Source organism: Ictalurus furcatus, chromosome 14 (assembly GCF_023375685.1).
Source record: "Ictalurus furcatus strain D&B chromosome 14, Billie_1.0, whole genome shotgun sequence".
NCBI classification, from domain to species: domain Eukaryota; kingdom Metazoa; phylum Chordata; class Actinopteri; order Siluriformes; family Ictaluridae; genus Ictalurus; species Ictalurus furcatus.
The window spans coordinates 23,778,893-23,923,071 of NC_071268.1; the positions used below are offsets into that span (position 1 = coordinate 23,778,893).

At 40.7% G+C, this 144,179-nt stretch overlaps 7 protein-coding genes across 17 annotated transcripts in view; 5 read left to right on the forward strand and 2 right to left on the reverse strand.

The window, feature by feature from the left end:
- The window catches only part of glcea (glucuronic acid epimerase a), a 2,190-nt gene extending 1,667 nt beyond the window's left edge, over nt 1–523 (forward strand). Inside the window, exon 3 of the mRNA XM_053641113.1 lies at nt 1–523. This exon is cut by the window's left edge and continues 554 nt beyond it. Within this exon, the coding sequence (XP_053497088.1) occupies nt 1–471 (471 nt within the window). The 3' untranslated portion in view covers nt 472–523.
- Nucleotides 524–6,366: 5,843 nt separating this feature from the next.
- Nucleotides 6,367–25,723, forward strand: ambra1b (autophagy/beclin-1 regulator 1b). Of its 4 annotated transcripts, XR_008387625.1 has the most exons (20): nt 6,382–6,684; nt 8,648–8,875; nt 9,052–9,110; nt 9,213–9,396; nt 11,164–11,336; nt 11,423–11,489; nt 12,381–13,774; nt 14,769–14,855; nt 14,945–15,124; nt 15,939–16,019; nt 16,172–16,272; nt 16,370–16,480; nt 16,720–16,908; nt 17,078–17,232; nt 17,343–17,482; nt 17,779–17,871; nt 17,988–18,187; nt 18,479–18,610; nt 21,910–24,073; nt 24,938–25,723. XR_008387625.1 is itself a non-coding variant. In XM_053641102.1 (19 exons), the coding sequence occupies exons 2-19, from the start codon at nt 8,744–8,746 to the stop codon at nt 22,413–22,415; spliced, it is 3,984 nt and encodes a 1,327-aa protein (XP_053497077.1). In that variant the 5' UTR covers nt 6,367–6,479; nt 8,648–8,743; the 3' UTR covers nt 22,416–24,744. The 4 variants fall into 4 exon arrangements, 3 of the variants coding, with proteins under 3 accessions (XP_053497077.1, XP_053497075.1, XP_053497076.1); XM_053641102.1 differs by lacking the exon at nt 24,938–25,723 and having other exon boundaries at nt 6,367–6,479; nt 21,910–24,744; XM_053641100.1 differs by lacking the exon at nt 24,938–25,723 and having other exon boundaries at nt 21,910–24,744.
- Nucleotides 25,724–29,537: 3,814 nt separating this feature from the next.
- mdkb (midkine b) lies at nt 29,538–36,852 on the reverse strand. 2 transcript variants are annotated; one of them, XM_053641123.1, is made up of 5 exons: nt 36,237–36,852; nt 33,648–33,751; nt 30,597–30,673; nt 30,314–30,481; nt 29,538–30,231 (listed from the first exon to the last, which is right to left on the reverse strand). In XM_053641123.1, exons 1-5 carry the CDS (start codon nt 36,333–36,335, stop codon nt 30,041–30,043), a joined length of 639 nt encoding a protein of 212 aa, XP_053497098.1. In that variant the 5' UTR covers nt 36,336–36,852; the 3' UTR covers nt 29,538–30,040. The 2 variants fall into 2 exon arrangements, with proteins under 2 accessions (XP_053497098.1, XP_053497100.1); XM_053641125.1 differs by lacking the exon at nt 33,648–33,751 and having other exon boundaries at nt 36,237–36,316.
- A 1,697-nt stretch (nt 36,853–38,549) lies between these two features.
- On the reverse strand, nt 38,550–74,946 carry dgkzb (diacylglycerol kinase, zeta b). Of its 2 annotated transcripts, none has more exons than XM_053641104.1 (33): nt 74,008–74,946; nt 73,473–73,676; nt 52,938–53,025; nt 52,460–52,555; nt 51,992–52,069; nt 51,825–51,881; nt 51,668–51,736; nt 51,471–51,539; nt 51,270–51,386; nt 50,224–50,295; nt 49,987–50,082; nt 49,820–49,902; nt 49,636–49,696; nt 49,325–49,438; nt 48,588–48,728; nt 48,174–48,252; nt 48,020–48,075; nt 47,880–47,942; nt 47,599–47,672; nt 47,354–47,465; nt 46,477–46,676; nt 45,637–45,737; nt 45,403–45,482; nt 45,022–45,091; nt 44,898–44,938; nt 44,606–44,787; nt 43,385–43,495; nt 42,924–42,958; nt 42,709–42,758; nt 39,751–39,871; nt 39,621–39,657; nt 39,296–39,395; nt 38,550–39,217 (listed from the first exon to the last, which is right to left on the reverse strand). In XM_053641104.1, exons 2-33 carry the CDS (start codon nt 73,658–73,660, stop codon nt 39,101–39,103), a joined length of 2,958 nt encoding a protein of 985 aa, XP_053497079.1. In that variant the 5' UTR covers nt 73,661–73,676; nt 74,008–74,946; the 3' UTR covers nt 38,550–39,100. The 2 variants fall into 2 exon arrangements, with proteins under 2 accessions (XP_053497079.1, XP_053497080.1); XM_053641105.1 differs by lacking the exons at nt 73,473–73,676; nt 74,008–74,946 and adding exons at nt 59,094–60,053; nt 61,714–61,732.
- A 10,942-nt stretch (nt 74,947–85,888) lies between these two features.
- On the forward strand, nt 85,889–125,087 carry phf21ab (PHD finger protein 21Ab). Of its 4 annotated transcripts, none has more exons than XM_053641069.1 (18): nt 85,889–86,391; nt 96,785–96,825; nt 97,213–97,311; nt 99,724–99,756; nt 100,873–100,938; nt 103,060–103,227; nt 104,480–104,734; nt 105,351–105,443; nt 107,250–107,540; nt 108,303–108,407; nt 108,489–108,540; nt 109,100–109,179; nt 111,663–111,723; nt 112,726–112,901; nt 114,273–114,428; nt 114,847–114,922; nt 116,301–116,404; nt 119,026–125,087. In XM_053641069.1, the coding sequence occupies exons 3-18, from the start codon at nt 97,255–97,257 to the stop codon at nt 119,671–119,673; spliced, it is 2,421 nt and encodes an 806-aa protein (XP_053497044.1). In that variant the 5' UTR covers nt 85,889–86,391; nt 96,785–96,825; nt 97,213–97,254; the 3' UTR covers nt 119,674–125,087. The 4 variants fall into 4 exon arrangements, with proteins under 4 accessions (XP_053497044.1, XP_053497045.1, XP_053497047.1 ...); XM_053641070.1 differs by having other exon boundaries at nt 104,483–104,734; XM_053641072.1 differs by lacking the exon at nt 114,273–114,428.
- A 2,182-nt stretch (nt 125,088–127,269) lies between these two features.
- Nucleotides 127,270–139,987, forward strand: prdm11 (PR domain containing 11). 3 transcript variants are annotated; one of them, XR_008387621.1, is made up of 9 exons: nt 127,270–127,453; nt 129,698–129,820; nt 130,646–130,740; nt 130,876–131,138; nt 131,237–131,304; nt 131,438–131,625; nt 134,067–134,648; nt 135,100–137,383; nt 138,146–139,987. XR_008387621.1 is itself a non-coding variant. In XM_053641067.1 (8 exons), the coding sequence occupies exons 2-8, from the start codon at nt 129,756–129,758 to the stop codon at nt 137,259–137,261; spliced, it is 3,423 nt and encodes a 1,140-aa protein (XP_053497042.1). In that variant the 5' UTR covers nt 127,270–127,453; nt 129,698–129,755; the 3' UTR covers nt 137,262–139,987. The 3 variants fall into 3 exon arrangements, 2 of the variants coding, with proteins under 2 accessions (XP_053497042.1, XP_053497043.1); XM_053641067.1 differs by having other exon boundaries at nt 135,100–139,987; XM_053641068.1 differs by lacking the exon at nt 127,270–127,453 and having other exon boundaries at nt 129,700–129,820; nt 130,646–130,744; nt 135,100–139,987.
- Nucleotides 139,988–143,446: 3,459 nt separating this feature from the next.
- The window catches only part of LOC128618152 (CD59 molecule (CD59 blood group)), a 2,939-nt gene continuing 2,206 nt past the window's right edge, over nt 143,447–144,179 (forward strand). Inside the window, exons 1-3 of the mRNA XM_053641612.1 lie at nt 143,447–143,652; nt 143,892–143,958; nt 144,073–144,179. The exon at nt 144,073–144,179 is cut by the window's right edge and continues 34 nt beyond it. Of these exons, the coding sequence (XP_053497587.1) occupies nt 143,904–143,958; nt 144,073–144,179 (162 nt within the window). The 5' untranslated portion in view covers nt 143,447–143,652; nt 143,892–143,903. The remainder of the gene's footprint in view (nt 143,653–143,891; nt 143,959–144,072) is intronic.

The window sequence follows — 144,179 nt, forward strand, 5'->3', positions numbered from 1 at the left end:
CACGACCTTGTGTACCTCAGTGCAGCCATACGTGCAACTGCACCTTTCAAACGCATGTCAGAGCAGCATGGCGTGAAAGCTCTGTTCATGAACAAGTATGACTGGTATGAAGAGTACCCCACAACACCCAGCTCCTTCGTGCTCAACGGCTTCATATACTCACTGATCGGACTGTACGATGTGGCTGAAATAGCAGGGGACAAACTCGGCAGAGAGGCAGGCATACTGTTTAGCCGAGGATTAGAGTCCCTGAAAGCCATGCTGCCGCTGTTTGATACAGGTTCTGGAACTGTCTATGACCTGAGGCATTTCACGTTGGGTGTGGCACCAAATCTGGCACGCTGGGACTACCACACCACTCACATAAACCAACTGCAGCTGCTCTCCTCTATAGACAGCAGTCCCATTTTTAGAGAGTATGCAAAACGCTGGAAAAGCTACCTGAAAGGGGGTCGGGCCAAGCACAACTAGAGATGCGCCGAAAAGATTTTTAGTGGAAAGAACCTCCTGATCTACTTTTAAAGACTGAATCAGCATGTACAGTTGCGCTCATGAATTTACATAGCCCTTGCAGAATCTGCAAAATGTTAATTGTAAAAAAAACCAAAAAAAACAACAACTGCATTTTGTTGTTTATGTAGTCCTGCCCTGAATAAGCTATTTCACATAACAGATCTTTACATATAGTCCACAAGACACAATAATAACGTTTACGTTATTTACATACGTTTGATTCTTAATCCTGTGTGTCGTTACCTGGATGATCAGTGACTGTGTTTATGTTTCACGATGGTTGTTCATGAGTCCCTTGTTTGTCCCGAGTATTTAAACTGCCCACTTAACTTCCGAAAAATCCTCCAGATCCTGCACATTCTTTACTTTCCCAGCATCTTCTGCATACAGAGCCCTCCAATAATATTGGCACCCTTGGTAAATATGAGCGAAGAAGGCTGTGAAAAATTGTCTTTATTGTTTAACCTTTTGATCTTTTCTTAAACAAAATCCACCAAAATACTCTGCTCTCATGGAGACAATTGTGAACACAACACAGGTTTATCCAAAAAAATATATGTTTGCTAAATATAGGTGTACAGCAATTATTGGCACTCCTATGAATTCATATGAGAAAAATATATTTTAAGTATATTCTCATTACATTTAATTGTATGTGATATACTTTTTTTTTTTTAGTACACCTGGGTGACTAGGAACAGGAAATTGTTGTGTGTGATGTGATGTGCGGCAAAAGGTTGTTGAGTTTCACAAAAATGGGAAGTAACTAACTATAAGGAAATTGCACAAGCATTGAAAAGGCCCATTTCCACCATCAGGGCAATAATTAAGAAGTTCCAGTCAACTGGAAATGTTATGAATCAACCTGGAATTGGACGAGTGTCTATATCGTCTCAACGCACTGTGAAGAGGATGGTTCGAGTAGCCAAATCTCCAAGGATCACAGCTGGAGAATTGCAGAAGTTAGTTGCGTCTCGGGGTCAGAAAATCTCCAAAACTACAATCCGAATTCACCTACATCACCACAAGTTGTTTGGAAGGGCTTCAAGAAAAAAGCCTCTACTCTCATCCAAAAACAGTCTCGAGCGTCTTCAGTTTGCCAGACACTACTGGAACTTCAAATGGGATCGGGTTCTATGGTCAGATGAAACCAACATAGAGCTTTTTGGTAATAAACACCAGAGGGGGTTTTGGTGCACACAGAGAGGTAGTCATATGGAAAAGTACCTCATGCCCACGGTTAAATATGGTGGTGGATCTTTAATGTTTTGGGGCTGTTTTTCTACCAGAGGACCTGGACATTTTGTTAGGATACATGACATCATGGACTCTATCAAATAACAACAGATGTTAAATGAAAACCTGACTGCCTCTGCCAGAAAGATTCAAATGGGCCAAATGGATCTTCCAGCAGGACAATGATCCAAAACATACATCAAAATCAACACAAAAATGGTTTACTGACCACAAAATCAAGGTCCTGCCATGACCATCCCAGTCCCCTGACCTGAAACCCAGAGAAAACCTGTGGGGTGAACTGAAGAGGAGAGTCCACCAGCATGGACCGTGAAATGTGAAGGATCTGGAGAGATTCTGTATGGAGGAACGGTCTCAGATCGCTTGCCATGTATTCTCCAACCTCATCAGGCATTATAGGAGAAGACTCAGAGCTGTTATCTTGCTAAAGGGAGGTAGCACAAAATATTGACTAAAAGGGTGCCAATAATTGTTGCACACCTATATTTAACAAAGTAAATGTTTCTGAGAAACCTTTGCTGCATTTGCTATTGTTTGATATCCATGAGAGCAGAGTATTTTGGAGATTTCTTTGAACAAAAGATCAAAAGGTTAAACAATAAAGGCGATTTTTCACAGCCTTCTTTGCTCATATTTACCAAGGGTGCCAATATTAGTGGAGGGCACTGTATTTGACCCTTTTCCAACGGCGGCTATATGATGTTGAGATCCATCTTTTCACACTGAGGACAACTGAGAGATTCATACAAAACTATTATAAAAGGTGCAAACATTCACTGATGCTCAAGAAGGCAACATGAAACGTTAAGAGCCAGGTTGGTGTAAACTTTTGAACAGATTTATCAGTGTAAATTGTTTTGTTTTTTTTAAGTTTTTCTGAAGAACAGTGGGCAGTTTAACTACTCAGGACAAACAAGGGACTCATGAACAACTATCACAAAACATAAACACAGTCATCGATCATCCATGTGAACTTTTGAACTGGTTCATTTGTGTAAATTCAGTTATTATTGTGTCTTGTGGACTTTATGTAAACATCTGTTATGTGAAATATCTCATTCAGGGCAGGACTAAGTAATAAATAACAAAATGCAATTTTAATGATTTTTTCAATTATTAACATTTTGCAGATTCTGCAAGGGGTGTGTACATTTATGAGCACAAAGCAGTATATACTGATCAAAATGAAGGACTTATACATTTTCCCTGAGAAAAGTTATCCAGTAGTTAAGCTATGCTCTTCTCACACATACATTTACACATTGTGAGGTTGGAAAACACCATTTTAGCAGCAATGTTACTTCATACTTCCAAAATAGTGGTGGCGATGCAGATATTTACATGCACTTTAAGACAAGCACATCCAATGTTGCCTATTGTGATTTTATTCAAATATTGTTTGTCAGTAACAGAAGCATATATTAAAAATGGTGATGTACGATAAAGCTAGGAAATGACGAACACGACATTAGGTCCTTTCATGAAGATGGGGCCTTTTCAAGGTCTTGTGCAATAGTTTCAAAATTATATTGAAATTGTGTAACTTATATTGTACGTCTTATTTATATTTTATCGGTACCTGGTGTAACGTACAGTGTAGAATTTATTTCTATTTTATTGGTAGAATGACAGTCAAAGTGAGGTTTGTTTGTATTAACATGTATATTGAGGTTTGAATATTGTTCTACAGCTGATGTAACACATCTTTCTTAGTACAGATGTGCTAGAGTTCATGGTTTTATATTATGAGCAGCTTTGAAGGTCAAAATAAATGTATTTAGACATGAATGTTTATTTCTGTCAGTTATCACACAACTATTTTAATCATTAGCATTCAATGACACATAAATACTAATACAGCGATGGAAGGGAGTCCCATCCAGGGTCTATTCTCGCCTTGTGCCGGATGTTCCCAGAATAGCTACGGATATACTGTGAGCCTGGCCAGGATGAAGACGTTACTGAAGATGGACGGATGGTTGAATGAATGAAAGCTAATAACGTCACATTTGAGGAACTGTCCAGAATGAATAAAAGAAGAATGAGCATAACTGGGAAGTAAAGAAAACAATGAACAGTTGTAATGAACAATGAATGAAAGAGATGAAAACAGTAACACATTGTATGTGATGCGAGCTACAGTAGTTCAGCCCGATGTAACCCACAAGATGTTCTAACTCTGCCAAAGATGTCACTATTCACATTTAAAAGTCGCACATGACCTAACGTACCCAGCCCAAATTATGCTGCGTTCAGCTCAAGGTTTCATCTTGTAATTCCCCACCTCCAACCAGTAAAAGCCAAAGAAAATGCCTTCTCAACTTGGAGTAGTCTTCTCAACTACGAGTTCTGTAGTTGTTTACAGAGTGACGTCAAATCAACATGGCTGCTCACAGCTTAAGAAATTAACAAAGTAGTGCTTTTTACTTCTTACCTGGTGTTTAATAAGATTTGAATAATTTTTTTTTTTTTTACTCACTAACCCCGCCCACATTTCCACCAATTTCCACAAGGCTTCGCCCCCAAATCTTATGACGGTTCAACTAGAGTTAGCATGCTAACTTTGCTATCATTAGCAAGGACTGTCATAACATCACTTTCAAGCACACTTGGACATCCAACTGCATGAAAAACAAATTGCAACTCATAAGTTACAACTCTCCATTATTCTCTTTATAATGATTTAAGAGGATGTGAAGGGGTGTTGTGGGTGGTGTCTATAAAATGACTGACAAGAGGCTGGTACAAATACAAACATATGCTGCGTCCCAATTCGCCTACTTATTTTCTACACTACAAGTATGTACTCTTTTTGTGAAGAAAAAGTACATAGTTTTGAGTGTGTAGCAAAACAGTACTGTATGCAAGTACTGGGACACACTAACACGTCATGTAACGGAAGAGAACGTTGCTGCCGTAAACAAACTCCTCATTGCATTTCAGCTTTTCTTCATTCATTATTCCTTATATAATTTATACGATATCATTTAATTTACCATTCCCTTGATTTATTTTCCCACATTTTATTTACACCTTTCTAAAATGCGTCGAAAAGCAAACTGTCAAAAAGCTCCTCCTTTGCACAAGGAATTGTGGGCAATATTAGCTAAAATAAATTTTTATAAAAGTGTCCAAGGCTCCAGACTTTGAAAGCCTGACCATCCGGGTACTTCTGAGATCCTCATTTCAACATCCTAGGATTTGGGGCACACTGATTCCAATCTCAGATACTGTTTAGGACGGATAGCAGGCGAATGGAGACGCAGCAACTACGTAATACGCTTGTTCTGAGAAAGTGGCTTAAACTATTTTTTTTTTATCGTTTTTACATAATTTCCCCCATTATTTGTCATAGCATGAAATAAAAAGTATTAACTATTGCACCTTTACATGAGTTATACTGTATATACAAGTATTTGCTTTGGTTAAGATGGTTAATAAATGTAAGTCGCCCTGGATAAGGGCGTCTGCCAAATGCCATGAATGCAAATGTAAATGTATAACTCCGAGTATATAGGACAGTGGTAGCTCAGTGGTTGGACTACTGATGTTGGACTACTGATCAGAAGGTCGTAAGTTCAAATCCCAACACTGCCAAGCTTCCACCGCTGGGTGGATAAGGGTGTCTGCCAAATGCTGTAAATATAAATATAGTTCCTGTTCGAGGAGTAAACTATACATCACTCATTACAGCTAGCTATGATATATATAAGAAACTGGATGCTTTTTTTTTTTTAAACAACCAATTTTTTAAAAAACCTTACACTTGACTGCATTTTGGCTGTATACAATGTTTAGAATGTTTATTATTACTATTACTTGCTTAATGTGCATTAATAATTTAGAGTACGTGCAGTATCTTTACGTGCAATATCTACCACTATGTCACTTTTTGACTGCTTACAGTGTTTACAGTTTTGTTTGTTTGTCTGTTTACTTGCTTAGAGCAGTGGTTCTCAGACTTTTTCAACATGAGGCCCTCCTTGTGTAGGGTGCATCCCTTTGTGGCCCCATAGAGTCGTCAAATTTTTTGCACGCTAGGCTCTTCTGTATGAACTTTCTCGGCTAAGAGACTGCGTCCTCTATCTAAAAACCTATCCATTTTGAAGTAGTCTTATCAGTAGTTTTACCAGCGTGTGGCTAACAGTACTCTTATAGTACTAGTATGTCAATAGACGTCACTGTTTGGTGATGTTTCAGCTTAATGTCCTGTGTATAATTGATTGAATGTATCAAGATTTCTAAGTTTTATGTACATCACAGGTTGACAGTCCAGACTTACATACAGGTCAAATGAATTTAAAATAATAATAATTTCTATGTGCCCACCGACCCCCCCACCGGCTCCATCTGGCCCCCAGTTGGATCACATTAAAAATCTTTCACAGTCTTTTTTCTGTGTTCAATGTTTACATACGACTTCATTGATCATTTCTGCACAGTATCTGTGTAGGAATGTGTTTAACTTAACGACAAGAAACCTAAACCTTGAAACTTCTCCCTCAGACCATGTTTGAATCCATGCTCTCGGCTTTCTATTAGTCAGACTTGTAGAAACTATGCAGCATCTCAGCTCGACTAAAAATGTCTGGCTACGTCAAGATGTCCACAAGCCCATAAGCTAGTTAACTAACGTTTTAGGAATATTTTTCTCCCCCCCCCCCCCCCTTCTCTTCGACTCCTGGAGAGGATTTGAAGTCATCAAAATGGTCTGACTGGTACTTTTTATTTGAAAGGAGATGAATGTAATCCGGTGGATATGTGGGACGTTGTATGACATCGTTTAGAAAAACCGTAGTTGCCAGTTGTGCTTGGTTTCTAATAGCAGACAAGCTAGGCTGTGTTAGCTGGGTAGCTAGCGAGTTTGTAGCTACGCCTTCGATGACACTTTTCACTGGAAAGACAAGAAAACAGGTCTTTATTTTTTACATATTTTATTTTTTTACATTTACATACGAAACTATATATATTTATGACCATTACTAGTGATACGTTATCCTGGTATTATATTTATTTCGAATAAAAAAAAAATGAAAGAAAAGCAGCGTCTGCGCTTGGTAGCTTGATTGTTGCTAGCGTAGCTTATCTTGCTAGCTAGCTGCCGTCCAGTTTCCATATTTGGGCGGGCACGCTAGTGACTATCGTTATCAAGTTATTGTTAGCTAGACTCAGACAGGTGCTGTATAATGTTTTACAGCGTGTTTGTGTGTTGTTGTTGTTGTTGTTTTTGTTTTTTGTGTGTCAGGATAACAAAAAAGGCAGGACGGTTAAACATCTCAGCCTCAGAACATTGAAATTTTTGACGCAGCTTCAAGCCAGGCTGTGTAGCTAGTGCCTTAACCATCCCATTAGATCAAAATTATATAAATACATTTTATATATATATATATATATATATATATATATATATATATATATATATATATATAATATAAGCTAGCAGGCGGAAGTTGTTTGAATGAATATTGTTTTGGGGCAGCACCAGGTTTCAGACATTATTATCCATTCATCAGCATCCTCCTGAGATCTAGCTGGGATTTGGGTCTCAAATCAGTTATAATGAATGCTTTTGGTTGAGCATTAAGCTTTTCTAAGTACAAGTAAGCAATACTCACTCTGACCAAAAGTTTGTGGACACCTCAACATGACTGACATATTTGCTTTATGAGCATCCCAGTCCTCTCTTTCCTGATACAATAACCTCCAGTCTTCTGGGAAGGCTTTCCACTAGATTTCAGAGCGTGAATGTTTGGATTTGTGATCTTTCATGAGATCAGGTGCTGGTGCTACCGTTGGAGAGGAGGTCTGAGGTGCACTCGGCGTTCCAGATCATCTCAAAGGTGTTCGGAGGGTGGGGTTGAGGTCGGGGTTCTGTGCAGGACACGAAGTACAGACTTGCGTTAGAAGAACGGACTCGGAAGGACAAGACGGGATAGGAAGACGGCGTCTTTTGCGAGAATTTGGATGTGCTGCGAGCTTCCTGTTCCTTCCCAGCACGTTTACTCGTAACACGTGCAACAATAAATCCAACGTTTATAAAATGACAAATGTAACGTTATCGTTTTTTAAACATTTTATTTTATTTCACGTTAACTGAGAACTAAGCGAACGAGTTTAGTGTTACCTCAAGATGGAAGCTAGCGTGGTTTATATAAAACTTATAGTTCCATCATCCGACGTTTTGCCGCAGTGACTTCTGGGACCTCAAGCGTTTCAAGGTTCGGTGCGCTCAAGTCTGCACCTGACGCATCCTCGATATCAAGAACACATCCAAGTAATTTCATTCGTTCTTGAGTATTGGAATTGAACTTCGGCGCCGTACGATGGCGTCGAACGAGTACACAAGGACGCGTATCGAGAGGCGTGTCTTTATGGAGATTCGCTTTGTGCGCAGGGGCATGGTCGTGCCGGGACAGGTTTGGGCCTCCTCGTTCCGCTGAAAGGAAATTGTGATGCTACAGCGTACTACGATGTTGATTCGGTACCGTTGTAGGCTTACAGTTTTGTGGGAACAGTGTAGGGAAGGAACACACTGTGACGGGAGTGATGGTCAGGTGTCCGCAGACTTTTCTCCATAGTGTATTTATATATAGTGTATCTGCGTATTCTTTAAACAGTTGTTTTTGGGAAGGAATGAAAAAAAAAAAACAAGACCGCTAACACCGAACAGGCCCTATATACACACAATCTAACAGTGCCTTGCATCCTCTAGCTGAATCACATGTTCATTACACTTGACGAAACATGAAATAAGGTTATGGTGGTGGCTATTCCTCTGCCGTGTTCGTTATACATGACGTTTTGTTTTTTAGTTGTGGTACCAGTTTGCATGCAGATGGTCACTATATGCTCAACGATATGCTCTTGTCTCTTGTAGTACACATGGCCTATATGCTGCTGAATAATAAGTGATCTGTGCACGAGGAAGTGCCGAGCCAGACTGCTGCAGAAACAGAGAGAGCGCGTGAGCGAGATGGCGGTGCAGAACAGGAATGCAGTGTTGGTCCTGTCGGGGCGAGAGCGTGGAGCTCGGATTTTGGGATCCCAGCGGCTCCTGCAGCAGCTTGTGGAGGACAGGACACGCTGGATGAAACTACAGAGTCAGGTATAATATGCTTCAATTGCACCTTTCAGTCTGTTCAGATCAGACTGCACTGTTGTGCCGTGTCAAAGAACGTAACCTTAATTTAAAAAAAAAAAAAAAAAAAAAAAAGATCTTATGCACAGTTAAAAATTATACTATGTACCGGTTTGTGTGGATTTTTATTGTGTTTCCAACAGAAAGTGGAACTGCCTGATAATCCTCGCTCAACCTTCTTGCTGGCCTTCAGCCCAGACCGGTAGGAAGTAAAGAGTTATCAGTTACATGGGTATTTTGGTATTGCATAGTGATTAGCATGCAAGATTAAATACCTCTCATAATGCTGTTCTTGTCATCTTAGGAATCTCATGGCTTCCACTCATGTCAACCATAACATTTACATCACGGACGTGAAAACGGGGAAGTGCCTGCACTCTCTGGTGGGTCACCGCCGGACCCCGTGGTGTTTGACTTTCCATCCAACAATTCCAGGCTTGGTGGCCTCAGGGTGCCTTGATGGAGAAGTGCGCATCTGGGACCTACATGTACGTACCGACGTATTTGGCATGCACCAAACTAGTATTTTACTCTTTATATAGTCTTGGGCTTCATCCAATATATTATACTTTTAAGGGGTTTTTTTTTTTTTTTGGTAGGAAAAAGAATTTTGAACGTATGTATAGAGAAGGTTGATGAATTAAGTGGGGGGGGGGCACTTTAGCTTGGTTTGGCAGTCTGTACAGGACTGCGTTCACTGATTTATTTATTTATTTATTTCTCTCTTTTTTTTTTTTTTTTTTTTTGGGAAGAAAACCGCTTGGCGAACTTGCAGTTGAACGAAATTGACTACGTTTACATGGACAGCAGAAATCTAATTATTGAGCTTATTCTGAATAAGACAATATTCTGATTAAGGTGTTTACGTGAGTTACTTTTAGAATATTCCTTTCATGTTCCCGTTTTTACGTGTTATAGAACATAGAGCGATTAACGGCACATGTCATTACGTCCCCACGCCGTCTGACGTTCCCTCCAGAATTTCACGTATCGACATACAGTTGGTCTTCGTTATGGGACCGTATACAGTTTTGGGTGTTTCATTTTCGTTATTTTTACGAATGCTTCAAGTGCGGTTAATTATTTGTCATGCTGTACGGGCAAATAGACGACTGCATCCGAAACCGCATATTTACCCACTATATAGTTGCTGAAACACGTGTATTTCTCTTATTATATAATAGGTAAGTACGCGGTTTGGGACGCAGTCGTCTATTTGCCCGTATAGCATGACCGTGCTCTCTTGTTTGCAGTAAAACGGTTGAGCACTGCCATGTGTGTACGTGTCCTGTCGCAAAATGCGGTGAAAACTCCCACACGAGGTTAATAGTGTGATTAAGGTGTGTACATGTCTGTAACGCACGTCGATAATGCGACTAAAACAGGGATACTCCACACGTCTTAATTCCATTTGTGTTTACTTCGAGTATGACTTTAGTCGGATTAAGGTCATCAGAAATTGCTGATTACATGCTAGTTTCTTAATCAGAGTATTGCCTTAATCGAGTTCATATCGGATTATTGTTGTCCATGTAAACGTACTGATCGATTTGCATGGACTTTCACCGTGATGTTTGTTGGTAAACAAGACCTCTCAAGTCTGACGCACGTGAATCAAAGAGGGCTTTGCGTGAATACGCATTGCAGTGAAGTCACGTGGCTTGTCTTGGCCAAAATCTGCGGTAAATATTGAAAAATCGCAAGCTTGTGCGGATATTGCGGAGTTTCGCCGATTTTGGGTTAATTTCTGCGATCGTCAAATGGCACAATCCTGGAAGGACTGGTTTTGGTGCACTTGTCACCTTAGAGCACAGGTTTTCAACCCTGGTCCTGGAGAACCCTGGACAGTTGAGTGTTTTCTAGCACTAACATACCCACTTCAATTCAGTAAGGTCTGTTAATTAGCGGATTAGTTGAATTGGGCATGTTGGGAGTAGGCAAAATAGGAAATATGCCGGATTATTGGGTACTTCAGGACCAGGGATTATATCCTTTTAATGGGATATTTGTATCCTGATGGCCTTTCAGGATGACCGTGCCCCGATCCACAGGGCACGAGGGCTCACTGTATGGTTCGATGCCTATGATAATGATGTAAATCATACGATATGGCCTACACAGTCACCAGCTCTCCACTCCACTGAAAACCTGTGAGAGATTGTTAGCCGGTTTGCTGCTTCGCCAACGCTCCACGTGTCAGCTCATGTTCATCCCGGTCCTTTGGTGTTCACGTGTGCTGTGTTTTTGTTACGCAGGGTGGTAGCGAGAGCTGGTTCACAGAAGGGAACATAGCCATCGCGTCCCTGGCCTTCCACCCCACAGCCCAGCTGCTGCTTATTGCCACCAACAACGAGCTGCACTTCTGGGACTGGAGTCGGCCCGAGCCCTTCGCCGTAGTCAAGACCGGCAGCGAGACCGAGCGCGTCCGGTTAGGACGCTTACTTTACGTACCTCTTCAACTTTTAACTTTGTCCTTTTTGTTAATTATTTGTACACATTCACATCTCATTTCAGACTTGTAAGGTTTGATCCTCTTGGACACAATCTTCTGACCGCTATCGTGAACCCAACCAACCAACAGGTACAAAACCTTTGTTTTTTTCAGAAAGGAGCATTTACCTCTTCGTGTTCTGTTCAGAGTAATGACCTGAGATATAAAGTCCAAGCATACGTTTTTTTTTTTTTTTGGTCTGAATTGTGTTTCTTTCATATACAGCACTGGTGTGGTTTTCCAGCTACAAACAATACCGAATACAACATTCGTGCTATATATATACACAGCGTATGTCTATAATCGTAAAAGCACATGAGCTGTATTTCATCCTATTCAAATCAAGTCAAAGTTCTACCTGCTGTACACGTACTCTGCTGGTCAAAAGTTTGTGGACGCGTGACTGAAATGTTTCTCATGATCTTAAGAACCATTAGAAAACTAACATTTTATTTACAAAAAAGTATTTTTTAAACTGATGACCTGGAGCGAAATATTCCGAAAAGCAGCCGATAAGAGTCCAGCGTCGGTGTGAACTCCTTTAATACTGTTTAAAAAGCATCTCGGTGGAAATTCCTCAAGAAATCAGTCGAGAAAACGCCAAGAATACATTTCTGGAAATTCTAGGCAAAAAGGGCGTGTACTTTGAAGATCATAAAATACTAAATTATTTTTGATTTATTTTGGATTTTTTATCACAATATAATTCCCATAGTTCCATTTGTGTTACTCCAGAGTTTTGATGACTTTATTATTATTATTATTATTATTATTATAAAATGTGGAAACAAAGAATTAGTGTGTCTAAACGTTTGACCGGTAGTGTATGAGGTGCGTATGTCATATACAGTTTGTGATGTCTATGATGCATAGTAAAGGTATTCACATGTTATATTTACATCGCCTCTGGTTGTAAAATGGGCTTAACCGTGTCCTATTTGCTCTAAACGTCCTTCAAACTTTGTTTTTATTTTTGGGTAGAACGATGAAGACTCTGATGTTCCCATGGACAGCATGGAAATGGCCCTGTTCCGCCAGCGTTCTGTGCTCCGTTCCCCTCCCGTTCGCCGCACTCCGATTTTGCACAACTTCCTGCACATCCTGTCGTCTCGCTCCTCCGGAGGAACGGAACCCCGCGAACCTCCTCCCAGCATGCCTCTGTTTCAGTATCCCGGGCGGACCGAGCTGGCAGATCGGCCTCCTCCGCAGAGCTGCACTCAGCACCTGGGGCTCGGCTGCCTGTGCAGTCGTTGTGCTGCCACGTCCCGAAACGTTCCGAACCCGTCTTCTGTGCAGCCCACAGACTCCGCCCACTCTCACTCTCATCCTCACACGCAGCCTCCCAACCAGTCACGGCCTTCCTCAGACAGGCCCTCTGCGTTTAGCAGCGTGCATAGCGGCACTGCAGGGAGCGTGCTACACAGAGGCCTGTCGTCTCTCAGAACTAGCATGGCTTTGGGTGGCACTCCAGAGCCCTCAGCTCGGTTGCCAGCTGGCGATTGGTCCAGTAGCTTGCTGGGCACCGGTTCCGGAGCTACACTGGGTGAGGCGGCAGTAGGCATTATGGGAAGGGGGATCATACCCCCTCCCAGGACCAGCTCCTCTTCCGTGGGTCTGCACTCCCTGCATAGGTACCCTGACAGCTCTTCCTCCTCTTCTTCTTCACCCATCTATACGTCGGCCACCGAAGGCCGCGGTCTAGGACTGCCTGGTGCTGACCCCAGACATGGCAGAGCCAGCGACGGAACCAGTAGCGGCCATCACCCCTTTTACGATAACTCCCAACGGAACAACCCAGCTTCCATCCGCAACGTCCTCCAGTGCAACCTGAGCCGCTATTTCATGGAATACGAGCGCATGCAGGATCTGGAGCGAGCAGGTTCTAGCCGGGAAGCAGGTACACAGGGGCCTGTGCAGGACCTGCTATCCAGCAACGTAGACTCGGAGAGAGCCGGGCCTTCGCATCGGAACTCCGCTTACGCCGCGGACGGCACCGGCAGTCCCAACCTACACCACAACCACCCTAACCGCTGCCGCTCATGCCACAACCTGCTCACCTTCAACCATGACACCCAGCGTTGGGAGCGTTCAAGCCAAGCTTCTTCCGCCTCGGCTCATGATGGGCCACACTGGCAGATGCCCGTGCCTGCTTTCGAGGTGCCTGTACAGAATTCGAGAGAAGAATCCCATAGCACAGAAGAGGGGCAGCAGCCTATGCAGGGCCAACAGCCAGTGGACCTGGTGTATAATCAGGACACAGGCCAGTGGGAGAGAGTGTATCAGCAGGCCACAGCCAATCCCTCCACTGAAGCAGCACAAGAAGCCTTAAACACGGATGTGCCTGTGGACAATACTGACGAGGACTCGCTCAGAAGGTTCCGAGTTTTATCCTCCTAATGTTGTTATTTTATACGTAACTCGTGTCTTATCCTCTGAAATCTTAAATGCAGTTAGCTAACCGATGTTGAAAAACGTCGGTATACTTTATACACTGCCGCTCAAAAGTTTAGTCATAAAAGTCATCAACACTCTGGAGTAACACAAATGGAACTATGGGAATTAATTTGTGATGATAAATCCTAAATAAATCAAAATAATTTTATATTTTATCATCTTCAAAGTAGACACCTTTTTGCCGAGAATTTCCAGAAATGTATTCTTGGCGTTTTCTCAACAGATTTCTTGATTAATTTCCCTGAGATGCTTTTTAAACAGTATTAAAGGAGTTCACACCGACACCGGACGCTTACCGGCTGCTTTTCGGAATATTTCGCTCCGAGTCGTCCGTTTAAACAAAATATATTTTTGTAAATAAAATGTTAGTTTTCTAATGAAAGAATTGATCATGTCGGCACAATTATCTTTTTGTCTACAACACCGATTTTAAACATTTAATCACACACCTTCAGATCAAAAGCTTTTTAACATCATGAGAAACATTTCGGTCGAGCGTCCACAAACTTTTGACCGGTAGTGTATATTACCATATTCTTGCGATGTCCTTGTCATAACGAGCTGCTTTCATTCTGATGTCTTGCATAACAAATGACAGATATTTTTTTCTTTTTGACGAGTCCAAGCGATCTCAGAATAAAACAAAAAAAAAATATATATATATATATATGTTAATTAGAAAAAATAATCTCTATAGTAGAATGCTGAACACATGAAGGACTCCTGGGTGTGGGGTGTGTAATCTCATCTCATAAATCCTAATAAAGTGTTGGGATTAGCAATTAGAAAAGGAAGTATAATCTTTTCTAAATAAATAAATAAAAACAATAATAGGTTGTATGATCAGGAATGGAAAATGTTCTTGCACGTGCAGGGAAAAATCCACATTCGTTACATACTGTACTCCGTTTTCAGGAGGCTTTTGGAGTCCTCGCTCTTTCCTTTCTCCCGGTACGACATATCCGGTTCCCGTGATCATCCTATCTACCCAGATCCTGCCAGGTCTGTAAGGGTGCCTGTTAAACCTCTGGTGTCCAAAATTCAGCCGCGTTTCCATATCACGTAGTCTTTTTGTGTTTTGTGTTCTGTAGGTTGTCTCCAGCAGCATATTATGCCCAGAGGATGATTCAGTATCTGTCTAGGAGAGAAAGTATTCGTCAGCGCTCCTTACAGAACCGCCTGCGCACCCTATCCACGTCCTCCGACAACCAGGCGGGCAATCCCTCCTCCGCACCAGCAGAGGGCAGTGATGCCGACTACGAGGACGTAGAGTAGGTGTAATTATTAGCTTATTAGGGTGGTGATCATGGCCACGCCTTCCACATGGAGAACTCTGACGGATAGGGGTGAAAAGTAAGGACCGTTCAGAATGCAGTATTTTAATCTCAAAATTAAAGTCAGTGTACTTATTTACAACATGAATTAGTGAACAGATGTGACTGTTGCCCAAGTCATTTAAATAAGAATTAATGATAAGTGCCTGCTCACATCACCTTTGTTTCTTTATACACAAAGTTGATGTGGCCAGTTTCAAACCATTCACTAGATCTGAGCAGTGCAGTTCTGTCATTTGTCATTCCAAATAAAGCTAAGGTTTTCTTATGGATACGCTTAATATGGCTTCTTATTTGAAATAAGCATATGCCAAATAAGCATATGCCATTTATATGCGTCCACTTTATTAGGCACTTTATATCTAATCAGCCAATCATGAGACCGTAGCACGATTCATAAAATCACGCAGATACAGGCCAAGAGCTTCAGTTAATGTTCACATCAAGCATCAGAATGAAGAAAAAGTGCAATCTGTGTGACTTTAACCGTGCCGTTGGTTGTTGGTACCAGGCAGGCTGGGTTGAGTATCTCAGGAGCTGCTGAACTCCTGGGATTTTCACACATGGCAGTCTGTAGAGTTTACACAGAATGGTGTGAAAAACAGAAAACACAGAGTGAGCGACAGTTCTGTGGGTGGAAACAGTCGATTGTATGTATCGTGCTGTTGCCGCCAAATGATTGGCCGATCGGATAACTGCAAAAACGACTAAATGTACACGTGTTCCTATTAAAGTGTCTCACTAATTGCAGGGAGCCTGGAGATCGGACAAGACACAGAATGCCACGCAATGCACGAATGTCTGCACCCTCCCTCGGTCGTTTTGTGCCACGGTCAGTAAACATGCACCGGGTTTGCTTACGTTAGCAGCCTTGAGTATTAAATCTCTCTGTTGTTAGATGAACTGGAAAATTTGAAAAGTCAGTCATTTGTTTTTTAAGGTTTTCTGTAACATGGTTTCATTGCTTTTCCCCCACAATAAAAGAAGGTTCCTGTTGCCTGAATATCTTCCTTACGCCGGTATTTTCCACGAGAGGGGTCAGTCGGGTCTGGCAACCCACTCCTCGATTAACAGAGTATTAGCAGGTACGTATTTTGTTCGAGACACATTTTATTACAAGACACGACAAAAGAGAGAGCGATGTGTTTTTCGAATGCAGTTGACATTTCCGTTCATTTCCAGGAGCTTCGATTGGTGATGGCCAGTCTGCGGTAGCCAGTAACATCGCCAACACCACCTACAGACTGCAGTGGTGGGATTTCACCAAGTTCGACCTGCCTGAGATCAGCAACGGTAATTGTCTTCGAGTCACGTAAACGATGGACTCCGAGTGTAAATGCAGATCTGACATCAGCACCGTTGGGATTTTTATTTACAGCGTAATGTTATTGTTTACACAACTAAGTCTTGATAGCTGATGACTGCTTTCATCCTCTTATCATATACGAGAGGGTGTGACCTGTATTGTTTTTCTAACACGATGATGCAGTTATTCTCTCGGATTCATTTCGGTTGTTTCCTGACCCCCGTAGCGTCTGTGAACGTGCTGGTTCCACACTGTAAGATCTATAACGATGCCAGCTGCGATATATCAGCAGACGGGCAGCTCCTGGCTGTTTTTATACCCAGCAGCCAGCGGGGCTTTCCGGATGAGGGCATCCTCGCTGTCTACTCTCTTGCCCCTCACAACTTGGGGGAGATGCTCTACACCAAGCGATTCGGTTAGTTTCGTGTATTTATTTAAACCGCACCTGAACATTTTAGCCAGGTCTGTTTGTGACAGTTTTCACTGCTGAGGAATATTTGTCGTCAAAAAATTATTATTATTATTATTATTATTATTTTAAATAAGTAACGTCTGATCGGTTCGTTGCAATGCTGTATACCCAGGTCCCAATGCTATCTCTGTGAGCCTGTCTCCAATGGGTTGCTACGTGATGGTAGGCCTGGCCTCGCGCAGGATCCTGCTCCATCCTACCACTGACCACATGGTGGCGCAGGTGTTCCGTCTGCAGCAGCCGCACGGAGGAGAAACTTCCATCAGGGCGAGTGATGGCGTCGACGTTAGCGCAATGCAAACCTGTTTCTATAAAACTGTAACTCTTTTATTTGTGGGTGCTGTGTATTTTAACGCTCGTGTCTCTGTCCTGTGTAGATGGTGTATAACGTGGTGTACCCCATGGCTCCAGACCAGCGTCGACACGTGAGCATTAACTCGGCACGCTGGCTGCCTGAACCTGGCATGGGTCTGGCCTACGGGACCAGCAAAGGAGACCTGGTCATTTGCAGACCTGTGTAAGTAAGACCTGGATGCTCTGGAGGAGTTCCTCGCTTATACTGTGTTCGAGGGCGAGGAAGACTGATAATTAGGCTGTCATCATGATTACGGGCGGGAACCTTGGGACGCTGTCTCGGTATTGCTTTGTTTAGAACGAGCCTGAAGGGCGACTTAGATCAGTTCAAGGCTGGATTATTGAGTCCTGTCTCTTTCTAGGAGCTCTGTATCGATGAATCGGTTATACCGTATAACCCGTCGAATAAAACGTGCCGTTTTGAAGTGCGTCACAATCAACACGATCTTGTATTTTCAGCGATTACCGTAACGAGGGAGACAGCAGCACTGATCCGAGCTCGGATCCTCTATTCACCGCCAGCAGTAGCAGTCGGACACGCGGAGTGGAACGGTCAGGATCGGAAAACCCCTCTGACACCACCTTAGTTCTGTTTACAGATTTGGTCATTATTTAATGTTCAGATATTATGAGTATGATGATGATTTTCACACTCTGATTGATTAAAGGACAAGCAGGTCTGGCTGGCGATTGGACAGAGACATGGGACTGATGAGTGCTATTGGCCTGCAACCCCGTCAGCCCGCCCCCTCGGTGACCTCCCAGGGCACGCAGACTCCTGTGGTGCATCTACAGAATGCAGAGACACAGACGGAGAGAGAGCTGCCCTCGACGAGCGCGCTGCAGACCGTACACACACCGCACCAACGTAAGAGACGTGCACACACCCACTACAGCACCATCTCTTACTCATCCTCTGAGTTTATATTTATGTTGTATAACCGTTGGCTTATTTAATGTACTGGTCGATCATTGGAACATATGCAGTCTTGTCATTGTATTATGTCCAACAAGGCCTACGAAAAAAATAAATAATGAGGTAAGCACCAGCAATAAGGTCTTTTTATATTACTTCCATTTACAGTGTTTTTCTTGACATCCTGTATCAAGAATTAGTGTTTGTCTTAGGCTTTGATGTAATATAATGTCTTGTTCTCAGTGGCAGAAACTAGTGAAGTGCAGACTGCCAGTACAGAGACACTCCCACACAGTGAGCCACCAGACACAGTGGCTCATGGAGCTGCTTCCCAAGATCCCAGTACCCACACTGACTCACTCAACACCAACCACGGTACCTCTTATCTCTATACGCGTTTGTGCTTTCCTTTTATTCTTTCTACATTTGTTTTTGGATTCTCCCCCCTCTTAATTATATAGCACGTTGAAAAGCAACAGAGTCGAACAAAGTGCTTCAAAACCTGAAATTTTTACAAAGATTAGTAAAATGACAAACATATCAACAGCACTACAAACTCCAACATGTACAAAGTGCGATCAGTATCAGAACACACATCTCAAGTACTTGGGGATCCTCCAGTTCACATGCTAAATGATTAAAATGTGTTTTCGGGTGAGACCTCGTTAAAAAAATAATAAGCGAATATAATCTTTCCATTTTCTCCTCAAGTTGGTCACCCACCAGCCAGCCCTCCCCCATCAGTCGACAGATACTATCCACATTGGGTGACATGCGCTAGTGCCAAAAAGCAGCCACCCATCCATATACACACACACACACACACACACACACACACACACACATATATATATATATATATATATATATATATATATATATATATATATATATATATATATATATATGTGTGTGTGTATATACAGTATCTCACAAAAGTGAGTAGACCCCTCACATTTTTGTAAATATTTGATTATATCTTTTCATGTGACAACACTGAAGAAATGACACTTTGCTACAATGTAAGGTAGTGAGTGTACAGTTTGTGTAACTGTAAATTTGCTGTCCCCTCAAAATAATTCAATACACAGCCATTAATGACTAAACCGCCGGCAACAAAAGTGAGTACACCCCTAAGTGAAAATGTCCAAATTGGGCCCAATTAACTATTTTCCCTCCCCGGTGTCATGTGGCATGTTAGTGTTACAAGGTCTCAGGTGTGAATGGGGAGCAGGTGTGTTAAATTTGGTGTCATCGCTCTCGTACTCCCTTATACTGGTCACTGGAAGTTCAACATGGCACCTCATGGCAAAGAACTCTCTGAGGATCTGAAAAAAAGAATTGTTGCTCTACATAAAGATGGCCTAGGCTATAAGAAGACCCTGACACTGAGCTGCAGCACGGTGGCCAAGACCATACAGCGGTTTAACAGGACAGGTTCCACTCAGAACAGGCCTCGCCTTGGTCGACCAAAGAAGTTGAGTGCACGTGCTCAGCGTCATATCCAGAGGTTGTCTTTGGGAAATAGACAGATGAGTGCTGCCAGCACTGCTGCAGAGGTTGAAGGTGTGGGGGGTCAGCCTGTCAGTGCTCAGACCATACGCCGCACACTGCATCAAATTGGTCTGCATGGCTGTCTCCCAGAAGGAAGCCTCTTCTAAAGATGATGCGCAAGAAAGCCCGCAAACAGTTTGCTGAAGACAAGCAGACTACGTACATGGATTACTGGAACCATGTCGTGTGGTCTGATGAGACCAAGATAAACTTATTTGGTTCAGATGATGTCACGCGTGTGTGGCGGCAACCAGGTGAGGAGTACAAAGACAAGTGTGTCTTGCCTACAGTCAAGCAGGGTGGTTGGAGTGTCATGGTCTGGGGCTGCATGAGTGCTGCCGGCACTGGGGAGCTACAGTTCATTGAGGGAACCATGAATGCCAACATGTACTGTGACATACTGAAGCAGAGCATGATCCCTTTCCTTCGGAGACCGGGCCGCAGGGTAGTATTCCAGCATGATAATGACCCCAAACACACCTCCAAGACGACCCCTGCCTTGCTAAAGAAGCTGAGGGTGAAGGTGATGGACTGGCCAAGCATGCCTCCAGACCTAAACCCTAATGAGCATCTGTGGGGCATCCTCAAACGGAAGGTGGAGGAGCACGAGGTCTCTAACATCCACCAGCTCTGTGATGTCGTCATGGAGGAGTGGAAGAGGACTCCAGTGGCAACCTGTGACGCTCTGGTGAACTCCATGCCCAAGAGGGTTAAGGCAGCGCTGGAAAATAATGGTGGCCACACAAAATATTGACACTTTGGGCCTAATTTGGACATTTTCACTTAGGGGTGTACTCACTTTTGTTGCCAGTGGTTTAGACATTAATGGCTGTGTGTTGAGTTATTTTGAGGGGACAGCAAATTTACAGTTACACAAGCTGTACACTCACTACTTTACATTGTAGCAAAGTGTCATTTCTTCAGTGTTGTCACATGAAAAGATATAATCAAATATTCACAAAAATGTGAGGGGTCTACTCACTTTAGTGAGATAATAAATATATTGTGTGTGTGTATGTATATATGTGTGTGTGTGTGTGTGTGTGTGTGTGTGTATATATATATATATTCTTTTTCTTTACAAAAAATTCTGTATAACACTACTTGTTAGATTACTTTGGCATTAAATCACAAAAAAATCCCATAAACAGTGCTGCGAGGGGATATCTAATACAGCTGCCTGAATATGGTATTAAAAAGTATTAAATTTGATACCTGCAGATACCCTGCAGATACCCTGCAATAGGACGAACCCTTTTCTACGTTCATTATTATTCCCAGCCCTGATCGATCCCAGATACCACATTTGAAACTGAAAATGGTGCAAAGCCGTGTGTTGTGTCTGCCCGAGCATTTCGGACAGTCACTGTTGTGGGATTTGAGGGTTCCCACGGGTAATGGAATTCCTGGAATGTCATGGAAATTTAGTGAAGTCTATTCCAGTCATGGAAAGTTAGGGAATTTTATCATTGTGGGGTTGAAGTCAGGGAATATCAGGGAATTTTGTCTGTAAGTTTTTCAAATGTATTAGATAAAATGTGATATATATCTGTCTTTTCCTTTTTTTTTCTTTTTTACAGTGTGCTCATTTGCTGAATGTGACACAGTGTTATAGGTTAAAAATGTACTTAAAATGGCTTATGATTCCTTGTAAATGAATTGATTTTATTTCCATTAAAAAATATATTTTGTTTTATTAGGACCATTTTGTTTATGAGGTGTAAAGACTAGTCATGAGATAAGTACATGTTCTTTTTAAGCAATGAAAACTAAGTTTTTCTCTGAAAATGTCTGTTAACCAGGAAATCGAGCTTACAGATTTAATGGGTTAAAATAGTTAGTTTTTTTCTGCTCAGTACCCAGGCAGTGCATTGTACCATTCTTTGTAGAGTAGGTCATGGAAATTCAAGATTTTGGTCAGGGAAAAATTCATGGACCTTTACATTTGACTCTGAATTTTCTGTGCTATAGGTCTAATCCAGGCTATAAAGCAAAATTTTTTTTTTTTTTTTTTTTTTTTAACTTTTACATGTAAAAAGCTCTCTCTTAAAATACTCATGAATTACTCTCATAACTAGCTCATTGAATAAAACGATTAAAACTCCTGTTTGAAATTTCAGGCGAGTCCCAGTCGGATCCCGGCCCAGGTGAAGACGCGCTTTCCCGGATCCGGCGTCTGATGGCTGAAGGTGGGATGACCGCGGTGGTCCAGAGAGAGCGCAGCACCACCATGGCCTCTATGGGAGGCTTCGGAAACAACATCGTGGTGAGCCACCGCATTCACCGCGGCTCTCAGACACCAGCAGGAGCAGCGCAGACGAGTAACCCAGCACCTTCAGGGGAAAACACAAGACCAAACACGCTCCCGTCTGACACTTCAGACAATCCTGGTCCTTCTGAGTCTCGTGGTGGCACTACTGTATCTGAAATCCCCTCTAGGTCTACTCTTCCCTCTTCAGGTCCTAGTGCGGCAGTGTTAGAGGCCCCGGACACGGTGGAGGACGGTCAGGACGAAGAACCCGATCCGTCCTCTAGGAGAGGGTATTTAGCCAACATCAGTAACAACAACAGCAACAACAATGACAGTAGCGGCAGAAATTACCCCGATGACCTGTACGGCAGATAGTGCTTCCTCCCGCTGTCCTACATGTACTTCGGTGGATTTGGCAAGATGTGAAAGGTTTTCTGTCCGAACCTGACAGAACGAACCCCTGAGGTGGACCTGTGTGCCTGTGTTTTGCCTCCTTCTGCTTTGGCCTTATGTGCAGAAGTAAGAGTGCCAAATTTCCACTCCGTCTCTCTCTCTCTCTCTCTCTCTCTCTATCTCTCTTTCTTTCTCTCTCTCTCTCTCTCTCTCTCTCTTCAGAGGAGACATCATCCTCTCTGCAAATATTTCGCGGGGAACATCTTGACGGAAAGCCATCGTCGTTGCACTTGGTCCTTGCACTTCAGTTGTAGTTTTGCTTCCTTCGAAACGTGTCTCAGACTTTTGAGCATTCCATCGCCAGAAAGGGCTTCTACTCGAGTCGTTCTTGTACTGGGGTACAGAAATGATGCGGTTCAGTTTACCGCTCCTTCAAGGAGCCGCCGTCGTCGGCTGCAGAAAACACGCTGGGACGACCGGGCCCGTGGGACGACGCGTTCATTTCACCTGATTTCAGTTTACTCTCAGAAATTGGAGAAACTTTGAAAGGGACACTGCTGTCTAGTAATCCTGTAATAAGGATTCAGATCACTGTTTTGTTTGTTCACTGTTTTGTTTCGTTTGCAGAAGAGAATTATAAGCGCAGCAGTATAATCCACCCAAATGCTCCACCACACTTTCAACTAATATGTAAGAAAGGTGAGCATAAATTGAAAAGGAAAAAAAAAAAAAAAACCAACCAACACTTTTTTTATTATTATTTTAATTTATAATTATTATTTTTTATTTTTTGAGTTTTATGAAGTTTATCGTTGAAGTTTTACGATGATGGCTTTTAAGTCTCCATATTGGCGAATGCATTTTATTTGTATTTCGGTTAAAAACGCGTCGAAGTTCATCATCGGTCAAGCCGAGTCATCAGAAATTTCCCTTTAAAAGCCATCAAAGAGGGCCAAAAAAAAAAACAAAAAAAAACCAACAACAAAGCGAATGCCACGTCGGTATTCTGTATCCGCATCGGTTTTGGAGGTTTACTGAGTCGAGTTCATTTCAGTCGGGCTCTGTTCCCCTGAAACATGCTGCTTGTGCTCACCTGTGTTCAGCCTAGGATGCTAACGGTTTGTTTTGATGCCACCAGTCACAGCATGCCTGTGCCACCTACAGTTAGTAGGCAGCTAGTGTCTGATTGCACTAAACACCCTGGTTTCTCTCCAGACTTTCTATGTGGGGGGTGACCGTCAGGACATATCTCCCAAAACAAGCCTGGGTAAAGAATTATACTTGAATTACATATAGTAGAATATCTCTAAGGAGCTGGCCAGTTGTTGTTGTTGTTGGGGCGGGAACGACCCTGAACCAGCAAATTGAACTTGCATTGAAACACATACGTTGCTTAATCACTGAACAGAGAGGGCATGTGCTTTGCTTGCGCGTGCGTGTGTGTACTACTGTGCATGAGGTTGTATCACAGGTAAGTGTAGCATTTCCAATCAAGAAAATGACTTGAAAGCTAACTGTGCTTGTTTTTAGGTAGATACGTCCCTGCGCTCCTGAAGCTCCGAGTACTTCCTAGTCACCTCTCTGCCCTGCGCAGGTGTCCGAGCTCGACCCCTTGCGGGTGTAACAAAAGAAGCATCGAGGTAGGCTTCTCCCAGGGTCTCAGTGCTTGAAGCTCAAATCACGAAGCACAGAACATCCCAGTTTGTTTTTATTTGGTGACTAAATGGGTTTTTAACAGTTCAGGTCAATTTGTGCCCCCGAATATACCCCCCCCCCCTTTTAGCTGTCTAATATTTATCCCTAGTTTTGGACAACAGTCGTCATAACAACTGCTGAAGCACCCCACCTTCTCGTTTCTCTACCACGTCTTGATATTCGAGACTCGGTCAGTGTTGGACTGCTTTTCATATAGAACAAAGCGAGCAAGCGAGAAGAGCGAACGCTCGACAAAATAATAGACGCACGTGTTTATCCGTTTCATGCTTGGAGTGGTTTTTGATTGCTATTGTTTAAAATATTAACAAAAATCTCACCTCTGGTGCTGTTTTTTTTTTTTATTATTATTATTATTATTATTATTATACACTTTATATGGTTAGCCCTGTTTAATCATTGAAGACACTGATTGAAATATAATGTATTTTTGTGTCCCCCAAAACACTGTTACTGAAATAAGAGTTTAAATAGGGCAATTTGTGGAAAAAAGTGGCATAGCTGTAATAAGGGAGATAATGACATCTGCTTTTATTTGATGTCGCTGTATACTGTATAACTGTTGGTCTGATAAATCTGCCCATAGATGTCAAATCTGTTTGTAGGGTTTGTTTGGTTTTTTTTTTTTTTCTGTTTTTTTATTTTTTTTTTTTTATAAAGCTTTCCCCAATGCATTTTTGCTCACATCAGACAATGCAGTACACATTTGAGAAACACGCATCTCTCTCTCCCTCTCTCTCTCTCTCTCTCTCTCTCTCTCTCTCTCTTTCTCTCTCTCTTGTATTTATTAGCATTTTAGGTTGTCTTAAGATGCTTTAGTCAGCTGAAGCATACAATACTAAAGAAGAAACCAGCGATGCAAAACCTGGTGTAAGGTGACAGACAGACAGACAGACAGACAGACATTAGCGACTCTGTGCCAGTTTTGGTGATCTCACTGCTGGGTCAGTGCTGAAGCAATCAAAGGTATGGGAAAAGCAGGATGTAAGAGTCCTCTTACATACATCTGCTTATGTGAGAAGCATCTTTTATCCAGTACAGAAGTGTGAAGTGAAGTCTTTAGCTAAAATAGGGGTTAGGTGTTTGTTGAACAAAGTGCTGTTGGACACCAAAGATCCAGTGTTACGGTGGTTAAAAAAGGTTTAATAAAATGGGATTATTGAAAAGTGTGAATCTGGTTGAATTTAATTTAATAAACTTAATTTTCCGACAACGTACACACACAAGTTCTGGTTCATCAGGTCCGCATAATTTAAATACGATCCAGGCTGTTAAAAGCCTTTTTGCACGGACGCATACCTGTGAGCACACGCAGAATATGGATCGTTTGGATTAAACGGATAAAGTGTTTTATAAATAGGAGGTGCGGTGATCGTTTTTGCTTGTTTTTAAGAAAGCTCGCCAGAAATCTGGTCAAGACTGGGATCCCGTGCAAGCGTGAGGTTTTTATGGTCCGATAGGAAGCTTTCTGGACGAAGTAAGAGAACGTTCGGTTACACAAACTGTCGGATGAGGAAGTACTATAAAAAAATATTTGATTGATATTTAATCGTTTAAGGCACTACCATCAACCTATCTTGCCATAATAATAACATCATAAAATACACGTATGGCCAATGGTGAGCATCGCACTCACGTGCTTGTTGAACATCACGTTCCAGATTTAGTCGCCTCTTTGCCCCTCCAGTCTTCTGGGAAGGCTTTCTATTAGATTTCGGAGTGCGTCCGTGGGGCTTTGCCCATTCAAGAGCATTAAATTTATATTATAAGTCTCTATCAATAACTACATCCTCATACTGGTTCACAATTTCACAGACTGGGAGTACTATTAGTCTAAAAGCACTGCTGGGGCGGTAGTATGGAATGAAAACATAAAACGACAAGACAAGGTTTATTATTTTTTTTAAATGACAACCTGTTCATTTTGGTATTTCATGAAAAGGTAGAACTTTTAGCCAGTGACTCAGCCGTTCGGACATCTACGGGATGTTCGTTCTACCACCTAGGCACCAGAATAAAGAAGAGTTTTGATGCATACCTTCTTCGTACCCTGAGAGACGGTGGGACCAGTCGAACGGTGTTGGAGGATTGGAAGGGAGTGTGTTGGCTTTGTAGTCAAGCAGGAGCGTTGTAAATCTGATGCGGGAAGCTACACAAAGCCAGCAGGGAGAACTTGGGAGTATTAGTGAGGTCGGGTGTAGCAATTGCAGTTCTAAAGCACCTTTACTTGTATCATGGTTTACAGTGCTTTATCAATTTGCTTTATCAGTAAATGAACTGAAAAGGAAAGCATCTCTTAACTTCTGTTAATCTAAGTCACCTACAAAAGAGATTTTTTTTTTCTTTCATGAACCTCTATATCTTTTACCAGTAATTCCAGAGTTCTTCACATCCTTCAAGAGAATTGGAAGAACCAGATATAATATAAACAATACACACAATAATTAAACATTTTCCACTGAGACAAGTACAGGGATACTGTTATCTAACAGAAACCCTTCCCATAATAGCATACTGCACCCACCCACGCTGAGGAGGATGGTGAGATCAGCTAAGAAGAATCAAAAGATTGCAGTTTCAGAACTGCAGTTTATTTCATACAGTCAAAAAGATGTCACTTTTCATAATTAACTATTAGACGTCACGTCAATAATAAGAAGTTGTTTGGAAAGGTTGTGTGAAAGAAGCACTTCCTGAGGAACTTCGCAAAGCGTCACTGAAACAGTTGGACTTATGGGTTGTGGACAAATAAGAACAAAATCTTAGTGGTCATAAGCGCCATCTGAATGTTGGGTAAAAATTGGGGACTGCATACAAAGAAAAGCACCTAATATCCACTATTGTGGATGTTTTGTGGCTGGTAGGCTTTTGCAAAGGTTGAGGGTTTCATGAGTTCTGCAACGTACCAGGATATTTCAGGCTACAACCTGGTTGCCTCTGTCACAAGGTTCAATTAATTGGTCGTAAATAGATTTTCCAATAAGATAATAACCCCAAACTTTATCAAATCGGGAATGTCTTGCAATGGCCGTCTTGAATCCTGTGCAAAACCTGTGGTCTGAATTAAAGAGGTCCACATGTGCAAAACTAAGCATGAAAAAGAACTTGAAATGTTCTTCATGCATGTTCAGTCGAAGATCCTTTTTAAAATTGTCCACCCCTGTTTGATATTACAGGACGAAACTCTGGGGAGTGCTTGGGAGGCTTCATCAACTATTACTCATTGGATCGCTGATCATTTTGTTTTGCAGAAATAAAATGCACTGCTAAAAAGTATTGTGTTAAAATGAAACTATGCAGTGGGGGCAAATAAGTATAGAACACGTCAACATTTTTTTCAGTAAATATATTTCCAATGAGGTTATTTACATGAAATGTTCACCAGACCTCAGCATTAACTCATGAAATCCGCACATGTAAAGAAATCCAAACATTAAAGTCCATAAATGAAGTTATGTGTAATAAAGAGGAATGATGCAGGAAAAAGGTATTGAACACGCTAACTGAAATGTATTTAATAGTTAGTGGAGAAGCCTTTGTTTGTAATGACAGCTTCAAGGCGCTTCCTGTATGGAGAAATTAATGGGCCGCAGTATTCTGGTGTGATTTTTGGCTCGTTCTTCTAAACATATTGTCTTTAAATCTTGTTCAATTGGATTCAAGTCAGATGATTGACTGGGCCATTATAACACCTTGATTTAGTTTCTCTGAAACCAATTGAGAGTTTCTTTTGCTGTATGTTTTGGATCGTTGTCCTGCTAGAAGGTCCACCCACGTCTCATCTTCATGGCAGCAGGTTCTTCTCAAGAATCTCCCGGTAAAGGGCTCCATTCATCGTTCCTTCAATTATATGAAGTCTGCCAGTACCATGAGATGAAAAACAGCCCCACACCATGATGCTTCCACCTCCAGACTTCACTGTTGGTATAGTGTTTTTAGGGTGATGTGCAGTGCCATTTCTTCTCCAAACATGGTGTGTAGTATGACAGCCAAGAAGTTTAATTTTGCTCTCGTCTGACCAGACTACACTCTCCCGGTATTTCATAGGCTTGTCCAAATGAGTTGTAGCAAACTTTAAACGAGATTTGAGATGCCATTTCTTTAGTAATGGAGTCTTGTAGGGTGAGCGTGAGCAGTGGAGTGCATTGCCTATTGTTTTCTCTGTGACGATGGCACCTGCTGCCTCCAAGTGTTTCTGGAGCTCTTTCCGAGTGATCTTTGACTCTTGGGCTACTCTTCTGATTATTTTTTCTGACTCCCTGGTCAGAAATCTTGTGAGGAGCTCCTGTGCATGGCCGTTTTACGACGGAGTGATGTTGCTTCCACTTACGGATAATGTCCCCAATGGTGCATACTGGAGGATTCAGAAGTTTTGAAATACGTCTGTATATGATTCCATCAATATGTTTCACAACAGTAAGTCTGTGAAGGTCTTGGGAGATCTCTTTGCTTTCACCCATCATGAGATGTTTCTTGTGTGACACCTTGGTAATGAAAAGCCTTTTTATAGACCATCAATTTACTAACCCAGCTGATATTAATTTGCACAGATAGGGGGTATAATTACTTTCTAAGTACTTATGGATTTCAGCTGGTTCCTTGCCTTGGAGAACTGCTTTTTCTTAGCGTGTTCGATACTTTTTTCCCTGTGTCATTCCACTTTATTACACATGACTTTAACGTTGTGAATTCTTTATATTTCCAGATCTCTTGAGTTAATAATGATGTCTGGTGAAAATTTCATGTGAATGATTTCATTGGAAATATATTTACTGAAAAAAAATGTTGATGCATTCAATACTTATTTCCCCCCCACTGTACATTGTCCACATACGTACATTTATTGAATGTTACTATTAATTTTTGCTTATTTTCACATAAGATTCCAATAGTTCTCTCTATCATAGGATTCAACGAAAAAAATGTAGTGTTTTGCAGTTTGATCTGGCTGTCTGTGTATAATGTTCATCCTACTTGTATGATGAACCACCAGGCAGCACACACTGAACCCACAGTCTGCAAATCCTGCCTAATCTCTCTAGTTTGACTGAAAGGCGCACTACACAGAGCTCATGTTCTACGTTCTCACTGGAGGACCAAGGACTGACTGCTGACTTATAAAAAAAAAAAAAAAAAAGAGTAATACTGACTGTGTGGAAAATAATAGTGCCATGACCCTTTACAGCGCAACCATGAATGTTCCTCTTCATCTTTAGTTCCACCCAGAGTTTCCAGAAGTCAGGTTAGTGAAGTCAGGAGCTTAGCAACACAGAGGCGGGAGTCAATTTGCAAAAAGTACATGCAAAACTGATGCACAGTTAACTCTACAGCCTGTAGGTATTTGTTTGGGGGGGGAAAAATGCAAATCAGGTTGCCATTGGGAAAAAAAAACAACTTTTCTTATTTATTCACAGACCTGAAGAAGTATCCGTTAGTGATGTTGATTGTACATCGATTACAAATTTAGAAACGTTTACAAGCATAGATACGCAGCTCCTATACCATTGCAAGTCTACTAACAATTCGAGGGTTTTATTTTATTTGACACGTACAAATATGGATCCAGTTGATCACTGTGTGTTAAATCATATCTCTACTGTTGCAGTATTTAGATCAAATTTTCAAGGGGCAAAAAAAAAAAAAAATGTCCACACAGACATGCATCTTTAGTAAATAATGGTTTGCTGTGTTTCACTATTTATAAATGTAAAGTAGATTACAATTATCAGCTTCCTACAGAAATTATTTAAAAATATGACAAAAGGAAACGATCACAATTGTACCAACAAAAGACAGAATCAAATATAGATAGGGTTACAATTATTTTCCCCCCTCATTGCAGATTAAGCGCCATTCCATTTAAAGGTTGAGGACAGGGTGACGCACTGGATTGCTTAATTTTCCTTCCCTTTCTTTGCCTTCTTCTCCCCGCCCTTGGGTTTGGGCGTTTTTGGATTGCAAGGCTTGTTCACCTTAATGGTCTGCTGGCAGTCAGCATTGAACAGCGATTTCCTCAGTACTCCAGACCTGCTTCGAGTGCCTGCCTCACACTCTCCCCAGCGGCCAAACTTGTACTTGCAATCAGCTAAAGGGCGCACAAAAATGTGTTTAGTGGAACATCCTTACATACCGAGAGAACTATTACTGTTTTAAACATTTCCTAATACCTCCAAAGTCCTTCTTCCAGTTACATGGCACTTTACACTGGTGTCTCTTTGTCTGCTCATTGCAGGTGGCCTCACGAACACCCACGCCGCAGTCACCGCTGCTGGGCACACATCTCCCGTATAGCCACTCAGAGCAGTCGCTCTCTGCTTTCACCTCCTTCCCTTTCTCTGTGGGAATATAAATATCAAATATTACAAGGTATCCATATCACTGGCATTAATGCCAAGAAACGAAAGTGATCCGCATGGTTGATTGGTGTTTGAATCTGCAAAAGAAGCTCACCTTTCTTCTTTACGGCTTCCACGGCAATGGTGAAAGCCACAAGCAGTATGATCGTCACTGAGAATATACCCCTCATCCTGTGGACAGCAAATGCCAACAGTTTAAGTAAATCTGCTTGTTCATTGTGATCTATACCGATCAGCCATAACACTTAAAACCACCTGTCTAATATCATGTAGATCCCTCTAATGCTGCCAAAACAGCTCTGACTCGTCGAGGCATGGACTCTGAAAGTCTGAAAGTGTGCTGAGGTGTCTCTTCCCCACGTAAGCAACGCACATGCTCCCAGCCGTCTACATGATATAAAAAAATAACATAATTCATCTGTCCAGGCCAACTTCTTCCAGCTTCTTCCTCCATTGGTCCAGCTCTGATGCTTCCCATTGGAACGTGAGCATTTCAGCGATGGGCGGAGATCAGCATAGGACTCTCTGGTCTGCAGCTACACAGCTTGCAGCTACACAGCTGCAGCTACAGCTACACAGCAAGCTGCAATGCACAGTGTGTTCTGACACCTTTCTGTCAGAGCCGGCATTAACTTTCCCAGCAGCTACAGTAGCTCTTCTGTGGGTTTGGACCAGACAGGCTAGCCTTCGCTCCCCAAGTGCATCGGTGAGCCTTGAGCGCCCATGACTTTGTCAGCGGTTCACCGGTTGTCCTTCCTTGGACCACGTCTAACTGTTGCAATTTATCCCTTGTCAAAGTCACTCAGATCTTTACACTTGCCCATTTTTCCTGCTTCCAACACGTCAACTTCAAAATCTGACTGTTCACTTGCTGCCTAATAAATATATCCCACCGCTTGACAGGTGCCACGGTAACGAGATAATTAACGTTATTCACGTCATCCGTGGGTGGTTTTAATGTTATGGCTGATTGGCGGAGATGCATCAGAGTGGTGTAGAGGTCTGTTGAGTTGAACAAACCAAACAGCAAAAGGCAGAGATGCAAGTTCTCATGCTACTGGTGTGAGACACACTTCTGTCTCTCATTCTAATATCACCCAAGCACATCTAGTGCCTAGCGATGAAAAGTGGCGCTTTGTAGCCTAACCTTCTGACAAATCCCGTGACCGTCGCTAGGATTGGCTTGTAGATTTTACTCGCAGGCAGTCTTCAGAACGAACAAATAAACGCAGTTACATTTGGGCTGTTTATGGTACCCATTATATTGTAAAATCAAGCGTTGTGGAAAGATCCCATCGATTAAAGACCGATTCTCTGGCTCAGCAATCACGAGTATGAAATCTCTGGACGTGAATATAAATATAAACGGCTACCGTTTTGTCACTCTGGGCCGTTTTAGTTTTGGGAAGCTTTCAAAGTTTCTTTGAAACTTTATAACAGAGTTTATTTACTTGTGGTATGTGTTGGTTTCCTGAATCTGTTCTCTAGTTCGACTGTTTTGCTGTGGTGAGGAAAATGTGTTCTCAAATGTCCAATGGACAAACTCCTTTTATAAGTTATTAGCCTTTTTTTTTTTTTGTATCGGAGCTTTTTATTTCATCTAATTATTCCTTTCCACCTGCATACAAGCACAAAGCAACATTGACTTTGACGGCATCCTTCTTTGCTATGTTGCTAAGTCACGGTTGGTTTGTTTTTTGGAAAAAATTGAATTGCCGACTGACTTGTGACCCAGAATTATGTAAATGCTTTAGATTAATTACCGCCAACATCTTATTTTTTGCAGTTATCAGATACACTCAGTTTACACACGTTTAGAAAGTAAGCTTGTGAACAGAGAACTGTAGTGGGTCTATAGAAGGTCTATAGTCAGTAACCACAATGAAGCAAAGTTGCTAGTGAAATCGGACAGACGATAACTGCTTGATGATGATTGCTAGCTCAGTCAATAAGGTATTTTCTGAACACTTTTTAAAAGGTACATCTGTCTTGTTTGTTTAAAGGAAAAAAATACTGTTTGGTGTCTTGCTGTCTGGGAAATATGGTACTCCTCTCTCCCGAATCAATCAGTAAAGCTAGCTAATCTCAGCCATCTGGTGGCTCATGTATAGAGTTAGCACTTTCCTCCATGTGCTCTAAGCTGCATTATGGCACTGCATGAGCAACATTTTAATTATTTAATAATTTTTTTAAATAGCCAGTGCTGTCTTTGTGTCAGCCTTCACACTCATCGTGCTATAAGGGAGACTCGGATAGCAGTCCAAAGCCGGGAATAGAAATGGGTGGACGTATGAATACCTTCGGTCCTGGCATTTAAAAAATAAATAAAAAAAATTGAAATAGCTTGCTCATATTTTTAAAATCAAACAGAATACATATGTATTAGGACATCATATACATGATAGAGAGAGTACTGCTTCTTCTGCCATCTTCCCTTGCCTGCTGGTCTGTTTCATACACACCCAGTCGAGAGGGCCAATGAAGTACATCATAAAGTAAATCTAAGTTTTTCACAGTTTAAAAAAAAAAAAAAAACCAAACATTTTACTTTTTTTTTTTTTAAATTTAATTAAAGATTTGCTTGTAATATAAGATAACTATGAAAATGTTTTATTAGTGCTGCAGTGAAAGTATTATGAATGACTGTAGTTTTCCAGGATAAAGTGAACATATATCTCCTGGTTTATATTCTGTTTATTGGCCTATAAATATTTAACAGTACGGTTCAGCTCAGTGAATATTTATTTTCCATTCCTGCAACTGGGATAAAGGCATGAAAAATGCATGAAAAAAAAAAAAAAATCCCACAAATATTTCAGACTTGAAAGTCACTCCATGGTGAAATCGAGCTTCGATTGCTCTACAGTTCCAGTTCGTTTAGTGCCAACCACCCCTGAATGGGAGATCTAACTATAGCGTCAACATTTGCCAACAACATCTGCTTTATGTTAAGAGTAATTCTAGACCAAACCCCAGGATTAAAGGCTCCAATTGTAAGGTTTTAATTTTCCTCTGTAACATTCTTTCCATATTAAATGACCCAGAAATAAAAATAAAAAAAGGACCTGCATGCGATAACCAAATGATGAGGCTAGTGGAAAATCTAGCATGAACCATGAAAATCTGCATCATTATCATTATTTACCTATTTGCACAGTTGAGCTTGCTGTAGTTCCTTCCTGTGTAAATGAAGGCAAATATGGAGGAGGTGCGATTTTCCGCAGGGATTGGGCTTGAAACGCTCTGTTCCTGTCAAGCAAATTACAAATGATGTATGCGATGTCCTTCTGGGCAGCAGTGATTGAAGATCAGACCTTCACTACCCACAACATGGTCCAGGAAAATAATCACAAATGATGCGATTACATGCATGCTTTGTTTTATCAGGCTTATAAAAAGAAATGGAAATAATAACCCAGCTGCCTGAGAATATTACTTTGCTGTAATATTCTTGCAGTATATTACAGTTTCTAGATGCAACTTTGCTTTCTTCTGTGCTCAGTGGAAGCCTGTATAAGGTCATTTTTTCCACAGCCATCTTATTTGGCACTTAGTGATCTTAGAGGGGGGGAAGAAAAAAAAAAGTCAGAGGAGTTATGCTTTGAGTGATTCATCTTTCCTCGAATTTCCTTTTGGGTGATTCATCTTTCCTCATCTTTCCTTTAAGAAGATTAATTACGACCACACGGCTAATAAAGAACTAATCTAGACATGGTCCACAAAGCACTGATCTATTTGGCATGACCAGAAAAACACACTCAATGTACACATCCATCATCGGGGAAATACAAGGGCCTTTCACGTTAAACAGGGGGAGAAAAACAAAACAAGCAAAATAAGAGAATTTAAGCAAACCATGGCGATAAATAGACCTCATGGTGAATGTTTCTTTTCAACAAAGCATTCGACTTAGAGCCCCAATAGCTAATAACATCATACCAAGACACCGTTTAAGTGCCTTTCTATATTTTTTTTTCCTCTCTCCTCTCAGAAAGCACAAACACAACATCTTTTCATTGCCCCATCCGTCCATTAATGCAGTCCTTCTTTCACTGGCTTTTTCCCCCAGCTTCATAAATGTAGGGGTCTTTTTGTGGGAACAGAGGGGTGCTCTTAAAGGCCTCTGTGCCGGATTGAGAGAGGGCAGCCTGATTCAGTGCCTCAAAACAAAAGGTGGCTCTCGCCTGTTTTTCTTCCCCTCTTCTTCTTTTTTCCCCCAAAAGAGCCAGAGCACAGATCCCATGCAGTGTCCCTCGGCAGGCTCACTGAATGTAAGCTTATTTGCATCGGAAGACAAAAACAGCTCTGTGGAGGAGCGACGGGACGCTTGCCGCCTGTGGAGAACTGCGGGCCTGAGGCTTTGGGATTCACAGGTTGCCAGATTGGATTTGATTGTTTCCAGCCCCATCATTGTTGAAAACCCGCCTGAATTGTAACTCAATTATATCCAAAGTAAACCATACCCGTCCAATGTCATCATTTCCATTACTGAAAATGCATTTTAAAACTGGGAAACAGCCCAAACTGGCAACGCTAGCTACATTATATGGCCAAAAGTTTGTGGATACCTGACCATCACACCCATTCCAGATTTAGACCTGCTTTGTTATATAGTTAGAATAACCTCCGCTCTTCTAGGAAGGCTTTCCAGTAGCTTTTGGAGCGTGGCGGTGGGGATTTGTGATCGTTCAGCTACAAAAGCATTAGTGAGGTCAGGCAAACCATGTCTTCATGGAGCTAAATTTGTGCACACGGACACTGTCGTGCTGGAACCTCTTCGGCCCTCTCAGTTCCAGTGAAAAGCAAGTCTGTAACGTTACAGCATACAAACACTGTATTGTGTGCGCCCAAGTTTAGGGAAGACCCACGCATTGCTGTGATGGTTAGGTGTCCATAAACTTTTGGCCATACAGTGTATGTAAAACTTTTAGAGGGATATTGTGGAGTGCGTTTTCATTAAGCAAGCGTTCATCATCTCCGAGGCTCCTCATCCATCTTCTGTAATTTTGTACCGGTAATAGCTGAAGGGAAAAAAAGGCCAGAGGAAGCAGACTGGTTCGTAATGAGCTTGAAAAGTGGGTCAGTGAAGCTGGCACCAAAAACTGCACTGGCACTGCTGAGGGCAACGTCTCCATCAGCCAGTGAAATAAAACAGCGGGTGCTGCTGCTATGTTTCGCTTATGACCAGCAAAAAGGCTATAATGGCATCAAACAGGACAGCTGATAACAGTGTCCGCTTGAAATGACCAGTGCCAGTTACTTATTAACCAATCAGAGTTCTGCCAGTTTCTGTCTGTCAGTGATTTCCTGTTGGCACAGTTGAATGATTTTAACAGAAATGAATCATTAAGAGCACAGAAGCATCCCAAACCTATTCAGATACCTATTCAATGTGCCATAACATTTCCCATCTAATATACGTGTGTGTCTATATATATATATATATATATATATATATATATATATATATATATATATATATATATATATATATATATATGACAAAAATACCAAGGTGTGCCTGCTCTATTACGTCAGACATTAGTATAAGCTGCACATATAATCAGACTAATTATGCAATCGATAATCAGAGCGCTCGAGGACGACAGTGTGAGACAGAGCAGTTTTAAATCAGCATGAACACAGAGAAGAAAAGTACAGCAGCTATATTATACACACATTTCACTGTATTAGAAATGTACAAATGTGATGATGAGAGAATGATGCTACTTGCCTTGTTGCTGTGGGAGAGGTCCTTTACCACCAGAGAGCTTGCGTGTGTGTGTGTGTGTGTGTGTGCGCGTGTGTGTGTGTGTGTCTGTGTAAACTGCATTCTTAGCAAGTGCAGCTCCTCCTCCGCTACTCTTTGTTTTGGAAATCTAGTTTGAGCTGGTCGCGCTGCAGCGCCTTTACATCCAGCCCCCTGAGTGCAGAGACACGTGACCTCAACTTCATCTCCACGTGAATCTATCTATCTATCTCTGTCTTTCTGTCAATCTGTCTGTCTAACTAGCTATCTATCTTTTCATCTACCTATCTGTCTCCGTCTTTCCGTCAGTCTGTCTGTCTAACTATCTATCTGTCTTTTCATCTACCTATCTGTCTCCGTCTTTCCGTCAGTCTGTCTGTCTAACTATCTATCTGTCTTTTCGTCTGTCTATCTATTTATCTATCTAGTTATTCATTCTGTAAATCTGTCTGTCTAACTGTCTGTCTGTTATACCTGTCTTTGTGTCTCTTAGCAGGACAAGTACTACCGAAGGATGAATCAGAGAAAGAAATTGAGTATTTGTCTGTCCATCCATCCATCCATCCATCTATCCATCTACCATACCTAAAGCAGAAAAAAATTATCTTAGCAGCACAAGTAGCCTATTACTGAAGGATGAAAGAAAACATGTACTTATATATATATATATATATATCTCTATCTATTTGTCTATCTATCTGTCTGTCCATCTGTCTGTCTATCATACCTACAGTACAATAAAATGAATTGTTGGCATGGCTTAGTAGGACGAGTGCTACATAAGGATGAACCGGAGATAGAAAACAAGAACTGATTTGAGAAATAATGCATGAGTGGAAAAGGTCAGTACACCTACCAGCACTTATTACATACTCATTTAGTGACGGACAGGACCTGCTTTTCATACAACCCCAATTCCAAAAAAGTTGGGACGCTGGGTAAAATGTAAATAAAAACAGAATGCAGTGGTTTGCAAATCTCATAAACCCATATGTTATTCACAATAGAACATCGAAAACATATTTAATGTTTCCACTGAACAAACGTAATGTTTTAAGGACAATATAAGGTCATTTTGAATTTGATATCCGCAACGCGTCTCATAAAAGTTGGGACGGGGGCAGTTGGTGTTTTAGATGTAGAAGAATTGTGCGATGCTATGAAATGCACATGCTTTTTGTAGTATCTTTTTTCTTACTGATACAGCTCTCGTCATTTTGAGCGACTCTCATCTACACCATAAGCATGGTGTCCATCTCGCAACGATGTTATCCTGTTACAGCACACTGTACTATGTTATCACTATTTTAAAAAAAAAAAAAGCAAAGAAAAAGAAATTTAAAACTTTATTTATTTATACAGGTAGACAATAACAAACTGGCAAATATACAGTAAATACTATAGTCTATTATCTAATAAAGTTTATTTTGTATAAGTAGGATTAAACCATTGCCTAGAAGTTCATTTAATTTTATAAAGTAATACAAATGCTTAGAGAGGATTTTGGAATGGTATCGTTACTCACACATTTTTAAAATGTTTGATAGTACACAAAATGTCTAATAGTGAATTGCACAGCAACTCCAAACAGAGCATTGACAATGCAGTTTAACTCATAACTCATGACAGTACATAATAATAATAATAATAATGCTAAGGCAATGATTGCAGACTGTATTAAAAAATATACATATTTCAGGCTGTGAAGGAAAAAAAAAAACATATTCAGTACCTGAGGATATGCCAAGAACAATTGTGTAAGCACAAAACACACCAACCAAAATATGTAATGTCTTTACTCATTAGGTGTAAACATGTAGTTACCCACCCACTGCTTGTTTTAGTAGAAATCCCAACACCATATTTTAATGCCAAAATGCATCTTTCAACATGGCCGCTGTGGCTAAAATGTAGTAAACCAATGGCAAGCATCTGAAACATCTCTGGTGGAATTACCCTGTGCTGTGAAATCACATGTAATGATTTACTCAAAGACCTCTTAGAAGAATTCAAACATGATAAATGGTAGCTTATTCCTAAAGACATCATGACCTAATGACCTAATATTACTCCTCGCAAGAACGTCACATTACTATTAAGTGTTCTTTAAATCAGTGCAGTGTTCCACATCTACAGAAGAAATCTGCTGAAAGAAGCTAGTTCAGAATAAGATTAAAACAGGAACACCAAAAAAAAGAGGCAGTCGCTAACACTTGTCACTTAAAAAGATTTACAGAACCATGCGAATAACTTATGTTTTTGGAACAAAATACAAGCATTTAATAAAAAGGCAGAAACGCCTCATAGAGCAGCAAGATGAGAAAGAAGCTTTAAATGCAGAAGGCCAATTCAGTCAAAATGACAAAAGCAACAGTTTAATATTAGGAAAATGTTAATAAAACTAGGTAAATTGACTAGCATAAGTATCTTAAGTGTCTGGCAAGCAAATATCTGTTAAAAGTAATTTCTTTAAATACAGCAAAAAAAATGATACATTTCACCCAATGATCTGTGTTGAGGTTTAAGCGGTTTGCTTAATAAAAGGCTAAAGCCACAGTCAGATGTACTTCTGTTCTTTTAACCCTGATGTCCAAAATATTTTTGCCGTTATTATCTAGGAAATTTAGCATTTGGCAAAATAAAAAAAAATTTAAAAAAAGACCCTCAGTATAAGAGAAGCATATTCATGCATCTACAACAGGACATTACATTTTGTCTTTGTTTAGCATTGCAATCAAGTAAAAAATGAACCTTCTCCCTTTTAGACTGACATGCTGCCCAGCATCATCATTAGATCATGCTGAGAAAAGCATTTTCCAGTGGATGATGAGGACCATTCAGGCTGTTGGTTATACTGACGTCTCATGGTCGTCCCGCGGAATCATCTGGTACTGCTGCTGGTTCTCCAGATACTCGGCCAGCTGCCAGTCCTGAGCTCTCTCGGCATGTGCCTTTGCATTATCACCCTGAGGACAGCACAAAGTTAGACTTGACACTAGGTGTACTAGAGGAGGTAAAGGCGGTGTGCTGGCCAACCCGCTCACCTGTAGGTCAGTCTTTGTGAGGGAAGCACCCGCGTCCACCAAGTAGGCACAGATCGTCCTCTGGCATGACGCTGCAGCTTTGTGCAGTGCTGTCTCACCTCTAGATTGTGCACACACACACATTTTCAAGACTCTTTTACAGCTGCTTTTCTCTAGTGTAACATTATATGATATAAAATATAACTGCATCAATTTGCAAATGATGATGCTTGGTAACATGGATTATGCAACAATACAGAATAGACAGGTTTTATAGAGATTCTATATGTTAAAAAAAAACACCTATATATATATATATATATAGTTCCATTAAGGTTTTACTTACGTCTCTTTTTCTGCAACATCCAGGATATTCAGTGGAGCTGCTCACCAAAAAAAGAAAGAAAGAAATGTGTCAGCACTAATGACTACTAAGTCATTAATTTACAGAATGAATAACTATTTTGTCACTGTACCATTATCTATGATGTATCTGACCATTTCCTTGTTGCAATTATCTACAGCATAGTGGAGAAGTGTACAGCCCAATGCATCATATACAGAAAGATTGGCTCCTTCTTTGTGTAGCTCTACAAGCTGCGAAAATAACACATCAGAGATTATTTGTATGAAACCAAGCAAACTATGGATGGCACTGATCCGATATCTAGTATGGGTATTGAGTTGATACCAGCTCAAAATAAAAAAGGATCATTAAGGACTACAGGACTATGTAACAAATGGCTTTGGAATATGATTTCGAACTGTAACAGATTGGAAATGGATTTGTAACTGTAAGAGATTAGAATTCGATCTGGTACTGTAACAGATTGGAAATGGATTTGAAACTGTAAGAGATTTGAATTGGATTTGTAACTGTAAGTGATTGGAATTTGATTGGAACTGAAAGAGATTGGAATTTGACTTGTAACTGTAAGAGATTAGAATTAGATTTGGAACTTTAACAGATTGGAAATGGATTTGAAACTGTAAGAGATTTGAATTGGATTTGGAACTTTAACAGATTGGAAATGGATTTGAAACTGTAAGAGATTGGAAATGGATTTGGAATTGTAAGAGATTGGAATTGGATTTGGAACTGTAACAGATTGGAAACAGATTTGGAATTGTATGAGATTGGAAATGGATTTGGAATTGTATGAGATTGGAAATGGATTTGGAATTGTATGAGATTGGAAATGGATTTGGAATTGTAAGAGATTGGAAATGGATTTGGAGCTGTAAGAGATTGGAAATGGATTTGGAATTGTAACTTGGAAACAGATTTGGAATTGTACGAGATTGGAAATGGATTTGGAATTGTAAGAGATTGGAAATGGATTTGGAACTGTAACTTGGAAACAGATTTGGAATTGTACGAGATTGGAAATGGATTTGGAATTGTACGAGATTGGAAATGGATTTGGAGCTGTAAGAGATCGGAAATGGATTTGGAATTGTAAGAGATTGGAAATGGATTTGGAATTGTAAGAGATTGGAAACGGATTTGGAACTGTAAGAGATTGGAAACGGATTTGGAACTGTAAGAGATTGGAAACGGATTTGGAACTGTAAGAGATTGGAAACGGATTTGGAACTGTAAGAGATTGGAATTGGATTTGGAACTGTAACAGATTGGAAACAGATTTGGAATTGTATGAGATTGGAAATGGATTTGGAATTGTATGAGATTGGAAATGGATTTGGAATTGTATGAGATTGGAAATGGATTTGGAATTGTATGAGATTGGAAATGGATTTGGAATTGTAAGAGATTGGAAATGGATTTGGAATTGTAAGAGATTGGAAATGGATTTGGAGCTGTAAGAGATTGGAAATGGATTTGGAATTGTAACTTGGAAACAGATTTGGAATTGTACGAGATTGGAAATGGATTTGGAATTGTACGAGATTGGAAATGGATTTGGAATTGTAAGAGATTGGAAATGGATTTGGAATTGTATTAGATTGGAAATGGATTTGGAGCTGTAAGAGATCGGAAATGGATTTGGAATTGTAAGAGATTGGAAATGGATTTGGAACTGTAACTTGGAAACAGATTTGGAATTGTACGAGATTGGAAATGGATTTGGAATTGTATTAGATTGGAAATGGATTTGGAGCTGTAAGAGATCGGAAATGGATTTGGAATTGTAAGAGATTGGAAATGGATTTGGAGCTGTAAGAGATTGGAAATGGATTTGGAATTGTAAGAGATTGGAAACGGATTTGGAACTGTAAGAGATTGGAAACGGATTTGGAACTGTAAGAGATTGGAAACGGATTTGGAACTGTAAGAGATTGGAAACGGATTTGGAACTGTAAGAGATTGGAAACGGATTTGGAACTGTAAGAGATTGGAAACGGATTTGGAACTGTAAGAGATTGGAATTGGATTTGGAACTGTAACAGATTGGAAACAGATTTGGAATTGTATGAGATTGGAAATGGATTTGGAATTGTATGAGATTGGAAATGGATTTGGAATTGTATGAGATTGGAAATGGATTTGGAATTGTAAGAGATTGGAAATGGATTTGGAGCTGTAAGAGATTGGAAATGGATTTGGAATTGTAACTTGGAAACAGATTTGGAATTGTACGAGATTGGAAATGGATTTGGAATTGTACGAGATTGGAAATGGATTTGGAATTGTAAGAGATTGGAAATGGATTTGGAACTGTAACTTGGAAACAGATTTGGAATTGTACGAGATTGGAAATGGATTTGGAATTGTATTAGATTGGAAATGGATTTGGAGCTGTAAGAGATCGGAAATGGATTTGGAATTGTAAGAGATTGGAAATGGATTTGGAGCTGTAAGAGATTGGAAATGGATTTGGAATTGTAAGAGATTGGAAATGGATTTGGAGCTGTAAGAGATTGGAAATGGATTTGGAATTGTAAGAGATTGGAAATGGATTTGGAACTGTAAGAGATTGGAAACGGATTTGGAACTGTAAGAGATTGGAAACGGATTTGGAACTGTAAGAGATTGGAAACGGATTTGGAACTGTAAGAGATTGGAAACGGATTTGGAACTGTAAGAGATTGGAAACGGATTTGGAACTGTAAGAGATTGGAAACGGATTTGGAACTGTAAGAGATTGGAAACGGATTTGGAACTGTAAGAGATTGGAACTGGATTTAGAACTGTAACAGATTGGAAATGGATTTAACCGTGAAGTGTTTCAGTTAACAAAATAGCATTTTAAAGCTTAGTAGTTTTTAAAGAAAAAAATATCGAATGGGTATCTGTGTCAGCTGATACTCAAAGTTTCAGTATTGGTATTGGAAAAAAAAAAAGTGGAATCGTGCCATCTCTAGAGCAAAATCATAAACAGTCATTCATCTTCATGAACAGGCTGGTCAGCGTCACAGTGTCCCAGTCAATAATGGGGACAAAAATATATACATATGAATGATTTCCTCACCTTTTTAAAATTATCTGACTTCACACTTTTCATTAGCATCTTCATAGTCTCTATATATGTAAAAAGGAAAAAAAAGAAAAGTTGGAGGTGATTAATTTTCCACCAGCCTGCAGTCTTATAAGCAACAACAGCAATGTTTTCACTATTAAAACTAAAAGTGTGCTTCCACCAGATTTCTAAATGTTAATCCCATCTTGAAAATGGTGTGATTTTACCTTTATCAATTTCATTCTGGACCACGTCGTCCGATCTGTGAGTACAAGAGGAGGAAATATTTAGTCAGGGAGCATCGTCAACATATTCATTAAAACCTTGCCATATTTGAAGGAGTGTGTGAATCAGTGATATATAAAAGCAACCCACTGATCATGAGCTCACAATTCTTTCTCCTGTCCTTTGCAATAAAACGGACCAAAGAAGTACCTTCATTTCAGCACAAATCTCTTTTTCTTAGCATTTATGTTGAGACACGTTTCTATTTTTCCGAGTGAGAGAATTACATGCTGCGTTTCCAGCTCTGGAAGCAGCTCTGAAGCCTCAGTATTGTGGTACAGGATTAAATTCCTCTTTGGGGAGCAACCCAGTGCTGATCCATTTTTCAAATACAGTTGGCACGTAAATTGGCCTGACTGTCACTCAGACTTGTAATTTATGCCCCTTTAAATCAAACTCTCACTTGCAAATGTCAGTGTTTGTGGATGCCAGTGCACAATCAGCCTGTCCCTCTGCATCGGTGACATCACAGGACATGCGTTTTTTCTGAGCTGCGGTTTGATCTTCATTTACCCTGCAAGAAATGTAGAATACAATGTAGAAAACCATAACAGAATACCAGTGCTCATATGGAGGGCCATAAATAGTGTATGCTAATAAAATAATGGCAATGGGTGTGAGGAAAAAAGAATCCTCTTTTTATTTTAAGTCCAAAATCTTCTTTCCATTTGAAAGATTTAACAAGATTTAAAGTGTATACTAATATAGACATAAGTGCTTACATTTTTAAACTGGCTTTACAACACATTTAGATTTAGCGGTCATAATAACAGTCTATTCAAGACAAATCCTCCACTAGCTGAAACTAACAGTAGGTTTGATTCTTATTGTGATGGTGTATGCTGCTGCAGGAGATGAGCAAGATACACCACAACATATACTTATGTGAATCAAAATGTGAATCAAAATATACTTATGTGAATCAAAATGTGACTCAAAATATACTTGTGAATCAAAATATACTTGTGAATAAAAATATACTTATGTGAATCAAAATATACTTATGTGAATCAAAATATACTTGTGAATCAAAATGTGACTCAAAATATACTTATGAATCAAAATATACTTATCTGAATCAAAATATACTTGTGAATCAAAATGTGACTCAAAATATACTTACGTGAATCAAAATGTGACTCAAAATATACTTACGTGAATCAAAATGTGACTCAAAATATACTTACGTGAATCAAAATGTGAATCAAAATATACTTATGTGAATCAAAATGTGACTCAAAATATACTTGTGAATCAAAATATACTTTTCTGAATCAAAATACACTTGTGAATCAAAATGTGACTCAAAATATACTTACGTGAATCAAAATGTGAATCAAAATATACTTTTGAATCAAAATGTGAATCAAAATATACTTATGTGAATCAGAATATACTTGTGAATCAAAATATACTTGTCTGAATCAAAATGTGAATCAAAATATACTTGTTATGTGAATCAAAAGGCAGACCAGCATAATGTGCCATTAACTGTAGCTTTTTTCTTTCTTTCTTTTTTTTGATTTTGCAGAATAGTCATCAAGCTCTAAGGTGAAATCAGCAACCTTATTACAGGCAGATTTTTACTTTGAATAAAGCACAAGCAGAAAAACCTTAATTTTACCTATAGAGTGGTGGAGATGCTGCAGGGCATGCTGGGAAGCCAATCTGCTCAGAGTTCTTTCCCAGTGTGTCTACGATTTCTGGCATTCCAGTAGACGTGCCCACCGTTTCCTTAGTGACCAGCTCGGGGTCCAGGATAAAAAGCTCATTCTGTGAGATCTCAGTCACATAGTTCAGATGCTCCTGGAACAAACAACAAAAAAGGCAGAAATATGTCAATTGAAAAGGCAAAGAACAGAATTCAAATGTACCTACACACTGTAAGTATATGCTAAACCCTCAATAATAAATACCTGAGCACGGTCTATCCTGTAGAAACGATCCGCAGTTGTGGCTGTGAAAGAAAAACAGACGGCATTAAAAAAAAAATTACGTCTAAGGCACTAACTGATATTACAGCTCATGAATTTCACTTACAGTCTAGGAAGCACCATTTTGGCGAGAGCTTTGGTATGGTTGCTGTGTCTGAATTCACACCAACCTCCTCCTGAAAAAAAAATTATATATATATATATACACACCAACTAACAGTTGCGATTGCCTAGTGTCATTCTGATCAATTGATGAGAACGAGAGACGATGTCCATCGATCTGGACCCTTTGACGGCTATGGCGTCGTTACGTTTCAAACGTCCAGTGATATCGAAAGATTTATTACCTGTCAACGTAATTATGAGCAAAACTGTAGTTATAGGATCGTGTCAAATCTGATCAATCGACGGCCTGTCTTTAAATGTTAACATTACGAATGAGCGGACAGATCTATACTCAAATGTGCATTTCCAAATCCAAACGTACCTCATGAAGCCCCTCGATGTGCTGCCGACAAGTCTCCAAATCGCTGTCTGCCCGGATAGTAATAATTCCCAGAGGAATCGCTGGAAAAAAACAAGAAAGTCTGATGTGTATTCCTTCTCAAAAAATCAATAATAGAGGCTACTCTGTTAGAGAGTTCAAAGTGTTAAAGCTAACATCATGTGTCTGTATCACTTAATAAATATCCAGTGCTTGAAAAACAAATGTAGCACTTACAGGCTTTTTTGAGCTGATCTTTGTCATAGTGTAAAGCTTCATAGTCACGCATGCTGATTCGGCTCACTTGGATATGCAGCTGCTCAGAGATGGGCTGCTGACTACGAGCACACACACACACACACGGCTTAATACAAGACTGTCCTTAAAAAAGTGAAAAATGTACTGTGATATTTGCTAATGCTGTACATTATAGACATAAAATGCTTTAAAATACAGAAAGAGATTTTAACAATAAGACTCGTAGCTCATTTGACCACTGCGATCATCGTTTAAGAGGCAAATTCCATTACATTTATGGTATTTGTAATGGTATATGGTAGACGCCCTTATCCAGAGCGACCTACATTTATCTCATTCATACATCTGAGCAACTGATGGCTAAGGGCCTTGCTCAAGGGCCCAAAAGGGGCCCAACAGTGGTTAAGGCTCTGGGTTACTGATCAGAAGGTCGGGGGTTCAAGCCCTAACACTGCCAAGCCGCCACTGTTGGGCCCTTGAGCAAGGCCCTTAACCCTCTCTGCTCCAGGGGCGCCATATCATGGCTGACCCTGCACTCTGACCCCAGCTTTCTGACAGGCTGGGGTATGCGACGAAAACAATTTCACTGTGCTCTACTGTATATGTGACCAATAAAGACTCATTATCATTATCAGTGGCAGCTTGGCAGTGTTGGCGTTTGAACTCACGACTTTCTGAGCAGTAGACCAACGTCTTAACCAGTGAGCTGCCACTGCCCAAATAAATCCATTTCAAGGCAGCTGAAAATATTCAAATGTTTATGGTTTTCATTTTAATTGAAATAATAAAGGAGAAGGCTGGTGTTTCTGTGTGACTCACTCATTGAGCTGTGGGAGGGAGATTCTCCTCTTGGTCTTCTGCAGCATGTTGGCCTGGTTCCTGAGCGTGATGTGGATAACGGATGGAGCCAGTCTGCACGGCTCCCCATCCACCTGCACAGGAATTGGCTTAAAGGTGGTCAGAGTCACCTCCTGGCACTGATGTAGCCTCTCGCCGTGGCCTCCTACCTGCAGCGTGGCCTACAAGACCATCCACAACACCCTGTCTTAATAACCAAACCAAGGATATCCAGCACGTTCATGCAGTGAATTTAATTACAAGGTAACACTTTACAATAATCCCGCACTAATACCTGAATTAATACTTACTTAAATATGAACTAATCATGAGCGAAGGCGTGTACTAATCCCGAACGAATGAAGAGCCGACCTTAACTACAATGCGAGTTAAGTACGTGTTAGTACGTTTGTCAGTTAATGTATTAATTAACACGTAGGGGTAAACTAAATCAAACACGCTCTATGAGAAAGAATCTGAATGAAACGTGGATAATTTCACATTGTTTATATCATTTTCCGTATGCTGATGCGTACACAGACATCACTGGATTACTTTCATAATGTCCACTGAGCCTCCTTAGCGAACGTTGAAAGACTCATTAATAATAAACACCAATACCTTCATCTCAACGCCATCCAGTGGTTTGTGTACGCAGCTGCATGCGGCAAATTATATAAACAAATTGAAATGATGCACGTTTTATTCATATTCTTTCTTATAGAGCGTGTTTGATTTAGTTTATATTACAATTTGCCCATATATGGCCACTGGATAACCACTGGAAATAGTGTATGAACCGATAAACTGACCAGAAGCATATATAACCCTTGTTGTAGGGATGCAGTGATTAATTTACCAGAGAAGTCATGGTGAATCCAATAACCTCTATGTAGCCGTCATCGTGCCTCTGAGGCCCAAAGTCATGGTGGTCACTTGGGTTGCCCCACGGCATTGTACCAGCACAATATCTTTAAAAAAAAACAAACAAACCATCATTTATATTTCTCATGATATCAGGCTCAGCGTTAGACTTATAGAAACTATACATGTGCTACATGTTGCTCACTAGTCAATAAACCAGACAGGATATGGAGATGTTACCTCGGAATGTTCAGGAAGAGCAAACACTGTAGCTTCATCTCCTGAACTTTACAAGTGAGGTCCATTCCATCACACTGGATATATCCAACAACAGACAAATAAGCCCGAGAAATACAGAAGTGACATTAGAGTACACTGATACGACTGCATGCCATGCAGGAATTGCTGTCTATCTCTAAACAACAATCTAGCATCCGTCCATGTTTCGCATGCGTATTCATTTGACTTTTTTTTCTCGACTATATGAACGTGAGACAAAATCACTCCATTATTCGACTCACCACCACTCTGATGTGCTTAGACAAGTCTTTAGCGCTGCCCATGAGGAAGTCCGAGAATGCAGTCTGGAAGAAAGCAGGAAAATCAGCACATGTAAGAAGGTACGCAGGGATACCTCTAAACCACGACGCGATACACTCACCCCCGCGTAGAACATCTTATTCCGAAGACGGCTGTTGAATTTTTCAGGTTTGGCCTCTGAGGAAAAACAAAACAGGTTATTTTTATTTGATCAGTATATGTCTTTAAAAATGTTTTGGTTTTTGGCAACCGAGACTACGCAATTACGCAAATACCTCGGGATTCGTGGAACTCTAAGGTTACATGCGCGTCGAAACCCAAGCTGAAGTAGTTGTTAAAGACATCGATGGGAAGCTAAAGGTATAAACAGAAAATCTGAGTTTAGCAGAAAGATTCAGACGTGGTAGACTTCCGTTCAGTTTAGTTCAATACTTTATTGTTACGTAGTTATGATTACCTAACGGCAATTTTGTCCTCACAAATGCAAAAAAAAAATGACACTTTAGCAAGTGAAAATACCTTAAATATAGTCAAATGTATCTACTATTTCCTGTTATGTGATTACAACAAGCCAAATATAAGATGAGAATTTTGAATTTAGTAAATATGTAAATAAATAAATAAAAATTCACTTGCTAAGAAGATGAGTGAGAGTCAGAGGCGTTTTTGTGCTGGGAGCATGAGCTGACCTTGTCTGTCTGGTGTTCGTCTTTCTCTTCTTCGCCGGCCTCTGGATTGGGCTCCACACTGAGGTTCCAGCGGTCCAGCTGCACAATGTTCCCATCCTCCACATGAGACAGAATTTTAGACACTGGCTCGTCCGTGTAGCCCTGAGCATATCACACAGATAAATCAACAAATACTGTAGAGTGTGGAGTTTGAGCTTCATTATAGTTTTATTACAGCAATAACACCAACACAGGGCAAGACAAACCCACTAAAACTGCCGAATTGATTAAGATGATCCATTTCGACTGACTGATGAGAGCAACAAAAAGACCTCGGCCTCCACCACCAACAAGTCTACACCTTCCTCTTACTAATCTGTATGCCGGAAATACTGTCAAACAGGAAGGAAACTATTGAAGAAAAACTATTGAGCAAACCAGGCACATTCACTAACCTACACTAGGCACTGCTAACCAAATTATTTCAACAACATGGGGGCAGTGGTGGCTTGGCAGTTAAGGCTCTGGGTTACTGATCAGAAGGTCAGGGGGTTCAAGCCCCAGCGCTGCCACTGCTGGGCCCTTGAATAATTCCCTTAACCCTCTCTGCTCTAGGGGGCGCTGTATCATGGCTGACCCTGCACTCTGACCCCAACTTCCTAACATGGGGTATGCGAAGAAAAGAATTTCACTGTACTGTAATGTATATGTGATCAATAAAGACTCATTAACATATTAGAGCGTTATGTGTTCCTTACTCCTCCCCAGTTGAGTGTCCTGGCCAGGTCGTTTCCCGTGCCAAGTGGGAGGACAGCAACAGCAGGCTGAGGATTCAATTGCAGCTCATCCAGCACAGACAGGATCCAACCAACCTGCATATTCAAAAAGTGTTCAGTTCTTATCTTATTAGCCTTCATACATCTGACTTGACATTTAACAGAAAGTCAGCTCTAGCTAAATAAGCTATTATTAAGATTACACTGAATGATGTATGTAACATTACCAGTATCGCTTCGTCTAAACAAGAAAGCTGCTTGGAAGATCCACATAACTGAGAAATTATACTCACTGTTCCATCTCCTCCACATACCAGGATGCGCAGGTTGGGAACTTTGCGGTACATTTCTAACCTTGAAAAACGAGCAAGACGGAACGGGGGAGTTAAAATTGTAAAGTCTTTCGGCAGCCGAAGTAAGAAACAGATCCCAGTGTCAAACCGAACGCAAAGGAATGACCGACGTTTCAGTACTTACCCCTCTCTGGGCCCTCCTTGAGTGAGATCAAACACTTGTCGTGGGTTTAGGTACCACAAGAAAGTCCGAATAATTTTCGTTCCCTGATAAAAAGACAAAATCGAATGTATGTAATGATATGATAGGTCAAAAAAAATGTTGTTTTTTTTTTAAAGGCTTGTACTCACCTGATTTCCACCACTCTTTGGATTCACAAACACAAGCAATGGCTTCATGAGCTGAGAAGGAATCGGCTTGACTATGAAGTGTTTCCACTTGCCGTCCTAGCACAGGGGTTAAAAGTGAAGAACCGCTATTCGAGCACGTAGTAGCTTCGTAAAAATGTGTCCAATGCTGTTCACTTCGTTAATCGCCGTGTTAATCACAGCGTTCATGCTACAGCATAGTGAAACTGAACGGCTCACCTCTGACCCTTTCTTGCTGGCCTTGCTTTTCAGAGATCCCTTTTTTCTCCTTTTACTAGACTTTAGGGATGCCTGAAGGAAGGAAAATAGGGTTTTAGGCCACATTCTGAACTATCTGAAGAGCACAATGTCCGTAATGCCTCGTAATGATCATCATCATAAGTGCGTATGGGAGTCACAAACATTTTCACTTGATCACTTGTTCCCGGACAATGCACTTATCTACATGAGAGTTAAAGGATGATCGAACTTATTCATTCGCACTGCTTACAATGATCATTTGTGTGAAATTTGTGGAACTATTTCCCATAAATTTGGTAAGTAACTGGGTTAGTGTGTATGAGTGTGCCGTTTGGTGTGTGTTTTGACAATGGAAGGGTGTTGAATCAGAGTGGACTTTAGTGTGTGTGTGTGTGTGTGTGTTAATGTGGAAGGGTGCTGAGTGAGGGGTTGCGAGCTTGTGTAACCAGCTCTGGAACCAGTATACAGTATATATAAATGGTTCGCCCGTCTCGGAGAGAGATGAGTGGAGATATATGTACTCTGTATGCGTACGTTCATCTCTCCAGCTGTAATATTGCGATAAAGCTCGAATTATTTGGCATAGATCGGGTCTTCTGAATATGTTATATGATTTATTCAAATTCTTCCGCACAATTGGGGCAGTGGTGGCTCGGTGGTTAAAGGCTCTGGGTTACTGATCAGAAGGTCAGGAGTTCAAGCCCCAGCACTGCTAGGCTACCACTGTTGGGCCCTTGAGCAAGGCCCTTAACCCTCAACTGCTCAGTCGTATAAACGAGATAAATGTCAGTCGTTCTGGATAAAGGCATCTGCCAAATGCTGTAAATGTAAGTGATATCAACTATAGCTGAAATATAGTGTATGCTGCAGGTCTTATTGCGTTTTATGCTGAACCCTGTGAGAAAGCAAATTCGAAAAACGCATGTTGAGTTAAAGAGAGAATTCTCAACGCTGAACCAGATGTTATATGTTGTAAATGTAACAGGCAGAACAGTAAGGCCTTGAGGAGAGGGCTGGGTCTGCACCTGCTGTCTGCGCACTCGGATGATCCAGGTAGGAGGTACTATAACAGCAGCGTGCGCACCGAGAGTGCAGGTCTCTTCTATGTGCTGTAGCATGAAGCAGGTCACCTTATTATGGTACTGCAAAGCATACACAGAACCGTTAACTTCACTGCTCTTGCTATGGTCTTTCTATTACATAAACAGATCAGCCGATCCATTTACCGCCTGTTTGCACCAAGAGCAACTGATGGCCACGATGTCTTTATTGTGGAAGAACTTCTGCTGGAAACCCTGAGGAAAGAACAAACCATGATTGTATGCAGAACAATACAATACAATACAATACAATACAATACAACAAGACATTAAATAGCTATAAAATCGAATGTATATTTCTCTGGCATGAAACTGTAACGGACCTTTCCGCATTGTCTGCACTTCCCGTCCTGCCGCCTCCTGTGGACCCAGTGATGCCTTACAGTACATGGCTGAAAAACACACAAACGTACGGACGTTAGAGAAACATTAGACAGCACGGATATGGTGAGAAATTCAGTTTAACCGGACTTTTCTTACCTCTCGCACATTTCTCGTGCCTGGATCCCGAAAAGACGGCTTACACCTGAAATTAATCTGCACGCAGAAGCAATGAATAACACAAGAACGCACTTAATTCAGAATTTTTTTTTTAAAAAAAGTGTCAAATCGAACGTGTTGTCCGTGGACCAATATTAAACCTTTACCTTCTCTAGCTGGTCCATGCATATTGTATGGACTGCTATTTTGCAAGCAGCACATTTATAGCGAGGCAGTGATTTTTGCTGTTGGTCAGAAAACATATGGTTAGACAAGGTAGTGACATATTATTATTATTATTATTATTATTATTATTATTATTATTATTATGCATGGATCATGGTCTGCCACAGGCCTGCGTTTACACAGTGTCAGCAGTAGTGGGCGCTCTTGCCCAAGGTTTTCCAAAGAGATGCAGAATTTGATGAATTGATTTGAACCTAATCGACAATTTAGGAAGCTTTTCTCTTTTTTTCGTGTTTGTTTGTTGTTGTTTTTTTTTAAATCAGAGTCGTGTTCGTTTGCGTTAATGTTTCAGTTTTCACTTTGACAGAACGAACAGGACAGTATAAAAAAAAAAATAAATGGAAGTGTAAAAGAGGAAAAGCAGCATATGTGCTCTGCAGAAAGCTCACCAGTGATTTGGCAAAGCAGTAAAGCTCTCCAACGTAGCAGAAATCTCCAGAAAGACTGGTCTCGAACCAGACGTGCTGTCCGAACTGAGCGTTCTCCTGTAGGGGAGAGTAGATCCAATAAACAGACCGTACCTTGTTTATCAAAAGCAATCCTGGCTAGCGTTTTCATGACGCAGAGAACATTTTCACATCTATAAACCGTTTGAGATTTTCATCTACGTCATTTAAGACGACGTACTCTCCAGGGTAATTCATCCTGTACTGTATGGAAAAGGCAGTGCTGGTTCATTTGTATCCACTTATATGGCGTTATACAGTGTAAGAAGGAATGACTGCGTTAATGAAATCTGCTTGCAGCCACCCATCAGGCTGATGCTAATGAGCAGAGTGTGAATACATGACCTCATTATCCGTGGTAGCAGGGAAAGCTGTCATATCATCGTGTTATATCATATCCTCGTAGAATAATGAAACTCACGGTCCAGTCAACTGCCTGGGAGATCTCTTGGTTAGTTTCACTGGACTGGTTGGCCTGGTTCTGAACACCAGACTTGGCGATGGCTTTCCTGAAACAACACAAATGCACGCATGCTTATGGACTGATATACATATTATATTCCACATGACTTGGATTGTTCACATTCAGTACAAAAGCGTGAAAAGGGAAAGGAAACAATTTATACAAATAGCATTTGGGAGGTTTCAGCTATTCTGTGAAAAGCTAATAAAAAGACGGACTAATTACAGTAGACGTCATATGTGATGCTGTACATATTCATCCCTCTCGTGTTAGCTCTTTGTGTTTATGTCATATTCAGTAACATCCAGAAATCCATTTTCCGGACCGCTTATCCTACACAGGGTCGTGAGAAGCCCGGGGCCTATCCCAGGGAACCCGGACAGAGTACCAACCCATCACAAGGCACAATCGCACACATACATTCACACACTATTGACAATTTAGGAATGCCATTCAGCCTACATGTCTTTAGAGTGGGGGAGGAAACTGGAGTACCTGGAGGAAACCTTCAAAGCACGGGGAGAACACGCAAACTCCATGCACACAGGGCAGAGGCGGGATTCAAACCCCCAACCCTGGAAGTGTGAGGCAAACATACTAACCTCTAAGCCACCGTTCCCCCTACAATAATATTACATAGAAACTAAATATAATATTTATCACTGCAGCATAATCCTGAAAGTTTCATTTCAGCTGGCATTCCTGAAGTCAGAACGTACACTGCCTGGGGACTCAATAATTACCAATAAAGACCAGTAATTAGCTGCTAGCTTGCTACTCATTTCTATAATAATGACCTTAGATACTGTATATGAATCCCGGATGCCAGATTCATGCAGCTGCAGCACCATCCTCTTAGTGGGACCAACTTTCAAGAGCATTCACGAAGATTTTTGCAAAAATGCCAGAACACTTTGGATGTAAGACTCATTGACACTTCAAAGCAAAGTTCAAAAGAACCAGGAATTACTTAAAACTTTAGAGATTATATACAGTAGGTTTTCATTTGATGATGAACTTTACGCACGAAATATGGCAGGTTGGTCAGGTGCGTTTACTGTTTATTACTGTTTAATATAGTTTGCTTTATCTTTCACTCGACCGCAGTTTATCTGTAAACTTCTTAAACACGTGAAGTTCTTAATATTTGTTAGCTGATGTAAAGTGCCCCAAGATCAATCTTGTAAACGGATTTCTAAATTCGCAGCTGTTATACTACGTGAACAATTTCTAATGAAAGTCTTGGTGAACACCTTGGGATTTCATGGAATCTTGTTATCGCTGATTCCTGTTATATGGATGTACACCACGGCGCTGTTGAATTCTTGATTCTGATTGGTTGGAAGACATTGAATCGTTTTCTGTAACAGCACTGCTTTTGACGGTAGTGCAGAAATTTGGCTGTAATTAAAACCACAGGTTTATATGTACTCGTTTCGTGGATGGTCCACAAAATTAGGCCAAAAAAAAAAATGAATGGACCAAATGTATGCTATGTCGCTAACCAATAATAATAATAATAATAATAATAATAATAATAAAGGTGATTACTGATATATTGTTGTGGTATAAGAAGAAATAAAACACTTCAGGACATGATGTTATAGGAAAATAATCATCTGCTGAGTGGAAATCTATATGCCAGGCCACATCCCACCAGACTGATCTAACACTGATGATGATAACACTTGGACTCGCTAGTCTGGATATTATTAAAGTTGTTTTTGGGTGTTAGTAGATTTAAAATGGTCGACAGTAGTTTAACACTCGCTCAAGACTTTTGGATTATGATCATTTCTGTACAATTGGACATTTACCTCAGCCTACGACCCACAGTATGTGCAGTCAGTGTGTACACGCTGTGTAATTACACCTGCATGATGTTTGTAACAAAGCAAATGCGAGTTACAGACCAATTAATCAAAGGTTGGCCAGCATCTCTGCATAGACTTGCACTGGTTTATAAGTGATTCTCGTGGGGGCTGCGTGGGCGCAAATGTCTGAAAGTAATTAGCAACAACACCTAATGCGGCATCTATGGTTCTTATATACCGACGGCTAATGACTCGGAAGAATGTCTGAGTATAAACAAAGTCCTGATATTGTTTCTAGTATAACCAACATCAGAAAATTACATTGTAACAGCAGTGCTTTTTAATCAATTACCAGTTAAAGTTGATGTTTTTAATCAAGCATGGAATATGTCATTAAAAACATATACCGTTAAATATAATAAATAAAACGTTCTGCATACTAGTGCAGTACCCATAAAAGGAAATGCACCTATAAACTTTCAGCTACACGATATGGACAAAGGTTTGTGGACACCTGACCATCACACCAATATGTGCTTGTTGAACATCCCGTTCCAGATTTATTCCCCCTTTGGTGTTACAATAAAATCCAATCTTCTGGGAAGGCTTTCCACTAGATTTTGGAGCGTGACTGTATGGATTTGTGATCATTCAGCTACAAGAGCATTAATAAGTGAGGTCACTGATGTTACATGAGGAGGTCCGGGGTGCAGTCGGTGTCAGAGTTCATCCCAAAAGTGTTCAGCGGGGTTGAGGTCAGGGCTCTGTACAGGACACTCGAGTTCTTCCACTCTAAACCTTGGCAAACCGTGTCTTCATGGAGCTCGCTTTGTGTTTACAGCGGCGTTGTCATGCTGGAAGAGGTTTCCAGTGAAGGGAAATTGTAAACCTACAGCATACAAAGACATTCTAAACAATTGTGTTCTTCCAACTTTGTGACAAGTTTGGAGAAGGAACTCGTACGGCTGTGATAGTCGGGTGTCCACATACTTTTGGCCATATAGTGTATTTCACTATGTATTTTAGCATAATTTTTACATGGTATTCCGTAATCCACGACGATCGAAGGAGTCAAGACAAAGATAGCTACACATGACAAGCTTTTAGACGACGTATGAATTAGCTACACGGTATCATTTTTTTAAAAAAAAATTGTACAATCTTTTAAGACTGAATTTGTATTTTAGTTGCAAATTCAAATTCATTGTTAAAATCAGTGGCTGGATGCTGTAGTAAAATCGGTAACTCTGGCAGTAATCTGTTTAAGGTCAGAGATTGTGCTGAACTACAATATTCCTCAGGGCATGTTTGGTATCATTTTAATCCATATTTCATGTGGTGAATATCATAAATATCATATAGGTTTAGGAAACAACATAAACAATGTATGTCACAATATGTGCTCTTTCTTCACACACACACTCATTCGCCGCATTCTCAGGAACTTAATTAACATACAGTCCATCAGGGTGAGCTAATCAGCTGGAGGTCCGGCCATAAAACACACTATTTAATTCCCACTTGGTATCCTGGTCACTATAAAGCCTTCAAAGAGGCTCAGGGGTATAAGAGTCTATCGTACATTATGCTTTTTCCATCACGCATCCTACGTCCGTGACGCTGCTCAACATTCTCTAAGTTACATTTGTTTCTATTTTATGTATAACTTCATTAGTGAGTTTGTGTCATAAATTCATTGGTTATTCTATCTCTAAATACTCAGTGGTTCTTCTGGAAAAAGTCTGATGCGCTAAGACTGCATGATCTATGTGTTTTGTATGGTCACTAGAAATTTCTTAAGCTAAAATACATCATACAGGTTTGAAGTCGACCTCTGACAAGCTAAAAGAAAAGGCCAATGCTCGCAAGTTTAAACAGAACCTCTGACAAGTAAAAGAGGAAAGGCCCAGGCTTGCACGTTGATAGAAAAATCTGAGCTGATGACATAACGGTTTAATAAAGAAGCTATATAAAAGCCTCTGACGTAGGAACACCGTTTTAATGAAAGCTTCGCTTGGAGCTGTTTTAGAGTAAATACAATAAGAACGATGAGATTTTACACGTCTAGCACTAGCTAGAAGATTACTCCATGGAGTCGGATAAACAAGTTAACGGTTATTATTAATTGGAGTCGGATATTTAAATCATAATCTTTAACCTTCGGCGGCACCTATTTCCGTCTTCGGTTATAGGAGAGCAGTGGGAGAAGTAATACACCCTTTCTATTTAAGCTCTACAATGCAAAGTCGTTAAAACTTGTGTTTCATAGCACCAGGATTACTTTTATATCAGCAATAATGAACAGAAAACGAAGAACGCCAGCACAAATTGAAAAACGTTGTGTGAGAATGCAAGATAAATAGGATAATAGAACATTAAACATAACAAATGTGAGCGATTTTGAAGATGGACATGGGTGGGAACATGGGGAGACACGCGGAGAACATGCACAGACACTCCACACGAACCGTAAACTGTCTCGATGTGCTAGAGGTTATTACAGTTCATCAGTTTTGTTAATAACGCACTGACGAATTGTCTAGGTTTACATTCAGAAGGTACGCCAATAAAGGAACTTCAGACAATGACGCCTTGCTTCCAGGCTCAAATACTGTATACGTCGTAATATATAGGAAGAATATATCTCTAACTCCAGCACAAATCTTACAAATCAGATCGTGACATCTAGTCATGTAGTTATAAATAATCTTGACGTTCGAAAGTGAGCTTTTTCAGGAAGAGCTTTCTCTGTTCATTTGCCTGGAGCATATCAGGGACCTGCTTCTTTTTTTACTCCCATATCAATCACAGACTCTAGTTTCCAAACACGAATACGTGCCACAGAACATCCCCAAGTAGCTACGCACTTCATTCATTATATAATTCAATCCACCGTTTATACACCGCTCAACAAAAACACAACGTGAGAAAGGTCTGTCTGGTTTCATCCACACCTCAACACGACAAACTCATCATTCGCACATAAAGCAACAGCATTAAGCAGACCTGATTTTCACAGCACTGGGAAATAACAACGCTATAAAGTGGCAAACAATTCAGTACTCCTTTATTTCATACTTTTAAATCTATAACGAGGTCAGCGCTATACTTAAAGTAGGATGTCTCTAGATAAATACAGTTTCACAAATTGCTAGTTTGATTGGTATAGGCTCAGCCATGCAGGAAATTCACATGTAGTCACTGTAAAACTTAAGAAATGAGGATTGCCGTAACAAAAGGCTATTCATGAAGCCTAATTGGGTATTAAACAGACTCGTGATACGAGATAATGATTATACATTTATGCCTTGAATAATAATAATGCATTGAGGGTTTTTTTTTTTTTTTTGGGGGGGGGGGGAGGTGGTCGATGTGTTCAGGCCCATTAGCATATCTAAAATATACAGATGACGAGAATTTTATTCAGTAAAGTATGTTAGCTTGTGCGTCTAGATTATAAACTAGCATTACATAAATACTGTAAACATACCAATATGTTTGTATTTTATTTATATATATTTTGTTATAGCGCACTATGCAATACTAAATTTGATATCAGTATTGAAGTCAAAAGTATGTTATCATGACTTCCCTTCCATGAGGGCTCTTAGAACAGATAAGCTTAAAGTACATTTTTGCATCCTGTTATTGCAGGGCCTTGCTTGCTGTAACCTTTGTGTGCAGTCCTGCTGTGCGAATCGGTGACGCTTAGCAACGAGGGTGGTTAACCTACCCGCTGATCAGTGCGACTGATATGTAGCGATGCTACGCTGTAGTACCAGTGCCGCTAATGAGCTAGCACCATGGAGCTCAGATCCACAGGACAGAGAATTAGAAGGTCACTCAGAAAAAAAAAAAACACACACACACACACTCACACTCATGCATAGACAGCCACCTTCTGATGACAGAGATTTCCTATTTAAATGTTATCTGGCTAATGACTAGCGTTCGCTTCTAACATGAAGAAATAGGCAAGATTGAAATGACTCTGTATTATAAATATATCTGGACCACCTTCCTCTGGTCTAAAATGGCGGTTTGGTTCACGAGCCCAAATAGTTTGTGTTTCGTAGTGTAATTTCCAGTATATCTTTTCGATTTACTGTAAAGACATAACATTTCGTATGTAACGATACCAGAAAAAAAACATCTCCAAACAGCTTTACAGTTAGGTAGGTTAAAGACAAAAAGAGCATGCCAGATTTACAGCTCAATCTGGGAGTGGGTGTGACCAGTAACAGTAAAAACATCAGTAAGAACATCATTTGGACTGAAGGAAAGTAAAAGTGTTACATACGAGAGGAAGCCACTCCATGACTCCAGTGAAGGGTCATAATAGGCTCCCATTAGCGGGCTAAAAGCAGCGTGCGTCTTCCAACAGGTGGAGTTCCTGCGACTAGGCAGTGGTTGACCTCTTCCTGGCCAAGGGCTGCCCGCTTTGGAGATGGTGGAGACGCGTCTGCGGCGCCTTCTCTGGCAATAGCGGCCTTGTAGGCCACTTTCAGCATGGCCTATGCAAGAGGAATTTCTCCTCAGACATCGTGGAACACGGATTAGCGTATGAGCCTGGACTCGTTCGACAACCACACTCAGAGGCAGGCAGTTCTGCTGGCACAAAACAGAGGAATATCTAAACTCCTGCTCTGACAAACCTGCCTCCATATGATGCTCGTCACATGGCTCTGAGTACTGGTCATGGTCAGAGTCACTAGCAGAGTTTGGACTATCACTTTCGTCTCCTTCGGAAAGCAGTGGGTCTGACCAGACGTAGGACATGCTCCCTTTCAACTCCACCTGTCCAACAGCTTGGTTCCGAACATCCTCTTCCTCCTCTGTCATCTGGATAAGACTGGCGAGCAGCATGGAGGGGCCAAGAAGGTGTGTGTCGATGTTACGCAACTTACTTGCCTTGCTTCGGCGTATGGCGAAACGTGGATTTGCACCTGGTGTGGTGGTGCTTGAGCGGCGCCTCGCATTACTAATCTTAGTTGATCGGCTGGTAGCAGCATGAGGCAGTGACTGTAGCGACTGTAGCGACTGTAGTTGAGCACTGGATCTCCTGCGTTGCGCCAGTGTAGCTGAGGCGAAACCTGCGCTGGAACGCCTGCGTGCACGGCTCGCTGGTACAGCAATACTGGGTCTCCTGGATCGACATGGCTCGGACCCTTCACCACCTGGCCTAGCAAAAACAGACTCCTTCCTCTTAAAGTGACGTCGAAAGAACACGTCCATGGGGGCTTCTAAAGCTTCTTTGGGGCTGTTGATGTAAAATGGATCAGTATGAATTACTGATTGTAAGACAAACCTTAGCCTTGAGGCGTCATACTGCTTTGAGCAGGACCCTGACATAATTTTGATCTAATTTAATCCGAATTCAATTCCAGCCCTTAATGTAATATTAACAGCCTGGTATTTGGATGCATTGCGACATGCAAGTTTTATACCCTTTCCATAGCTAACACAGATCTCCACAGAATTAACGCAGTATTCTAGTATATTCTGCTCTGAGACTAGCCCTGGTAAACTTCATCTCAGAGCTTAGAATAGTGTTAATCAGCCACCTGTGTGACGTCTTTGTAAAGCCCTGATGACAACATCATTCAGTGACGTGTAAAGCTCTCGAGAAAACGAGCGAGCGTTCACCTCCTGATTATGAACCTTTGACTTGTAGATACACCGAGCAGATTAAAAGGATTTCTAACCCTTCTCTAATGACTGTGCTAATTATAGCCCAGCTCTATCTCATTTAGAGGTGGTGAGCAGCTGTTCACTTTCATTTAAAGTTATTAAAGTTTGTAGACATTATACTCAGTCCAAACACTGGCCTCTGTGTGCAATCCGGCTGCGGTGATGAATTCACTAGCCATAAATACTACGAACAAACAGTAGGATTGGGTGTTGAAATAGAACGTTAGCTTTACATACAATGAATTGAATAAAGTTATTTTCCAACTCTACGAGAAACAGAAGATAGTATGGAAGCTCTCGGGTTTGTAGTGCTGAAAATGTCCACTGGCAGATTATTTGTATCATATAAGTTAGTGGGTCTCAAAACAATCCTTAAAGTCCCCTAAAGTCCATAGATTTTGCTCTATTCCTGCGCTGTGTCACTCTAAATTCAGACAATGTCAGTGCTAGATGAAGTTCAAGCCAGGGGGGCAGATCATCTAACAGGATTTGATTAGGAAGTTCTCTAGGTCTTACCTGCTAATCAATGCCCAATCAATCCATTAGCTTCCTTCTTTTAACAAAGTCATGCAGTAAATACTAGAAAAAATGGATCTATTAATAAAACTGTGCAAAGCACTAATTTTCTTTGACTGTATTGTACATGTATTAACCTCATACGTTTCCTGTAGATCACGTTCACGTTCACCAGACTTGGTTAAAGGTTAGAGTTTAGATTCATCGTAAATTAACATCCTGTGAGGTAATAATAATAATAATAATAATAATAATAATAATAATAATAATAACGTCTTTTTTTCCTACAAAAGATGTTATGGACAAACCACATACAATCTTGGACTCTGTATTTAAAAAGAGTATTCAGTCTATATTGAGAACTCAGTAGTGCTAGACTACTGATTCAGCCCTTAGCTATTCCACAAATAACCCTAGGCAATATACACACAAGTAAAGAGAAGCTATGGACACAGAACAGTGAGGATGAATAGGAGCATCATATTGCTCACCAAACTATTTGAAACAAACAGACACTAATTAAATAACCATGAAATGTATATCGATCAGGCATCAGTGCAGCAGTCTACTCACTGTACTCGAATATATAAGCAACTTCAAGGAACCAAGCACAGAACCCAATTTTCAAATTTTCACCACAAATCTTTAACTTCAGTGTGTTTACCAGACTAATACCAGTGTGAAATGTGAAGAGGAAAGTAGTAGCATACGACCTGGCACTGATTACGCAGCTCTCCTCCGGCAGTTCTGAAACACAATGGACTGACAGAAAGAGAGAAAGTAAGAGAGTAGAGAAAAGGCGAACCGATCAGGTGAAGGAGGAGAGGAGGTGCTAAAGAACATAGACACAAACACAGCTCATCGATTGGCTGTGAAGGAGCCAGCAGGAGTGCATCAGAGGCTAAGCCTGTGGTTTAAAATAATCACTGATTACCAGATTCAGACACATACTGTGCTTGTGTGCATCACCCACACAGCACACACACACACACACACACACACACCATAGTAACAACTTCACTGGGGTGACAACGCCCCAGTCCACTACCCTTTTCAATAGGAAACCTGTATTTATTCATCCTAAGGACAACTAAACTACAGAGCATGCATCACAAGGCCTGACCAGAAGATCCCCTCTCTACTGATCTTATCCTTTTGCAGGAATGCTTTTCATTCACTTTTTTCCTTTTTTTTTAGATATAAAAAAACTAACAAAAAACAACAACAACAACAACAACAACCAAACAATCGATTACTAAAATTAAACCCACGACGACCAATACGAAACAACATGTTAATTAACACGCTGTTAATTGATTGATTTGTTGTTTTTTTTTCAAAGTGACCCTGAAAAACATATTCCAATTTACACCTGGAGATCCGAGCTCAGTAAGTTATCAACATTTAGGAACATCCTGTAATCTAACACTACTTCATAGATGGTCGACATGTAGCTACGCGATGCTCCCTTCCCTAAGTCAGTCTAGTGTGCAGCTAAGATCTTACCATTGTATCAAATCTTCACCACATAAAAAGACACAGCCAAGCCACTACAACAGCAATACAACGCAACACAATAACATTCATTTCCACTTCAAGGCCGTGCTGCTCTTGAATAATGGATCAGTGTGTATAAACCAGCGCAGGGTCTGAAAAAGCTGCATGCTAATTTAACATCACAGAACACTGATCAGCCAGTGTCTGTTTATTACAAGCCTTACTTAAAATACAGAGTGTCAATACCATCCACTTCATTAGATTATCAACCTCAGCAACACTTCCGCTTATGACAGATGCACCACTACGCTCAAAGCACAACAACACATAAGGAAATAATTACAGCTCTTTAAGAGGGGCCTCTTTACTCCGGCTGTTACCATGGAGTAGAGTCTGGAAGCTGTCCTGTCTCGTGTCTCTTTTTCGGCGATACAGAACTAAACTTTTTACATTGGTTTTACTCTTCAAAATAAGTCCGAGCGTGCTTTGAATGAGTGCCCCAGGGTGTACAATGACGGTAGTTCATGTAATGCATCAGAGAGAAAAAGAAAGAACCAGCAAACCAAACCAACAAGGAGTATTATGACCGGTTATGGTAATGAACCTGTTCTCTTTTTCTGATATTAAAATCATTATTTCGAAACATGAATTTGCACTAGTGTCCACTAGTCAGTCCTTCACATGCTATACTTGTACTTGGACATTCACTTCTAGGTTCCAGTGGCACTTAAATCTCCTGTTGCTCATTGACGTCTTTGTTTCCTGTATAAATGTCCCTCAGTTTGTTTACATTGCTATATGGGATTTTATAATACAATATAAAAACATGATAAAGAACTCTAGACTCTAGAGCTCATTCACACACACACTCACGGAAGCAGAGCTGCCATGCAAGGCGCTAACTTGCCATCGGGAGCAACTTGGGGTTCAGTGTCTTGCCCAAGGACAGTTCGGCATGTGGAGTTACGTGGGCCGGGAATCAAACCACCAACCCTACGATTAGTGGACAACCCGCTCTACCACCTGATCCACTGCCGCACAGTAGGTGTATAGCTGCTTAAACATTTTTTATTGTCAAACTGAAGAACAACTGAAGAAGGACACAACGCTTGACATGAAGCTGTCCCAGATGGACAGCGTGATCTGCCACACCCAACCAGGTCACCTTTGTCTGCAGGTTTGGTCCTTGGACTGAATTGGAAACAAGGGCTATGATTTAGTCGTGAATACTATGTCACTATGTGACCTTTTTGGAGTACCTTGGCATGCGTACACATGTGCACAAGTTGTTATGCAGGTGCGATATACCACCCCTGTTGGTTTTACAGGGCTCATAGTAGCACGGGTAACTATTTTGCTATTTTTGCCTTTATGCTAGGCAGCTTTAATGTTAGTCCTCTGAAGGCAGGAAGAAACCAATAAAGAGATTTAAACTGTCCCAAGCATGTCTCCAAGCACTTATAGAACAGTGTTACCAGACATATTTTGAAACATTAATTAAATACTGTATTCTTAAATATGTTACTTGGGCAGCACAGTGGTCCAGAGAGCAGTGTCGTCACATCACAGGTCCAAGGTTCTGGGTTTGATCTTGTGGAGTAATATATGTTCTATGTTCTATGATACAGGTTCTCCAGTTAAACTCTTCAACCAAGGTTTTTTTTTAAATTCGGTTCAATTTCAATTCAATTTGTATAGCGCTTTTAACAACGGACATTGTGACAGAGCAGCTTTACAGAAATATACAAAATTCCGGATATACATTTTAAATTGATAAATTTATCCGTAATGAGCAAGCCGGAGGCGACAGTGGCAAGGAAAAGCTTCCTGAGACGACATGAGGAAGAAACCTTGAGAGGAACCCGTCCTCATCTGGGTGACACCGGATAGTGCGATCATAGCACTTGTAGTCCTAAGCCATCTTCATGATTTCTAAGTGTATCTTTAGGCTGTCCATATGGGGCCATCCTCAGCAGGATGGTTTTTGAGTTTTTTTTTTTAATCTAATCTCTCTGAAATGAAGCAATCAAGATGTGATTGAAGTGTAGACTTTCAGCTTTAATTCAAGGGGTTTAACAAAAATATTGCATTAACCGTTTAGGAATTACAGCCATTTTTTTTACAGAGTCCCTCCATTTTCACAGGCTCAAAAGTAATTGGACACTTCACTGATAAGCCAGGTGTGGCCTGTTTCCTCGTTATTTCATGACTGATTAAGGAGATAAAAGGTCCGGAGTTGATTCCAAGCATTGAATTTGCATTTGGTAGCTGTTCATGGGAACTCTCCATATGCGGCCCAAAGAATTGTAGATGCAAGTGAAGGAGGCCGTCATTAGGATGAAAAAACAAAACAGACCAATGAGAGAGATAGCAGAAACTTTAGGAGTGGCCAAATCACCAGTTTGGTACATTCTTAAAAAGAAGGAATGCACTGGCGAGCTGAACAACACTGAAAGTCCTGGAAGGACAAACAAGGAGCACAACTAAAGTGGATGATTGTAGAATTCTTTCCTTGTTGAAGAAAAACACCTTCACAACATCTAGCCAAGTCAAGAACACTCTGGAGGAGGTAGGGGTATCGTTGTCAAAGTCTACAATCAAGAGAAACCTTCATGAATGTAAATGCAGAGGGTTTACATCAAGATGCAAACTACTGGTAACACTGAAGATCAGAAAGGCCAGATTAGACTTTGCTAAAAAAAACCATCTTTTTTAAAAAGCCTGCCCAGTTCTGGACAAGACTCTTTGGACAGAAGAAACCAAGATGAACTTGTACCAGAATGATGTGAAGAGAAGAGTATAGAGAAGGAAAGCAAGGGCTCATGGTCCAAAGCATACCACATCATCTGTCAAACATGGTGGAGGTAGTGTTATGGCATGGGCGTGTACGGCTGCCAGTGGAACTGGGTCACTGGAGTTTATCGATGATGTGACTGCTGTTAGAAGTAGAAGGATGAACTCTGAAGTGTATAGAGCTATACTTTCTGCACAGATTCAGTCAAATGCTGCAAAACTGATAGGACGGTGCTTCACTGTACAGATGGATAATGACCCAAAACATACCGTGAAAGCAACCCAAGAGCAAATAAATGAAATGTTCTTAAATGTCTGATGACCTTTAACCCAACTGAGCATGCTTTTCACTTACTGAAGACAAGACTAAAGGCAGAAAGACCCCCAGACAAGCAACAGAAGGCAGCTGCACTAAAGGCCTGGCAAAGCATCTCAAGAGAGGAAACTCAGCATTTGGTGATGTCCAAGGGTTCCAGACTTCAGGCAGACATTGAATACAAAGGATTTGCATCCAAGTATGAAAAATAATACTTAGCTTTATAATTAAATTAGTTTGTCCAATTACTTTTGAGCCTGTGAAAATGGAGGGACCATGAAAAAAAATGGCTGTAATTCCTAAACAATTCATGCAGTATTTTTGTTAAACCCCGTGAATTAAAGCTGAAAATTGTGCCACTGTCCAAATACTTATGGACTCGACTGTATGTGATTATCATGTCAAAGTAGACTGACACTTTTCCCTGTACCAACAAAAAACTAATATATAATATTAAATCAATATAATATTAAATAACAAGTTTATAACCTATCATTCTTCCATCTGAATAAGTTGCCCCTGAATTCAGAAAGGTGAATTAATTTGAATTTGTGTTTTCCGGTTCGCAGTAATGTGTGTATATGCTGCATTGTATATACACATTAAAAATTAAAAAACACCCAGGAATATTGCTTTAGAAATAAATTAAATAAGTAATCAAATCAGACATGGCTTGAGATATTGATCCAGTCGGAATAATGCATTCGTCCAATAAATATTTAGCTTTACTTGTTAGTTAACTCAAAGTGAAAAAGTGAAAAAAAACTCATCGCACCTCGTTAACCGGTACTTTGTCGACTGTGTGTATTGCATATCAGATGTTGCTAGGAAAATCAGTGAGGTTTGTTTAAAGAAAGCTTGTCTGGAAGTTTCACAAAGATGACAGAGCCGACCAGTGATAAGCACAATATATGCTGAAACCAGTATGCAAATGTATGCATTTTATAAATTATTTATGCCTTTTTTTTCCCCCCATAAATAAATAAATAAACAAAAACCTGTGAGCAAGTGTTATAAATAGAAGGGTTGTTTTATTGTTTTGTTTTGTTTTTTAACACTAAGCTTAATTAAAGTTTAAACCTACCATTCTGACCACAGGATTTTGAACCACATGCAACAGGATAGGCCTGCTGCATGTGACTTTGCCCCCTGGGCCACTACCCAGCCAAGGCCATGGACTTCCCTGGTTGTCCCCCCATGACAGAAGATCTGACTGTGAACGCCAAGCAACCACAGCAGTATTGGCTCTCAGAGCAAAGGGACTGATAGGCTGATGTTCAGAACGCAACATGTGGCACTGTCGCCATCTGCAGGACACTTCCTAAATATCCTTTCTTTGTTTTGCCTTCAAAGTGAAGATGAAGAAGTACAGTTTTTAGATTTCCAGGAAATGTATATACAGAAGATACAGTATCCTCATGTGAAATATAGTATTTTGTCCCAGAATTCCTCAGAACCCCAGTAATAAGTACAATAAACCATGTGTAAACAGTAGAGTCCAACTGAATACTGGCTGTAGACAGGCTAATGGCTGGATTAACCGGTAAAACTTCATATACAAATCAGATGGCAACTGTTTAGATCTCAAAGTGTTCAAATAGATTTGTGAATACCTTCACTGCCATGTTTTAGGTCCACTAGTACATCTCCCCATAGCCCAACTTCAATCAAACAGCTGGCCTAATTCCTTTGAGTCAGAGCTCAGGAGAGCATCATTTAATGCCCCAGCACTCCACACACACACACACACACACACACACACATGCACACACACAATCCAATACTTAGATTCTGACCCTGATCTATACATAGAAGGAGTGGAGAGGGAGAGATGGTAAAGATAGCAGCAGAAATGGGTCTGTCCCTCTTCAGGTCTTGACTGGGCTAATACAAATGTGGACTACGAGCTGCGTGATTTGTATGTGTGTGTTTAGGAGACCTACTTTAATGAGTTCCAGAATAGACACTTTACAGATGTGTGCAATAAATCAGTTTGTTTGAAAGACTGTTTTTAGAGCTGAGATATAGCATCACCCTGTAGCTCTGTCGAAAATCAGGTTCATGTCACGGTTCCACGTCTTGCACGGTGGACTTACTTTTTCAAAACAAAACTCAGGTGGCTGTGGAGTGTGTGACATTATCGGATTACACAAGCTCAGTGAACACATACTCACAAAGCACCAAAACAGCTGCCTTTCTTAGACAGAGCAGGTGGAATACATGTGTTCACACACGTACACACACACACACACACACACACACACACACACACACTTATCTACCAAGCTGGAGAACTCTACATGTTGAACAAGATGACAAATGAACACTTAGATTTCAAAGAACATTTGGCATCATTGAGATGAATGGAGTGTAGTTGGGAAGGGTTTTTTTTTTGTTAAACAAGAGATCTATCTAAGGCAAGTTGTCACACTTGGTCCATTTCAGCTTCCAAGTGGACTCAGATTGATGACGCGGTGCTTTTTGTCCGTACATGAACACAACAAATTAACTCAGACACCTCTAATACAAACCACAAGAGAACTATGTAGTCCAATTTATTCAGGTATTGTGAAAACAAAGTGGTCTCAGTTCTATGCCTCACCATTTGGCCAAACCAGTGTGCCTCTGATTAGGTGCTGTTAGCGCCAGGTTGCTAACAACACAATGGGGTTGGAGCTTTCTCCTCCCTCAACAATTAATTCCTTAGTTTCCATATCACCTGCCATCCAAAGTCTAGCAGGCCTGTGACTTACTAGGAATAGTATAGGATTCCCATTTGTGCAGCCAAAATAAAGTCTCCCTGGAAGAAGAGAATAAACACCAACTTTTTGAATGCTGCCTCAGCATTGACCATCTATGTTAATATGCAATGTTATCTATGTCAGAAGCTTTGGGCACCCCTTGTGTTGCAGATGTATGTAGGGGAAGCTTGCAGCCTTCGGTAAAGTCCTCCTTACAGCCGACAGTCAATTCTCCTTCCAGTTCCTCGTCTCAGGAACACAGGAACATACAGTAGGTCTGTACCCATGTCTGGGAGATATGGACCATTCACCAGATGAAGCACTAAGTCCAGTCATACAAGTGCACAAGAAATGAACGCAGACACATCCAATAACACTCTGGTGAGGTTTTATTACATTGCCTCACATATGGTGTGAATAGGCCAAAGTCATTTTCCTGCTTGCATTGGAACAGTTGCTATAACATGCTGCTATTGACCCCTCTGTAACACAGGTGATCAAAACTTCTGTGGGACACAGAATGCAGGATGCAAATCGTCTGGTTTGCACAGCCCCTGCTGCCAGACATGTGTAAATTAACCTTGTGAAATCTACCCGATGTGCCAGGGTAGCTCTTTGGACCTGCAGCGAAAGAGGCCCTGGAGAGAAGACTATACTGTAGTTCTCAGAAACTACAAACCAGCACAGCCAAATGGACCAGCCATGTGGCACCCTCAAATCACCACAGCCAGGCTCTTCAGCTAGGTGCCCACATACCATAAGTTCAGTCCACCTTGTGCAAGCCCTCAATTGACAGAGTCACACAGTCAGGTCCTTAACAGGTGCCAAACTGTGCTCCCCCACCACAAGTCCCATTGTACCCACTCATGAAGGGGGATACTTTACAGCCAAAAACCTTGTCCATTGGGTAGTGATTGCATCAGGCGATGTAACAGGGCTTTTTATTTTTTTGGTTGCATACCTGAACCTTTCTGAGCCACAGCCCCCATCAAGTTTTCTACTCTGTTCTAAGATATTTGTTCCCTATTAGACAAAAGATTGACCCTTACAGTTCAGGACAAAGGGTTCTACTCAACATACTTACTAATTCATAATGGGGACAGTGGTTTTTGTCCAGTTCTAGAGTATTAATTGGATCCCAAAAGCAATCTCATGCCGTATGTTAAGGCTATTAAATGTTACCCATACCATGCAGCCACAAGACATGTCAAGTGGATCTTGTCATGCATATTTTTATGCTTCCGCCAAGTGCAGATGCTTTTTTATGTTTGCCTTTCAAAGACATGCGTTCCAGTTCAAAGTTCTGCCCTTCAGACTTTCTCGACCACCATGGGTGTTCCTAAGATAAATGCAGGCAAAAACACTCCCAGATTTCAACAACTGGTTCATATGTGTCCCCACCAAGGAACAGGCCATCCAGGATATGCTTACCTTTCTCACACACATTATAGCGCTCGGTCTTGGAACTTATAAAATAAACTCCTTAGTACCACAGCAGGCTGCACAATTCATTCATGTGAAGCTAGACTGCGTGACAATACTAGCCACCCTATCATTATAGATAGTGGTATATCTAGTCCTCAAATTCTTGCTGGTGCAAACAGACATGAGGGTCAGATTCATCAATCACAAGGGTAGCACATGGTTAGATAGCACGCTCGCCTTGCACAAAAACTCATCCGGTAGGTACGTCCATGGTTGGCATCACTGAGAGCAATTCACCTACCAGGAAAGCACAACAGTGTTGCACTGTCGAGACAACACATACACCTGGGAGACTGTCATTTTCACCCAGATGTGGGATTCCAGATCCTGGAAAAGTCTGGCAGGGCAAAGATGGACCTATTTGCATATTCCAAATCAATCCATTGTCAACTGTTGTTTTGAACCACCTGATAGATCAGGATGCACTGGCTCATAACTGGCCACACTGTATACTGAATGCATTTCCACTTTGCACAGAATTCTGAATCCTGCCTGTGGCTCCAAAGTGGCTACAAGGCCTTGGTTTCCACTGCTGCTCTCACTAGTAGACTAAATGCCTTGGTACTTTCCTCCACAAATTGGTCTATTTTCCCAACTGGATGTAGTGATTTGACACCCTCAACTGCTGTTGTATTCTCTCAACTGTTCTGCGAATGGTGTGCACTCCATCATTTGGCTCCTTTCATAGGTCAAACGGTGGGCCAGGTCAAACTGCTGTGACCTGCCATTTCATGAAGCATACATTACTTGTGCCACTCTGATGATATGTGCCACTCCAGACGGTCCATTCTGCTGCAACTTAGTCACTACTGTGTACCTTCCCCAGATCTTACACTGTTAATATTGCGCCTCCCAGTGGCATGCGTGCAGAACCACTGGGACACCTTTCCAGTCAGTCTAAAGTTGGGTCGGTTTCTCATGACATTGTGGCATAGGCTATCCAGGTGATTTTTATCGCCCCAGGCAGTTAGAAAAAGTGAAATAACATGTTAATTACATCTGTAACTGTCCCTGTCATTTGAAACCAATGCCAACCCAGGGGAAACAGCAAAACGGTTCCAGGGAACAATGTGTGTAAAGAAAATGGTATTCGTATCAAATACTACATGATACGTTCACTTTGTGACTTTTTTGTAGGGCTGGGCATGTGTGCACACGTGTCTAAAAAATGTATCCAGCTGATTCTCATCGCCCATGGGTAATCCACAATTTAAATACGTAACTAGTGTTTACCATCTATACATAGCTGTAGTTTTCTGTCACCTCACAGAAACCAAGTAATAAAACAAACAAACAACAAAGTAAGCAGTGTTGGACAGACAGTACAGACAGTTTAATAGAGGCACTTTGGCACTAGAAATGATGCTACTGAGCTTATGTAGTTAGGCAGTAATACTATTACTACTACTACTACTACTACTACTACTACTAATAATAATAATAATAATAATAATAATAGTCAGTGACAACAATAACAGTTATTGTATGTAGTGCATGCCTTTATTTTGTCTATACAAACCACTCACATGAAGGTTTTGATGGTTCTGTAACAAAAGTCCTTGTTACTTTCTTTTATTCCTCAGATGCTTCTGGTATTTCATTTCAATTCGTTTTCTCTCTACGTTTCATCCACAGACAAATAATAGCACCATGTAAAGTATCATTCTGAATTACACTATCCTTAATTCAGTGTTATAGAGCTATTGCAAAAACAAAAAGTGGTCTGAGAGCTCATAACTGCTAAAATATCCAGAAAGAGATACGAGTCCCCTTTTAAGTCCACTTGTACTTCGTACACCAAAAGTACTGAGGCCATTTGCAACTATTTCCATTTCAAATCCATTTCAGCAGGACTGAATATGGTTCATTAAAAAAGAACTATGTGAAAAACTATGTGCAACCACAAGGCACTGTGGATTTTCACTGCGCATTCGGAAAACTGGACCCCCCCCCCCCACACACACACACACACACACACACACACACACTGTCTGTGTTGAATGGCCCGAACAGAATCATTAAACAAATGTCAGTGTTACTTTAATCATTTCATCCAGTTTCATCATCACATTTAATTCATACGCAACCACACACACACACACACACACACACTCAAACATTCCACATTCCCCAGCTTGGTTGTGTCTCTAACCGAACCATAGGATGAAATAATGACAAATAATTCATCCATTTTTGGGTTAGCTGCTGCATAACTTTTGTTTCCAGCGATTTCTTTTCACCTTTAAAAATAAAGCGAAATCCTTATATTTTTTCCTGATAAAAGTCCTACCAGGAGACCAGTAACTGTAATTTGTAGTTTTGTAATGCACTAGCAAGTCAGATGAAATAATATGTAGCTATATCTTTTTTTTTTTTTTTTTAAATCATGCGTCCTCTTTCTTACTTCCTACACTGTAAAACCCGATAAGTTAATTTAGCTCAAAAAATTTGAGGAACTAATCACCTCAAAATTTTTAAGTTGATGAATCAATTTCTTTAAGCCAAATACACTTAAATATAACAAAAATTCAACTCAAACTTGTTATATTTAAGTGTATTTGGCTTAAAGATATTGATTTATCAATGTAAAATTTAAAAATTTTTGAGTTAAATGAACTTATCCGGTTTTACAGTGTATCTTATTAGTCTGTGTTACTGGCTTATTAAATGTTAATCCCCTAAACTGCCGGTTTATTATTCATTCAATCTTGTGGGAGCATATTATTCCGTAATAACTATGAACTATTCAGTAACGACATTAAAACTAATAGAAAGAATATGTAGTCACAAGCGTGAGGAATGTGATGGAATTGCTGATAGAGTATAAGTATGAGTTTAAGGGGTTGATGTACATATTACACCATATGTCCCGAAGCATATTATTTACAGTACATACTTAAATAATGATCTATATTCTGATTAAGGCAGGATTTAAATGTAAACAGAATACACACGTTTCAAATCTAAAACCAGCCTAGTTCGTAGGCCAGCTCTAAAAAGCACAAGGTCAGCAGTGCACAAGAAGGGTGGGTGTGACTATTGTCCCAACAGGTCTGACAATAATAGCTCTTAATTAACTTCTTTAAGAATCCATTAAGGCAGCCATTTTTGGCAAACCACAAGAGACTGTAGGATTAGTATACCCAGTTGAGGAAATCTGATCTTGCACGTTTAAAAACCTCCCATGTTTGAGTAAAATTCAGTGAGGAGGCAGGGTGGGTTATGAGAGTGTTAACGACAGGAGAAAGAGTTGACATGAATAGTCCGTTTGTAATAGAAACAGTGGTCGGAAAAGTGCAGATGTACATTTGGGATTTTAAATAAGCAGTATTCCACGAGCATATTACTCAAATCTAGAACAACTAAAGAAAAGTGAAACACAGAGCTTTGAACTAGAAAACAGTTGCCGGTGCTTAAGGTGTAACTGTTATGACTCATCTGAGATTCATTACCTACACATTGTTTAGTTCAAGGTCTGTTTTTTGTTGTTGAGGCTTGTTTTTTTGTTGTTGTTATTTTGGGGTGGGTGAGGCTATGACTTTCCTCCTTAGTTCAGATTGGAAAGCAGCTACACTTACTCACACATTCACACACACACACACACACACACACACACACACACACACAAGCACAAACTCACTTTCTGCCAAAGAACCGGAGTCCGCTGAAAGTCCTGGTGGTGTGTGGACAGGGCTGAACTGCAGGGGTAGAGGTGGACAGATCTGAGCAGGACGACGATGCTGATCCCGGAGTTGCCTGTTCCTGACCATCCACCAGAGCATGTAGGTTGGCAGACATCTCACCTCGCTCTCCATCTCCCTCCATCATGAGTTCAAAAGGCAAACTGAGTCCAGGTAGAGATATTCCATCTCACACAAACATGATTTTACACACTTGTAAACATTTACAGTGGGAGACAGAAAGAGTGAAACTTCTGAGAACCAGAGAAAACAAGTAAATCAATCAATCAGGAGTCAGAAGTGTTTTTATGCTATTACAGGAAATCTCCTCGGCTTGTAAAAGAGAGTATCACAATGTGGTTGATCTCCATGCTGTGGGAGTTCATTCCACCGAGCAGCTCAGGCAATCAGTCCACATAGCACACCAGGAAGTGTAGATGTCTGAACATGTGTGTGAGCACTGAAAGTGTGTGAATGTCTGTACGAGGCTCTTACAGTAGTTGTAAACTTTTCCTTCTCCTCGTCCATGTTCTGGAGCCTGTTCTTCCACCCTCTGACAACAATATGACTTTGTCTCAGACAGACGCTTCCTCAAGGGTTCAGGGCTCAGCCTTTTCACAGTCTCGTCTTTTTTCTTTCTTTCTCTTCTGGCACTCACACCAGACAATGTCTCTAAACAGTGTACCAACTCCAGGAAGTGTAAAAAAAAACCCACTCAGGCTACAGCAGGACCCATAGTTGTCTTCTTATCTGCCTTTTTGTGTTTCACTCCATGCCTAAAGCTGTGTCTTCTGCCTTCACACACTTCCCAGCTGACTCTCTCCCTCAGAACCACACTTTTATCAGCTCACCTCTCTGAGCATGTTACAGTCCTCCCTCCCACCTCTTCTCATTGGCCCATGTTAGGATGAAGCTGTGTTGCCACCTGTTGGTCAAGAATGGAAACTGTACAAGCAAATCAGCTGTTATTTCTATAGGAGCACAAATGTGTCAACATGCTGCAGGAGATTTGGCAAGATCATAAATGACTTGAAAAGAAACTAAAATCAGACCTTCTGTGAAGGATAACTAAAGGGGACCAGGAAGCACCATCGGTATAAAAAGCTGTACTGTATACTATAAAGGCCACAATCAGCCTCCACAGAGGCCAAGCCTCCCTCCTACTTAGCTTTACATAAAACCAAGCGAATAGAAACCCACTCAATGTGCTATGCATTCCCTGAACTGTTTGTAGAACGCACGGGTTCTGCTCCCACACACACACCTCTGAGGTGCCAGTGACTTATTCCATCAGCTCAGTAACATGAGAGGCTCATGTGCTAATGCAGTGTCAGTTTTAAGCACATTATGAAGTCATTTTCAGCACCAAACATTAAATTAAAGTTAAAGGTTACACATGGATGTTTTGCAAAGCTACAAGTATAAGAGCTAATTACAAAAAAAAACCAACAACAACTATATATGACATTGAACCAGCTGCAATACCTGCAATAGATTAATAGATATAGATACAGCAATGTGTGTGTGTGTGTGTGAGTGTGTGTGTGTGTGTGTGTGTGTGTGTGTGTGTGTGTGTGTATCGTACAACATAAACTACAGCAAAATCTGCAGTCAGTCCAATGGGCAGCTTAAACTTTCTGAACATTTTTAAACAAAGGATCAATTCAGCTTCACTCAATTGGTGAAGCACATGCTGATTCATCTATGCGGCATTATTTCACTTTGTGTTGGGCGTGCATGAGGGAAGTGAAATGTTAACACTGTCCTGGTTTGAATGTTCTGCGTGGTCCGAGCGTGCGGTACACAGTGGGCCTCCAGCAGAGGGGCCGGGATGGTGGAATATAGAAGTGCACTTCTGCTGCACCATATGCAGCTGATATCCATGAGCGTATGAACATAATCCCCGCCTACACACCACGCACTGTTAGATAACAGGTATAACAGGACAGAGAGGCAGTTTGGAAGAAAAAGAGTGGATTATGGGGGGTGGGGGGGAAGGGGGGGGTGAAACTGAGATTAAAGCCAATGCAAAGAGGAAAAGAAGGAGAAAATGTGACTTTTTAAAAAAAAAAAAAAAAAGTTATTTTTCTTCTAAGTTGCTTTGCGCCATTAATGTTTAGCTGAGTCAGAAAATAATGAATTAAAGGCAGCAGTATATGTGTAGGGTTTGATGGCCTTCTGCAGCAATTACTCACAGTGCTGTGGTGCAGAAGTATGTCTGTAATAGAAATATCAAATCTTCTTTGGCTCATCCATTGAGAATATTTACGATTAATCCTAGCTTTCATTTTGCTAAGTACACAGATGTGGCGGAGGACCAGCCAAACCTTGTCAGGTAATGTGATTGACTTTTGCAGCCTGTGTTTGAGAATGGAAAAAAAAAAAAAAAAAGGTGACAGTTTTTGTGTTCACCTATCCATTTCAAAGTATTCACCTGTTCATTTCAAATAAGAGGACTAACTCAAAGGTACTAGTGAACAATTACAAGACATAGCCCATATAACTTAAACACAACACTGTTGTTAAACAAAATAAGAGTTTCTTATTCAAACCAGGAGAATTAGGTACTTACGCTACATGGCCAAAGGTATACGGACACCTGACCGTCATACACATATACGGTTCTTCCTGTAACTTTTGCCAAAAAGTTGAAAGCACAGAATTGTATGGAATGTCTTTGTATGCTGTAGCATTATAATTTCCCATCACTGAAACTAAGAGGCCCAAATGTGTTCCAGCATAACGATGCCTCTGGGCACAAAGTGAGTCTCCATGAAGACACGGTTTGCCAAGGTTGGAGTGGAAGAGCTCAAGAGCCTGCACAGAGCCCTGATCTCAACCCCACTGAACACCTTTGGGATGAATTTGAAGGCCGTGTATGCACCAGGCCTCCTCACCCAATGTTAGTACCTGACCTCACTAATGCTCTTGTAGCTGAATGATCACAAATCCCCACAGCCATGCGCCAAAATCTAGTGGAAAGCCTTCCTAGAAGAGCGGAGATTATTATAACCGTAAAGATAGGACTAAATCTGGAATAGGATGTTCAAAAAGCATGTGATTAGTCATGGAGTGTCCACAAACGTCTTGCCATTTAGTGTATCGCGTACATCTGTGTACAGTATAAAGACAATACCTTTGAGTTGAACTAAGTTACTAAATAGCAAGCATTGCTCCTAACATGTTATACACATGACAGCTAATGTAGAAATTCCCAAATTCAAATCTCTAAAGCTTAAAACAGGCAGCAATATTGGACCTCTGTGTGCTCTCATCCGTTTAAGTGCTTAAGTGCAGTAAAGGGCTCCTGCAGAAGCAGCAACAGATCGCTATTCTGATAATACTATGCTCAAAAACTCTCACTTTTTTTCTTTTTTTTTTACATTGCTACGTGCCAGATTTGTTCTCCACAGTAGAATTAAGCGGATCTTTTTATTATACAGTATAATAATAATAATATTATACTGAGAACAGAAATAGAGCCGACAGCCTTGGCACTTCAGCACTTTAAAAATCACGCCTGGCTGGCATGTCTTTGCCAAGATGTGTCTCCCTCTCAAAGTAACAACCTGCTGAGTGGCAACACCGAAAGAAATAGAGGTTGCGACACTCAGATGGTCAAAGCGCTCCTATTTTCTCCAAGAAAAGAGGTGATTTGGCAGAGACAGGCATGGGAAATCATAAGACATAACCACTTGACATGTTTAATATACGCCAGTGCAAATTTGATGGGGGTTTTATTCTCCCTTTGAGAGTATTTGTGTGAATCTTTCGACTGTTACATTAAGAAAGTGAGGCTCACACTGATGGAAGAGGGGAAGAAAAAAAACCAGATGGTGCAGATGATGGTGAATTGACCAACACCAGAGCATGTAGAGACCAAAGAACAGTGCACAAGCCAGAACCCATTATCTTCTATGCAAACCCTTTAATGTCTGCATCAGAGCATGCTTTGAGCTCTATGTCTGCATACACAAAGCCCTTTTCGAGCAGATGAATTTAGAGTTATTTGGGCACATTGGTGTTTGATGTAATGGCCCAGGTGTGGCCGGATAGCCTTTGTTCCTCCAAAGCTACTCTGTTCATAACATCCATGCACAAACGTAGCGTTCTTTCCATCTACAAGCCCAGCTGTCAAGTCAATATGGAAACAAACTAAATTACTGGCCAGTGTTTTCTGTCAGTTCACTTCTGATGAGTAATTTTGTTGCAGGTTTATTTTTAGGGGACTGAGAAATAAGAAGCTTGACTTTTGCTTCCATTTGCAGTGAAACTCAGTAGAGCTTTGCTTATCATAAAGAAAGATTTAATAATAAAGATAAACTACTACTACTTTATGTAGTTATTATTATTATTATTATTATTATTATTATTATTAGAAGCAGCAGCATCATTATCGTTCTAGACTTATTTATATACTTCTATACGATACAGTAAAAGATGGTCTGCCTTGGAGGGTCTGGTAAGATAAAGCAAAGAGTGGTTTCTGGATACCATCACCTTTATAGTTTCATAATGCAAAACGACACAACAAAGCAAACAGTGGCACAATGTCTGGCATTACACAGAAGCCCGATATGATTTGGGGCTTTTGATATGGAGTGCATGGTGGTTCACTTGACTGAAATGGGAGACATTAGCGACGGAGCCAGCACTTTGATGAGCTGCCTGTTAAAATAATGTCGGAAGAGTGCCTCCCAACGATCCAGTTATATCCAACTGTGTACTATATACTATAAACAACTAGTCCATCTGTCCATTAACTCCAGGAGAATATACAACAATATAAAATGTATTGTATGCGCAAGAGTGCTGTTGTACTAAATGTTAGTTTATTCAGGTAATCACAGCCATGCTGACATTGCATACAAGAGCATGATTGTGAGAGAGATACTGCTTTTGTACAACAGTTCTATAGACAAGAAATTCATATCAAGTAGCTGGCATTTCAGATACAGCGTCCTAATATATATATATAATTTATTTATTTATTTATTTTGCTCCGTCAACAAAAATAGTTCTCAAAGAAGCCACATCTGGATAGAGTGTTGTGTGTTGCCGTGCAGCGCATAGACCGACAGACACTTAATACTAAATATACGCACTTTTGAAATGATGCTTTTCCAATCAAATTAGTGGACTGGAACTAACTGTTGTATAAACATACATTACAGTACATGGCCAAAAGTATGTGGACACCTGACCATCGCACCCATGTGTGTTCCTTCTTCAAATTGTTGCCACAATTTTGGACGCTCACAATTGTATAGAATGTCTTTGTACGTTGTAGCATTATAATTTCTCTTTACTGGAACTAAGGGGCCCAAGCCTGTCCCAGCATGACAATGCCCCTGCGCACAAATTAAGCTCCATGAAGATATGGTTTGCCAAGAATGGAGTGGAAGAACTCCTGCACAGATCCCTGACCTCAACCCCACTGATCACCTTTGGGATGAATTGGAACACACTTTTTAAATGTGCCCCCTCCCCCCTTTTTTTTTTTACGTTGAAGGTGGCCATGTTCAAAGATGATCCAAAGAAATGAATATGGCATCTAACAGGTTGTCACTAGACTCAGCTGTTACTAGACCCATGGAAGAGGCGAAGTAAGTGTTTTTACTGTGTTGGAACGCAGATTAAAATAGCTGGAAGGGCCAAATGCAAGAGCTATTCGTGGGAATGCAACAGCGCAACGAAGTACAGCACTCAAGGGAGCCCAGTACTGCCTTCAGCAATTCCTCTTCTAAAGGCAGTAGAGTGTAGAGTGTAGAAGATGAAGTTTAAGGACCATCCTTGCAAAATGTGTGCGAGCACTGACGGTGCTGGTAGTGTGTAACCCCCTATCAAGATAACAGGCTGCTAGACAGTCCCAAGAGCAAGTGATGAGCCAGACAGAGCTCCCAATCTCACATGTTGAAGATCTAGGAAAGAAAGTCTATTAAAAAGAACGCCATTTAACACTTGCACAGACTGTTCATGGGTATGAAGCTCGACTTCATGCGAGCCTTTCTGACAGAAGACAGGGTTGTCTCGATCAAAATCGGCAGATAGAAAATTACAAGGGACCACAGACCATTACAATGTTGTCTGAATGGCGAATCAATGTCAGACTTATCGCAAAAGCATGAGTCGAGAATGGTGATAAGAGCAAGCATTGTTGAGGTGGGTCAAAAAGCTTTGGAAGTGGGAAGATGCACACCATCCTCAGCATCTCTGAGAGCTGCATACCTAGTGAACTGAAAGCATCAGATGCGCTGCACTTTCTCACAGCTATATCCAGGGATCCAAAAGATGGTGGCTCAGTTAATCGTGAATACTTATGGCAGAACGGAATTCTGTTTGCAAACAGACAGACAACACACTGGCTGGTGTGCTTCACAGACAGTGCAGAGGCAGCTGTTTTAGGCCAGGATGCCTCTTCCTGGCTGAACAGACCATGATTCAACTATTACTGATGTTACTAGCGGGCCCTCCGTTCCCACTATCCATCAGGCCAGACCAACAATCCTAGTTGAATGGGTCACCATGGCACAGCAGACCATACGCTTTGAATTTATCAGTATGTTCCCTGGGGGTGACCCTAGGATGTTTACAAGGGGTCAGGCACACCTGTCTGAGTGCACATGCCCCAAATATGCACCAATTGTATAGCTAGTTGTACAGTATGCAGGCAAGTTCAACATTTATTTATTTTTTTTACGGCATAAACCCCTTCTCTTGCACTGTAAATGATATTTTGGAGGTTGATGTCGAAGCATCTCTTTAGAAGCATCATCTCTTTCTAAAATGAGTAGACCCACGCAGAAAGAGTTCTCTAATCTTTTATCAGTACAATGAAACATATGAAAAGTATTATTTGGAAATACGTGACAGAGGTGGTGAATACAGAGTTTTCCATTAAAGGGGACCGATTATGCAAAATTCACTTTTTGTGTACACAACCACTGTGTAATGGTAAAAATCCACCCACTCCTTTTTTTTTTTTATTCCCCATAAATCATGAACATTGTCTCAAAACGGGTCGTTTGCTTTTTCTCTCCAACGTGACGTCACGTTGGAACAGGCCCCGCCCACGACTGGTGATGGACTCTGCTCTATTAGCTTAGCTCCTCCCCTGAGTGAGCTGCACACAGTCCGCCATGTTCTCCGAGCTGGAGCAGCTACAGTGTTAAGAAGAATGGCTCAGCTTCGTAAGCTTTGTAACTGTTCTGTTGTTGGCTGTGAGAATGAACATAGAGTCTTTATGTACGCCCGGCATCAGAGCCGGTGAAGACGCAGTGGAGAAGTTATATTTATGAAGGAAATGTTCCCCGAAAAATACCTAAATTGGTATATGTTTGTTCAAATCATTTTACACCAGACTGCTATGTGAACGAGGGTCAATACGAAGCAGGATTTGCTGAAAAGTTGATTCATATAAAGAAGACGTAAGTATCACACTTTATTTTGTGAATGTTTGCAAATTGCTTTTCTGAATGAGCTTGTTAGCAGATTCCACGGCTAAAGTTACCATCGTCTCTGATTGTATTCACGGAGATTTTAATTTTTAACCCGAAAACGCTTACTATCTGTATAATTCATGCATATAGGGTTGAACACCGGTAATTATTGGTGTCAGTCACACCGGTTCTCCTGATTTTTGTTGCCAAAGTATCCGAAGCACGAGCTGTAAAGGCGCAGCCCTCTTCCGGAAAGGGGGCGGGGAGCAGCAGCTCATTTGCATTTAAAGAGACACACACGAAAACAGCGTGTTTCTGCTTCCACCCAAAAAGGGGCATTTATAGCACGGTGTTATAAATGATCCTTGGGGTATTTTTAGCTGGAACTTCACAGACACATTTTGGGGACACCTGGGACTTATATTACATCTTGTAAAAAGGGGCATAGTAGGGCTCCTTTAAACTCTGTGAAAGCCAGACAGATTACATGTAGCTTTAGTATATCATCTAAGAAGCAAATGTTAGGACTTAAATGTTTAGATACATACATAGCCTAAACACACACACACACACACACACACACACACACACACAAAACACCATGGTAAAACATGCTTTAACCACCAGTAGTACGCTTACTATAGTGAAAATGAATCATTTGTGGTTAATTTTGTGCTTGCTAATCAATTTATTTAAAAGAATCTTTCAAAATAAACCCACTGTTTATGAATCCTCATCACTGTGTTAGAATTTTGTGCTGTTTAGGCCCTTGGTGTAGACATTTTAGGACATTTCTTAGGGTCCTCTTGGGTCCTGCCTCTACTCAGGGCCTGTGGAATTACACCTATTTGCTTCAGATGAATATAGACAATAATGTATATATATCCTTACTGAATTTTCTGAAAATCTGAAAACCTTTTGTTACCATTAATGAGAAATACGAATTACAAGCCGCAGATTTTATAAGGTAGCCATAAAGATACTATAGAAAATAAGCTCTTCGGGCACTTTGCAGTAACATCATTACACATCTGGAAACTTTACACGAATCTTCTACATATGTGCAGCTCTAAATTTCTGTTTCACTCTCTTTAGTGTCTCACAATTATATGACATTTACTAACCGGTCTTATGGTACTGACCGAGACAATGCAGCTGGATAGATTGTGGTCTAGTTTGTCCAATGGCTCGCTGGCTGTGTGAGAATATGCAATATTATGTCTCCCTCTTCTGACCAAAACGATTAGTACTGTTTTTTCCCGCCCTTTTCTTTAAAATAATATACATTTTATTGAAATTTCTGCATTTACAAATATAACATTAGAACAAGGCCATCATACACTCATTTTTATTAGTTATAAGAGTGCAGTTATTAATTAAGATAGATCCATGAAACTGTTTTATTGTCTCTTCAGTTCCATCCTGAATGCTTTTATGTGAAATAACTGCCCACCCCCAAAGTTTTGTTTTAATCATACATATTATAAACCACAAGAAGTCATGCTCACTTTTAGTTACGCTTCCTTTAAAAATCCCACAGCAAACCGAATTCATATTCATTTCAGCCCTAAATCCCATTTCTTTTACTTTATCCTAGACCTCCCTTATAACAGTCAAAAAAAAAACTGTTCAATTGTTTCATCTTCTTCTTCATCATCTTTAATCTCACTACAGCTCTCACCGAGACTCTTCTAACCGCCACTACTGAGTCTGATGTCATGAGGCCTAAACAATAAAGACCGTCTTTAATTTAGCATTCCCTTACGAATGCTTTTTTTAAAACTCAATTAGTGTTTGGTTTTGTTTCTTTAGAAAGAATAAACATCATCTGAAACCAGAATAAGCAAGCGTCCTCCGATAAATGATTCCACATAAAACCTCATTTCAATTTTTCAAAAATGTATTCTGTTCATTTTAATAAAGACCAGCTGCAATTCTCCAGGGCAGTTTAACACGGACGGAGTGTTGTGCCATCTTGAAAGGACAGGACACACTGTGCTTTATTTCAACAGGTGGGGTAATTCTAAAAATAAATACTAAATAATAAAGTATTGGCCATTAATTCCAACAATAAACTAAATCTATAAACAAACATTACTAAGTAAATAATAAAAAAAAAGACACACAGTAGATATCGCACTATCCATTCATAGACTCTAAAAAGCCCAGGACTAAGTGGTACTGAGTTCAGCAGCATTCCAATTATAGCTTTTGTTGTAGTTAAATAAATAAATAAAAAAAACGGCATGTAACTTTAGAAAACTATCATTACAGAAGTATGCAGTGGGTCAATGCAGCTGGTCACCACACAAAATAATTATTGGATGCAATGTTATCTAATAAGGTACATATGGATATTATGAGTATAATAATATAGAACAGCACTCTAAGTGGTGAAACTGGTATAAAGTGTGTTGTTAAAAGGGACTAAATAAGTCTTTACACAATGCCTGAGTCCAGTTTATTTATTGTATTTATTTATTTATTTGTGTGTTCAATTTATGCAGGGCCTTTCTAACACCCTAGGCTGCTTTACAGATTATAGCTTCACTGTCATCACTTATAATAGTTAAGGTTCATATAGGGAATCTGAGCTTGTAGACTGTAAATGAGTATTGTTTGCTTGAAAAACGACTCATTCGGTTAGTCATGTTGAGGTCAACATATTCAATTGTTTTGCCCCAGTATCTGAACACATGTTGAGTTTTATTTTTTTTGGGGGGGGGGGGGGGGGAGTTGAAAAGGGGTAACTATTATAATGTGTACACTTTATGGTCTAAAGTTTTGTCGACACCGGACCATCACACCTGTATGTGCTTGCTGAACATGCCATTCCAGATTTAGTCCTTTCTTTGCTGTTATAATAACCTCCACTCTTCTGGGAAGGCTTTCACCTAGATTTTTGAGCATGGCTGTTGGGATTTGTGTTCATTCAGCTACAAGAGCATTAGTGATGTTGGGTGAGGAGGCCTGGGGTGCAGTCGGCGTTGAGGTCAGGGCTCTGTGCAGGACACTCAAGTTCTTCCATTACATCCTTGGCAAACCGTGTCTTCATGGGGCTCGCTTTGTGCACAGGGGCATCATCATGCTGGAACAGGTTTGGGCCTCTTAGTTCCAGTGAAGGGAAATTGTAAAGCTACAGCATACAAAGACATTTCATACGTATGTTTCCAACTTTGTGCCAGTAGTTTGGGAAAGAAACACATATCAAACGTCCAAAAACTTTTAGTTATATAGTGTAGTATTATACGTAGCTAATCATTCTACAGAAACAGAATTTCATCATATTTAGCTTCACATGATATTTACACCTCCATAACCTAACAAAATCATATAACACCTCTCGAAAAACGTTTCGTGCTATCTCTGAACCTTAGACCTATCCAGAACCACTTATCTGAAGGCGCATTAGGTGAGATTTGTGGAAAAATATGCCTCTAACTGGTTAAATGGGTGGAGGTGATGAGAGTTGAATAATTTTATGTATGTATGTGTATATATATATATATATATATATATATATATATATATATATATATATATATATATATATACACACACACATTGTTGCAATCAGAATTATTCAACCCCCATTGCAAATCAGGTTTATTGTCAAAATTTACAGACTTTCAGCCGTTTGCAATGAACAAATCAAACAAAAGCAATTGAAATATTTCAACATAACGAATGCTTCAAGTGGTTTCCCCGAATTCAACTGAAAATGCAACTTATGATTTCTCCAGTTTCAAAATTATTCAACCCCTTCACGGCAAGCATCTTTAGTACTTAGAGCACCCTTTTGCTGTTATGACCTGCAGCATATGAGATTCATAGCTTCTGGCAGCGTTCCTGACGAATCTTAGCCCTTTCCTCATGAGCAATATTATATATATATATATATATATATATATATATATATATATATATATATATATATTAACTCACTTAGCCTGGCCCCATTCGCAACCATGTACATGAACCTCAGCCCCCAAAACTTATAGTTACTGACAGCAACGACTATGGTGGTGCAATTACAGTTATCTTTAGCCAGGAGGGTCAGAACATCATTTTCAAGCATTCAACTCAAAACTCATTGCGTATAAAGATGAAAAATTCTCCTCAGAATGATTTAAGAGGACGTGAAGAAGAGTTGGTGGAGGGAGGAAGGGAGGGGGTAGGGGGGAGGTGGAGTTGGGCGTGTCTATAAAATGACTGACAAGAGGGGCCAATCCAAATATAAACAAACATTCCGGACCGGAAATAAGGTTTCCAAACTGCTTTCATTTCTCAGCTTGATAATATACTTGTTCTGTGAAAATGCTGCTTAATCTATTATTATCATTATTATTTTAATTTCTGCATAACCCCAACCCCTCCCCCACCACACACACACACACATTATTTGTACTAGTCAGAAATGAAAAATAGTGACTATTGCACCTTTAAGACGGTTCTTGAAACACTTTAATGAAAGTGTGTGGAATAATACCCAGGCTCAAAAAATATGTCATGGCGGCGCACCACCACAAAAAAAAAACCACAAAAAAAAAACTGTTTATTGGTTAACGGAGCTGCAGCCTCCTCTTTCATAACACGCACTCAGCAAGAGTATTGTTTCTCCACCGATTCACCCGCAGCACAATATGATTACCGATGCACGTGTTTATGAGGGACTGGACTCGAGATGCACAAGTAAAGCGTCTCGTCAAACAAAGTAAAAGCCACTTTATTAGGATATAACCAAAGGCCTGCTCCTCCTTCTCCTTTTTTTTCTGAGCTACTTCTTTTTGCTTGGCGTTGAGTTGAACGGAGTTCGGCTGTGCCACTTCTCTCCAGATGAGTTTCGCCGAGTTTACATCCGGGTTTTTCCCTAGGCAATGGAAGTCGCAGTACCACTGTTCCCTAGGCAAAGTGAAATAAATTCGCCGCACCGTCACAAAAAGTAGTCCTGTTTCAAAACACGTTTCGCTTTCAGTTTGCCGCACGGATTTGACCAACAGCGAGCACTTTTACGTTCTTTTATTGAACATAAAACCATCTAACCTACAAATAAGCTAAACCCAGGCGTTCTCCGTGTAGTTTGAACAGCCCCTTCGTCTCCCTCTTCCTGCGCGCATTGATCGGTTTTGTGCTGCGGTCGTGGTGAATGAGATTGAAGAAGAGTTCTTCTTGTTTTGTATCTCAGTTTCTCTCTTCTTTTTTTTTTAAATAAATAATAAAAAAAGAGAAACGCACAAATTAAATTCTAGCAAACAAAAAAAATAAGATCGGATCCATCCGAGTAAATCCATGCTTGGTGTACGGCTACAGTTATGTAAGGGATCGTTTCGGAGATTGTTTTTTTTTTTTTTTTTGTGCCGAGATATTTGGGGGGGGGTGTTTGTAAATATTTATTTAAATAATTTGTCAGGAGGACTACCGCTCAAGTGAAGAGTGCTGGGTAAGTGCACCTCGGGATGTTTTCAGAAAATATATATTATTAAAACTTTTTTTTTTATTTTTAAATATTATTCTCGCCGTTTTGTGGACTTTGGTCGCTTTATTGTGCCGCTTTTGTTTTCGTAGAGTCAAGATGTGTGTATATATATGTATGTGTATGTATATACACACATGTGTGTGAGTGTGTGTGTGTGTGGGGGTTGTAATGTGAGGAAGTCTGGATGCCTGCCTCCTGCCTGCCTTTTTGCTTGGTTTCTCCTTATTCTAAGAGTTGAGTGTTATTCCTTAAATGCACTGCTTATTAGGAGGAGTCCAAGCGAAAACAAAATAAATTCTAATAATAATAAAAAGGACCGTGTTTAACTTCATGGGGAAATCTTGTTTGTGCAAACAAATTTGTTGCGGTGTTTAGAAAACGTCTTATCAAGCGAAACACAACACAACACAACACACTGCTCGCAGTTAGCCTGCCAATACAGTTATATGTCGTTGCAATTGGCTAGTGCTAGCTTGTTAGCCTCTAGCTGTGTTGTGTTAGCTTCTCTTCTCCTATGAAAAAGCGTTGGTTAGCCGGAGTGCTAGCACGATGCCACATCAGAGTCTCTCTCTTTCTACCTCTCTCTCTCTCTCGCTTTCTCTTCTAGCTAGTTATTCATTACGAAAACAAGCTTATCTAGTTCACCGGTTTGTTTCTGACAACCTCGGCCGAGTTGTTCAGTTGTTAATAAACGCACTTCCATGTTTAAGAAATGTTTAGTCGGTGTCTCGTCTAAACTTGTTCGCTCTGTCGCCTTTGCTAATGCACCTAGCTAGCTAATGCACCAAGTAACAGGACCGAGCAGATTGTTTTGAGATTCAGCTAGCAAAGACGGGTAGCCACCCCGAACTGCTTGGAAACTTTCTTTCTTTCTTTCTTTTTTTTTTATTAAAAAAAATTATTATTATTATTATTATTATTTCATCTTCTTTTGTTCTCATTCACTCCTGTTAATGAAATGAAATAAAACAGTCCCTCCAGGTGTAAAGAAGGCTAGGCCCGTGTGGGAATAAAGTGCACTTTTCTACCGAGTCCTGCATCATCCTCAATTTATAGGAGCTGCTTTAGGCCTCATAAAGAAAGTGTGCTGTTGGAGTTGAGCTGTTTCTGTGCACCTTGCAGATTCTCTCTCTCTCTCACACACACACACACATGTGAGACACGTTTTCATGTCTCATTAACGCTTTTTTTTTTTAGTGTACTTGAGTTAGCAAATGTTGTGCTTCTGTCCCTTTGCACTTTGCGATAGTTCTCAGGTGAGCAGCAGGAAGATGAGTCCAGGCTCATATGGAGTTTTTTGATGGTGTTTTGTTGTGTTGTGGATTATTTTCTTTCTTTCTTTCTTCTTTCAAGATTTAACATCAAGCTTATAATGTACTCACTTCACAAAACACTCTCGGTGTTTACCCCTGTGTATATTTCCTAATAGTGTTACTGTACCAGGGCTGGACGATACGACACGGCAGAAATATCGTATCGCGATACTCAAGGACGTTTCGACGATTCACGTCGTTTTAGCTAGTAAACTGTCTGTAAAACAGTAGGGGGGGGAAAAATGACCGTTAAACCGAGTTTGACGATACTTTCTGTAATGTTTACGGGGACGGACGTTTAAGTAAAAATAAATGTAAACACGGCGGCACACGTTCAGTATCATTTAATTTGTGATTGAGTATTAAAAAGGTAAACGGTACGTCGCCATACCGACGATACCGTAGAAAAGCGTATCGTGTAATCGTTTATCACGATATCGATGTTGTATCACTATATCGCCCAGCTCTGTCCTGTAGATGTTTAATCTCACCAGGTGACACTCGTATTCATGTAGTTATAAGCTGTTATTTGTTTCGATCAAATCGAAATGCTTGTCCGTTTGTTTACATTTAGTTAGTTTTACATTTCCTGTAAAGCTCAGTTCTTTTACCTGGGTTTGTACCTGAGGTGAAACAATTTAGTTTGTCGCTCTTCGAGAGGTGCACGTGTTGAACAGCACACACATCAGAACCTTCATGTACATCAGGGGTGTACAAACTTTTTTCCCTCCCTTCTTTCCCCAAAGGGGGCCAGATTTGACCATCACAATACCATACAGTGGGGTCCAGACGTCTGAGAGCGCTAGTTGAAGTGCATTCTTTTCTACTGTAATTAAAAAATAGTTGTGTTAAAAATGATATTTATCGACAACAACTTGAGTGAAAATTTATTTACATGCATTTCAGAGTTTCTTAGGATTTGGTACGTCCCATTTTTCGGTTTAATGACCGTGCAATCGAGCTCCACAAGTTTGTGCAAAACCTTATGATCCGTTTTAGATCAAATCCATCAGCGTGTTGTCTGAACACGTCTTTCAACTGGAAAAAAATCAGGCACGAGGTACAAAGCAGTTAACACGGTCAATATCACACATTTTTTTACATTTAAACAGGGACCTAGAAATAGTGCCAAATATTAAATATTCAAGAACGTTTACTTTCTTTGTTAAATATTCAAAAGTTCTAAACCCTTCAGTTTATTTTATATCTCTGTGTGTATGTATGTATGTATATGTGTGTGTGTGTGTGTGTAATACAAATACATTGCGTTCCAAAAGTCTCCATACACAGGGGACTATGTTTGCCAGCACCATGTCGGTTGTGTCTTTGTCAGTGGATGTTCGTGGATGTCCACTTCTCGGGTGGTGCTTAGTGGTTTCCAGCCCCTTCTCACTCACTACATTTACATGGACAGTAATAGTCTAATTATAAGTCACCCATCATACATTCTAACAGAGTAGCCAGTTAGCATCTGTCCACATGCTGCATCCGGCCCTGGGGCCAGACTCTGGACAACCCCGATGTACATGGTGTGTATAGCACACGTCAGATGCACAAGGTATAACTCTACATAGAACTTAAAGTGCACCTATTATGGTTTTTCAAATATTATCTTTCATGCAGTGTGTTATAGAGCTGATAGTGAATGTAAAAAGTCTGCAAAGTTTCAAAAATCAAAGCGCACGACAAACGGAGTTAATGACTCCCAAAAGAAGGAACTGAATCTGCTGAAACAAGTCGTTAGTGATTCCAGACTTTACTTCCTGTACTAACCTACGCAGGTTTGTAACAAAAAACCCCGCCTCTGGTCTTCATCGGCTGCTCGCTGACAGACGGTTACGGTAGTGGGCGTTTCCTTTTCGACACACGCTGACAGCGTTTGACCAATCACAACAGACTGGGACATCTGACCAATCAGAGCAGAGTATGCTCTCTGAAAGGAGGAGTTTAGAACAAATCCTTTAGATCGGATTTGTTTGTGAGTCGTTTGTGACACTGGGGGGAAAAGGTAATGCGGCAATTTAAATTATGAGCACATTAAAGTGTTTTTTGTCCTCGGATGCATATAAAGCTATTGTATGAAACTTTTAAAACAAAATTAGGCTCGTTTCAAAATACGGCTGGACGATATGACCTAAAATCAAAATCTCGATTAATTGAACCTTTTACCTCGATTACGATTAATGAATGATTATTTTGCTTTGGGGGGGGGTTGCCCTCATAGTTTACAGACAAGGTTTGTACTGTAAACATGCTCAACTATTAAAGGTGGGATATTTTTTTTTTCTAATCTAATTTTTTCCCTAAGCTTCTTATCTTATTTTAAAATAATTGAAGGAAACACAAACTATTGAACTACTATAAACTATATAAACTAGATCAGATGTGGCTGCAAAGTGCAGACTTCAGTTCAGCAGCTACCCTTTTATGATGTTTTGTACATGTTGGCCAGCGCAGTTTGGGGAAAATATGGTTGCACTGGCATAGTGTATGTTCTGTGGAGAGTTTTACCGCGGTGTTTAAACCCACTGCGCTCCACTGTAGCTATGGGAGCCATATCTTTCGCGATGTAGTAACAAATGGTGTCAGTTATTTCTTTCCATCTTCTTGAATCCTTTTCATATTGTGTAGCATTTTTTTAAATGCTTGTGTTATCGACATCTGCTTTGGGAAGGTACTTGTTGCTGGGCGCTTGTCAGTTTTTTTGTTTGTTTGTTTGTTTGTTTGTTTTTTAGCCATGTACTGTTCATCCGTAACCTGATTGTGCTGTGAGTGTTGACACAGATTGGTGGTATTACCTTTGGTCGCTGAAATGGTTTTTCTGCAATGTTTACATTTGACGAAATTTTGTTCGGTGTCTTCTTTACTGAAGCCAGAATGCGTCCAAATGAGGGACACTGTGTTTTTCTTTGGTACAAGCTGTTCCTGTTGCTCAGTTATCTAGGTGGTTGAGTCCATCTCCATGTTGCTTCCGTGCCGCTGACTGGACGGGGCGGAGTCACGTGACTACACACGCAGTAGTATGTTCTTAAAGGGAAAGTAGTAACAGGAATAAAAAAATAATAATAATCGACAAGGGGAAATTACGTCGTTAGAGGTTCTGGGTTTCGGTTACTTTTCGATTAATCGTCCAGCCCTATTTCAAAACCATAATGGGTGCGCTTTAACTTAGATGCATTAGGTGAGGTTTTTTTGTTTTCTTCTGTTGAGGTTTTTTTTTAACCCCAAGATTATGTCTATAGCAGTTACGTGGGTTCGACGTTTGAATGATTCCTGCCCATGTTCACAAAGCTAGGTGGGATCCTCAGGATCTATGTGGCCCGTAGAGTGCCTATAAAATGACTGACAGGGGGCGCAACCAAACACAAACGAGCATTACGGACCAGAAGTCTTTTTTTTTTTCTCCTCAGCAACTTTATACACTTTTGCTAAGGTTGTAACTTAATCAATTAAAAAAAAAAAAAAAAATCATTTATTTATTTTTATCATGTTCTACATATCTTCCATGTTATTTGTATAAGTAAGGAATAAAAACAATTAATTAATGCACCTTTAACGTGACATTTAGGGACCCTTAGTGACAACTTAATCAATCTTCCCACCCACCCACACCAGTCATATTATCTAATGTGCAAGAATGAACAGAATTAGTATTCCCCTATCTTCAATGAGGGAAAAACAGTTTAATAAACAATCGTAGTAATAAGCGGATTGTAATAGTCTGTGTATTGTAGCACTAAAGAAATCGCCGGCGGTGAATCTTAGCGGACGTAATTTAGACATGACTGGCTAGTTATACACACAACATCCACTTTAATAAGAACACCAGCACGTTCATGCAGTTATCTAATCAGCCAATCATGTGGCAGCAACGCAGTGCAAAAAATCACGTGGATGCAGGTCAAGAGCTTCAGTTAATGTTCACGTCAAACATCAGAATGAAGAAAAAAGTGCGATCTGTGTGACTTTAGACGTGGCGTGGATGTCGGTACCAGAAGGGCCTGGTTGAGTATTTCAGAAACTGTTGATCTCCTGGGATTTTCACACAACAACAGTCTGTAGAGTTTACACAGAGTGGTGCGAAAAACTCACAAGTGGTGGTGCGAATAATTATTCTGTATAACCGTGGTGAGCAGAAAAGCATCTCAGCATGATGCGCGACCTTGAGGTGGATGAGCTACCGGAGCAGAAGACCACATCAGGTTCCTCTCCTGTCAGACAAGAACAGGAATCTGAGACTATCATGGGCACGAAGTTGATCAAACTGGACAGCTTGGGCGAGTCTCTCTCATCAACAAGGTGTTTCAGCCTGCAGTTTTTTTTTTTTTTTTGCACCATTCTGTGTAAACTCTACAGAATGTTGTGTGTGAATCCCAGGAGATCAGCAGTTTCTGAAATGCTCAAACCAGCCCATCTGGTACCGACATCCACGCCACGTCTAAAGTCACACAGATCGCACTTTTTCTTCATTCTGATGTTTGACGTGAACGTTAACTGATGCTCTTGACCTGTATCTGCATGATTTTATGCATTGTGCTGCTGCCACATGATTGGCTGATTTTAGATCACTGCATAAATGTGCAAAAATTAAAATGTACTTGCATCATTTTCAGTTGCCCCAGTATGTTTCCTTATGGCGCCTGAAAAAAAATAACCCTTATTTCATTAGGCTACTAAGCATGGTAAAAGTTTTGAGTTTTGAAAATCGTTTCTTCATTGGTCCTGATCTTGTTCTGAGTTGCTGAAAAGAACTGCAGGTGATAAGCGTTTCATCTGCCGGAGTTGTGATTATCTTTAAAGTCGACAGACTACATGTCATAGCTCGTAGTAACGAGTTAGCAACCTAACACGTGTCCAGCCTAACACTTCTTAGTCTGGATATATCGAGCGGAAGCACGAAAGCGAGCAAATTTACTACGTCCTGTTAATTATCATTCATTTCGCACACGTGTTCATGATCGCCCCTTCTGCCTGATGTTCTGACGTTAGTTACGTTAGATTTTACATTAATTTACTGACATAAATGACAGTTTTGATCCTTTTCACACGACATTAGTACTTTTACTTGCAACCAACTAATCCTTTAGTAATCGTGTTGATGGCTCAGACGGATTGAAAAGCCTTCACGTGAACACCTCGGTCGATCCGAATTAAATTTCCATCGGATTGAAAGGGGTGACGTAGATCTGAATCTGAAATAATCCGGTTAATAGGGGGGAAAAAATAGCCATGTGAACGCCTGAATCAGACTATTTGCTTTTGTTTTTTTTTGTTTTTTTAAAGGGGGAGGAGTCCTGGGACCTCCTGATGATCTGGGGGCCCTGAGCAACAGCCTATATCACCTTTTTAAAGTATTACACTAAAAGCTAATTAAATGTACAAGAGTGGTCCTTCAGGTCTAGTTGTGTGCCCTAAATCATTTTAAAGGTACACAACGTTCACATTACCATGCAAAAGATACATACTGACGGGGTATCACTCCAGAGACACGGAAAAGTACAGTTTAGTACAGTGTGTTCCTTCTTCTAATACTGTTCCTTGGGTTAATCTTTTAACTAAATAAATAAATAGCTAAATAACGTAAGTCTTAGTACACTGAAGCTTTAAACTGAGGCATTGGGTCGGCAGACATTTTCTCTTCTCAGAATGTCCTGAAGGTTCTTTGATGACGACGTTCATTTTTTTAATTGCGATTATTATTATTCATAACCAAGTTGGATTCAGTTGTTGCTTGAACATTAGGATGTTTGTAGCATTTTCTTTTTATGCCTCTAATCGACTTGTGCAAAACCACATGACAAGGAGCTTTAGACAGGAAGCTCTTCCATTAGATTGTGTGTAGTTCTGTACTGATCTGTACTGTACTGAACTGATCTTATGTGTAGTACTGAACGGTACTGTACTGAACTGATCTTATGTGTAGTACTGAACGGTACTGTACTGAACTGATCTTATGTGTAGTACTGATCTGTACTGAACTGATCTTATGTGTAGTACTGAACGGTACTGTACTGAACTGATCTTATGTGTAGTACTGAACGGTACTGTACTGAACTGATCTTATGTGTAGTACTGATCTGTACTGAACTGATCTTATGTGTAGTACTGAACGGTACTGTACTGAACTGATCTTATGTGTAGTACTGATCTGTACTGAACTGATCTTATGTGTAGTACTGAACGGTACTGTACTGAACTGATCTTATGTGTAGTACTGAACGGTACTGTACTGAACTGATCTTATGTGTAGTACTGAACGGTACTGTACTGAACTGATCTTATGTGTAGTACTGATCTGTACTGAACTGATCTTATGTGTTGTACTGTACTGAACTGATCTTATGTGTAGTACTGATCTGTACTGTACTGAACTGATCTTATGTGTAGTACTGATCTGTACTGAACTGATCTTATGTGTAGTACTGAACTGTACTGAACTGATCTTATGTGTAGTACTGAACTGTACTGTACTGAACTGATCTTATGTGTAGTACTGATCTGTACTGTACTGAACTGATCTTATGTGTAGTACTGATCTGTACTGTACTGAACTGATCTTATGTGTAGTACTGATCTGTACTGAACTGATCTTATGTGTAGTACTGAACTGTACTGAACTGATCTTATGTGTAGTACTGAACTGTACTGAACTGATCTTATGTGTAGTACTGAACTGTACTGTACTGAACTGATCTTATGTGTAGTACTGATCTGTACTGTACTGAACTGATCTTATGTGTAGTACTGATCTGTACTGTACTGAACTGATCTTATGTGTAGTACTGAACTGTACTGAACTGATCTTATGTGTAGTACTGATCTGTACTGAGCTGATCTTATGTGTAGTACTGAACTGTACTGAACTGATCTTATGTGTAGTACTGATGTGTACTGTACTGAACTGATCTTATGTGTAGTACTGAACTGTACTGAGCTGATCTTATGTGTAGTACTGAACTGAATTGTACTGTACATGCCTGCAAGAGCAGCCTCTATTGTATTTTCATTGTGTTTTAATCAATAACCCAGGCTGCATTTATTTACACTCTGCAATTAATGAAAAGCGCCCAAGCTGAATATCGGTACAGCAACTATAATTACAAATGACTATAAAGCGGTAGCACAAGTGTGTGTTTGTAGTGGTGATGTATGAAATGTGTATGCTGTAGCCCAGCTCTGGTTTAATACTGTATTAAGGGCACGCTTTCCACGTCACTGTTCTCAAGAACTTTTATTAAAATTGCACTGTTTGATTGTTTATTTGTTTGTTTTAAACTAATCCTGATGCATATAATCATGTGTCGTGGAAAAAAAGTCTTGCGAAAACACAGGAGTGGCACAATTAATAGATAATGTGTTGTTTCTAGTCCATTTTAAGTTTGTTCGGTCTGGTAGAGCAAACCGTTTTCCTTAAATTCGACACGAGCAGTGGTCTGTAAATCTTTCTGAACGTCCAGTTTGTAAAGGGGGGCACGGTGACTTAGTGGTTAGCACGTTTGCCTCGTACCTTCGGGGTTGGGGGTTCGATTCCTGCCTCCGCCCTGTGTGCACGGAGTTTGCATGTTCTGCTCGTGCTTCGGGAGTTTCCCCCGGGTACACCGGTTTCCTCCCCCAGTCCAAAGACATGCTCTGATTGGCATTTCCTAATAGTCCCCGTAGTGTGTGAGCGTGTGTGAGATTGTGCCCTGCGATGGGTCGGCCCCCCGTCCAAGGTGTCCACTGCCTTGTACCCCGAGTCCCCTGGGATAGTCTCCAGGCTCCTCGTGACTCTGTGTAGGATAAGCGGTATGGAAAATGGATGGAAGTGAAGAAGATAAGGTTAGAATATATTTTATGTAATAAATAAAGGTAAATAAGCTTGGTTCCTAAAATCCATATTGATTTTCTTTCGATAAGCGATCAGTAGAGATTACCTGTACATCAGATTTATAACTTACTTGGATGTGTATCAAGTTTTGTGGTCCTGGTGTGTGTTTGTGTGAGAGAGAGAGGACATACACAGATTACTCACTAAACAAGTGCACAGTTTAAATTGACTATGTTCATGAATCCGTCAAAACTAGCACAGAATTTACCAACAATTCATTGTGCACAGTTTTTACGACAGCGTTTCATGGCAGTAAATTTTTTTAAAGTCTGTGTTAACGTCCCCATGAAGTGCGCCGAGTTATTCGACGTGTTGACGTAATTTCCACGTCAGGGCGGGACATGTCGAGTGGCTCCTCCCCCTTTCAAATTTTTTAAAACTGAGTTTGACGATACTTTTCTTTAATGCCTACAAAGAGAAAGAAGATTCAGTTTGTTTGTTTTTAAATGACGTCAAATCAATGATATCCATTCAGTGCCATTTAATTTGTAATTATTAAAAACATTATATAATCTCCATACCAACGATATCTCCGAGAAGTGTATCGCATAATCATTTATCACGATATCGATATATCGCCCAGCCCTAGTTAGTACCGTGGACGAATGCCCGTCACAAACCCGTGAGCTGGCACAAATACCTCTCTTTCTTCAAAGTGAAACGATTTAAGTCATTTCCTTCTCGGGCGAAACGGAATAAAACGCGCACGTTCAAACAGCCAAAGACGCACAATTACAACCCGCGCTTGCTGAAATGATTTCTCTCGCTCAATGACGGCAACTTCGGCAAGGTGATTTTTAAAAATGTATTTATCTATTTTTTTTAATATAACGTTGGGGGCGGGACACTTCAGATTCTAGAGAGCGTTTGATTGGCCAGAAAATCTGACGAGAAGCCGAAGTGCAATACGACTTTACGCCGCAGTGTCAGGAGGTCTGGCATTTGCAGCAGTTCTTGTGTGTGCAAATAAAGATGTTAAAGAGTTACCGTAATAGGTTCTTGCATGTGTGTGGGGTTTTTTTTTTTTTCCCTGTAGTAGTAGAAATGTTGACTTAGAGGTGCAACAGTAATGAGCTGAGAGGTGGATGCTGTACTGTTCTATAGACTGAGTGTGTCTCTCCCTTTGTCTAATTGTGTGTGTGTGTGTGTGTGTGTGTGTGTGTGTGTGTGTGTGTAGGGAGTTGGAGAGTGAGTGGACACCAGTCTCATTGCCAGCTGGTGAGTCCTGTAATAGCTTCAGTTATAATTGTCCTTTTGGCTCAGTGCCTCACGCACCAAAATCAATGATACTGCATGTCTGTAAGGCTTCCTCTCACTCGCACATCATTGCTGTGTGGTAATTGTCATGTCCTTAGTCAAAACCACACACACACACACACACAACCTATAACTGCAGACACTCCAAAACTAACACACTGTTCATGTTAATGTTACTGCTTTAATGTCCCAGCTAGTCTCCACTAGTCCCTTCATAGCGCTACTTGATAATGAGTGTCAGTCGTTTTTCCCTACAGGACGCATTTGATTACATTCGAATGAACCTCCCAAACAAATAACTTTTTTTTCTTTTTTTTTCTTTTTTTTTTTCTTCTAAATATTTTACAGGCTGAAAAATTTCTGGGACTGACTCGCTGGCGAACTGGACCGATGATGGAATTACAAACGTTACAGGAGGCCCTGAAAGTGGAAATACAAGTCCATCAGGTCGGAAACGGTTCAGTAAATCCACTTTATTATTTTAAGTTCTTGTATATTATGAATCGAAACGGATCTGAACCTTGTCGCTTAAGCACTAATCTTCTCGGCTTGTTTTAAGTAAACATCTAGACGTGGGTGTGTTAATGACGGCTTAATGACTCTGAAGCTTCTGGTGTGCTTGGTACACACAGTCGTACACATAGCGTTTCAGAGCATACTCCGTTTGATACGTACGCAGGTGGTCGATGCGTGCGCGTTATGACATCTTGCACTACCCCTCTTGGCCTACAGGAGTCAGTATGGAGCAGTAAAGGAGGTCTTTTGGTGTGAAGGAGGACAACGACAACGACGAAGAAGAATCAAAACAACACGAAGAACAACGCTCAGGCGATCTCTCGCCACGATTAGCACCCGTATACAAATCTTTATACACTTTAAGGCTAGAATTATACAAACGCTGGTACTTTCTATCCTGCACTCGTTTCCGTCTCTTCCGTTTTTTTCTTCGACTAGCTTGAGAATCAACGGCCCTGGTTCACTGTTGCCACCTTGTGGAAGAACCAAACGGTGCAGAAGAATTAAATGCGCATGTGTGACCTGAGGCAGTGTGTGTGTTTTTACCGTAGGGGATCGGAGGAACGGATTCTTCCTCTCTAGGAGGCGGTTGACGCACGTGTGCATCTTTTCTGTAGAGCCAGTAAATATTGAAGATGCATGCATGGATTGAGAAGTACACGCAAAACAAGAAAACAAGAACACTCTCTTCTCCCGGCAGTATAATTGGGAGTTGCATGTTTCAGCAAGTAGAGAATCAGTATAGAAGTGCCTCAGCAGGATAAATACAGTAGTTCAGGAACATGGCAGCACTATTGTTAGAGCGGGAACATTGTTGCCAAGTCTTGTGCTCATAGCTTTAAAGGCTCAGTATTTGCATGCTCAGAGTGTACTCAACGAACTCTAGGTTAATGAGACATGGTGCACTCTCGAGTGAGAGTGTACAGCGATGGAAAACTGCTATAGTACAACCATTCATATTTCATCGAGGAAGTAACTGACGGATGTTTCATAGCAATTAGATTCAGGACAGACTCACTACTGCGTCCAGCCAAACCCAAAGCAAAGCTGTTAGGAAATCTCCCCAAATGCACACCGATCAGCCATAACATTACAACCACCTGCCTAATATTGTGTAGGTCAGCCTTGTGCCACCAACCCAGCTCTAACTCGTCGAGGCATGGACTCCACAAGACCTCTGAAGGTGCGCTGTGGTATCTGGCACCACGAAGTTCCTGTAGTCCTGTAAGTTGTGAGGTGGGGCCTCCATGGATCTGACTTGTTTGTCCAGCACATCCCACAGACGCTCGATTGGATTGAGATCTGGGGAATTTGGAGGCCGAGTCCAAACTCGGTCATGTTCCTCAAACCGTTCCTGAACAATTTTTTTGCAGTGTGGCAGGATGCATTATCCTACTGTAAGAGGCCACTGTCATTGGAGACTACTGTTGCCATGAAGGGGTGTACTTGGTCTGTAACAATGTTTAGGTAGGTGGTACGTGTCAAAGTAACATCCATATGAATGCCAGGACCCAAGTTTTCCCAGGAGAACATTTTCCAGAACATCACACTGCCATGCAGCCTAATTACCATATGCACTGTGTGTTCTGACACCTTTCTGTCATACCCAGCATGAACTTTTTCAGCAGTTTGTGCTACAGTAGCTCTTCCTTGGGATCGGACCGGACGGGCTAGCCTTCACTCCCCACGCGCATTAATGAACCTTGGGTGCCCATAACCCTGTCGCTGGTTCACCGGTTGTCCTTCCTTGAACCACTTTTGGTACGTATTAATCACTTCATACTGGAACACTGCACAAGACCTGCTGTTTTGGAGATGCTCTGACCCAGATGTCTAACCATTAACCATCACAAGTTATTCCTTGTCAAACTCGCTCAGATCCTTACACTTGCCTGCTTTTCCTGCTTCCAACACATCAACTTCGAGAACTGACTTGTCACTTGCTGTCTAATAAATATATCCCACCACTTGACAGGTGCCACTGTACCGAGATAATCAGTGTTATTCACTTCACCTGCCAGTGGTTTTAATTTTATGGCTGATTTTCGAGTGCCGTATAGTTGGAAGCATATATCGGTGTTCTATCTGTTTTTTAATTATATCACTGAAAAATATGCATGCAGTTATGCTCCAAATAATGCATAAAGAATGAGCTAGATGGCCATCATACGTCTGGTTGTTTGTCCAGAACTAATACTTCACTAGTGTGGTACAGGTGTATTTCATGTTGCAGTACCAGGGTTGGCCTGTGAGTGTCGCTGATACCCTGTGTTAAAGATTGTACGTAACGCTGACAATTTGACAAATTGTTCTTTTCTTTTTCTGTTTTTTATATATATACAGAAACTGGTTGCCCAAATGAAGCAGGACCCACAGGTAAATACACTGAGTAAACAGTTCATCACTTACAGGCTATTTTACCAATCAATTTTAGTAGTCCTGTGCAAAAGTAAAGAACTAGCAAAAGTCGAAAGCAAACAAATCTGCTTAATTATTCGAGATCAGCCAGGTAGTACCAAAACTCTTGTGCTTCACACACAGCTGCTCGAAATGCTTCTTGCCTTTTGAATGTCAGGCAGCAGAAGAACCTGTAATGCCAGTAACCATGCCCCGTAGCAGGCTAGGTGTTGTCAGGGAGTGTTCAGGGAGCTGACTATAACAAAGCCTAATATAATTTATATTGTGTTAAGCTACACTGTTTAGAAACCACACTTTACAAAACGGGCTCTGATTTACTGATGAAGCCATAAATTATTTTAGTTTATTTCAGAAAATCGAACTGTTTAAAATAAATAAATAAATAAATTATTTGTTTAAGTTGTAAACAGTTGCACTGCTTAATGAACATTGGCACGAAAACCTTCTATTTTTGGTGTCTAGTTTTTTATATTTTCGAATGTTGCGTAATTCATGATTGGTAATTGGGTTTGCATGTGGTGTTAACCGTTTCACGATGATTCGCACAAACAGTTACAGACACACACTATCTCCAAAAGTTTGTGGACACCTGACGGATACACTCGCAAGTGCTTTATGACCATCCCGTTCCAGATTCAGTCCTCTCTTTGCTGTTGTAATAACCCCCACGATTCTGGGCAGGCTTTCCACTAGATTTTGGATCTGTTGGTGAGATCAGATCGGTGGGGTTGAGGTCAGGGCTCTGTGCAGGAGTTCTTCCTCTCCAACCTTAGCAGACCATGTCTTCATGGAGCTCGCTTTGTGCACAGGAGCGTTGTCAGGCTGGAACCGGTTTGGGCCTCTTGGTTCCAGTGAAGGGAAACTGTAAGTCTACAGCATACAAAGACATCTGATACGACTGTGTGCATCTAACGTTTTTGGAGTAGCAACACACATGGGTGTAATGGTCAGGTGTCCACATACTTTTGGCCACACCATACTGTTCACTATTCTTTATTCGAGGACACAAGCCACGTTGTATCTCGTTACTTGCAGCGTTAATAACACCCCACGTTCTCTCTTCTTACCCTTCAGAATGCTGATCTGAAGAAGCAGCTTCACGAACTTCAGGCCAAGATCACTGCTCTGAGTGAGAAGCAGGTATGAAGGGCAGTTTCCTTAACTTTACAGATAATATCTCGTATAAAAGCGGTATTATTTAGCACCGGAGGACTCCGGCATGGCGTCTAATTGCAGTAATTGGCAGCGAACACAGGTTTCTGCTTCACATGCCGAGATGTTTGCAAGTAGGTCTGTGTAGTAAGAACACTGACCTGTGCTGCAGGACAACAGACATGTTCTTACATGGACAGTTTGTCCTCTACTGCTTCTTTTTATATCCTGTACCATGTGCTGTCTTTTTTAAGGTCCTTTGGCTTGTACTGTCAAAGAGAATAGGTTGAGTTATATGATTTAACATCATCAAAATTAACGCAAACGGATCGATGCGTATTTGGTCCGAGAGTCTGCCGGTGTCTAGAGCGTGCTTCAGCAGTGCCTGCTTTGTTTGTTTATTTATTTATTTATTTATTGTTTTTTGCAGTAAAACTGCACATGCCATTTTAAATCAATAATCAGTGTAGAGTAATAAATTGTTTGTCTTTCAATGCCAACCATGATTAAAACTCTCAAAGGAACGTTGTTATCTCTATTTATTTATTTTTAAATAGCAGGCTCAGTGAAAATACATTAACCTAAACGGATGCTTTACTTGGAAATGCTCCATGTCCTTCCGTCAGCTAGAGAGCTTGATTTTATTTGTCACAGGTCATTTCAGGTCTGTCATATTTTCTGTAATTAGTTTATTTAAACCATGGTCATAACAGTGAAGATTTTGATCACTAACTTGAGCTCTCGTATGTTACAGGTAGAATCGAGTGAGTTGGTTGGTTGTTTGTTTATTTATTTATTTATTTATTTATTTACTTTGTCATATTTTGAGTGACTTTAAGAGCAGCCAAGCATGCTATAATATAGCGTAACACTCAAAAGTACAAGTAACACTTCCTGGTACATAAAGAACAGACAAGCACCCTGTAAAGTCGGCTATAGCTGGTAAAGTAAGTGTGTGTGTGTGTGTGTGTGTGTGTGTGTGTGTGTGTGTGTGTGTGTGTTAAGCACATGAAAAGTGTGTGTTTGTTTTATAAATACAAAATTCAGCCATACCCGGTCATGTTTAAGAAAAAAGGATGTGTGTTGTCTGCCTCTCTGTCTGTTCAAAGTGAAGTGAATGGGTTCTCTCTCACTCTCTTTCTCTCCCTCTCTCTCTCTCTCTCTCTCTCTCTCTCTCTCTCTCTCTCTCTCCTTCTCTTTCTTTCTCTCTCCTTCTTTTTTATATACATATATATAAATATAAAAATAGGTTTCTGCTAAATTTGCACTTCCTGTTTTCCTCACCTATAATAGGTTATATGAACATGCAAATGCCACAATACTGTCTCTTGCCCCACATTTGCATGATGTTGTGAAAACCCCCCTGTTAGTCATGCTGTGGATGCTGCAATATACGCAGTGTAAGCTTATGTCAGTTTAATTCAAATGAACCAAATAACTAAATTTATATTTTAATGATTCTTTTTAGCTAGTCAAAGGATAGAAGGTCGTCGTCCCCCCCCCCATCAGCACCCTGTACAAGTTTAACACCGCTTACCGCTATATGAATCCATCATCTCCCTGAACTAGTATTTGAAAAAAAAATCTCCATTTGATTTTTACTTATATTATTAATCAAGTAGAATTTGATTTCTGTATCTGTAATTTTATCTATTATGATCAAATAGAATTACGTAAACAGTCTGTAGATAAATGGTTTTGTTAAAGTGGGAGCGGTTTCGTCTTTTATGGTTAAACCGTGCGAGGAGGATGTAGAGAGAGGGAGTGTGTGTGTGTGTGTGCGCTTTCATTTATTCCAGTCTTCTCAGAGGTGCGCTTTTTGCTCCAGCAGACTCTGAGGCAGTGGTGTGTGTGAGCTGAATTTCAATGTGCGCATGTCTGCATCGAGCGACTCTGGCAGCCTTTATTGAATAGGTTCCTGTGAAGGTGTGTAACTATGCTTCACACCTGAAGGTTGTTTTTTTTTTTTCTTTTTTTTTTCCTCACAGTGACTACGTCTAAGCCAAACAGAGACTGTGTTAACAACCCAGTGAACACTGGCCGCAGTGGTAGTAACGTTTGCTCGATTTTTCAGCTATGCGTAAAAGACGCCGTCTGTCTCCATTCTAGAAAAAGGTAGTGGAACAGTTGAGGAAGGAGCTGTTGGTGAAGCAGGAGCCGGAGCTGAAGCTGCAGACGGTGCAGGCATCGGCGGGCGGTAAAGCCATGATACTGTCACCGTCCTGTCAGCCTCAACAGCAGCCCACAGGACCTCCTCACAACAAGGCAGCTCCACAGGTACAGCAGCACCGTCATCCTGCTCCTGCCCTCCTAACAGAGGACACACACATTCCTAACCCCTGGTACTTAAAGTACTAGAACTACAACAGAGCATCACCATGCTAATCATGAGGAAATAAAGAAACGGTCACTTAGAAATGCTTATACCATGGTCTGTCTGAATACTCGATTCTGATTGGCTGGAAGGTGTGTGTTCAAACCATGTACATACAGTAGTTAAACTCGCGGCTTCATTATTAGTAGAGATGCGGCACAGACTCGGGTAATTCTCACACACAATCTCTCTGTCTCTCGCTCTAATAACTATTTAGTATAATTAATTCAAATAAATGTAATCTTATCGCACTACTTTATCTCCGTGTATGGTTTAGAGCGGGCGGATTCTAGATCTAACGACCCGTATATGAAATAACAGATGAAAATGAACCGCTATTGTTATCTTTTCAGTCAGATTTTGCGCTGCGAACATAAAGGACCACTTTACCTTGTCAGCGCTGGCGAATTCACCACGGTATACACGGGATAATCCACGGCTAGGCGTGCGTCACACGGTTTTAACGCACTCCGCTTCGCATCGAGTGGTTCCACGTCGTGCATTAAAAACGTATGACGCACCCCTAGCCATGGATGAGCCCTTGCGTATACCGTAATACTGTCGCAGTCTCAAGTCTGATGGGTCAGAAGGTGCTGATGAGTTTTCTTTAAATCGCGGGTCGATATTAATGCGCTAGTTCTGACACGTTATCGTTTTTAATATATATACGCAACTCGAACGGTGAAACTTTACGTAAGGAGGCGTTTAACATTTATGGGAAGAGTCGCAGGAGGCAGAACTTTTTCATTTTTCTCGTCATTTCTTCGCTTTCAGTTTCTGTTAAAACGACGTGTTTTATTGCCTTTATAACTTCAAGAGAGAGGGGGGAAAAAAAAGAAAGGCAGGTGAGTGACTATTTATAGCTTCTATAATGTAAGCAGTGACAGGAAGTAACTTGTCTCGCAGATGTTCTGCAACATCAAACAGTTAAAAATCACAATGTTTCATACACTAATAAGTTAAAAGCTTGTCTTTCTTACTTAACAAACACCTCTCATGGACTCGGCTTAACTTTGTAAAATGCTTTGTGTGTGTAGTAAAGCGTTTTTGTGCCACTGTACCACTTCTGCGTCTACTTCCTGTATCTAATCTCAACCTCTTGTTGATGCGATTCCTCTCCTGGTCCTCCCACTGTCTCTGTACTTTCCACTATAGAAGACTCTGCAAGTCACGCCGGTCCTCACCACGAAGACTCTACCTCTAGTACTGAAAGCTGCCGCCTCCACCATGCCTGGTTCCATGACAACACCACGCCCCACAGTTGCCATGGTCACTGCCATCAGCAATCCCCCCAGGCCTGCCTTGACCCCTGACTCTCGCAACGCACCAGTGAACCTTCAGCTGTCGAGCAAACTGACGGGTCAGGACACCGAGGCCGCGTCGCGAGTCGTTCCGAAGAACGTTATCGTAGTAAGTATGACTCGCCGCATCGACAATTCCTCGTCCTCCCTGTGCAAGCTCCTTTATAGACCGAGGCCCTTATCTGCCATATCTCCGAGTAAGAGTGCTAATCTCGCCTCGGACCTTTCATGTCGCTCATTGAAATTTATTGTCTAGTAATATCATTTGAATAATAGATAAAAGAAGTAGGAAGCTCTTACTAAGAATTTGGGCAACATGCCTTCCCTACGTGAGCTCATATAAGCAAGCGATCTTAGTTACATTAATTTCAGGCTAATTCTAGTTTTTAATATTTTTTTTCCATTAAGTCATTATTTAGTTATGAAGTGCTTTCATGTATTATGGATCGAAAAGGATGTGTATATTTACATGAAAACTGCAATGACTTCTGTGCCGATGCGCTCGGCCGTGGTGACTGCTTGTATTCATCTGTGATCTAAAACCACAAACAGAAGGGGAAAGATGAAATAAAAGGAAGAAAAAAAAAAGTTTAATGGAAATTCAAACTGCACATAGTATTATTTTAAAAGATTCTTTCCTCTCGTTGATATTTTTCCCCCGAACAACAATACAATAAAATCTGCTCAGCATTCTGGTTGCAAATAAAGCACTGGTTTTGTCACAGGTGCAGGCCAGCACCACCTCGGCTCAGCCTATCAAAGTTCCCCAGTTTGTCCCTCCTCCTAGACTGACGCCTCGACCCACCTTTCTACCACAGGTGCGTCTCTGTAAGATCCGCCCACAATCCTTCCCTGTCCCAGCGTGTGCAGTTCAACACTGACGCCACTAGAGGAACTCTAACAACACAGAATAGGTTTAGACTCGGAGGAAGTTCATAGTCGTTAACGTCCGAGTGTCACGCGATGAAGTCTCAGTTCATCAGGACGCTTTAACTACTTTAACACTGTAATCAAAGCATTTGTGATATTTCTTAATGATGTAATCATACTTTATATGCTATTTCTTTGTAGGTCATAAAGATCTAGACCTTCGCCCAGTCAGGTCCATAAGTATTTGGACGGTGGCACCACAGTGGATTTGAAATGAAGCAGTCAAGGTGTGATTGAAGTGTAGACTTTCAGCTTTAATTCAAGGGGTTTAACAAACATATTGCATTAACCGTTTAGGAATCACAGCCAGTTTCTTTTGCACTTCACAGTACAGAGCTTCTTAATGTAAACGAATGAAATGTTCATAAATGTCCGATGACCTCAACCCAATTGAGCGCGCTTTTCACTTACTGAAGACAAAACTGAAGGCAGAAAGACCCACAGACAAGCAGCAACTGAAGGCAGCTGCACTAAAGGCCTGGCAAAACATCTCAAAGGAGGAAACTCGGCATTTTCATGATGTCGTCCATGGGTTCCAGACTTCAGGCAGACACCGACTGCAAAGGATTTTCATCCAAATATTAAAAATAATCCTAATATTTATGATTAAATATCAGTTTGTCCGCTTACTTTTGAGCCTGTGAAATTGTTGGAAAGGCTGTAATTCCTAAATTTTTTATTAAACCCCTTGAATTAAAGCTGAAAGTCTACACTTCAGTCACATCTTGATTGCTTCATTTCAAATCCATTGTGATCCATTGTCCAGAGGCACAATAACAAAAATTCTGTTGCTGTCCACATACTTATGGACCTGACTGTATATAAATTCCGTAGGTGTAGAATTAGGCATACACGGCTCACTGTAATGACCCTAACTGTCCCGTTTTCTAACCCAATGCTGGCTGCAGTCATTTGTCGGTTCCATTCACCTTACTGTTTTCTGCAGCTAGTGTGTTTGCCAGTCTGTTGCAGTGTGTCCATCAATGTAAGGATGTTTCTGCTGAAGCATTTCTAATGCTTTACTTATCCGCTTGTGCCGCTTTGCTGTTTGCACTCTGGGTTGATTTTTATTTTTTTTATTTTCTTCTTTTTTTCTTTCAGCAAGTTACATTACGCTTTGGCTGTCCCTTTGCTTAACATTTGTTTTTTGATGTTTAAAAAAAAAAAAAAAAGTCTTTTGACTTAACCAAGTCTTGTAATGCTAATTGGGGCTCTGTGAACTTAAATATTATAACTTGGACAGAACTAATTTCACTATCTTGGACTTTCTGATTCTGGTGGTAGTTTACATATAATTTAATGCCTAGGCAGTGGCTGTAACACATCAACCTAACGTATTAATGTTATTTCACTACCACTGGCTTAAGAGTGTTGTCATGGCTACAACCCGTGTATTATTTTGGGGCTGTCTGCTTCTGCCTGAAAAGAAATTTAACATGCTTATATTGACCTCAAGAAATGATTAGTGCTTGACCTGTCGATTAGTGGAGAAGGAGAATTTCTGGTCTTTTCTCACTATTGATAAAGTACTTACAAGAGCCCCTTAGTTGGCCTTACCTGGGACTAACAATTCAGCATGAAAGGCATGGGATCCTCTCTGACAGAACTTACACCACTGAAATGCAGAAAAGTGGGGGGTGTATGTGTGTGTGTGCCACAACAGGCAGTCTAACTCCATCCTCTTTATTTCTTAGGTGCGCCCGAAACCTGCTACTCCCAATAACGTACCCATCGCCCCTGCGCCTCCTCCTCCCATGATGGCTGCCCCACAGTTGCTCCAGAGGCCAGTCATGCTTACTACCAAGTTAACGTCAGCTCTATCCACCTCGTCAGGCCCTATCCACCAAGTTCGCATCGTCAACGGCCAGCCCTGCATCCCCAAAACTGGCCCTTCTACAGGAGCCAGCACAGGCCAAGTGACGGGCATCGTTATCAGTGGGCCGATGCAGACGCTGCAGATCAGCAGCTTAAACGCAGACATAAAGGTCAGAGCAGTGCGTTTGTGGCCACGTATGATAGCATCTTCAAACACTCTGTTGGGCAACATTGAACTCCATCCAGTTTTAAGAGACCTTTCATGTGTGTTCCCTTTAGAGGTCGACCGATTGATCGGTTTGACCGAGTTATCGCTGGAACTACTCTGTTAACGGCAAAAAAATCCACACCGATAGTTATTTCCCGGTTGCGTCCATTGCGGGAGCGGCTGAGAAGCGTCCGCTGTCGTTATTCAGTACGAGAGCGGCCTCTAGAGGCGAAATAAAAACCATCACTGACAAATTTTGTTGTGATATTTGAAGTGTTTTTGTCTTTTAATTCATTTTGGACATATCTTATTTTTATTTATTTGGAGTGTTACTTTTTGGTTCGGTTTTTAATGTATATTATTTACTTTAATATATATTTATATATTTCCTTTTTAAAAATACAGTACGTTTTCACGGTACAGTCAGTACTGTTAGTTTTTGTAATAATGTTCAGCAGTATTTTACTTTGAGCATTATGTTTTCATTCCGTATCAATTTTAAAAACTATCGGTTGAGTTGATTAATCGGTTATCGGCAGGTAGGTACCGCCCGACTTGGTTATCTGTATCTGTAAAATCCACTATCGGTTGAGTTCTAGTTTCCATTGATATGTATGTAGCATTGAAGGTGACAGAGAAAGCTTTATAATAGTAAGGGTATAATTTAAATTCTAAGCATGTCTAACTTTCCATCTCTCTCTGTCTCTCTCTCTCTCTCTCTCAGACTGTGAAATCTCAGGGGGCTTCAGAGCAGGTGTTCACAAGCACCCCTTCTTCAACGTCTCCTCCTCTTTTTCCACCTAAAGTTAAACGAGAGGAGAATCCACAGGTAACATGGTAACCTTTTCTTCTCTGACCTTTACGCATCTGACCGACTGCTTACGTATATGTGTATTTATCTTCCCGGTAGAAACTTGCCTTCATGGTATCTCTTGGGTTGGTCACACACGACCATCTAGAAGGTAAGTCCTACCTACAGTAGGATTTTTCCAGCAAGTATTAGTTTTACATGAGAATCTGGGAGTAACTCTGCCTTCTCTGATTGGGTTTCTGTGTAGCTCATGGTCGTGTCCGGGCAGTATTAGTATTACAGGGTGCGTTGGGGGGTTGGCTCCGTCTTTTACACATGCTAGATGGTAATCAGAGGTTTATCAGATCAGTGTTTTTCTTCCCCTCTGAGAAAGGACTTTAGTCTTTGCTCTAAAATTTTGATGTTGAATGCTCTTTTGAGATAAAAAAAACAAAACAAAACTAATGCGTAGATGAATGCTATGGAAAACTGGTAAACACAAACTTTCTTTGCTCTTAGAAGTGGGGGGGGGGGGGGGTCCAAGTCTATCGAAACAAAAAAATAAGTCCCAAAGGCTGATTAAATTCAATTAGAGGCATTTCCCTGAAACGCCGATATTGTTCAGAAGGCGTAATAGATCGATCGGGTACTTTCATCAGTATGTTTCATTCGGTGGAGTTAACTGTTGCCGAGTCAAACACGCAACTTTTTTTCCGGTTTTTCTGTTGCAGAGATCCAGAGCCGAAGGCAGGAACGGAAAAGGAGAACAACAGCCAATCCTGTGTATAGCGGAGCAGTATTTGAGCCAGAGGTATAGATACTTTTCTCTGTACACCTTGCCTTGGAGAACTGCTTTTTCTTAGCGTGTTCAATACTTCTTTTCCCTGTGTCATTCCTCTTTATTGCACATGACTTTATTTATGTTGTGAATTCTTTATATTTCCGGATTTCTCGAGTTAATACTGATGTCTGGTGAAAATTTCATGTGAATAACCTCATTGGAAATATACTTACTGAAAAAAATGTTGACGCGTCCAATACTTATTTCCCCCGCTGTACATGCGCGTGCTGGATAAACCTAGTAGTAGGTTATCTCCTGATTTGACTAAAACATGATCCCAACATAAGATGAACAAAACATACCTGACACGGATTCAAGGCAAACCAGATCCAGTTAAAAAAATTTTTTAAAGAGTGCCGGACACCCTCGTTCTTCCACAATCTTGGCAAATCATGTCTTCATGGAGCTCGCTCGCTCATGCTGGAACCGGTTTGGGTTCCCTGGTTCCAGTGACGGGAAATTTGTAACGCTACAGCATACAAAGACTCGTACACATTTGTATGCCTCTGAATTTGGGGAAGGAACACGCATGCGTGCGATGGTCTGACGTCCACAAACTTTTGGCTGTGTAGTGTACCTCCTGTTATTACACAGAGTTACCAGAGGAGGGAGATGGGTGCATGTAAATTAGGGATGTAACCTAATACAAAATACATTGACTACATTTACATGGACAGTAATAATCTAATTATTGACCTTATTCTGAATAAAATAATATTCTGATTAAGGCGTTTACATGACTCGCTTTTAGAATACTCCTTTCATGTTCTAGTTTTACACGTTATAGAATATAGATCGATTAACGTCACACGTCATTACGTCCGACGTTCCCTCCAGAATTTCACGTGTTGACATACAGTTGGTCTTCGTTATGGGACCGTATACAGTTTTGGGTGTTTCATTTTTAATTTTACGAAAGCTTCAAGTGCGGTTAATTATTTATCATGCCGTACGGGCAAATAGACGACTGCTTGAAGCCGTGGGCTGCGTCCCAAACCGCGTACTTACCTACTATATAGTAGCTGAGATGCATGTATTTCTCCTACTATATAGCAGCCGAGCTGTGTGGATTTCTGCTACTGTATAGTAGGTAAGTACGCGGTTTGGGACGCAGCCGTGCTCTCTTGTTTGCCTCAAACGGTTGAGCGCTGCCGTGTGTGTACGTGACCTGTCGCAAAATGCGGTGAAAACTCCCACACGATGTTAATAACGTGATTAAGGTTTGTACATGTCTGTAGTACACGTCCATAATGCGACTAAAACAGGGATACTCCACACGTCTTAATTCCTTTTGTCTTTACTTCGAGTATGACTTTAGTCGGATTAAGGTCATCAATAATCGCTGTTTACATGCTAGTTTCTTAATCAGAGTATCGCCTTAATCGGGTTAATATCGGAATATTGTTGTCCATGTAAACGTACTGATTGTTTGGATTGAACAGATATGTTCTAAACAGATACAAATAGGATCGTGCGATCCCATGGTTATTATTATTACATTTTTTTAATTAGCTAAATTTGTCCATTGGTTGACCTGTCATAATAATTTTCCTAGTAATTACTAATATTTCCTAATATAAATTCCATAATATAAGTATTTCTTAAGGTTAGCACTCCATCCTTATCTTTCAGTCTAACATGCATTATTAAATGGTGTTTTCTTGGGCACGTCTACAGCACTATTGCTATTTTCGTTAGTGATTTTTAAAAAAATATATATATATATATATATTATTTATTTATTTTATTTTTTACACAGGTCGTTCGAGTTTGAATTCTGCCCGCTCGAAATCATACTCCGAGATCAAATAGTGCGATAAGATTACATTTATGTGAATTAATTTTAATAAGTAGTTATTAGAGAGAGAGAGAGAGAGAGAGAGAGAGCGCGAGAGTTTTCATCACATTTCTCATTTTAACATAATTTTCTCCAGTTCATCAAATTCATCTCGTGCCTCGGCCCGTTAAACAACATTGTCGTATTAACCATAGAAGTTAAATGACACCCAAAAATCGCCCGTTTAGATAATAATAATAATGTAATTTGGGTATTTTTACGATAGCTGTCTCACTCTGTGTGCAACTGTAAGACGATAATGTAGAGCAGTGATTAAACTGACTGGAACTACCTGGGCATTACACGGTTTGCACGCACACACAAACACACACACTCCCCTGTTTATCTACACAATCCAAATGCATAACGTATTGCCGTTGCGTTGTTCGTTCAATCTGGCTGATATCTATAGTGCATTAAGACCCAAATGTTATTTTCCAAGGAATCTGACCTTCTTAAAATACACACCCAGATGTACACTGCATTTTGATCAGTCTGGATTAAGGCTTATAGCTTGGTTCGGTGTCCCTGCGACTTACTTCTGATGAAAACAGCTTTTCAGTGGCTTCATAAACATGTACTCTAATTACCCGATTTGTCTTATCGCACCTCCTAGAGGAAAAAGAGTGCTGTCACCTATCTGAACACTCCCCTCCATCAAGGAACGAGGAAGAGAGGTCAGTAACTGTTCACTGCATAACTTTTAGCTCTGAATAACTTGATTTGATGCAGCTGTTTGTTGTCTTCGTGCTTAGTGTGTGTGTGCGTGTGTGTGTGCGCGTGTCACTGTTGCTTTTACATGCTTCCAAACAAAGTTTTACAATGTTGACAGTTCAACGTTAATGACCTCTAAGAGTCTATGAATTCTCTTGCTGTTGCTCTTTCTAGCTGTATCCTCTTCCCCAAGCTTTCCCTATCTGCTTTATTTATTTCTTTATTTCTTTATTTTTAATTAGCCCACCACCAGACCTGATTAGAAACTGGAGAATTTGTTAAACTAACAATTTCCGTGAGGATAAGCGCTAACGTTGCTTATGTATTTTGCCTCATGTTTATCCACAAGTCAAACCTCCCTTAATTATCGTGGAAGGAATGGTTAGGATTTTTGCTCGTAGTTCTGGAAGACGTGGAAGTCACGAGATGGTGCGATAGAGCCGCGCGATTTTGATTCTTATCGAATTTGCCCGTGTTACTGCAGCTCTGAAAGGCGTGAATGGTCCTTCTGTGTGTGTCTGGGCTCTTTTTGTGTGCCGCTCTCTTTGTCTTCCTCCCTCCTTCTTCTTCTTTCTGACTCTTTTATCCATCTCTCGCTCGCACACTCTCTCTTGTTCTCTCTCTCTCTCTGTCTCTCTTGTACTCTCTCTCTCTCTCTCTCTCCAATCTCCCTGCATGCAGTTGTTGTCTGGTGCACTAATTGCTTTCTGGACCTCCTTTCCTTTTTTTCCTCCCTTCCTTCTCTGCTTTCTTTAATCCCTACATTTCCATGCTAGCCAACGAGGACCCCCTTTCACAGGTATGTTGTGACCAATGTATCATCTGTTTTATTTCACCTTTGTTTTTTTTTGTTTTTGGTTTTCTTTTTTTTTGTTCCCCTCCCCTTCCTCCTCCTCTTCCATCTTTTTCTGTTCTTTTTTTTTCTTTTTTTTGTTCCTTTTCTCGTCTGTCTCATTTTCGCTCAGGTCGCCCACCCAAATACAGCAGCAGTGCATCAGGGCCAGAGCTGGGCTGCCACCCCCTGCTCTCCCCATCCAGCAGTCACCCCGCCTCCCCAGCCGCCGAGCGGCCTGAACTAGGGGGCTTCCCCCTCCCCGTCCACCCCCACTCTCTCCCTCAGCCCAGCCCCAGCTCCGGGGATGTAAGTAACCACAGAGGTTACCCCACTTTTCACTCTGCTCTAGAGTACAGTAGTATATACCAGAGACTGCCCCTACTGCACTTTTACACCTGCCCCTGTTCATAATGTACTGTAGTGGAGTGGTGTGCTGAGGAACATCTTCCCCCCCTGTTCTGCTCTTGGAAATACAAAAAAAAACAGATTGTCCTCCATGCAAATTCTTATTCATTGTGTTTTTGTTATTTCATCGGAAAGAAGGTAGCAGCCTCACACTGAAAATAGTCTTTTGATGTTTAATCTCCTTAATGGTCAAAATATCATGATCACTTCTAAAGTGATTCACAAGGTTTGTTTTCTCAGCTATTTTCTCTGTTCCCTTTGCCTTCTGTAAGCTTTAAGTCTCTTATACACCCATTAATAGTCATTAGGGTAGTTTCAGACAGGTGCTACATACACAGTGGTGCTTGAAAGTTTGTGAACCCTTTTTAGAATTTTCTAGATATCTTCATAAATCTGAACTAATACATCAGATTTTCACACAAGTCCTTAAAGTAGACAAAGAGACAAAGGGTTAAACAAATGAGACACAGATATTATAATTTGTTGAGGATATAATAGTCCGAGAGGTCACAAAGGAACCCTGGGTAACTGGGCCTGGACGGCTTGTCATCACTGATCGAACAGTGAATTATACCGGAGAATTCTGAAGGAAAATATCAGGATATCGGTCCGTGAACTGAATCTCAAGAGACAGTCGGTCATGCAGCAAGACAACGACCCTAAACACACAAGTCGTTCTAGTAAAGAACGGTTAAAGAAGAATAAAGTTCATGTTTTGGAACGGCCAAGTCAAAGTCCTGACCTTAATCCAATAGAAGTGTTGTGGAAGAACCTGACGCAAGCAGTACATGTGAGGAAACCCACCAACATCCCAGAGTTGAAGCTGTTCTGTACCGAGGAACGGGCTAAAACTCCTCCACGCCGGTGTGCAGGACTGATCAACATCCTTTTGTCACTCACAGATATGTAATATTGGATCATTTTCCTCAATAAATAAGTGACCGAGTGTAATATTTCTGTCTCATTTGTTTAATTGTGTTCTTGGACTTGTGTGAAAATCTGATGATGCTTGAGGTCATATTTATGCAGAAATCTAGAAAATTCTACAGGGTTCACAAACTTTCAAGCACCCCTGTATTTGCTCTGAATTTATTCAAAGATGGTGATAAAATTCTGGATTTTCTTTAAGTACTGGATTATACTTTAAACGAATAGTTTTACAATTCAGCAAGATAGTAGTCAGCGCTTTCCCCACCTGCCCTGCCCTCTCCCCATTTGATTGGTCCGGCACAGAGGGGTGGTGGTACTGACCCGTGCCGTTCTTCCTGACAGGGAGACATCCATGAGGATTTCTGCACTGTGTGCAGACGTAGTGGCCAGTTGCTCATGTGCGACACGTGCTCACGCGTCTACCACCTCGACTGCCTGGACCCGCCCCTCAAAAATATTCCTAAAGGCATGTGGATCTGTCCCAAATGTAAAGACCAGGTAAACTACATCACTCTGCCACCAAGACCCCCAAACTCGTTAATCAGCCTGCATTGAATCCTGCTAACCTGACCTCAACTTATCAGGCTTTTTCAGACACATAAATACAGTAAATATACAGTATAGTGTTTAAGACCAGGCTTCTCTTATTAGTATACATCCCCTAACCCACACCAAAATAAATAAGGCTGCTTATATGAGTATTTTGTAACTTTTTTCCGTGTGGTCTTATCTCAATTGTCCTTTTATTTCACTCATCATGTAAATGGAAACTGGCATCCAGCACACTCCCATTGAACTCCTTTCTTTGTTCATCACAACACCATTAGCAGTTGATCACTGGGGGAAAGAGGGTTATTCTGGTGTCCCAAAGTTTTACTCGATACTGCGCCAGCGCTAACGTCTCGTTTCTTTTCAGATACTGAAAAAAGAGGAGGCCCTTCCGTGGCCCGGGACCCTGGCGATTGTACATTCCTACATCGCGTATAAAGAAGGTAAAACATCATGTTGATAAGGTTCAGATTCAGGATGTAGTGAGGCATGACGCACATCTTCAGTGAGCAGTTATTGTAGGAGCAGTTTAGTTTTTGTTTGGTTTGCTTAAAAGAGAAGAGAAGTGGAGAACTACAGTCGGACAACGTATTCGCAAGGATTCATTTTTTATTTATTCCGCCATTTGGAATTACTGACATGTCACGGGTCTTTTGGTCCTTCTGAGAGCACTCAAGTTATTATCAAAACTTTTTTTCTTTTTTCTTTTTTTTTTCTCAAACCTATCTAACGGCGCAGAAAAACCTTGGGGTCGAATCATGATTCGACAAACGGGTAAACTCTGTTGTAAAGAGTAGCTTTTATCCGCGAGGCGTATTGCTCAATTGAAAACTGTTCGCACGTTTAAGGACTCGGAGACGCGTTTTGCGTGCTTTTATTACATCACGCCTCGATTATTGCAGTTCCCTTTACGTGGGAGTTAGTCTTCGCTTACCTGTCTGCAACTTGTCCAAAATGCCGCCACTAGACTTCTTACTGGTGCAAGAATAAGAGACAGTATTTCATCAGTTATTCACCAGCATCTCTACACTGGCTTCTGGTCACGTATAGAGTAGATTTATTTATTTATTTATTTATTAAGTTTTACTGTTTTTTTTAAGGGACGACATGGCCTGGCTCCCCAGTACATCAGCGATATGATTAGTTCTTATACTTCAGGCACTTGGATCTACTGATAAATTACTGCTAACCATCCCACGTTCACAATTAAAACACGAGGGAGCGCGTGCGTTCTCGGTAGCTGCCCCTAGACTGTGGAATATGCTACTTTTTTTAGACTAAGATCTGCTTCGACTATTGACCGATTCAAATCTTGCCTTAAGAGCCATATTTTCTCCAGTGTCTAACCCATTTTGTTGGTGTTTTTTTGTTTTTGTTTTAAAGTCAAGTTGTCTACTTAATAATTTTAATCAGGGGATTTATACATTATTTATTTATTTATTTATTTATATTTTTAGGGCGTGTTTTTACCTTGTCTTGTACTGTAATATTGACATGCCTTTTAAACCTCAGTTCCTCTCAGCTGTACAGCACTTTGGTCAGCTTCGGCTGTTTCAAATGTGCTGTGGAAATAAGTTGAATTGAATTGAACTGTTAATGCAACTGCCCTCCTGGTTTCTGCCTCAGATTTCTATTTAAACGTTTTGCAACCAACATTTGGGACGAATAGTTGAGGAGTTGTTGGTGTGTGTGTGTTTGTGCATCTTGCTTTGAATTTGTAATCATTTAAATGAAATAGCAGTTGCCGTTTTAGATACGATGCTTTAAGAGCCATGTTGGAAATCGTCCATGTAAAAACCTCAGTTCATTTGTGCTCAACAGCAAAAGAAGAAGAAAAGCAGAAACTGATGAAGTGGAGTGCCGAGCTCAAACTAGAGCGAGAGCAACTGGAACAAAGAGTCAAGCAGCTGAGCAACTCTATAACGGTAAATATCCATAAACGCTAGACGACTCGGTTAACCGTGACCAGGCGCAGGCCTGTTTAGAAGTTGAGGCAGGATTTCCTTCATGGATGCCAGCATTGGGCCTCATTTATCAAGCTGAATACGAATGGATTTGCGCATCAGTAGTTCGTATGAGCGTTTACGACAAATATTTGGTACCTACCCACAAATTAATATTTGTTCATCTCGAAATCTGAAGGATCTGGAGAGATTCTGTATGGAGGAACGGTCTCAGATCCCTTGCCATGTATTCTCCAACCTCATCAGGCATTATAGGAGAAGACTGAGAGCTGTTATCTTGGCAACGGGAGGTAGCACAAAGTACTGACTAAAAGGGTGCCAATAATTGTTGCACACCTATATTTAACAGATCTTTTGTTTTTTTGTTTTTTTATAAACCTCTGTTATGTTTGCAATTATTTGATCTCCATGAGAGCAGAGTATTTTTGTGAATTTTTTTAACAAAAGGTTAAACAATAAAGACCAAGGGTGCCAATATTAATGGAGGGCACTGTATATTTAAAAAAAAAAAAAAAAAAAAAAAAAAAGTAGTCAACCCAAATCTATTTAAAGAATAATAAGGCTAGTTGTAGAGTTGTGATGAAGTATAAAGGGAGGGTGGGCTGCTCTGGGCAGATGGGTAGCAGTAAGCCGAGGTGGTGCTGTGGTAAATCTTTCCTGGATGATCAAAATACTGCAGTTTCACCAGAAATAAGAAGACTGAAGAATCAGGAGACTAAGAGCCTATTATCAAAGAGATGGTTTATTGTGCGCACAAAGACAGCCTGGGCACTCTATAGTCTAAACATGAGCTGAACGAAGTCGACTTTTTAGACCAACGTGTGGGTGCATGCAGACGGTATAGATAACCCCCAAGGCTAGAATAAGAGAAAACATCAAACATGAGCAAAGGCAAAAGACCTTGTGACACAGAAAAGCATTAAGGACAGCCACGTATGCATCATGAGACCATGAGTAAGCAGAAACCACGTCGAATTCATTTTAAATGATAGAATTATGTATTTGGGCACACGGTGGATTAGTGTCCGTCTCACACCTCCAGGGTCGGAGGTTCGAATCCCGAAACTTCCCTGTGTGTGTGGAGTTCGCATGTTCTCCCCGTGCTGCGGGGGGTTTCCTCTGGGTACTCCGGTTTCCTCTCCCAGTCCAAAGACGTGTTGTAGGCTATTTGTCATGTCCAAAGTGTCCGTAGTGTATGAATGAGTGTGTGAGTGTGCCCTGCGATGGATTGGCTCCCGGGGTGTACCCCGCCATGTGCCCCATGTTTCCTGGGATAGGCTCCAGGTTCCCCTCGACCCTGTAGGATAAGAGTTATAGAAAATGGATATATGGAATTAAGTATTTGTTAGTCACATAATTATGAAAAACAAAAACAGAAAAATAACCCAGAGTGTGGAAGGCGTTTTCTTCTGACCTTGCTTATATTGCGCTGGAGGAACGACACCAAATTCACGTCTGTGATATCTCTCCATGTTCCTCCACCTTTTCAGGTGCGGTGACTCTGCGAAATAATATTTTCATTCTTGTAGACATGATTTAAAAGTACTTCAGCTTCCACCTCCACCTTTTAGTAGCCATTTTCCACTTTGCGCTCTGCGAACTTGGACGTTTTTTTATGGAGTTTTGTGGGCGTCGCCAAACACAAATCGGCCGTTGCATGCACACGCCTGGTTATTTACAGGTGACCGCCATTTATCAACATACACACGCGAATACAGAGAAAATCAGCTTTTACCATACACGTTGTTGTTTTTTTTTTGTTGTTGTTTTTTTTTTTTTTTTTTTTTAAATCCAGCAGAACCTTTACACACAACTTTACTCAACGCTGGATGAATGCGGCCCTATCTCTATATAGAGTTGTGCAGAGCTGAATTACATTATAACGTCCTGGCGTTTAACACAAGACTCCAAGATTCTTGGCTGTCAAAAGATTGAGGCGTCATTACATAATTTACGTACGAAGTTGAATCAGTGGGAAAGATGGAAATCTTACCTTGTGAGCCTCTGCAACTGTCCAATCTGCACGTCAAATGGGTATTATTACCATACAAACACGTTTCTCTGGAACTACAGAGAGACGTGACTAAAAATGCTGTCTGTTCTAGCCGTCTTTGTGTTGAATGTATTTTTAATACGAAGACTGCATTAGTAACTGTGAATCATTTAGTCAGGTCGGTGGGTATTCGGACATTGCCTCTGTATGCCACCGCAGTGGATTTGAAATGAAGCAATCAAGATGTGATGGAAGTGTAGACTTTCAGCTTTAATTGAAGGGGTTTAATAAAAATATTGCATTAACTGTTTAGGAATTACAGCCGTTTTCTTTACAGAGTCCCTCCATTTTCACAGGCTCAGTAAATGGACAAAGTAATATAATAAATATTCAGATTATGTTTCCATCATATTATAGTACTGATGCTCTACTCTACTTGCCATTCACATAAACCTAAGGTCTCTCTCTCTCTCTCTCTCTCTCTCTCTCTCACTCTCACATACAGACACATTCACATTTGTCCACTTTAACTCCTCTTTATTAACAGATTCATGACTAACACGATATGCTTCTCTCTTTAATGTCTAAGAAATGCATGGAGACCAAGAACAGCACCCTGGCCCGGCAGAAGGAAATGCAGGCCTCGCTGGAGAAAGTGAAACACTTGGTGCGCCTCATCCACAGCTTTAACCTCTCTCAGACTGTAGAGATCAGCGCAACCCAGGAGGACAACCCCGAGGACAAGACCGACTGCTCCCAAGAGCCCAAGGGTACAGTACATTCATGTGCCAAGCCCTCAGGGTCCGAGCAGAACCCTGCCCAAGTTGGTGCGCAGGTCCCTGCCGCCGGCACGGTGCCCAAGGTGCAGGCTGAGCCTGAGGTGGGCGAGATGGCCGACTCAGCCGCCGCCGTCACTCCGGAGGCAGAGCCGAAAGAATCGGGAGTCACCCAGGCCAGTAACACAGCAGTCAGAGACAACATGGACACAGTGAAGACTGCGAAGCCGATGGAGGTCACAGAGGTCAAAGAGAACGGCGGAACGGACTCTCAGAGCTCTGAAGAGGTGAGAGAGAGTCCTATGGACGTAACAAACTCTGAAAATACAACTCCCAATGTCAGCGAAGAGGCGGTCAGTATGGACATAGAGGAACTGGACCACAGCAAGAATGCCAACAATGGCAAAATCTTAGAACCCTCGCAGCAGCTTTTACCAGTGGCACTCGACATCTCCAAATGAGTCTTATCCCAGTCGACTCAACTAAGTATACCTCTCCTTCTCCCAAACATTGAAAAACAACTTTTATTGCATCTAGCACCGGTGCACCAAGTTGCCAATCTATACATACTATACATATATATGTGCATTTGATTATTTATTTATTTTTCCCAGTGTAAGGTGAGACCGTCAACAGTGCTTCTACATCCAAGGCGAATTAGTCACGGTTCACGTTCATCTCAACGAATACGCCCAACAAAGGTTGTAGAAAGGTGCTTATAATACAGTGTCATACCGATTAGTGGACCGTTTGGTTTAAAAAACAAAAAACAAAAAAATACAAACGAAGACAAGACCGAATATTAAATTAATAACGAAGGAGGAGGATAACTGAATATATCTCATCACACCAGTGTGTGCCTGCAACAGTTGCCCTTGAAACTCATGGGGATTGTTTAAGTTGTCTTAGTTTCCTTTTCTCTGGGAAGAGGGTGGCAGGTCACACGTGTCCAAAGACTGCATGCTCTGTCCACCCTCGTCGTGTCCCCCCAGCCAGGTCTGAGAGGACCCTTCCTAAACCAAAAGCTTCTTGTTCTGAGCTGGACAAGTTGCGTCAGTATTCGCCAGCGGCAGGAAGCGCAGAGGCTTCTGAAGTCATAGGACTGAATCAGGACTGCAAAATGCCGATCTCTCCATCCCGTTTTCGTTTCATACGAGCTGTTGAACGTGAATGATATGGCTTAAAAGAAAAGGAAAAAAAAAAAAGAAGAAGAAGAAGACGACCCTTATCGAGTACGCCTCAGAACAGAATAACGTCTGGCGTGACGGAACGCAACCGCATCTCTTTAAAAGCGGCGTCTGACGACTACGAAAAAGATGCTGTGCTTCTCTAGTGAGTCTTTACTGCACCCGTGTGTGAAATGTTGCAGGCTCACCGTGTTGAGGAGGGGGGGGGGGAACAGAAAGGTGTCCGTGTCTGAGGAGTATTTTTGTCTTTTTGTTAATAGCAAAATGTATTCAGGTCTTCCTAGTCTCCACACAAAAAAAAAAATAAGTGCTTTTCTGTTTCTTAAAACAGTAATAGGTGTTAAAACGGCATCGTTTATGCAAGGAGCTTTTTGTTGCAAGCAGAAGGGTATTGCATAATGAGTGTTTTTATTATTTTTTTATTATTCTAAACTGCCAAATGTTGTTTTTGTTTTTTTTTTAAAATTCCCTTTCCCTACATCAAGAATAATGGATGTTAGCGTATTTTATGTCTAGTCTAGAAAAGAGTACATCACGTTACCACTCCTTCCTTCCTTCCTTCCTTCCTTCCTTCCTTCCTTCCCCTGAATCATCCTGTGTGGTAAACATACATAAACAACAATAATGCTGTCTTAATAATAACGACAGTGACGACAGCAATAATTTGCTGTCTTAAACTTGAGGGGTTGATGTTCGAGCCAAATTTGAGTAATAAGACAAAGATGGGAAAACCCTGGTTTTAAAGCACAAGCTTATTTAAAATAACTCGAGCAAACGCCCTGACTTACATTCATTTACATTTATTCACTCAGCAGACGCTTTTATCCAAAGCGACTTACAAATGAGAAAGATACAAGCAAAGCGATATCAAGCAGAGAACAATACAGGAAGTGCTACCATACGAGATCTATTAATTGAATTCCAGAAGAAGCAAAGTGCAGAGTAGAGGTGTAAGTGCAATTTTTTATTTTTTAAAAAAATTTTTTTATTATTATTATTATTATGAGTTGGTTAGGTGTTCATAGAAGAGGCGGGTCTTTAGCTGTTTTTTGAAGATGGTGAGAGATTCTGCGGTCCGGATTGAGATTGGAAGTGCATTCCACCACTGAGGAACAGTTAGTGTGAAGGTTCTGGAAAGGGACCTTGCGCCACGCAGAGTTGGAACTGCTAAACGTCGGTCGCTAATCGACTTGTCGGAAAGACTTCGAGTAAAGCAAACGCCTAAGAGAGCGAATCATGCCTATTTGTTAATTAGCTTGCCAACATGTTTTTTGTTCCAAGGATGTGTAATGAAGCCGTGCTGCTTACTTACCTGCGAGCGGAGGCATCTTCTGCCACTTCGTACCAGTTCATTTTTTTTTTTTTTTTTTTCCCCACCTTCCCTAAGACCAAAACGTCAGATGCACGTTTGCCCAGTTACCTCTTCTACATCGACACTCTTTCTCTCACATTCGTTTGTACATTGCACCGGGGTAAACCATGTCTTAACGGTACTGCACAGCTGGCACCTCGAACACGTTTACATCGCCTCGTTCCAAATTGACATATCTTCGTCTGTACCACGTTGACAGGTCGTTACTCTATTACTGAACAATAAATATCAAACTCTTCGTTATACCATGTAAATGATCTTATTGCACAATTACTGCAGGGCAAAACAAACAGGCCTCGTGATTTCAGACTGTTTCACTAAAGATGTAACCAAACTAACATGGCGTACTTTTGTATTAGGAGGTAGATAGACAAAATAAATCGATGAATAAATTCTCCAGTCGACGTCATTGCTTTCGTGGGAAGCATGAAACTCGAATCGGCTCTCGGCATTCCTTAATATTTCTGTTACTGAGCTAGGACTAGCAAGCAGGATGATCATTTGTCATATCTTGGCTGTTGTTGTTGTTGTTGTTCTTATTATTATCTAAAAATTAAATAACCTGAAAGGACATTTTATGGCCTTCTGAAACCCCTCACTGTCTAGTGCATCATGAAGATGAGAGGGTTTTCACTTTAAACACCTCCATTCCCTTCCTGTACAGGTGCCCTCGAGTGCCTTTATTACATTATCTCCCACTATACTTCCTGTCCCGCGTTAGACCCTTCCCTCTCTCTCTCTCTCTCTCTCTCCCTCTCGAGAGAGGGATCTGCCCTTCCCTCTCTCTCTCGAACCCTTTGCGTGTCACGTCCTTAAAGCAGAAGCACAGCCGTAAGTTGTTGGGCAAAAGTAAAATCGGGTGTAATAACGTGGTGTTAATTGCGTGAGTGTCTGGTTTTTCTCTGGCTGTCCGTGGTCGACGTAGATGTTTCTCTCTCTCACACACACACACACACACACACACATACACACACACACACACACACACCCCTTTTAAAATGGAAGCATAAACAGCTTAATGTTCAGGTTAAGGAGTTGCCTTAATAGGTGTTCTTAGGTTTTGTTAAACACCCATAACAATAGTGTATCATAGTAATTGCACAAGTTTAAAAAAAAAAAAAAATGTCTGTAAAGAAAACAAGATTCTTCTATTGTGGGGAAAATGAGTTATTTTGGTTTAGCGGTCAATTCTGACTTGTGTGAGTATGATCATTTTTATCGGACAGACGTAAGTAGGGATTATTTTTTAAATCTATTGTTTATGCACTTTCAGCAGTGATACCATTAGTATTAAAGGTACACCAAGGAAAAGTTTTAGTCAGTCGGATTAGTATACCAATAGAATAGGATATAATCTCCCAAGCCTTTCCCTTCTCACCTCTTCCCATACGTCCTGCTATTATGTAGGACAGCCTCTTCGTTGAGGTTCATCGAGTACGTTTCTTTTCACAAGCTGGGACCGTTTTGTTATCTCTTTATTAACACATTAATACACCTGATTCTGTTTCTACTCCAGAAGTAAACAACGTTTTTCAGGCGTTCAGAATTCAAGCCTAGGCTTCGGCAGATTAGGAACGATCAAAGAACGCCTGCTAGCTGACCGCATCGACTTTTACAAAACCACCGGAACACCAGCCGACCACTCCGTTCAATAGCAAACGCCGCTCTCTTATGCAAGGTTTTATTTTTATTATTATTATTATTATTATTATTATTATTATTTTTTAAACAGACAAGTTTTGAATATGCATTTAGCTTCGAGTTTAATCCGTCGTGTGTTGTTTTTTTTTTTTTCTTTTTTTTAACGCAGGACTATTTTGTTGCTTTCCATCGAACATTGCTGGCAGCGAGATTTACAAACAAACAAGCAAACAAAAAACACGGTACACGCATGCTGTGCGTCTATAAAAAGCTGTTTTTTTTTCCATTATTATTATTTTATCGATGAACAAATACACTCTCGTCGTGGCGTTTCCGGTATCGCTGGGACATGACGAAGTCGAATAATCCAAAAGTCAAACACTGTAACAGTTACACACACAGGAATCATCCATAATAACGCCACTAATTTTGTACCTTGTCGCTTGTACTAATGTGGAGCATTTCATCTCATGATTCAGTGGACCATTATATTTTTCATTCCGTATGTGGACCATGCTGAAGTATAGTTAGCTTAGATTATTTTAGGAGTGATGGGTGACCGAAGAAAATGTCTTACCGGCGTAATGTCGTGGTGTAAGAGCCCCACATTCACGTTGTTATAATCAGAATACCCAAAGAGACTGCAAATGTGCATTTTGCTATGTGGAAGCCTTTTTTACGTTTTTAAATACATATCACTGTTGATTTGTTTACGGCTTACGGCATTATGTCGAACGTTCGTTTTGTTTTTTTTTGTTTTTTTTGCAGATGGTTTGGTTTTTTAGTCATTCTTCAGTGCACTGTAATTTGGGGTTTACAATATTGGAGACGTGAGAATGCGGACTACGTTTATGCATATATGGGAACATTTGATTAGAGGTTCATTCCAGCTGTACATCTCATTAACCTGATAGTTTTTAGCTCATCCATATTCACACACGTGCATTACATTCCCTCTGACATGTTAGTTTTAAGGTTGTTGGTTTTTTTTTTTGTTTGTTTGTTTGTTTTTGTTTTTTCCTTTATACTCAGTCATGATTGTGGCCTTCTAGTATTGTTGATGCATTTCATTATACAGTAACTTCCCTGGTATTGTACACCTCCTTTGTCTACGTGTGGTGTGTGTGTGAGAGAGAGAGAGAGAGAGAGAGAGAGAGTGCGCTTGTGTGCATCTTTTACCTCATCTGCAGTCAACTCTTAAATTGGAGTACTTTTGTTTACGCGTGCAAAAAAAATAAAAAAAAAAATTTTAAAAAAAGGAGAAAAAAAATCTTCCACTAAAGAAACACAAGATGCATTGTAGCGATTTGAGTAATTACGAAACGTTCACCTGGTGTGCTGAACTATGTGTAAATTGTTTATTACACGATATAAATATTTGTAAAATTGTTTGTATTTTTCATAATGGTTTTAAAAAGGAGTGTGTTTATTTTTATGAATTCTTTCTGTTACAGAACTCTTGCTTTGTCTTTTTCGCCTGACATTGTGAGTGAATTGGTTGGTTCTCTTACCTCTCTCATGTATTTGAGCCTGTGCTGAGTTGTTTGTATGCAGTGTTTAGAAATACTGTAGGGAACGTGAGACAAAATTGATATTAGGAGCAATTGATCAATTTGTATTTATTTATTTTATCATTTTGTTAATAAATTTACCAAGAAACTTGGTCTGCTACATATTTTGAATGAACTTCCAATGCTGTTTTTAATACCTTTTTGTGTGTTTTTTATGATTATTATTATGATTATGATGATGATTATTATTATTATTATTATTATTATTATTATTATTATTTCTGTTTAGGGATAGTTTAGTATTTTATTTAAAAAAAAAAAACACACATTTTTCCTTATCAGCAAATATTTAAATGAAATTAAAGGTAAACTGATATGAGGACAGTTAGAAGTCATCTTTGCACCAGGCTGCATCACACCACCTAGACATTGATTATATTCCTGTAACAGCATACCATGATTATTATGTTTTATTCCGTACATTTTAATCTGTGTGGCAACATTTGAGACCTCGGTTCTACGGGGTACAATCCTAAAAGTCTCCATACATAGGGGACTACTTTAGCCAGCACCACGTCGGTTGTGTCTTCATCAGTGGATGTTGGTGGACGTCTACTTCTCGGTCGGCCCACAGACACTTCTAGTCATTTTGAATTTGTTAATAAGTTTGGCAGCAGTGTCGTGCGCGATGTGCTCGCCATGTTTCTTGTTAAAGTTCATCGCGACCGTGTGACAGCTTCCTGATCCAGCCATGAGAATGATTTCACTATATTCTTCTGTTGTCAAAGGCGTTCTTAAAGGCCTCGTTGATGCGTGTGGGGAGTGAAAGCTAGCTCGTCTGGTCCGATCCCACAGAAGAGCTACTGTAGCACAAGTTGCTGGAAAAGTTCATACTGGCTATGATAGAAAGGAGTCAGAACACACAGTGCGTTGCAGCTTGCTACGTATGGCGCTACGTAGCTGCAGACCGGTTACAGCGTGCCTGTGCTGACCCTGTCCACCACTGAAAGCACCTACAATGGGCACGTGAGCATCAGAACTGGACGATGGCGCAATGGGAGACGTCGGACTGGTCTGATCAATCACGGTTTCTTTTACATTGTGTGAAGGCCGGGTGCGTGTGTGTCGCTCACCTTGAGAAGAGATGGCACCAGGATGCACTATGGGAAGAAGGCAAGCTGGTGGAGGCAGTGTGATGTTCTGGGCAATGTTCTGCTGGGAAAACTTGGGTCCTGGCATTCATATGGATGTTACTTTGACACGTACCACCTACCTAAACACTGTTACAGACCAAGTACACCCCTTCATGGCAATAATATTCCCTAACAGCAGCGGCCTCTTTCAGCAGGGTAATGCGTCCTGACACGCTGCAGAAACGTTCAGGAACAGTTTGAGTAACATGACAAAAGAGTTCAAGGTGTTGACTCGGCCTCCAAATTCCCCAGATCTCAATCCGATCGAGCGTCTGTTGGATGTTCTGGACAAACAAGTCCGATCCACAGAAGCCCCACTTCGCAACTTGCAGGACTTAAAGAATCTCCTGCTAACGTCATGGCACCAGATATCACATCACACCTTCAGAGGTCCTGTCCGAGCTGGGGGGGGGGGGAACTTACACAATGTTATGGCCGATCAGTGTAAACCAAGTTTTGCTAAAAAAAGTGTTAATTTCACCTATGTGTGGAGACTTTTGGGACACCCTGCTGTAGTGTGCTAAAAGAAAAGGGAAAAAAGGATCTAAAGATGGCTCTGTGTTAGTGTGTGTGTGTGTGTGTGTGTGTGTGTGTGTGTGTGTGTGTTTTAGTTCAAATAATGAGCTACGGGACTTGTTTATATCTGCGTTTTAGAAATTTAGATCTTTGCTGCTTGCTGCGTCCCACCATCCTCACAGTTGATTATTTTCCTGTAACAGCATGCCCTGGTTATTATGATTTTATGATTTATTCCTAACATTTTAAGCTGTTTAGGGTTTGAGACCTCAGAGATGGCTCTGTGTTCACGGATCATGTGTTTTTTAATGAAAAATAAATAAGGGGTTAGGTGTTCAAATCACAAAGAGTGATGTGATGTGAAATCCTGCACAATTGGCTGAACTATCCAAGTGCTTGGTGTACAACATGATGATGATAAAATTATTATTATTATTATTATTATTAATCTTGCCTAAATCCACCCTGATTTACAGGCAGGTTAAGAGGTTATGGGGCAGGACATGTAGCTCTAATCAAAAACTAAAAACTCCTGGAAATGAAAACTTTCCTACACCCTCTCCTCCACATCAACGCAGCTTTCTTCCGTTTTTCCATGTCATTTCCTGTAATAAAAAAAAAAAAAAAAAGAGGAAAAAAAAAGATGGTGGTCAAAGCTGAAGAGAAGCAGCTGACTCGTTAGAAAAGATGTGAGGAGTTAAAAGTTTGGCTCTCGCCGAGACTAGTTTAATTAGCTGCTGGTGGTGGATGTGGGTGTCGTCGCGGCTGCTGCAGAGGACGGGAAGTGAACAGCTATGGACGGACTGCGTCTTGTGCACAAGGTGAGTCCTGCACTAGCCACACACACGCACACACATATGTGTGTATAAATATATATATATATAAAAACACTGTGGCCAATGAAAATGGCTTCCGAAAGCGCTAGGTAAGTCGCCAATGGCCTGCGCAGTGCAACACTCCTGATAGTTAGCTTACTATCATAAGCTAACCGAGGAGAAACTTCTCCAGCAGCCGTTGGACGGCGTCAGAGCTCGACGCCTGGAACGAGGTGGCTTCCATAGCGCTTGTTTAGGAGCCCGTGAATATCTGGAGAATTGTCTGGTTTGAGGTTTGTTTGTTTGTGGTGCTAACGTTCGCTTCCTCTCAGCTTTTGACTAGCCTCTGTGAGTGACAGCTCGGTCGACCAATCAGAGCGCAGCTTCGCATCCGACGCTCTTCCTCTTCTAAATGTCACTCTCAGACAGTCAGGCGTTCAAGTCTGTGGTGTGTATTTTACCACTTGGTTTCTTTCTCACATGAGACCACAAGACGTCTCAGCAAGAGCTGTTGAGTAAACAACTTGCTGTTTTGTCTTGTTTTTGTTTTGTTTTTAGGAGTAATAAATAAACAAAACAACAAATAAACAGCATGGTTTATGTACCAGCTGCGTAAGACACAGGCCGAGTGGGTAGAAAGGAAGCAGGTTCTGCTAGGTTCTGGACAACATCTCAAACATTTACTGATCATGTAATAAAGAGGCTGGAAATGAACTTATCTACGACCACGTGGTCGATTAGCTTGACCTGTGGTGGGGTTGAGCTGGTACTCGGTCAAACCAAGCTGGTATCTTTCTGGTATCTCAGCAGGTATTCAGGAGAGCTTAATGTCCCGGCTCTAGAGAAAACCGACCACACATCCTAGTACTGCGTATACCGATTATGTAAGTCATATTTTTAGAAATTCCTAACATTGCTTGTCATCAACACGAGATCCCTGCCTCCAAAATCTGCCCAGGGTTCTCGTTATTAACGCGTGATGAAGTTATTTTTATTTCTTCTCGCTTGTGGCGTTTTATATTGTTCTTATCAGAGAGCAACAAACGATTTGAACGTGCAAAGGCGTATTGAGACTGACCGGTCTGTCTCATCGTCATACTCGAAGGAATAGTTCAGAAGTAGTGTGTGAAACGTTGCCTTATTTGTTAGGCGAAGTGTACCGACAGGCGGTAAGAGACCTGGACTAAAAGATTAAAGCGCTGCCGCATCGCTCTGATTAGACTGAGAATAATTAACGTTGGTGCCAGCAGGCAGTCAAATGGCAGTGGAGTTAATGTAGGAAACCGCTATCCAAGGTGAAATATTAGACTTCCTTCTGTCCGTTTTCTATACCGTGTGTCCTTGCACGGGGAACCTGGAGCCTTTCCCAGGGAGCATGGGGCACAAGGCAGGGTACACCCTGGATGGGTTGCCAATACATGCATCGCAGGGCACAATCACATACACGTCATACACTATAGATACTTTTGGACGTGCCAATCAGCTTACCATGCATGTCTTTGGACTGGGAGAGGAAACCAGAGTACCCAGAAGAAACCCCCCATGTAAGAGGGCACGGTGGCTTAGTGGTTAGCACGTTTGCGTCGTACCTCCAGGGTTTGGGGTTCAAATCCCACCTCCACCCTGTGTGTGTTGAGTTTGCATGTTCGGGTCAGCAAAACCTTTGTTATTTGTACTTAACAGACCATGTGCCTACTATTTAGAAGAATGTCCTGAACAGTCGTTTGCTTCTATGCCAGCTCTATAAATATTTGCCTTACAGAATATTTTGGGCAATGATATTTGGCGTACAGTTCTGCAACCCAAACATTTTTGGGTTGTTTTTTTTCGAGATCTCAAATTGAATACATCATGTCAGGGAAAATGACATGATTCCGTCATGTGTTCTCAGGGAGTTTCCCCTTGCTACTGTCACCACTGGCTTGGTCGTAAAGGATATAAATCCACATGCGGGTTTCTGTAGCCGTGTTACAACATATTAAAATTAAAAGCAGCATGTAAACAGAGATGAATTGAATACTGGCATGACTTGAGACCGAAACAAGTCAAATCGTGAGTATGATCAATAAAATCTACAGCTTGCTACACATTACCAGGTATTGAAATGTGTGATCAGTTGTGAAACTGACGGAGAGGTTTACAAAATAATAGACGGTAGCAAGAAATGCCTTTGACGTGCCTTTATCCTTAATTAATAAATGAAGTCAGGACACTATGTTCACTTTGTGGGTTTTTTTGTTCTCTTCACAGTTGTAAGATGTTTGCATGAAAGTTGGCCAGGGGTTTGGCCCTCCATCCTGCATTGACCATGGCGGACTCCGTCGCCTTTTACACTGAGCCATGTATGGAAACTGAGCCAGAATGCAGCACAGGGTAAATATCCTAATACGTGTTATTTTTCTTTCTTTTTTTTTTCTTTCTTTTTATTGGAAAGCCAACATAGCTTCATTTCATTATTGTTTTTGAAACAAAAAAAAAAAGCTTACGGTACTGCTTGCTACCTGCAGAACGCTGTAACTGGAAATAAAACGCTTCATAAGTGTAGAGAACTGTCTGCCCTTCCCAGTCTTCCCTATAAACATTAAAGTGAATTATAGCTTTGTACCTGCTACGGTTCTTCACTGATTTATCGAGTACTGCTGTGAGATTTCAGCACGCTGGATGTTCTCTACTATGCTAACGGACATGACTACAAACTACCGGAGCTGCTAAAACAGTGCACTGTGTAGTAAATAGGGTGCGGTTTGGACATGCTGTTAGTTTGCGTGAACTTAATTAATAATGATTGATCTAGAGCGTTCTGGAGCGTTAACGTTTAAACGGCTGTTTCTCTGTAATCTAATAACGAATAGTAGCGCATTCAATTCGGCAATCTGTAAACCAGGGGTGTCCAATCTTATCCGGAAAGGTCCGGTGTGGACGCAGGTTTGCATTCCAACCAAGAAGTAGTCCCACCTGAGTCTATTGAAAGCCAAGATCAGCTGATTAAACAGGTGGAGTCAGGTGTGGCTAGTGCTTGGTTGGAATGAAAACATGCACCCACACCGTACCGTTCCGGATAAGATTGGACACTCCTGCTGTAAGCAGTAACGAAACAGAGGCGTTTCCTTGCCAAACAGCTGGTTTGTGTGTCTGATTTAAATAACGAGGTTAATAATTGAATGCATTGAGATCTGTATGTGAAATTTTTCATTGCAGTGCCATCAGTGATGGTGCTTCTGAGGAGCCCAACGAGAAAAAAGCCAACCATGAGCGCTGTGTGAACGTGGGACGACGACATGTTGACTGCTGGTGTAGGTATTCGTTTGTTACAAATTTTAAACCTGACTTTTAAACTTGATGCAGTGGCAGGCTAGTGTGACGGGAGATGTTTTTGCAGTGTCATAAAAACGAGGCTAATGTGCGTTCTTGCGTTATTGTTTGTGTAGTCTGTGAAGAATGTAAGGAGTATTTCCTAGAGGAATGTCTAGTCCATGGCCCGCCTGTGTTTGTGCCTGATACGCCCACCGCGCTTGGAGTGCCTGATCGTGCAGCTCTCACTGTGCCTTCGGGGATTCGGATCGTTAGGGAAGGCGTGGACGTGGACGTGTGCTGCATGGATGAGAATATCCCGAAAGGAGCTCTGTTTGGCCCCTACCAAGGCCAGCTCGTAGGAGCCCAGGACAAACCGTCAGGAACGTACTCTTGGATGGTACGTGTTTTTAAATATTACTTCAGAATCAGACTTTTTAACCTAAATCTTAATCCTGGTTCCTGTTCACCTGGTAAATTCTGGTCGGCTTCTTTTAGATTGTCGATGAGGACAACACTTACAAAACTATCGATGGATGTGACGTAACTAAAGCAAACTGGATGAGGTAAACATCAACGGTCCTCTCTGACCGCTTGTGACGAATTCATGCACAAGTGTCCTCACTTGCTAAGAGCTAACTCCAGTCCCACCCCCACCCCCATTCATTTTTTTTCCCCCATGTTTTTATTTTTTATCAGATACATCCGGAAGTCTTCAGAGGAGGGTGAGAGAAACTTGAGTGCGTTCCAGCACGGTGAACATATTTACTTCCGAGTGTGTCGCAGAATGGCGGTCAGGGAGAGGCTTCGCGTGTGGTACAGCGACGAGTACGCAAAACGTCTACAGGATATGTGCGAGGGCAGTCCCAACCGCAAGGCGGACACAGGTGAGCTGTCTCCTGCTGTCCCTCATGAAACTGTTTCTCGTCGTTTTATTCTGATCGGGAGGAGAAAGATCGATTGGGTGTGCGCTACTGAGTGGACGTTCGGATGCGTTCTTGAAACAGACCTCCAACGAGCGAGTATTTGAAAATCCTAGTAGTTCGTTCGTACATATCCAGAGAGGTACTGTCTCTATATAACGCAAATTTAAAGAGCAACACCAACAAGCTATGGGTCAAATTAAAGGAAGTACCAACATAAACACATTACATTGCTGGTATTTGGTAGACGCCCTTATCCAGAGCGACCTACATTCATATCTCATTCATACATCTGAGCAATTGAAGGTTAAGGGCCTTGCTCAAGGGCCCAACAACGGTAGCTTGGTGGTGCTGGGGTTTGAACTCACGACTTTCCGAGCAGTAGACCAACATCTTAACCACTGAGCCACCACTGCCCCGTGGCTTGGAAAGGTTTTGGTTGACCAGGAGCCACCAGAAAAGCTTTTCTAGGTTCTACAAGTCTCAGGAACTGAGAGATACGTACCATTCTTCCAAAAGATATTCCTTTAATTGGTTTTTTGATGATGATGGTGGTGGTGAAGAGGTTAGGTTGAGATCTGGTTCCTGTGTAGTCCTTAGTACATACATATGATGTACATACTCATCAAACCATCCGTCATCTCATTTCAAACTGAAGTGCTGATAGAGATGTGTCTCCACTTTTCATTCTTCCTTACATTCTCCTTGGATGCGATGCCAGCACACACATTCACACCTGGGGGCGGTTTAGTCACAAGTGCACTTACTGGCATGTTTTTGGGTGGTTGGGAAGAAAAGAGAGAACCTGGAGGACACAGGAAAGCGACACAGACCGGGGAGAACGTGCGAAACTCCAGACAGACGGTAACCCGAGCTCAGGGTTGAGCTGTGAGGCAGCACTGCTACCTGCTGTACCCCTGTGCTACCTGTGTAATATGAAGTAGTAATTAAATAGTTTAGCAATAATTCCTTCAATACATTTGAAGTAAGTGTACCCGAATTAAGTCATGTCCTTTACACTACATGCACGACCATTTAGGATTTCCTAATGATGATGAGGTTTGATGTACACTTTCTTAGTGATTAAATTAAGCCTGTTCTGCTGTTTACTTTAAACAGATGAGTACTTGACTACAGATTTATTTGAAATTACTCAGTTAATTAATATACATTTCATAAAATTTTATCAAGCTGTTAATGACGTGCCCTTTCATTTTCTTAATATACACATATTATATATTTCTAACGCATTGTTACATGTTTCAGTTGATTAGAAACAAAGTCTCTCTGTCTCTCTTGGTCTCTCTCTCTCTCTGTCTCTCTGTGTCTCTCTCTCTGTGTCTCTCTCTCTGTGTCTCTCTTTCTGTGTCTCTCTCTTTCTGTGTGTGTGTCTCGCTCTCTCTCTGTGTCTCTCTCTGTGTCTCTCTCTCTTCGTCTCTCTGTCTCTGTGTGTGTGTGTCTCTCTCTCTCTCTGTGTCTCTCTCTGTGTCTCTCTCTGTGTCTCTCTCTGTGTGTCTCTCTGTGTGTGTGTCTCTGTGTCTCTGTGTGTGTGTGTCTCTCTCTCTGTGTGTGTCTGTGTCTCTCTGTGTGTGTGTGTCTCTCTCTCTCTGTGTATGTTTCTCTCTGTGTGTATGTCTCTCTCTGTCTTTCTCTCTGTGTCTCTCTCAGTGTGTATGTTTCTCTCTCTCTCGGTCTTTCTCTCTCTCAGTGTCTCTCTGTGTCTCTCTCTGTCTCTCTTTCTCTGTGTGTGTCTGTGTCTCTGTGTGTGTGCATGTCTCTCTCTCTCTCTCTCTCTCTCTCTCTCTCTCTCTCTCTCTCTCTCTCTCTCTCTCTCTCTGTTGCATACATGTGAGCAGTACTTATTTGAATTTTAAGACTGAAGTGAACCCACAGGTTCTTTTGAGAGATCCGCCAATGAATCAGTAATTGATCAGTAATTTCCCTGGTGTTGCCCTTTAAGCTTCTTAAATGATCCTGTGTAATTGAATATTAAATATTCTAAATATACATTAAGATATAAAATATGCATGAAGATTCTATATAACGTTTATCAAAGGGACAAACCATAAATACTCTGTCAAATATATTCCTATTTTAGATTTCTTAGTAAAAATCCACCGTCTGATCGAACATATAAATATAGTTGACCATCAGTTTGTAATGTGAGCTTTAACACCTTTTGTCAACAATAAAAAACACACAGAGGAAATGTTCCTGGCCGTTTATCTGCAGTGATTAACAGGTAAGTAAAGTGTTTTTGTTTGTTTGTTTGTTTGTTTGTTTGTTTGTTTTTTCCTTCATCCCTATTGTCTGATGTGTTTTGTTTAGTTTTTTTTTTTTTTTATTAATAAGTTTCATGTTAGCCTTACCTATACTGAGCTTTGTGGGGTTTGTTTTTTGTTCAGGGATAAATTCAGAAGACGTCACCCAACACCAAGAAGAAGCTAAAGGCCCAGTTCTTCGCTCGACTATACATGGAAGGAGAACCCTCATAAAGCACGGGAGCGACGAGGCAGATAGCCAGCCTCAAGTGAAGAAGAAAAAAATCGATCTCATATTCAAAGATGTCGTAGAAGCATCGCTGGAAGCAAGCCAATGTCAGAACAATCCACTAAACAGCACTCTATCATTACCAAGACCAAGAGCACAGGTCAGCAGTGTCTTCAGCCAATCCGGTACATTTTCACCAAATGTAGTGGAGACAATCCTGGGCCAGACTGAGAGAAAAGTGCCTCATGTGGCCTGTGGACTTGTGCCTGTAAAACAGCTAGAGAGCAGTCTTGAAAGATATGTCAAAGTAGAAGATGCACAGGAGGAGCCCAAGATGATTAGTGAAGGCCCATCGACATCTTTTTGCCCGAACTGTGTTAGACTGAAGAGACGTATACGTGAACTGGAAGCAGAGCTTCTTCATTTTAAACAACAAGAGCAGACCGAGACATTGTGCTTGCCCCCATCCGAATCCCTGCCGGGCGATGACCTGAGAGGTAGGTTTACACACGGACGGCAACTCGGCCGTGGAATTGTCATGCTGTATTGGATTACTGCTGATAATTTACTTATTCGAGATGTCCGTATGCTGATCCTGTTCTTGCTCTTGTCTATTCTATACCACTGTAAACCTTTAATAGACGTATTAAATATTTGGCGAAAAAAACCGAAACCATTGTCTGCTCGTTTGCTGTCTGATTATCTATGTCTGATTAACGACATGCCGTGGTGTGCTTTTGAAATCGGAAGAGTATTGACGTTGAATTAGTTTAAACAATCCCAAATTAGACTTCAGTGCAAGTTTCTGCCGTAGGACATCATGCGAGCGGCCTAGGGAGTTGGAAATAACGTCCGTTTCGGAGAGATTTGTCTTAAAGGGGTATAGCGTTCAAATAGGATCCGCAAAATGTGCGTGAAATCATATTTCCGAATTCTGTTCTCTTGCAGTGGTGGAGGCTATGACGCCCACTCCAGCCGGGATGGAGGAAGATGACCAGGATGTCGACTCTGCAGATGAATCCATAACCGCTGACATGATCGTAGCCGCCGACGACTCGTCGAAGCTGTCCGTCAGCCCGGGTCGGCGAATCCGCCGCTTTAAACAAGAGTGGCTCAAGAAGTTTTGGTTCTTGCGTTATTCTCCGACGTTGAACGAGATGTGGTGCCACGTGTGCCGACAGTACACCGTACAGTCGTCAAGGACTTCCGCTTTCATTATCGGGTCCAAGCAGTTCAAGATCCACACCATCAAGCTTCATAGCCAGAGCAATCTCCACAAGAAATGTCTGCAGTTGTACAAGCTACGCATGCATCCTGAGAAGACGGAAGAGATGTGTCGGAACATGATCACGCTGTTCAACGCCGCTTACCATCTCGCGGTCGAAGGGCGGCCGTATTCCGACATCCGGCCCTTGGCAGAGCTGTTAAAAAAGTGTGAACTTAAGGTAGTCGATCAGTACATGAACGAGAGCGACTGCCAGATCCTCATCCACCACATTTCCCGAGCGTTTAAAGAGGACTTGGTGGAGAAGATCCGTCTCTCCCCTTTCCTTGGTGTAATCATGGATGGCCAAAATGATGATTTGCTAGCCGACACCGTTGCGGTTTATGTGCAGTTCATCACCACAGAGGGTCCGCCTGCTACTGAGTTTGTCTCCTTACAGAGACTGAGTGGTAGCTGTGTAGATGGATACCTTCAAGCTGTTGACCGTGCCTTTGGTGACCTAGGTCTACGGCTACAGGACATGCTCGTGGTTGGCTTGGGAATAGATGGTTCCAACATCTCTTCTAGTCTTCGGGCAAACCTCTACATAGCCATACGGAAGACCTTTCCGTTCGTATTGTGCCTGCCGGTAATGATTCATCGCCCCCATCTAGAGATACTGGATTCCATCTGTGGGAAGGAGCTTTCATGTTTAGATGACTTGGAGAACAACTTGAAGCATTTGTTGAGCTTCTATCGGTACTCCCCTCGTATGATGACCGAACTGAGGTCAACCGCGCCTACTCTGTCTGAGGAGACGGAGTTTCTCGGGGATATACGAGCAGTCCGGTGGATCATAGGTGAGCCTAATGTCCTAAACGCTCTCATCAAGGACTATCTCGAAGTGGTGAGCCATCTTAAAGGCATCAGCGGTCAGACCCAGAGGGCAGACGCAGCCGCCATTGCTCTTTCTCTTCTGCAGTTCCTGATGGATTACCAGTCTGTGAAGCTTATCTATTTCCTTTTGGATATCATTGCTATTCTGTCACGCCTTGCCTTCAACTTTCAGGGAGATTATCTACTGGTTTCTCAAGTAGATGCCAAGATTGTGGAAGCCATTCATGAGATTGGTCAGCTAGTCGATTCTCCAGGAGAGTACCTGCAAGAGTTTGAGGACAATTTTCGCGAGAGCTTCAACGGCGTGGACCTCAAGAACCTGCGGGTGGCCGAATCGAAGTTCCAGTCCATCCGGGAGAAAATCTGCCTGAAGACCCAAGGGATTCTGGCCCAGCGTATCGATAAGCACAGCCATTCTGTTGTACAGGCTTGCAAGGTGCTCGACCTGTCCTCATGGCCACGCAGTAGGGATGACCTCCAAAGCTACGGAGAGGAAGAGATCCTCGTCATCTTTGACCACGTGGAGACGATTCCCTCGTCGGGTCGTGAGCTGTCACACGACCGAGTGGATTTGCGCGGAAGCCTGATAAGAGAATGGAGGGATCTCAAAGCTGACTACTTTAGCATGAATTGTTTTAAGGAAGTGATGAGTCATGTCTGCAAATATAAGCAGCGCTTTCCTTTGCTCAACCAAATCCTGCAGTTGTTGAGGGTCTTGCCGACGTCGACTCTCTGCTGCGACAAAGGACGAGAGGCTTTGCACAAAGTAAGAAGGAACAACCACTCGAGACTGACTCTGGAACAGATAAACGACCTGCTCACGTTGGCTGTTAACGGGCCGCCTATCGCCAACTTCGATGGCAAGAGGCCGCTAGACAGCTGGTTTGAGGAGAAGTCGGGGAATAGTTACACGCTTTCTGCAGAAGTGTTGAGCAGACTATCCCACACTGAACAAAAACCTGTGCTGCACTCCATGGACGTGAATTCAGAGTTTTATCCTGGTATTTGACTTCAACCTGCGTTTCAGCCAATAATATTCCAAAAAGCCATCTCAGTGGGCGTGAACTGACCAGGTGCTGTTATGTGATTGGCCAATATGAATGACATTGGCTCTGCTGCTACAATGGCCTGGTCAGCAATCCTTTATTCATACAATTCATTTATTTAAAAATAAAAAAAAAATAGTATGAATGCCTTTGCAGGGCTTTGGCACTTACACACTTAAACCTATTCTGGAATGTGTAATTATTTTATGCGATTTATTATAATTTTTTTTTTTTTTTTGATGCTCCAAAGACAAAGAAAGCACTTATTTCTTAGGTTGAATGAAACGAATAATCGATATCTATAAAAAAGGATATTCCATTTTGTGGATTTTTCTTTTTCTTGTTTTTCCACTTCAGCGTGTCCAATATTTGCTTGAATATGCACAGTTATGCCTGAGTTGCTTGCGTACCCGAGAACCTGGTTTTTCTACTATAAACTGTATGGTTTCACTTTCTTCATCGTATGAGAATTATGTAAGCTTTTAATTACGCCATGTTTAAACCATTTAAGTAGAAAGGGTTTTCTTTTTACGACCTTTCTTGCTACTAAGCTTTCTCTTTGATTGTTCAATTCAAGCTAATAGCATTATTTTGATTAAAAGTAATTTTCTTGATTTTTAAAAAAAAAAAAATTTAGTTTTTTTTTTTTTTTTTTTTGCTTCGGAGGACCCTTATATAGACTTACGGGCCGTAATGCATTACGAAATTGTAGCCCTGCATGACGCGGTTTATTGGCAATCGTTAAGCGGTTTGAAATGCAATATGCAAGATGCTCATGCCTTATACTCGACTCATGTTTTAATCCGAATTTGACTGTTCCTGTCATGTTCTCGTTCTTCTGTTTTAGACTATATACCTTCTGTCAGTGAGCTATCATCTGGGACATTTCAACATCCAAACAAAGAGATGTCTTGAAGATTTTTAATAGTGTAAGAATAAAGATCCTGAAGAGATGATATTGTGCTCGAGTACCTCGAGATGTATCTTTTCACAACGTGAAATCATTTTTTTTTTTTTTCTTCTTCTTCCTTTTTTTTTTGGATTTACCACTAAATATTATTGTTCACATGCGCAATGTATTATCATGCATTTATTCTCAGTTTCTAAATACTGAAGAGTTAGGACACTTTTATGCTCTAGTGAGGAATACTATGGATTTAGATCTTTAAAATACCTAAACATGATAATGAATGTTTTTTTTGTGGGGGGGGGGGTTCTTTTTTTTTTTTTTTTTTTTAAATTACCGATCACAGGTGATTTATTTAGCGTTTATATAGACAAAAAGAAACGAACAGAATTTGTAATGCTGCTTTAAAAGTCCGTTATTGCCAAAAGTTTCTACTGAAATAACGAGAATGCGCGTCGAATCTTAACATTTTTGCAATCACTTTTAATTCTGTTCTCTGATATATCGCATTTTAAAGGGCACATAAACGGGGAATATGGCCTTATGCAGTATATTTTGTTGAGATTTGTCTCGTGACAAATTTGATACAGTAATATTGCATGTTATCTGCACAGCAAGATGTTTTGTTTTTTGTTGTTTTGTTGTTGTTGTTTTGTTTTTTTTTAAACAAGAGCCTTTATGCAAGTATTGATAAGTTTCGGTTGTTATTTTGTAATATTGGCATTTTACAGACCTATACAACCTGGCATGCGTTATTATTCATAGCTTCAGAAAGGTTTTCCACACAATTTGATGATCATTTACGCAGCTCACATACCGTGTGCAAAAAGCTTTACCGGGAGGGGAAAAAAAAATCATTTGCATCATTTAATATTTTCAATACGTTTTATGATAAACCTTTATACTTCCAACAGTGTATATTAGATACGTACCTTTTTTGATGGTGTTAATAATAAACATTTTAACGCCATATCATTCCTTGGTTTTAGTTCTAGTTAAGGTCTAATTTAATGGTGTAATGGTTTTCTACAGAATAATACTGCAGTGTATGTTTTTTTTTTCGTTTTGTTTTGTTGTTTGTTCTTGAATGTACAGACTGTTACCTCAGATGTGCAGTGAAATGGATAATTGTGGTACCTAGCTGTATTATTCAACCAAATGTAATGTGGTGGTGGTTTAATTTTTTGTTATTATTATTGAGTAGTAGTGTTCGTATTTGTTTAGTGTGGGTTTCTTTCTTCATGGTGGTCTTGAACAGCCATCACTGCACACGTCTTCCTTGTTTGGAGATTGATTGATTTTGGGATTTTTCGATGGGGATTTACCTTTCGTTATTTTATTTTATTTTATCTTTGGCACGAAGACACACATTTGCTTGTACCTTAATTACCAGAATGTTATTCTATTTCTCCCGTTCTTTAAAGATCATAAAAGAAGCCGAGAAAGCATCCATATTATTTATTCACGACGTTTTGTATCGATACTTTACCCTGTGCTCTTGGTGTTTTGTCTGGATCAGCAAAAAGGAACAATTTTAGATTCATATACAGATGTTTCAGTGTGAATGATGCATTTTGGTGTTTTGTTCTCTTTTTTTTTTTTTTTTTTTCTTTTCTTTTCTTTTTTCTTATGAAGTCAACCAATTTGTGTCATCAAATATAAGCATTTACACAGCTCTATACATCACCGACTTGGGATTTTGCATGAATACATTGTAACACTGGAAATACATAACTATAAAGTATATGTGAACTTAAGGAGTGAGTTGCATATATGTATGTGTGAGATTATGTACTATATATATATATATATATATATATATATATATATATATATATATATATATATATATATATATATATATATATATATATATATAAAAATAAAATGTCCACTCAGAATGCAAGCTTAATAATATATAATTCCACATATAACAGTTTAATAAAGTTGTTTTGTATTTTAGACGTATTCTTTTTGCCGTGTTTGACTTGCTTTCTATGAAAGAGACACCGATGAAATGCTCTTTGTTCATCTGTTCCCAGCTCTCAGGCTGCAGACTGATCCCTGGCATTGAGACAAATGACATGTCATCGTTATCCGTATCAGCCGTGTAGATCTTTTGTGGATATTTGTGCATGAGATGTATGGGAGTGAAGGAAAAGGTAGATTTCCTGAATAGTGTGTTTGAACTGTGCTGAACAAATAGTGTTGAAGCCTGTTGTTGTTTTTGTAGAAAAAAAAAATTCTGTTTTTAGGAAACACTAAAACATGCTTAAGGAGCTGGAGAGAATTGAGGAAGACAGTAATACAAGAGAAATGTTTCTGGCTGGTTGAACATAAACTTCTGTAGCTCTCTAGACTGTTTGCCGTTCGTAATCTTTACTGATTTTCTACATAAAATGTCAAATAAATAAATAAATAACACAATTTTCCTGCAAATTTTAGTTTTCAACGTTACATATTTTAGACCTAAATATTGGAAGATTAAATGTTTTTGGGTTTTTTTTATGTCAGGCGTACTGTTTTAGCCTTTCTTTACTCACGGGCAATCCATTTACTTTTAGTAGTGGAAGGATTATTTACACAGAATCAAAAATCATATCTCATGCAATTTTAAGCAAAAAAAAAAAAAAAAGACAATATTGAAGTAATTTATGCAGGAAAGGGTTGATCTTAATAACTCAAAATAAGTATACACAAAATACTCAAATAATACAAAATACTCAAAATATGTATACGATATGTCAACTTGGACCTACCTAATGTCTGCATGAAATAATCAGAATATTATTGTACATGTTTAATTAGTAACTGTGATGCATCAGTCTGTACAGGATTTCACCTGGAGGGACTGATGTATGAATAGTAAGATTATGATCACCGCAAAAAAACAAACAAAAAAAAAAATCTTTGGGGTCCATGGAAATGGTTTTAAGGTGAAATTTCTGAACCCCTGTATGAGTTCTGAGGAGTATTAATGGCAGAAAGAAACGTTTCAGTTTTGATACCGTGTTCACGTTGCAAGCACAGTAATTAACACTGTGGACTTTATCGAAGATGGGGAAGCTCAATGGAAAAAAATAAAACCCCTCAGTTTAACAGTCAGAATGAGAGCCGTGTATAGTCATACAATAGTTATAAGGCACCCAAACAGTCCAGTTGAGGGGGGGAAAAAACATTTGAATGTCTGTGGCAGAAAGTCTATGGAAAGTCTGACACAGTGCCCTTATTATCTTCCCAGCTGCAGCACAAGATAACTGAATGCTTTTTTTTATCCCCATACTAGCTGCTCTCGTTTACTTATATAACATGTTGTTTTGAAAGATGCCAGTTATTTTTCAGTACTCAAATGTCAGCTCCAAGAAGCTATAAATTCCTGACTGTAGTGCCGTTTAAATCTGCCTGATACCATTGTGTAGTGCCCACACTGAGACCTGTAAGGAATGAGACAATCTGCTTGTGTCTTGTTTCACTGGAAAGTAAACCAGACTTGAATTTATAGAGCTCGTCATCTAGCAGGACTTGAAGGAATATTGACACCCCCCCCCCCCCCCCCGCAACAACTCGAGTTTTCTCACTTTTAATGCGTTTAGCGTGCCGTGATATTGAGCGCAGGCCAGATTTTAAACCACAAATGGGTGTTGAAATTTGGATACATGACTGTACTTAAACAGCACTCGTCTAACCTTGCTCGTTTAAAAAATAATAATAATAATAAAAATAGTAATGTGGACGTGAGGGCGAAGTGAAAGTAGTCCACAGTGTGATTCTGCAGAAATTGACTTTTCAATCAGTATAAACAAATGAATTCTTTTTATTATCGCCGCAAGTCTGTTATAAGATTAGTCCGGACGCTGTTGGGTTTCTGTGTGTAGAGTACCGTGACTCTGGGTTTAGCTGTTGACGAGCAGGGTGATGGGAAAAGGGAGGGGTTTGAGCCCCCATACTGGGCAAAGAATTCAAACAATAACATTGGTACAGCGATAAAACGGACAGCACAGCTCAAGCTTTTTTTGATAGTAGAACACTGTATACGACTGCCACAATCAAATAACATTTAAACATAGTAGGCTAGGTAAAAAAAAAAAATTAAAACAAAGACATACTTATGAAAAAACTGCAAATTCTTGGAGTGTCTATTTCCACTATAAGCCATTAACCACCATTACTGTGGAGTGTGACATCACAAGTGAATTCACTGAACACATGCAGGCGGATATAAAATGTTTTGGCCCCTGGTAAAAAAGACATGACGTGAAGCGCTGTCCTGTTGTATAGTCACAAGTTCAGCACAACGTGAGCGTGTTAATTAACACACAATCAACAGTGTAGATCTTACTTTAATAGTGTGTTGATGCAATCCTTGGGATTTTGCTGTATAATGTACTGTAGTCTCTAGCCAGTTACTCTTTCTTTTATGTTGTTGTTGGTTCTCTTAAATGAGTACAAATAATTGTCTTACAATAAATGAGTTGATGGATAGATGGATATACTATCCATCTATCCATCTATCTACTGTGCAAAAGTCGTAGGCACATGCACGGAAACGCTGTAAACAAAGATGCCTTCAAAAATAATTCAATAAAAATTTAAAATAAAATAAAATAAAATACTACAAAGAGCAGCAGACAGTAATAAACTGAACTATTCCGTATTTAAAGTGACCACCCTTTGCTTTAAAAAAAAAAAAAAGAAAGAAAAAAAGAAATCATTAGCAGTGTCAGGCTCATTTATCATTTGTGCAGGAAATTAGCTGGTAAGTTTTTTCTTCTTTAGACTTTGACTGTCACTCGCTTCTTTGTCTCTGCGTGTGAAGCCCAGCAGCTGTCTGAAAAGAGATCCGTTACATAATATGCTGAATTCTTTACTGACACACAAATATTTTTCTGTAACATTCAATTCTGGAAGTGCAAAAGTAATGTTTGGAAATGTACGTTATTTATTTTTATTTTATTTTATTTTGGGGGGGGGGGGCGGTACTGACTCAATAATGAGTCATTAAGTAAATATTTTTATTTAATTTGTTATTATTTTTTTAATAGGGTGTAATAATGAGTCCTTAAGTAAATATTTTATTTAATTTATTATTATTATTGTTTAATAGGGTGCCTAAGATTTTTGCACAGTACTGTAACTAAAAACAAATTATTATTATTATTATTATTATTATTATTATTATTATTATTATTATCACTATTATTATTATTATTATTGGGCCAACGTTTAGCCATCAGTAAGATATTATTTGCCATGAGTGGTGTGGCCTGGGTCAACCCAGTGTGTCTATAACAGCAATCAATGACATCATTCATGCGGGGCAGCAGGGGTGAAACTGGGCGAGAGCAGAGGAGAGATGGCATGAGAAATCTTTGTCCTGAATGGGCTGTGTGTGCAGTGGACTTTTCACTCCTCTCGCCTCAAAACATCAGCAGACACTGTAAACACTGGTATGTACTCTATTAATATCTAACACAACAATTTTATTGCTTTTTTTTTTTTTTTTAAGTGTTGATCTGTCTAATGATACATTTATGTTGATACAGTTATGTTGCATTGATACATTTATGTCGATACAGTTATGTTGCATTGATACATTTATGTTGATACAGTTATGTTACATTGATACAGTTATGTTGATACAGTTATGTTGCATTCACGTTTGGGTTTTTTCTCTGTTTCTGCTCAGCATTAAAGCGAGATGAAATACTCCTTTGGACTTTTCGTGTTAATCTCTTCACTGACCATCAGCGTCTGTAAGTTTACTGACACTTTGGTTAGTCACTGGTTTCCTGCTGTGTTGTGTATGACTCTGGATCTGTGTGTGTGTGTGTGTGTGTGTGTGTGTGTGTGTTTTCTCTTGGAAACAGGCAATAAGCATTACGGAATGCATTATTCCTCTTATAGCGCGTCTCTGCGCTGTTATAAATGCTCGGATTACTACGGTGGCTGGTGTACAAATGTCCAGGACTGCACT

Bases quoted from the DNA above. Each gene is read 5' to 3' on its own strand.
- mdkb (XM_053641123.1), bottom strand. From the start codon at position 36,335: ATGCAGTTTACACAGACACACACACACACACGCGCACACACACACACA. The intron at 33,752-36,236 runs GCAAGTAGCATC...TTTGCTTGACAG, and splicing joins ACCTCTCCCACAGCAACAAG to GAACAGAGCGTTTCAAGCCC. The intron at 30,674-33,647 runs GTAAATAATGAT...TGCTGTCCACAG, and splicing joins AAGCTCAACTGTGCAAATAG to GATGAGGGGTATATTCTCAG.
- phf21ab (XM_053641069.1), top strand. From the start codon at position 97,255: ATGATGGAATTACAAACGTTACAGGAGGCCCTGAAAGTGGAAATACAA. The intron at 109,180-111,662 runs GTATAGATACTT...CGCACCTCCTAG, and splicing joins GAGCAGTATTTGAGCCAGAG to AGGAAAAAGAGTGCTGTCAC. The intron at 111,724-112,725 runs GTCAGTAACTGT...ATTTTCGCTCAG, and splicing joins TCAAGGAACGAGGAAGAGAG to GTCGCCCACCCAAATACAGC.
- dgkzb (XM_053641105.1), bottom strand. From the start codon at position 60,028: ATGGACGTGTTCTTTCGACGTCACTTTAAGAGGAAGGAGTCTGTTTTT. The intron at 51,387-51,470 runs GTAAATGGATCG...TATGCTTTGCAG, and splicing joins GCTCTTGGTGCAAACAGGCG to TACCATAATAAGGTGACCTG. The intron at 49,697-49,819 runs GTAAGTACTGAA...TCGTTTTTCAAG, and splicing joins CAAGGAGGGCCCAGAGAGGG to GTTAGAAATGTACCGCAAAG.
- prdm11 (XM_053641067.1), top strand. From the start codon at position 129,756: ATGGCGGACTCCGTCGCCTTTTACACTGAGCCATGTATGGAAACTGAG. The intron at 129,821-130,645 runs GTAAATATCCTA...TTTTCATTGCAG, and splicing joins GAGCCAGAATGCAGCACAGG to TGCCATCAGTGATGGTGCTT. The intron at 131,139-131,236 runs GTACGTGTTTTT...GGCTTCTTTTAG, and splicing joins CAGGAACGTACTCTTGGATG to ATTGTCGATGAGGACAACAC.
- ambra1b (XM_053641102.1), top strand. From the start codon at position 8,744: ATGGCGGTGCAGAACAGGAATGCAGTGTTGGTCCTGTCGGGGCGAGAG. The intron at 9,111-9,212 runs GTAGGAAGTAAA...TTGTCATCTTAG, and splicing joins CTGGCCTTCAGCCCAGACCG to GAATCTCATGGCTTCCACTC. The intron at 17,483-17,778 runs GTAAGTAAGACC...TTGTATTTTCAG, and splicing joins CTGGTCATTTGCAGACCTGT to CGATTACCGTAACGAGGGAG.